At 42.3% G+C, this 144179-nt stretch overlaps 4 protein-coding genes across 5 annotated transcripts; 1 reads left to right on the top strand and 3 right to left on the bottom strand.

The window, feature by feature from the left end:
* Positions 1-11975: 11975 nt before the first annotated feature.
* FAM131B (family with sequence similarity 131 member B) lies at positions 11976-18397 on the top strand. Of its 2 annotated transcripts, XM_074154629.1 has the most exons (7): positions 11976-12080; positions 13567-13602; positions 16047-16140; positions 16747-16944; positions 17273-17416; positions 17853-18029; positions 18123-18397. In XM_074154629.1, the coding sequence occupies exons 1-7, from the start codon at positions 12027-12029 to the stop codon at positions 18395-18397; spliced, it is 978 nt and encodes a 325-aa protein (XP_074010730.1). In that variant the 5' UTR covers positions 11976-12026. The 2 variants fall into 2 exon arrangements, with proteins under 2 accessions (XP_074010730.1, XP_074010740.1); XM_074154639.1 differs by lacking the exon at positions 13567-13602.
* A 12139-nt stretch (positions 18398-30536) lies between these two features.
* On the bottom strand, positions 30537-74634 carry CLCN1 (chloride voltage-gated channel 1). The gene is made up of 24 exons (XM_074159076.1): positions 74527-74634; positions 73766-74011; positions 66866-67019; positions 66206-66337; positions 64496-64624; positions 64259-64392; positions 63831-63908; positions 59110-59188; positions 56150-56275; positions 51593-51677; positions 48954-49055; positions 47070-47154; positions 45756-45905; positions 43072-43141; positions 41359-41469; positions 41016-41229; positions 40161-40294; positions 39424-39650; positions 39212-39317; positions 37879-37961; positions 37089-37127; positions 36325-36429; positions 34373-34459; positions 30537-33887 (listed from the first exon to the last, which is right to left on the bottom strand). The coding sequence occupies exons 1-24, from the start codon at positions 74632-74634 to the stop codon at positions 33489-33491; spliced, it is 3183 nt and encodes a 1060-aa protein (XP_074015177.1). The 3' UTR covers positions 30537-33488.
* A 25591-nt stretch (positions 74635-100225) lies between these two features.
* CASP2 (caspase 2) lies at positions 100226-121223 on the bottom strand. The gene is made up of 10 exons (XM_074151971.1): positions 120805-121223; positions 114850-115017; positions 113036-113111; positions 111471-111565; positions 109786-109962; positions 108437-108565; positions 107877-107967; positions 104048-104197; positions 103848-103957; positions 100226-102232 (listed from the first exon to the last, which is right to left on the bottom strand). The coding sequence occupies exons 1-10, from the start codon at positions 120952-120954 to the stop codon at positions 102098-102100; spliced, it is 1281 nt and encodes a 426-aa protein (XP_074008072.1). The 5' UTR covers positions 120955-121223; the 3' UTR covers positions 100226-102097.
* A 3022-nt stretch (positions 121224-124245) lies between these two features.
* TMEM139 (transmembrane protein 139) lies at positions 124246-126270 on the bottom strand. The gene is made up of 2 exons (XM_074158716.1): positions 126023-126270; positions 124246-124654 (listed from the first exon to the last, which is right to left on the bottom strand). The coding sequence occupies exons 1-2, from the start codon at positions 126268-126270 to the stop codon at positions 124246-124248; spliced, it is 657 nt and encodes a 218-aa protein (XP_074014817.1).
* Positions 126271-144179: the final 17909 nt, after the last annotated feature.

Raw genomic sequence — 144179 nt, 5'->3', positions numbered from 1 at the left:
TAAGAGGGAAAAATATTTCATTATCTCTTTCAAAACAGAATTTAGACATCCAATGAAACTAGCAAGTGGCAAGTTTCAAACAAACAAACAAAAGCCAGCACTTCTTCATGTAACACAGAGTTAAATTATGGAACTCCTTGACATAGGATACTATAAGTACTTAAAGTTTCCTTCGGTTTAAAAAGTGAACAGATGAGTAGAAGAAAACTCCTTTTAAGGTGGCTAAATACAGAGCCAATATCTCTGTCCCAGGAACTACTTGAGGTGTAAGTTGTGGGACACTAGGACAAATATTCTGGGAAGATATCACTACTATTTCCCCTGTTCTTTCCTATATAGCCACTCCCACTCTAGGGACAAGCTGGTATCCATCCCATAAAAATACTAAATGCCTACTTTTCCACCACCCCCCAAAAAGAATCACAGAATCACAGAATCACAGAATCTTAGTGGTTGGAAGGGACCTTTGAGATCATCGAGTCCAACCACATTAAAAAAAAAAAAAAAACAAACAAAACACAAAAACACACAAACAAACAAAAAAACACAACACAAAACCAAACAAACAACAACACCCCCCCCAAAAAAAAAAAAAAAAAAAAAAAAAAAAAAAAAAAAGCAAGCAGCATCCATCAACTAAACCCCACACACAACACCCCACCACAAACCAACAATCCCGGGCACTAGAGCATGCCCTGAAGAGCCACGTCTACACGTTTCTTAAATACCTCCAGGGATGGTGACTCCACCACCTCCCTGGGCAGGCTGTTCCAGTGCCTGACCACTCTCTCAGTAAAGTAATTCTTCCTAATATCTAATCTAAACCTCCCCTGCCGCAACTTCAGACCATTTCCTCTGGTCCTGTCGTTATTCCCTTGGGAGAAGAGGCCAACCCCCGCCTCTCTACAGTTTCCTTTCAGGTAGTTGTAGAGGGCAATGAGGTCTCCCCTCAGCCTCCTCTTCTCCAAACTAAACATGCCCAGTTCAGTTTAGTCTTTAGTCTTTAAGAAGAAGAGAGTGAAGAAAAGAAACAAGGGAGAAAAAGAGACAATCATTGGGGTGGGGTGCGAGGTGATGGAGAAGAAAAAAAAATAAGAAAAGAGAACAAGGTAAAGACTAACAGACTAAAACCAGGAAAACAGGAAACCAGAGAGAAACAGTGAGCAAAGCACCCGTGTATTTCCGTGGTATCCAGGAACTGGTGGATGCTGCCTGTTGATGCCCTGCCCAGAACAAGGGAATAGAAACAGCAATGCTAGTTGCTGGGATCTTGGGTTTTCCTCCTCAGAGAGCTGGAGATAGCCAGCTTGCTGAGAAATGGGGAGGTTGATAAAGAGGACCCAGAATTTAGTAGGTCTTGGGATGGGAACTGTACAAGTTAAGATGTGAGAAGTGCAGCCAGACTCTCTATACTAGAGTTCTGGAGGAGTCAGAAGACTGGCATTTTTAATGTACAGAGGTGCCAGTCTCCCTCTCATTGCATAAGGGACATGAGTCATGGGGTCTTGTAAACATACTTGTGCTGCCTTCCTGATGGAGGATTTTTCCATCTGATGTTCCCAGTGGTCCATGGAATTAGCTCAGAGTGGAAACTGGCCACCACGGTTCCTCATCCTCTCATTGTAGGACAATGAGTGGTCCTACAACCATGTATTGTGATCGGGTGTAGGGAGAGGAAGCTGAGCAATTGACGCATGAAATGTGTAGAGGTGATCTCAAGGGACGTCATGAGGTTGTTCAAAGTTTACTGAAGTGGTGTGTGAGTTGGTCAGGGAGTCACAGGTCAAGGCCTCAGAGATATCTCCTGTTTGTTCTGCCACACTGCTCTGCTGCCTTGGTGCCATCATGTAGTGGTAGGAGAAGAACTTGGCCCACAATTTCCTTCTCTACCTTCTAGCACCTTTGGGACAAGGAAGAGGATGGCTCTTCTTTCATGTGTTGGTCCAGAGGTCCTGGGAGGCTGCTATAAAGCTCATATTCTCTAACGGTTAAATTATTGGTAGGCCAGCCTTATCCTGCAGGAGGTGGTGGTGAGCACCATGGATGGTGATGTGAGAAGAATAAGCTTACAACATGTTGTGTGAAACAGATGCCACTTAGCCAGGAGTGGCTCATGATCCTGCTGCTCAGATTTAGATGGAATGTCTCTGGAGACATTCAAAACCTGCCTGGACATGTTCCTGTGCAACCTGCTCTAGATGGACCTGCTTTGGCAGGAGGGTTGGACTAGATGATCTTCAGAGGTCCCTTTCAACCCCATATCATTCTGTGATTCTGTGAAAAGAATGGATTGGTAAGGGAGTTGTCCCTTGCCATGCAGGGACTGATGAGATGCAGGGTCCATCTCATCAAAGATAGTACCCTGTCCGCCCACTGGCCAAGGATCTTGAATCCAGTGCTGACTGGAACGACCAAAGGTGCAAAAATGAGTGAAGGTCTGAAGTGGCCTTCTCTGGGGATGTGGAGGAGATCTCTGGAGAAGGTCTTCTCAAGGGGTGGAAGATGTTTGGCCACAGGTGTGCTCTGCATATCTGTCCACAAGACGAGGGCTGTCAGAGGAGAGGGTCTGGGTCTCCAGACAACTATGCACAGAAGAAGGCATGAGAGGTAACAATTTTCCCCTGTAAGCAGCCCTCTTCCTCCCGGTCTGGGGTTCCCCCAGGTGGGGTGCATATCTGCTTATGTTGTGACCACTTCCATCTTTCACTGTTTGGAGTGCTAATGGCCCTTTCCTCATCCAGAAAGCAGTCAATTCAGAAGTGTCTCAGGCTCAGCCAGGGAAGCTCTGAATGTCCCTTGAGGACCAGTGGATATACAAGATTTCTGATGTTGAATGATAATGGACTATGCAGCTCCTACATGCCACGTCTTGCCCCCAGTGTCTGGACGGGGACCTGATGGCAGAGGGAGTTGTCCTTTGCAGCACTGCAGGAGTGGGCTGATGGGAAATACCAGCTTCTTCAGGGCAAACAAGGGAGGATAATGAGGAGAGCAGCACTGGGAAGAGAGGTGACATCTGGCACCTGGAGGGGCTTGAGGAGAATAAAGAGCCCCTCATCGAGAGCCCTTTACCCATTGCCTCCCATGGAGTGGCTTGTGCTACCAGGAAGAAAAACTACTATGGCTTGGAGGCCACTGTCGTGGCCTAGGGGATAACTGTCTCTGGGTTTCCAGCGTGGAAACACTTTGGGTTTTTGGGGAAGGTGGTGAGAGGGAGGCAGCAGTCTCAGTGCCTCCTGGCTGGCTCTGACCATTGTTGCTGTTCCAAAACCAGACTCTTGATGGGGACTGTGGCCGAGGGCACGATGGCTGTGATGGAGAAGGATGTAGCCACCTGGTTGTATACTCTGGGGCTGCCAGACTGTGCCAGACCCCCACACCTGAGGGGGTTACAGGTAAGGAGAGTGGAACCCGAAACTAACCACCTGCACTGCCCCCAGGTGCTGGTTTTTTGAGCGGGCTCTCATTCTGCTTTTTCCTCCAGCTTGTCCTGCTGGCTGGGGAATGGTAGTGGGCCTGGAGGTGCAGCAGTGGACCTGTGGGCATCACCTTGGCAGTGGTGCTGCCCACCCTGCCCTCCTGTCCCCAGAGAGGGACTGAGAGCATCCCTTGGGTCAGGGACCCCTGTTCCTCCATCTGTCCCAGCGTCTCCACAGGGGCAGGGCAATGGGGATGGGCATCTGGGGTGTTTTCTGTGTGTTTGTCTACGGTAATGCTTGGGAGAGGGTCCAGGAGGGTGCAGGGGGGCTGGAAGAGAGGAAGAAGCCCAGGCTTCACTGGGCAGGGCATTGAGCAGGGCTAGTCCAGGGGTAGGCAGGGGCAGGAAAACAGAAAATGAAAAATGCATGGAAGTGCTGAGGAGGAAGACAGAGCCTGGGAGGGCTATGGTATGAATGGGAGAGCCTGGGGAAAAGGAAGGGTGGGGAACCATCTGTATGTGGTTTTCGTATGTATGGCAACATCGGGGAGAGGGAGGAAAAGGGTAAAGAGGGGGAGTAAGCTTGCAGGAAGGCTCCATGCTGTTCCCTCCCAAAGTCCTTCTGTGTGTTGCAGAACTAGAGGACAGCAGGAGGTGATGGAACCATGGCCCCTATTTCACCAGGTGGACATGGGGGGCAGGTAGGGTCCTCAGAGCCCTTGGGCTCCTGCTTTGTTCAGGGTTATGTTCCAGCTGCAAGTGGGGATGGAGGTGTCGGTAGCAGCCACAGTGGCAGTAGTTCTGGAGGCAACAGTGGTAAGGACACCTTCATCTTCCTGCTCCAGGGTGCAGGGAAGGGAGTTCAGGGAGAAAGGTGCATTGTGATCTGCTGGTTGACTCCCAAGAAGTATTTGGGATGGTTCCTCTTCCCCACTGGTAGCCATGAAACTATGGGACATAGATGTCACAACTAACGGCATTCTTATGCTCTAGGACAGTGCCCATGTGATATGCTGGCCGTAGAGATTAAAATTTAAACACATACGGAGGGCAGCATATAAAATTGCCTGCTGTGTATTACTTCGGTAATGTTGGCTATAGGCCAGCAAAAAAGGGCTGCTACCTCGGTTCATATTGACGTTTTCATACTTACTGTGCTGAATGAGGCCCCTGGGGACACATTCTCTGCACTTCAGAGAAGCAGTGAAGAATGAGGATGAACCCATCGCCGCTGTTCATGCTGGCTGATACTTGTTCTGCAAATGAGACAGGGCTTTGAGATTTTTTTAAAAAATTGTGTTAATTGGATGTGTTTCGTTTTGCAGTACCTCCTTAGCTTAGATGACATGACTGCTTCCTAGAGCAGAACTGCCTGTGTCTAACATTAGGCTCTTTGTTCATCTCCTTCTAGTTGCGAGAACATGGTATGCAGTAGCCTTTGGTATTGGTTTGAAAGTGTTTCCAGTCAAGAAGAAAAAAGTTGGTGTTGGAGCTTTGTTCATTAATTCTATTTCCTAAACTGCTCTGAAAAGGGATCTATCTGCGGAAAGAGGCAGAATGGTCTGGAAAAGAATTTTGATTACCCAAATCCAAAGCAAAGATCCTGATAACTGCCCATCTGATTCCTGCTCTTACAGACATCTCAGAGCTGTAGGTGTTTCCATTCTTGATCAAAAATTTCAGGTGTCTGTTTTGTGGAGACCAAGACTTTTCTCTGCCTTGATGAGCACCAGACTGTTCGGTTCTCTCTCATCCATGAAAACAGACTTTTCTGTTCATCTTCCACAAATGACTCTGATGCCAGGTGCCAACAGCAGCTAATTCCTATGTCTCCTCATGAAGTACAAGCTAGAATATTTACACCATTATGGGAGTAGCTCAGGTTGATTGATTTCTCAACTTTCTACCAGCTTTACCTGGTAGAATTTGAACACTTCCATCTGAGGTTCATCTCAGAGGCAGTTCATCTGACAGAGGTTTATTCCTTTCCTCGATGTTGACCGTTTGGCTGGCTTTGAATGGCTCTCTGTAAAGCATGCAGGGAAGAAAAAGGTTTCTATGATTGTGCTATCCATCCTTCAGTCCTTCCCAGTAGCTTCAACTGCTTTTATTTCAACGACATTTGACAGGACACGATGATGTTGTGTTTGACAAAGATACTACACTCCCACGAGTATCATGAAAACTGATATCAGAGAAAGAGCAATTTAAAGACTGATCATAATTACTGCAATTACATTTGTTGTTTTCTTAGTTGTTCAGGGAAAAGAAGGGAATGGAAAAGAATAATTGAACCATTTACTCTAAATATTGGTCTTTACCAACATTAACATTGGCTACCAATATCGAATGATAATTTTTCTACTCTCTGCTGGAAAATAAAACTAGGGAAACAGAAGAAAGTTTGCTAACAGTGGATAATAGTGGTTCTGGAAATTCACTGTTTAATTAATATGTTACTTCTGATGTTAATTGGCATGACACATCAGAAAGCAATTGACACAAATACATATTTGGTATATAGTGTGCATCTTCATCAGCATCATGTCAGGAAGGAAAAAGCAGAACTTCAGACTCTAAAACTGTATTAGTCTACTTAACGGTGGAACAAAATAGAGAAGACAAATTGGAGAAGATATTTAGTATCCAGCACAGAAATTGCAACAAAATAGGCTTCTGCATAGATGCAGATTCCTGATTCAAGCATGTACCTTGTTAAATGAACAAAATACAGGCACAGGTACCAAATATAGTATCAACGAATGCGCAGTGGTAGTAGGAATTGAGAAAATGTCAAGAGGAAAGCCAAGGAGAATGGACTTGTTTAGATTAAGTAATAAGTAATTCAAAACAAGGTGAATTTACTATGATGACATAAACACAAAGAAACTGAAAATATGTCCAATTAAGAAATTCTGTGTCTCCATGAAAAATTAAAGTATATGGCAAAATGAGCTACTGAAATAGGAAAAAAGTAATAATATTAGATCAGCAAAGTGGGATACAGTCATCCAGATAGCTTCTTGGATTTTTCCAGTGCATTTATCAGAACGGTCATTATTTCCTATTGCTTGGGAATGCTTTAGTACACACATTTTCTAGTTTCTGAGAGTCCAAAGTAATGATGCTCAATAAATAAAAAGGTGAGGAAAAGGGTATTCTCTTTCCCCCATCTTTTTTCCTCTTTAAATGTTTTTCATCTTTATTATTTAGAAAGGCCTGACTTAAAAATAAATCTTGATTTTTACTTTAACAGTACTGTAACAGAAAGAGGGATGATACTTTTCCCCCAAAGGCTTAGAAGGACTTGAGTTGGAATATTACTTCAGTTGTGATGGAGACCATCTTTTTCTAATGAGTGTTTGTCAGAGTTTTTCTTTGTCAAATATGTGTTAAAAACACAAAGCAACCATGATCTGCAAACAGCGGGGCTTAATTATATGTATTTATGTATTTCGACTGCTTTAGTTTTATCTTACTGCTTCATGTTATTAACTTCCTACTTGTTCTTCAGTCATCTAGAGTCTTCCAGAGCAAGGATGGAATTTATGATGCTAAAAAACCCCAAAACAAATAATAATATTTTTTAAAAAATCAAGAAATCTTAAAAAAGTTCAATGAAAATGAAAGCCCTCTATATCCTTTCTATACACTCCATACAGAAACAATGACAAGGAATTCAGAAACCCAGTTATCTTTCAAATTTCATCATCTCATTTCAGAACATTTCAATGAGAAATTCAGTAGCATGTGTTTGTAAAAATCCCACTTTAAAATTAGTTTTGTGACCCACTCATGTTTAAAATGCTTATCAGCTCTATATGGAGAGGAATAAATACTGTTCTGTAAGAGGTGATTAATGATAGAATTACAAACGCAATAGTCATGATGATTAGCAGAAGCTGGAATGGAAGATGGATAAGAGAAAAGAAATTATATTGGAGAAGAAATGTACCATTAGAAAAGAAAAAAAATGTACTAATTGAAGGGAGAAAGGGGTTGGCAAGAGGTTGGATAAAAACAATACTAAAATATAATGTACTGCTTTCAGTTTCTCTTTTCTCACTTCACTGTCCATACTTCTTTCTGATTTTCCATATTTCTTTCCTTCCATCTGTCAAAGCAGAACTTGATCTTTCATGTCTGTGGATTAATGTTGCTCTTGCTATTTCTAGCGGAAGAGAAAAAGACCCACTAACCTTTATCCAACTTTCAATAAGAGAAAGTAACATTGCCCCAGGCCCAAGGCCAATTAGAACGCAGAGATTTCCTTTTCAGCCACAGTGTGTGATGTTGTAACTCTTCAGCAGATATTACTGCATTTAAAAGCATTTAACAGATGTTAAAGAGTTATTTTCTCCTAATATATTTATTTATTTCTTAGTACCTATGAAACAGTTCAGACCAAGAATTTTCAATAGTTATTCAGTGTTTATGACTAGAGTGCATGCAAGATCACATATTACTGATTCTCTTCCCTTGTCTAGGTAGATGAGCTATTTCAACTGGAGAAAAACAATAATAAATAAATTTTATAGGCCTTTAGTTCTGTGTGCCCCTGTGCTCCTCAGGACGTGTGAAGATGGGGCTTTCGTGGGCTGATGGCTCCTATTATGGAACAGGTGTGGACTTTGAGACAAATAATTGTTTGATGTTCGTGTTCTTCAACCCTTTGATGCCACCATCTGCCAGAATAATATTAATACTTTCCAAAGCCTAACACTTCATGGAAGCCGTCAGTGGGCTAGCAGAACTGAGAGTAAAGGTTGAGTGTCATTTGCCAAACTTTGGGGCTGCCGAGTCGCATGTGCCAAGCACCCGACTCCCTGAGGTTGGTCTCTTTCTTTGGCTAGGGTGGTCTTTGAAGGGCATTCGCAGAGCAGCGCTGCAGCCTGTTTTGCACTGTGTGCCAGGATGTCTATCTGGACTTCCAGAGGGCCACAGTACTACGCTCAGAAACAGCTGAGAGTACAGGAAAAAGACCTAGGGTAGATGGAGGTAAAACAGGCACGACACTGCTATCTGCACTGAAGGCTTCTGTACAGCTGCCTTCTGTTCTGGAGTGGTGGCATCTCTCCTGCCTCTCCAGCATCACCGTCTTGATCAGCTCTGCGGCAGGAACGCCTCAGCCTTCCCCTTCTAGTGTGAAGGGTTGCAGATAGAGGGAAGGAGCAGGGGCTGCCTCTACAGGAGGAGGCAACTGGATCCCGGCATGCAGGGGCAGGCTCCTGCTCTGCTCTTAACGCCAGTTTCATCCTCTCACTGACCTCTGTTGATCCTTGAGCTCACCCTGATCACGCAGTCAACCCCTCCACTCCTTCCCATACTTGCCCTCTCTAGATTTGCACTTCCCAGCAGAGTCTCTTTCTTTTCCCCTTTACCCCTTCCCTGTTCAAGGGAGACCAAATACAAATGTATTTAATTCTAAACCACAGCCAAACCTTATAGCTAATGCGCCTGGGACTGACAGTTGGGCTTTTCAGAGTTCTATCTGCCACTTCCCTTTGCTAGTGATGTTTCTAGCCCTAGAAGGTTTGCTTGGACCCCAAATCTAAGAGGTCTCCAGCCACGCTAGGAATGGGCAACCCGAGAGCTGGCTTGCTAAGGCCTTGCCCTTCTTGCTTGAACCCAAGCACCCCCTAAACCTCCCTCTCTCACTTTACTGAACTCCAGATGGCCAGTCTGATAGGTGGTAGTGCAGTCTGCCACAGCTCTATGAAGCAAAAGAGAAAGAAATTGTGGAAACCCTCACTTTGATTTCACTCACTCTGGTGTCTCCAGTTCCTGGCGCTTAGACCTCCATCATGAAACACATGCACCCAGAGTAGAGCATCCTTCTATGCCAGAAAATAGTTAGAAATTGAATTTAACAAGAAGACAGGACAGGCTGCAAAAAATAAGAGCAGGGCACGGCCAGACAACCATACTGATCAACAACTTCTTGACATGCTACCAGCCCTTTTTATCCCTTTATCTGTATTCTCATATTTGTTTCTCCTTAAGCCACCTAGATCCCTCCCTTTTCCTGCTGTTTCGTCTTCCCCTAAACATCACATAAATCTAGTGCAAACCCCAAATTCTCTTCTGCATCCCATAATGGTCCCATAGCCCTAGGCAGTAACCACCCCCCTCAGTTATGAAGCTGCTTTTGAAAAGCTCTCCCCCTGACTGATCTTGATGGGCTTTTCCCTGTACCCTGGGGCTGAGGCTCTCCTGGAATAGTCCTGGGAGGGGCTCAGAGAGGTTGTCCCCCTCTTGTGAGTCCATAATTTGGGTTCCCACCTGCCGTTGTGCCACTGTGCTCCTCAGGGCTTATGAAGATGGGTCCTTGGTAGGCTGATGGCTCCTGGGATGGGCCTGGGAGCAGCCTGGCAGGGTGCTGTTAGGGTTCCCTTTCCTGTCATCATCTTCCTGTGCTCCTTTGTGGGTGTGCAAATGAGCTTTCATCATACAACCTAACATTATGCCCTGCAAAGGAGGATGCCTGCAGAAGGGATCTGATCAGAATTTAACACAAATTCAGCTCTACACTCGTAGCTCATGAATTAATCGTGGTTAGTAGCAATCACAATTAGAAATAAATAATTGAGCGCAGTGAGGCCAAATGCATGCGTGTGCTTGTCAAGAAAATCAGTCAAGAGGATCACAACCTTGAAAAGTGGTCTTTGTCATTGCTCATCGTAGCCATGTCCTGCCACCTCCTGAAGTCCGGCTGCGTCTGACCTCTTTGCTCACTTTTGTAGCATGTAGTACAGGAACCTTCTTTTTTTCATTTAAGTTCCCTGAGTTGCAGGAATCTACAACTCGGGGAACAGCAACTTTACTCAGCCTCATCAGAGGCATATAGCGGATGCTATTAAAGCACTTCGTTCTAATTTTCCTGATGAACAGAAACATACTTGTGTGTGAAAGGGAAAATATGCCTTGATTCTCTCAGAAAGAGAGATCTTCTTGCACAGCAGAAAATTATGGTGCATGAAGGTGTGGTGGACACCAACTCAAATAGCATTTGCTTTCTGCTGGTTCTCATCCCGCCATGTTTAGCCCTTTTAAGGGATCAAATTACTTTTTTTCATTTTGATTCTAGCTGATGAATGCCTCAGGTTTCCCACCCGTAAGTGCCTACATGCCTCCTGCAGGCCTGTGTAGGGTGGAGCAGAGCATCCCATTTCTGCTGGAGAAGTGCAGTGATGAACCGGTGTAAACATGCCAGAGCTGCCAGAACGAGCAAGGGGGTTTGCATATGTCTGTGGAGGAGAAATTTGCTATAAGAGTAAATAAAAAGCTAAAAGCTAATGAAAATAGAACAATTCACATTCAATGGCATGAACTAGACTACCAAATAGACTAGAGATTGCTGAATTTATCCCAGGAATAGATTATCATTTTGGGAGTTATATTTCTTGCCACATTCCAAAAGGCCCGGGTTTAAACAGAATACAACCTTTCCTTCATGACATGGGAGCAAATAACTTCTAACGGAGTTTGAGGGTGGCACAAAGGCTGAAGGCATAGTAAATTGAAAACTGGACAGAGCAGCCACACAGTGCAGTCCCGGTTACTTCGGTGACTATTTAAAGTGTGCTACTTTGCATTTACTTTCACTTTTATTGCAATTTAATCTTATTTAATAATCTTATTTTTTAGTCTTCATCCAATTTTATAATTTCTATTTTATGTATTACTACATAGTTTTACTTGATCCTTTAAGTGGTATTAAAATGCATCTAAAATCAAAGGGCACAGATTCTACTTTTGAATGGGCGACAATCCCAGAGAGCTGTGCAAAGTGCATAGGGACCTGAGTGAACGAACAGCTGAATGTGAGAATCTACTGCAAGGTTACGGCACAAAGGGTTAATGTGATGAGGAGGAACAGCAAGTAGGTTTTAACTTTATTAGCAGAGTGGATGAGAGCAGTCCTGCATTACTGTGTATGCTTTTATGTCCACATTTTGAAGAACCGGAAAATTTGAGATGTCTGAGACATGGATTTATTAAGGGGACTGGAAGAATACTCTACAGTAAGAAACCTAAAGATCTCAGTCTGTTTAGTGTGTCAAGAAGAAAAGCAAGTGTGTCAATAACTTTCCTGAAACGTAATGGCAGGTGTTAAAAGGGTCTTAATCTTGCTGAGAACGGCAAAGCAAGGGCACCAGCAGCTCTAAGTTGATGTCAGACCAATTCAAATGAGAAAAGAGAAGTGCCTTTTTAAGTGATGATGGTTTAATACTGGAGCAGGATATCAAAAGAATTGGTTCTTTCTGTCATACATCATGACTAGATGCTTTTTTTTTCTGGGGAGGTGTGCTTTAGCCAAGCATACATTATGCTTCAGAAAAACATAAATGACTGGTCTTCATATGGAGATGACTGTGTGAAATATAATAGTTGATGATGTACAGCTGGCCTGAATAAAATAGGAAGGTCTCATTTAAGGCTATTGTGGCCTTACACTCAGTGATTCTCCTGTATGCTGAGCTGACTTGGCTTAAGACTGCTAGAACAAATGGTAGTGGCGTTCAGAAGCCTGACTAGATGTGTTCCCACAGGAAACGAGGTGATTGCGGTAGACTGGAAGGGGCTGAAAGATGTGGACCAAATCAATATGGACAGCACCAGTTCACTGCATGGCAGCAGCTTCCATCGACCTTCCACTGAGGTGAGTGCCTGTCCCAGGCCCTCTTACCCAGGGGGATCAGAAAGTTTTGATACTTTCTGAGTTCAGAAATGGGTGTTGTGCATCACTGGGGCATCATCTGGGAGAGGGCCAGAGTGCCAGTGTGCACCTGAGGGTCGGGCTTTCATATCTGTGCAGTTTGGCTTGCACTGAATAGAGTTGAGTCGCTCCCTTCAGAATATCCACAGTGAATAAGAATTTGCAAATGAAAGTGCCTTTAACCACTTGTGGCTGAAGTGGAACAGAACATGGATAACGCTGTGGCAGTTCTGACAGGCCTGTAGGTCTGTATTCCTTGAATAATGGATTCATTGAAATGTCCAACACTATGTCTGTCCCAGCTTCTGCAGCGCAGCCATAAAACCTTTTGAAGAATCGCATTTGTCTCCATTTTGATTTTTAGGGATGCGTTTACTAGTAACTTGCTGCCAATTGATTTCCCATGCAGTATCTCAAGGGGCTGGTTCGTTTGGAGTTCTGAATTATTGCAGCTTCTGCAATCTTAGGTACCTGAATTTTCAGCTCTGTAAGGTTCAGTGCATGCAGTCATGACTAATAAAAAGGTCAAAGCTATTTTAAACACATAATATTTGAGAAATCACAAATAATGTTCACAAATGACGTTAACAAATAACGTACAATTTGCAAAGCCTTCCAAAGTGCTAATGTGTAGGTGTTTTTATTTACTTCTTATACCTTGCTGGCTTGGAATGTAACTCCAAGAAACTTTGAGTGTCACAGAATCCTGGCAGAAATTGTGGGGCCCAACCTTGTGTGGAAAATTCAGTTAAATCAAATGTAGATCTAAAAGTCAATGAGCATAAACTATACCTCAGTGAACGTTTTGATTTATGTGAATAGATACCATAGGTGTAACTGGTTAATCTATGTTTTCCTGAGTGTCCACATCCCAAACCCAAGATGTTGTGTTGTGAGTTCTCTCAGCTGAAGGAAATGCATTGTAATTGGTTACTGTAATGGCTGATGTGGCCAATGGATCTGGTTTGCAAGGGGAAAGTGGGTCAGAATGGACAAACTGGAAAACTACAAGAGAAAATAATTTCAGCAGAAAATAATTCTGTAACTTGCTGTATTATACTCAAAATACGTAGGTACTGTAGCTCCTCCTTGTGTTAGCCTCAAAGCGATGCAGCTGCCATGCAGGGGTACCAGCATCCCAATATTTAGCAAAGAAGAGCTGTTTGAAGGAGAGCCTCATGAAAAGGTGTTTGCTTTTCTCTCTCTTACTCTCTATATCATCCTGTTTGCTACTGTACCTTCAAACACCATGGTACCTTCAGACACCATAATCAACAGCGGGGAACAAAGCCAACTTGAAAGACACAAGTTTTTTTTAATACACCAGATAAAGTACTGGCTGTTGATTATGGCAAACTACTAGAAAGATGCATGGTTGTTTGCAACTTGTGTGTTACACTAACGTGATGCCCTTCTTTGCTTTCTTTAGCAAACACGGACAGATTTCTCCTGGGATGGTATCAACGTGAGTATGCGTCAAACCACTGTTCAAATTTCTAGTCATAGGAAGACCAGGACTTGTCTGTCACTGGATACAATGGAGACCAGAATGGAAACGACTGAATATCTTTAGGGCCACTGAAATTCTGGGAATTGTCTAAGATTCAGAGGATGGTGATGAATTTTTGTCTACCTCTGGGTCTTTTGCTGTCTGGCAGGTATTTAGATCTGCAGTGGCTATTAAACTGCCTTTGTCCTCTTTGGGACAAATGCATGTCATTTCATACGTTCTGTTTTTGGGATTTCTGGGCACTGCTAGATGAAAAAGGTGTCTGTTCATGGTAGTCTTTGATTAGAGTATCATTTGATCTTCTCCAGGAGTTTGGGAGAAATGTATCCCTCATTTGCAGTTGCATACAGAAGTAAAAGAATTCTTAATGTCCCCTGGGGGAGATGGTCAGCACCAGTTAACTTCAATTAACAAGTGGAAGAAGAAACAAGCAAGCATTTTAATAACATGTGAAAAGATGCCATGAAAAAATATGATTATTTTTTTTTTTTTTTCACTAATGCAAAAACACATGCAGAAAAGGGAATAATGCATGTTAGTGCTACCAAATTATTTTTTCTGCTCTGGAGGCTTAAAAAAACATGTTCACATAAATTAGCTTTGATGTTTTTTTTTTTACTCTTGGAAAGGCAGCTTCTTATAGCTGCATTTTTGGTATTGTACGCATTTTCAAATTCCAGATACTTTCAAAACTTTTAAATGCTGGTAATTTTCTAGTTCTCTGTGGTTTGAAAGCACAACTAACCATCACCCTACTGACATCTCTTTCATTGTGGCACTTATGGCTTGGGATCTTTTGCCTGTTGTGCGGGAAAATTATGGTGCATGCAGCAACTGTCTAGAAGAAATTTGTCAGGTTTTCCCTCACTGCACTTCTATCTAGCTCAAATAAAGGTACACAAAGTCATGTTTCCTTAAAGACAGTACTAACTTGCAGTTTCCCCTTTTCCAACCCATTCTGAATCCATAGAGCTCTTTCATAATGCAGCTCTTTCTCAGTGTAATTCTTCTTTGGTATCAAAGCTGGCTCATGAATTCCCTTCCCATTCATTCCTGCCTTCATGTTGTACCTCTCCAGCCTCATAGTGGTAGAGACCTTCTGCAGTTCACTTTCTTTTCTGGAACATTTCCATGAAGTGGCTCACAGCACAGCCCCCAGGCTGTCTTGAAACAAATGGGTGGATACTGAACAGCAGCACCCATGCAAGAATGACCAGTGGGGGCACAGACGGATATTCTTCAACCAGCTTCATCACCAAGGAAAATGCATCACAGAACAAGGGCTGCGTTCTCAGCTACACCTTTCACTTTTTACTGTTCTTCCCCTGCTTTCTGGTTTCTGCACCTTGCATGTTACACACAGACATTCCTGGCTCCAAAGCTACAGGATACCTCAGCCGCTGCATTTCCAGAGAAACTCACCTCTCGTGTTTTCGCAATTGACTGGGATTATATGCAGTTCAACACCTTTACAATGCCTTGCTTTGCCTCCAACTATTTGTCTAGTTATTGCTCCTCTCACATTTCATGAGATTTGTGTCTGTGACCAAATGCTTGCTTCATGTCAGGATTTAAAATTTCCAGTGTCATGGTCACTACTTTTGAGTACCTTTGTGTTTGAAACATGCTGGGCTTGATTTTCAGAGAGGTTGAAATGAAGAGCAGAAGCAATGCTTGTTTAGCCCTTGTAAAAATTAAGCCTCATATGCAATGCATGGCATCTCTGAAGAAGCCTGATGAATTCATCTTCAGGGACTGTGTTTTATGATGATGTTTGTGACTGCTGCCTGTCCCAGTAGTTTCTTGTCCTTGTTATTCAGGGACTGAGGATGAACACAGAGAATAGAGTAAAGGCAATTAAGCAGAACTGTAGACCTCATTTCTTTACAGGTAGTTGTAGGTGCTTGAAACAGGACGCATCACTGATACAGTCGTGTTCATTTTGTTAAGACCATATGAGAAGAAATGAAAACCAAAAGTAGCGTCTAAAAATTAATATCTGTAGTATGATGCATTACCATGTCTTGCCTATCCCATTGTCAGCTCCCCACTGTCAGCTCCCTGAATTGTCCATCAGCCATGTCCTGCATCTCTAACAAAGAGTTGGGAGCGGTGCAGCATGTCTATGGAGGACTGGCAGCAGCCAAAGGGAGGCTTCTCACAGCCTGCTTCTGCCTCTCCCGCTGACCTTGCCACACTCAGTCCCAACACTATGCAATATCCAGTCCTGGTTAAATACCCCTCATTTTTCCTCCCCTTCTTTTGTTCTTTTTCTTGTTGCTTGCTTCTGCTCCTCATCTTCCCTCTACCTTCTGGAATCCTTAAACTGATTTCTCACTTGAATTCACTTCCTTTTCCCCTTTCTGTATATCGTTTCTTCATACTCTCTCTCTTTTCAGCTCTCCATGGAAGACACGACCTCCATCCTCCCCAAGCTGAAACGCAACTCCAATGCTTATGGGATTGGGGCTTTGGCTAAATCATCTTTCTCTGGTGAGGTCCTCAAAATTTGCATTTATCCTTGGCAGTTTCTCTCCACAGGCCTTTGTGCCTCTTCCCATATCCCTCTGTTGCTCTCCCCTTCTGTTGCTCCTTTCTGACTCTTGCCTTTTTGAGGCCTTAGAGGAGTCTCCATCACCATGGTTCTAGATACAGAAATCTCCTAGTTGTTGCCCTATCAAAGAACAGATTTATCTTACTCCTGTTGGCTTCTTACTGTGCACCCCAGCTCAGACATCTTCAATTGCTTCCCCTCAAACAGTCTTGGGTTTAACCCCATTTTCTGTTTCTTAGTTTGTTCACTTCCAGCTTCATCCTTCGTGCCCAACTCTGTCCTAAATGGATTCTAGGCAAGGAAAGAAATGGTCTTTCATATTTGGGGTTTCCTTTATCCCCCTTTCTGAGAGCCAGTCTAAGGAAAGATGGAGAAACTCTCCCGGAGAGTGATAAAGTGAAAGACGGGAGACACCCAACCTCAGGCCTGAACCCTGTCAGGAAAGGAGGGGAGAAGCTCCGCTTTCAAGAGTGGTGAACAGCATGGTAGACGACCCTGGAGCTGTGTAATAGCCCCTCCTTGTTTTCTAATGTCTGGCCCCTTAGGGATATCTCGCAGCATGAAGGACCATGTCACAAAGCCAACGGCTATGGGCCAAGGCCGTGTGGCTCACATGATTGAATGGCAAGGCTGGGGCAAAGGTAACAGCCAGCAGCAGCAGCACACACATGAGACAGCACGCAAAGACGCCGATGCCTACTCAGACCTGAGTGACGGTGAAAAGGAAGCCCGGTTCCTTGCAGGTAGTGCTAACTTCTTGGCATGTGGATTGGATTGGTTGGGATGTCCCAGAGCAGAATCCCTGAGAGACCAAAGTACAGGAACTTGAAAAACGCACTCAGGGGGGGTGTCTGTGGGTTGTTCTGATGGCAGAAGGAGATGAGAGACTATGGTTGGAGTATTGCTAATGGAATGCAAAGTAGAGAGGGTGAGGGCTGACTGTGGGTGATGGGTGTTGCTGAGATAGGACAAGAGTAGGGCAGAGTGACCAAAAGATGAGGTTGAAGAGGGTGGTGAGAAGTGGAGACTTTCACACATCACTGCTTCCCCTCCCTGTCTCCTTTGGCACAGGAGTGATGGAGCAATTTGCTATTTCTGAGGCAACTCTCATGGCCTGGTCCTCCATGGATGGTGAGGATGTGAGTGTAAACTCAAATCAGGAGAACCCGGCAGGCAACTACTCTGAGAACTATCAGGAGCTAATGGAGAGCCAAGGTGAGCCGCAGTGCCTGTTGCTAATCTTGAAACACCCCTTTCCTGCTCTTGTTGTCATGTTGCTCTCTTTCCCTCTACCCTATTTTATTCTGTGGCCTCAATTTTGGGGATTGGGATCTAGCAGAGGCATCACCTTTTTGTGGAGCCGTCCAAGGAATCTAATCTCGACCAGGAAGCTTCAAAGCCCAGTTCCTTTGCCTTTTTCGGGCACAAGTGGGGAAGGCTATCAGCTCTTGCAGTCAGTAGTGGCTATGATCATGTTAATCTACTCACTGCCTAGAGCTACCTTTTCTGTTCGCCCTCCTCCCCTCTAAAGGATTTATCTGCCCTGTACAGTACAGTCCCATGCACAGGCAACCAAGCAACCTATCTGAATGAGCCAGCTTGGCCTAGAGAGGGTGTCTAACTGTGTGTTGTTTCCCTCCTTTACTTGCAGAGCATATGGCCCAGACGCAGTATGACAGCTGGCCTCATTCCTACGTCTCGCAGGGCATGTATTGCTTAGGTTCGTCTGATGCCTGGGAGACCAGTGACCAGTCCCTCATCGCTTCCCCAGCAACTGGCTCCTACTTAGGCCAGAATTTTGATGAGTCCCAGACAAGCCTTCAGGAAAGCATCCTGATTCAGAGCAGCCTTCTCCAGCAGCAACAGCTGCAGCAACAGCGGCAGGAGCAGAACTTCATCCAGAGCACGGGGCTGGTCCACGTGTGGCCCCTGCAGACTGCTCAGGGTGGGGGTGGGGCTGAGTCCAGCACGTACATGGAGGACCACATTGAGGATGAAGGGAATCCACGGCTGGAGAAGGCTCCTCTCCTAAACAAGAAGCCCTCTCCAGAGGAGGATGATGCAGTGTGCCGGGACCTGGAATCACTGTCTCCTCGAGAGGAGATGGAACATGCTGCACTGAGCCGCAAAGTCTCAGATGTCACCTCCTCTGGGGTGCAGTCCTTTGATGAGGAAGAGGGAGAAACAAACAACTGATGCTTTCTGTGAAGTTCTCATCACTGCTGAACAAAGAGAGGGGTGGCAAGGAATGAAATGACAGGGATTCTTCTCTCCAGCTCCCCATACTTCCGAGCAGACACACCTTCCATTCCTGACATTTAATTATTTTTTTAAACAAGTGCAAAATCTCAAAGTGATTGACACATGAAGACCTCTTCTTCCCCTCCACCATGGACACATATTTTTGATTTTCATTGCTCTGGGCAACACATGTGAGGTGCTTGGAGAGATCTGGATTGGTAAATAATTTCTAAATATTTTTAATACAAAGTCTTGGCTATGGATACAAACTCTTCTGGTACTGGGGATGTGGCTGATGAGACAGGCTTGGTATGGAGAGCGGCTATGTGGCTAGAATCCATCTTGGCAGAATGGATGTTGCTGTGTGGACCCTTTGATAGAATATATGAATATAAACTGGGTTAAAATGAAGATATGGCTTTACAAATATAGATTGCACTAGTATTGTGATTGTGGCTGATAACAGAGGATAAGGCTATATTCAATACAGACTGTACTGAGTTGAAAGATTCGCGGTGTAACCAGATCCTCAATAGCACCTTGATATGAAATTGTAGGCTGGATGGATACAAACTGCGGTCCGTGGGCACGGGCTGTGCTGCAGTACAGATGGTGTGGCTCTGTGGGCATGGCTCTGCTGCGGCAAGGAAGAATGGATGCAGATACAAATCTGGCCCTGCTCTCAGATATTCATGCTTTGGTCTCTTTCTAATCTTTCACGTGTTTGTTTCTCTCTTTGACATTTCTGCCTTCCCAGGAGCTGGCAAGAGTGGTGTGTCTTTTTGGCATTGGGCACTGGATGCCAGTGGAAAGGACATTTTCAGCTACGGAGATAGTCATAAAAAGCTGACTCTTGCAGGGGGCTTGAGAACATGTCCGTCTTGGTGCTGCTGCTGTATCCTTCTGTCTTTTCCCTTGCCAGCAGTATGGGGAGACCCAGAGAGTAGGCAGCTGATCCAGGAACAGCGCGTACAGCTATGAGATCACAGATATCCAGTTTACATTGGAGTTTTCAGTTTTTGGGTTTTTTTTAACCTTTTTATATTGCTGGGTAAGTGTTCCTAACAAAGCAGTTAACAGTGGGAAAGGCCTGTACTCCAGTCATCACTTCACAGAAATACTGCACCTTTCCCATTTCTGCCACTCCTTCTGCAGTGCCAAATGTAGCTGAAGGAAAAGGGGTGAGAGGAAGTTTTTTCCTCCTATTTAATTTCTTCTTCCTGCCTATATTTTCTTCTTTTGTTTTCCTACCCCCAAGCAATGTAAATAGTGCTCAGTACTTGGTCTGTTTGTTTTTCCCTCACATCTCTTTGTTAGGAGTGGAGGAAGCTAATTTCAGGAGTTTTCCCTATTTGTACGGGTTCTATATTTTTTTGTTAAAAAATTATGGTTCGTTGACTAGGGGGAATTTGGTCTCTTGCAATTCCTCGCCATGTTTCTACAGACCTCCTTTTGGGGGGGAGGGGTTTTGAAAGGCAATTGAACAAACTGTCTTCTTTTAAGCTCTCACCAGAAAATAAACAGGGGCAAAAGCAAAAGAAAATATTGTACAAGGCTGTCGATTTTGCTGGAGGACTGAACAGAACCAGCAGAGATTATCCAAGTGCTGAGTTTTAATTGCAATACCTCTTGCAAGGAAGCATCAGCAAAGCATGGGTTTAGATCAGATGCTAGATCTGATGAGCTAGAGAAAGGAATTTGCCTGGACACTGCCATACTGTCCCAGGGGCAACTCTTTCTCACTTACTCTGACTCATATCTACGCTGTTTAATTCATGGTACATTTGTCTCTTCTTTTCCTCCTCTTCAGGCTTGGTGTATTTTTTGGATGACAGGAGAGTGATACATCCTCCTTTCCTGATTCAGGTTTAGTCCCAGCATATTTGCAGGGAGGAATGTGTGAGGAGAACAAAATATGACTGAAGTAATATCATCAAGTGTCAGAGGTCAGACAGCTCCTGGCAAGCAAAGCAGAGGATGTCCAGGAATTATGGAAAGTACGAATGGGACTCTCAGGTAGAACTTTACCCCACTCAGCTTTCTCCCACTTACACAGGCAGCTGCATGAAGAGGGTCTCCTCTATGAACACCCAGGTCTTTCCAGCCAAGTCCACTTCCAAGTGGATCTGTCTTCCCTCTCCATTGCACCTCTAAAGGAAAGACCTTTGGGATATTTAAATAAGACTGATGATTCGGCGTAGGTAGGAGATAAAAGTTTTTGTGACCACCTTTTTTTACCCATTTTCTTGGCCTTGCTTACCTCTCTCTAAGGAGGTAGCTCTTGTCCCGAATGATGACCTTTCAATATCTCTTTAAAAATGTTTACACATTCAGATGCTAACCTCCCCTGGGCAGGAGGGCCAGTGCTAGGTCATTGTCCTGAACTGGTTTGGGTCTAGCCATGGAGCAGGGCCTAGGAAATCACCCTAATCAGAGCAGGGAGGAGGGGCAAGTGACAAGAGCGCCCCAGCAGATGATAAATTAGGAAGTGTTAACCTTTTCTTATTTCTTTTTGAAAAAGCCTTCAGGGAAACAAAAATGGTCGGGTATGTTCTTTTGTGGGAGAAGATTTGGGTGGCTTGTTGCTTTTTTCTCCAAACCATTTTGTTCCCATGTGCCTCTCCAGGACCAATCTGGATGTTTACGGTAACTTTAAGAGTAGCTTCTAATGATCCCTCTGTGTTGTTTACAGGATTGGGACAAGCGGCTCAACTTGTCCAGGGCTTCTTTTTCTTTTAATGTGGACATGTGGTATGTTTACTAAGATGCCTGATTGATGTCTAGAAGATGTACATTATCTCCATGCAAGGCAGTGGCAGGGAATTATCTAGATGGGAAAAAGTGTGAAAAAAAGTTGACCTTATAGAAAATTCTATGGAGCTCAATAGGAAGAGAAAACCTATCTGTAGAGTTTCCTAAACTCTGTGGAATGGGATAGAGAATTATACCCTGCTGTATAATTCCATAACCTGATCTCTAGAAAGCTGTAGATGAAAAGCTGTAGAACTCTCATTCTCTGTGAATTCAGACTAAATTTTTTTCATAAAGGTCTTGACTTTCTGTGAATAATAAAATTTCAGCCTTTTTCTGAAAAAAAGAAAAAGACTATTTTCCATGATCTCTCCCCGGTCCAAAAGAGAAGTGTATCTACGTTTGCCAGGAGCTTGACTGGAGAGAGCAGGTCTGCCCATCCAGACTTGCTACCTGAGTGAGCACCTTAAGCTGAACTGGAAAGGCAGTTTGAGTCTCTTTGAAAATGGAAAATGGTTTGTATAACCCGGCCTTTTTTTTTTTATGTAACAGGCCTGCTGCTTCTGTGTATCCAGTATAAGAGAGAGGGACCTGGGACCTATTGTACATTTCCCAGAAAAGCCGTTATTATATAGCTACACCTATTCAAACATATGGAAGGCACAGGTGCTCTGTGAGCAAGAGTTGGCCTGCAGTTCTTTTATCCTGGTGAGCAGGGATGAGTTGGAGAGAGTCCAGCCAAATACTCAGAGCCCAAATTGAATTTGTGAAGCTGAAAACAAGAAGGAAAGGTAAGCTCAGTATCCCTGATCTACAGTTACTAAGAAACTGAGCCATGCTGTTCATTTACACAAAGTCTTTGTAAAGCAGAGCTGCACTACATAAAAATATTGGGTTTTCTTGAAGCAGCAGAGGTAGAGGATTCCCATCTTCCCCCTCAAGCCTTTATCTTCAACAGGAACTTGTTGAAATTGTGCTGAACAAGAAGGAGGGCTTAAACACAGGTCACCCTAATGAAAAAAGATCTCCAATTCCACTGCAAGAAAATTCTCTCTTGTTCTTTTTCCCATGATTGCTCATATCTGATCAGTAAAAATTTCTTAAGTTTTTCTTTCGTATGAATCTTAAGCTTTCTTTACATGCTTTATGAGCTCTCTTCAACTCCATTACCTCAGGCTCTGGGATGGAGAAGTCAATCTGCTTCTTTCAGTTTCTGTGCCTCTAAATCATCATCTTCTTCTGGGAAGCTGCTGTCAAGTCACCCACTTGCTTTTTTCCCCCTTTAAAAATTTTAACATCACCTTTCATGGTAGGCTTGCACCAGAGAACAGAGTTTAACCTTATCTCTAAGCTGATCAAATGGTGAGCTGCTGTGAAGGAGGCAGCCCTCTGCCCTGACTCTGCTCACCTCCCTCAGTCCTTGTGCAGACGCTGATGCGCAGCTGACCCCACAGCAAGCCAGTGCACTTTTACCCTACTGTAAAAGTGAAGAGGGAGCAGCTGTGAGCAGAGGGGCAGAGAGCACTATTCTCAGCAGCTGGCCTTTATATCAGGTTAGGGAAACTGGGAAAGTGCACTTTGAAAGTGTACTCATCTTCATGATGAGTCTAAGCTGCTAAAAGGAGCTGTCATGCCTTCTCCCTTGCATCACCACCAGCTATATACTTCTACTGCCTAAGAAGCAGCAGTACTAACACTCATTTGGCTGCTCAGGAACTAGTCCCATTGAAAACTAACCCAGTCCTCTGTCAAAATAAAGGATTCAGTGGGATCAGCTCCTTGTACTGTTTCTTGGTGGGGCAAGCATCACTGAGCATATTCATCATATGAACATATTCTTCACATCATGTTGAAGAATATTTCTTTGGTTGCAGATGCAACTTAAGTTGGCTTAAGCTGGTTGTGAAATACCTGTCTGAGAAGAAAGAATCCAGCTGGGGTACCAGGGAGGACATATTCCCCCCTTCCTTCCCTAGTGTTTTCCCTAGAAATTCTAGTATGCTCTCAAGTGATTTGTTCTTTGTTGTTCTTTAATGCTCTGTGATTTCCCTTACAGTTCCCTCCCCTCCTGCAGGCTCCTTTGAGCTAAACCACTGCAATCGGGCAGGAGGAGATGAGTAATTTGATATACTCATGGAATTAATAAATTAACATGCACACATTTCGTTTACACTCACTGATTACACTCCATGGCAGCTAAAGATTCTTATAAGTCTTCTCCTGTAATTGCAAGAGGCAGAACCTTGTGCAGGAGTGAAGCACAGCTGTTGGAGGTGAGGTTTATCCCTATCTTTAAGCCAATTCCAGTCTAGTGTGAGATACGGGATGGCACTTCACACTTAGAGCCTGTGCATGATGTACTGTGTACAATGATGACTAAAATATATTAGTTGTGGGCCCAGAGAAGAGAACAGGAGAGAAGGAAACCGATCTTTTGATTTGACAGAGGTATGAGGTATGGTGGTGAGGCAAGGTAGTGTGCAACAATATAGGCTGAGGACACCTATGTGTGTCCTGTGCAATGGCAAGGAGAAGTCTAGCCAGAGAGGGAAAGGCATTGAGAGATAGGCTTGGGAAAAAGATCAAGAAAATTGTCTTATGTTTACACAACACAGGTAGGAGGCTTCATGTAGCTTCACAGGTACGAAGACTCCTGGCAGAATGGGCCCACGTATAGAACTGCTATACGAGCTGTAGCTCCGGGACTGGTGCAGCTTATGGTACTCCTTAGTCCAAGCCACACTTCTTTCTGTAACACAGTGATAGGAAAGAGACGTCCCTGAATTTGAGCACCTACTGGCTTCATCGTCTTCTAAAAACAGTTCACAATATGCTTAATTCTTCAGGGGAATCATTGAAGAAATACACAAACTAAGAACTTAGTCATTGTCCAAATGAAGTTAATGTGTTCTGTTCTCATTGAACAGAATATACCTGAAAATACCTAAATTTAGCTCATTTTGCCTTAACTGTTGTATTGTTAATTGCCTAGAAGGTGAAACAAACTAAAATAAATCACCTCTAAATGTTGCAGAGAGCAGAGCAACGTTGTCATAGTCTAAGCTCTTCCTTCTAATTTCTCCCAGATGGAATTTCCTGTGTTCCTTGTTCAGACAACTCTAAACAAGCAGCCATTTCCCTTAAACTAACTGTTTTACTTTTTCCAAAAGTAAAAGCAAAAGAAAGGAAACAAACAAACAAACAAAAAAATCAGTTCCAATACAGAGATTATCAGCAGCTGGTGCCCCTACATCTAGAAAAATATAGGTAAGTAACAGTTTCATCTTGGATTCTCCTCCCCTGTAGCAATCTGACAGGGAAAGATTTCTATGCCATGGCTCAGGGAAAGGAAAAATAAACAGGGAAAATGTGAGTAAAGTAGTGCCTATTAGAACTGCATGTACGTGTAGGACAGCCTACAGTCGTTAAAGCACAGTCTCAAATACAAATGCAAGCTGTAAAGTCAACGTCAGGTGCCTCTTTTGTATCATAGGCTTTTCCCAGGACAAGTAGTAGTGAACCTGCACAGGAGCAGAAGAGAACAGCTGGACGTCTGTGCCAGATCACTGTCTCTCTTTGTCTCAGAACATGTCATGGAGCCTGGGCAAGGCTGCTGGGGACACTGTGCTCTCTCAGCAGCACAGCCAGCTTCATGAACTGACCGGGTTAGGGATGAAGACAAACGGTTATTATGTTAACAAATGGACATGTAAGACCTGTGCTTATAACATCAGGGTTTATTTCCATCCTTGCACTGACATTTTTCCCCAGCATAAACAGGATAAAGTATTACCTTTTCCTTGGAAATCAGGAGAAGCTGTATGATTGTCACTGTTGGTCTGCGCAAAAGAAAATATATATATGTGATATATTTCTCCAGTGCAGATACACATTCTTGGAAGAGGAAAGATTTAGTCAGGCTGTGACTCTGTGAGAAAGCCTATGTTTGCTAAAACTGTAAAGACTTGTTCAAGAGTGTTCTCAGTGCAGATATCATAGAATGGTTGGGTTGGAAGGGACCTTAAAGATTACCTGGTTCCAACCACCCTGCCACGGGCAGGACTTACAGCTGCTGTCTTCTAGGAAGAGAGAGCTTGCAGTATTCTGTGGAAAGAATGCTACTCTCTCATCCTTCTCATCTCCTTTGACTGGGGACATTTTAAATGCCCTCTGAAACCTAGTCTTGTTTTTGCTTTCCCATAAGGGATCAAATGTTCATGCTAACAAGACAAAAACATCTCAAAAGGCTTTCCTCCATTATGGAGACAAGATCGTGCACCAAGATTTACTTCTAATAAGATAAAGGCATCTAGTCCAGATTCATTGGCCTTCTGGATTCATTTTCATTGGGCGTGGAAATCCAGTCAAGAGTTGGAGGCCGAAAGGTTAAGAACCCTCTTCCAGAGCTCTGCCAAGGTCCCATGAGACTAAGTACAGGTGGACTTCCCTTCTTTTCAGATACTGCATGTGTGAGCAATGCAGCAAGCCAAAAGCTCTTTTGCAGGTATATATTCTTGTTTGGCTTCAATTTTCCTTCTCCAATTTGTGGATGTTGTGCATGTTTGGAAGTCTCTGGGAATCCCTACAGTATAAAATTGGGACTCAAAAGTAATTTTACAAGGAACAGGATTTCTCTTGTTTGAGCTCTTTTCAGATATGGGTGGGTACAGACTGATGATTTGGGAGGTACAAGGGTGGTGGATGGGAGTCTCAGGGGTGGCATACAGAATGATTCCTGAAGCATGTTTAAAAGTAACTAAAGGCTTGGGTCTTCAAATGTTGTATTCTCAGTATCTGAAACTGCTTTAGCATAAGTGTATGGGACAATGGAGGTTGCCGCAAAGCAATTTTAAAGAGCTTCCCCCAAGCCTGTAAATGTTTTCTGCAGGGGGGGAGGCTGCATGGTAATTATATATATTCTTTCAAGCTAGTGTTTACAGAGGTGAGTTGATGTTTGGGGGGAAAGTACTGAATGGAAGTACAACAAGAAGGGAAAGGGACCCACTAGTGAAAGCTTTCATCCCTACCTTGTCCCACACTAGCCCTTAATAATTAAAATGAGTCTGATTTGCCTTTGGTCTTCCAGCTCCAAAACATGTTTGCCTGAAAATTTTTGTTGGATATACTTCGCATGTTTTGATAATGTGACTTATGAGATAACACTTCTACAAAGATATATATAAATACATACATGTACAACCACATACATACATGTACACACACTACATATAGACTTAGGAAACTATATGGCACTATACACCTCCATGCCTGTATGTGGCAGCAACCACAGTAAAGGAGGGGAGGTAGCTCAAAATAGCATGTACAGTCCTTTATGGAGTTGTTATTAAACAGAATGTGGTCTTGCCGTCCTGGCTGGTGGAAGTGTTTTATTTCTGTGGGACTGGTTCCAGGGGAGTTGCGTCTGAGGAAGGAGCATCCTAGGAAAAGGGGTGGGTCTCAATGAGGTAGTCTGATGGAGGATGTTAAAAAGGATCCACAGTGGCTTGGAGAAGCATCCCAGAGTAGGAAATACATGATACGCTATTTCTCATTAAGAAGATAAGAACATCACCTGTTTGACTATACAGGGCTAAAATCTCATGAGCGCCTGTGGCTACCGTGACACAAATCCCACACCATTGTGGCAGATTTGATGATAGAGGGTATCACATAGACAGGATCCTCTGGTTTAGCGTAGAGTGAGCTCTTCTGTTACACTGAAACACCATTTTCCAGATGATCCATTTAAGTTGTTCCCGATCTTGGTGACATGCAGACACATCTGGTACAGAGCTGGACAGGAGTTTCACAACAGCAGGTTAGGACAGGACACAAAGAGGAATCTGATGATGGGGTTGTAAAAGGCACTGACACTGGGTAGCAAGACTCTGGGTTCACATTTCAGTTTTAAACCAGCGCTTCTCAGCCTGCCGTCCTCACAGCAGGTCGGGAAATTGGTTGACCCGCAGGGAAAGGAGCATCTCCGCACTTCCAGCATTGTTGTATCATCTGCTTCTGACCTAGGACGTTAGGCCATATCCAGTAGTGCTTTGTTTACCGTATGAGAATTTTAAGTTCTAGCTGTAAAAGATACCTTTTTCCTTGTGAAGATACTTGCACTTTTCCACAGGTTCCTACAGGAGCTATGCAGTGTCGCTTGCACTGCTTAAGGCATAGTATTTTTCACAATCAGGGTTATTTAGCTGATCTTGAGTTTACCTGCCTTTGCTACTGAATAGATCCCCACCCACCCCTTGGTATATATGTCTGCATAATTATGCTCATATAATTAATTGTGGCTTAATAAGACACACATAATTAACTCCTTTAGGGGTTTTTTGGTTTCTTTTTTTTTTTTTTTTTTTTTTCCTTTGTCAGTCCTGTAGGTCCCCTAGTACTTGCTTCTGGTTTTCAATTTGTTGGGTTTTTTTATTCCAAATGGCCTCTAAATTGTCAGTATTTTTTTTTTTTTTTAAACGTAATGTGCCAAATGAAATCAGTTTTTCCACATAGGTGTGACTTGAGTCCCTGGGAAAATAACATGTCTCTGGGCCTGGAAGTCGTGCCTCTGCCTAGGAAAAATGTCTTTTTTTCTTATTTTCACATTATGCTACAAAGTTGGTGTCCAGCTGCTGAGTGTTTCATCTAACAGAACTCTTTTACCTCTTTAAATTTAGTCTAGATTTATCCCTCAGTTAAGTATGTCTCCTCTGGATTTAGCTGCTTAGCCCCAACATGAGCCTCATTCTGTGGTATCTGCCTCAGCCTCTGATCTCCACTTTCTGCTTATTTCTCTGTTTAGACTAGATGGCAAATCTACCGTATATTTCTCTCATGTTACTGTCTTACAAGCTCTCATCTGTTACTTCCAAGTCATTAATGAAAACAATAAATAAAAAGGGTGTAAGACCATTCTTACTGCACACCTCACTGGCTCTGCACTTTGCCAGCTGCCAAGGTATTTTCTATACAGTCCCTCAGACACTTCATATCTTCTGTGCCACAGAAACTGCAAATTTGACTTAAGCATAAGATTCTGTGCCATATTTGGTCATAATCCAACCATCTCACAGCTACCATTTCTTTTCACAGCCCATTTACTTAAGTGCACTATAGATGTTTGGCGGGGAGGGGAGAGGGAGGGAGAAGCAGATTAATTTTTTGGGACAAATGTATTCCTCATAAATCTTCCATTGCTGTCTTTTGGACTTGTTTCTGTGTGGAAAAACTGAAAAGCTTCTAACTTGAGTTTGTGTGACTTTAATTCTGAACATATCGTAGTAGGTCTTGTATTTTTACCTACTGTTCTTCAAACTAAGTTAGTAGCTATTCAGCAAACAGCCAGATATTAGCAGCTATTAGATTATCGTTCCTGTTTCCTTTGTAAATTTTCTACTGGAATTTTCCTCAACGTACTTTGTCCCCCTGATCAGGAGGGCAATCCTTCAAGTTGGCTAGATCCATTTCAGTGACTGGTTTTACTCTTTGCACAAGCAGCACGGGAAAACTGCTGGGACGTGAGCAAATGCTCATTTGAATGGCCAACGCTTGAACTAGTAATAGGTTTGGCTGAGACTGGCTTCCTTAGGCAGCACGCTCATCCCGGCAGTGTCCACAGTAGTGTCTTTAGTACTGTGAGGCTGCATGAAGACTTACTGGCTTCCAGCAAGCTGAGGGAGGGAGAGATGTGGCTCAAAGCACAGGCAAACCAATTGCAAAGCTATCTACTATTGCACATCCGTGATTGGAAAAAGGTGATGTGGTTGTGAGTGTGTGTGTGAGTACACGTGCACAGGGTTGTCTGTCCAGTATTGGGGGCGGGGACACAAAATGAGAGCCAGTGGTTTACGGTCAGGACCAGTTTAAGCTTGCCTCCCACAAATAAAGCCTTAAAATTTTTGCATCACGTGGCTTAAGATAAAACGTGTTTTTCTCTGAGAATACTAATGCTCAGGCATGGCTTTTGTGTGGAAATATTAATTATTGGTCTCCAGCGTTGATTAAATTGTTATGAGAGCTGTGCCCAGAGCCTTGATTATGTGGCCATGAACAACTTAGTGCTTGCTGTGACAGTATTTTTAATAGTGTGTTTTTAATTATACCCTTCCTAGGGTTGGACTAATTTGGCAAAGAGAGATCTTTACTTGCTCAGCTGGTTATTGCCCTGTCTTGTACTCTTTGGCCACAAACCACACACTTCTATACAGTCTTTGCATAGCTGGGGAGAGAGGGGGAGTTACTTTTATGAATTCTTGAACTCTTACGTCTGTCACTCTCTCTATTTCTGCTTGTACTGACTGGTTTTGTCCATATGGTTAACAAAGTAGAATTTCTTTTAGTCTGAAATAATTTTCCAACCAAAAATGTTACATTGTTCAGGCAAATTTTTCTCGTTGCCCAGTAGTCCATCTCCATGTGGTTTCTCCTTCATCCATGTCATGACCAAGTCTCTTAGCCTTGTCATAACTACCCAAAGTCCTGTGTGTTGTCTTCTCAACGTTAAGTCTTCCTTATTTTGTTAAAAACAAGACTTCAGCTTTAACATTTAAATGCCATGTGAAAGGAAGAGTTCAACGTTTTGCTAGATTAAAATGTAATAGATAACTTCTTGCCTTCGTTAACTGAGTATCAGCAAACTGGCAATTAGTTGAGATTAAGACTAGTTTTATCTTGAAGATACAAGGTCAAAGGATTTTTTTAAGGTTTTTGTTCTTGTTGTTGTTGTTGGTGGTAGTAGTGGTGTTTTCCCAAAATTTCTGCTCCAGTGGAGATTTTTCACTATCATGTTCTTCTCAGACTGTTATATGTTGGGTACCAGATGTAGTTTAGCAGGTGCTTGGAGTTGGAAATGCTGAACAAGATCAGTTCTATTTTAGTGCTTTGAGTGGTAGTGGCAAGCTTGGTGTAACATGAATCTCTGACCAAAACAATGATTCAAAGCAACTGTGCATGCTATTTAGGAGAAAAGCAAGGTTCTGTAGTTCAAAACAGCCTCAGAGCTTCTTGTTTTTCAAGCCTCGTGCTTGGATTTTTGGGGGCAGATCTGAGATTTGACTTTCTAGCTGAATAGGAAGGCCTCAGTGCTGATACAAATTCTGTGGATACTTTGGTTTGGGGAAAAAATGATTTTTGTGTGTAGGTAGCCAAGTCTGTGCTACTTGGATAGGATGAGAGATGCAAGAGTGACAGATCAGTGTGACTTTGTTTGCTGGACAAAGGTTTCAAGTTTAAACTTTGAGGGGGTGTACTGGAATTGCCTGAGAGGGCTCAAGCTTTGCGTTCCCTTGACAAAGGTTCAGTGTCAGTTTACTGCACGTTTTACACCTATTAAAGTACTTGGCATCAGCTTAGTGAAGATTTTATTGGTAAAATGGAAGTGGAAACATCTTCAGCCATCACAAATCATTTTTGTAGTATGTTTTTTGTCCCCTCCTGGCTCCCTATACACATTCACGTATGCATACTTTTTCCCAGCTGAGAAAATGGCGCAGATGAATGCTGCTTCTGCAGGAAGGCTGGGGGCATACCTGGAATGGATCTTGAGTAATGCCTCCAAAGAGCAGCAATAACACCCATCTTTTGGCTTCCCCACAGAGAGAAGCCCAGCTCCTCATGGTAACTCTGGGACAGCTAAAGGCCATAGGAATGGAGAGATACATGTGGAGGCCCACATGTGTGTGCTTTTGTACTCTCAGGTGACAAACCTTAAGCTTTCCAGGTTAGCTTGTGTGTTACTCTGAGTTCTCCAAGCCTCTCCCTGTGCATCATTTTTGTTGCAGCTTCATCTCTCCCAGCTCACAATCTGTCTGTCATGACTCACACGCTCTCTGGCTTTGATTTAGACTCCATCTGCTTTCTCAGCCAGTCGGATCCCACTTCTTCTGTAACACACCGTAGGAGAAGTGTGGGACTGGAGCAGAACAAGTATCTGTATTCAGGAGAGAGGAGGGGGAGGTGTACTGATTCCAGCATCAAAGTTTCTCCTTGTCTCATCTGTCTCAGTGCAAGCGTTTGGCTAAGCTGCAAGATGTAATTTGTACTTGCTAGTAATAAGGCTGGGGCTGACTTGGAGAAACTTGTCCTTCCTGAGGGTGTGTGGACCCCCAGAGCAGATTTGGTCTGAGAGTGTTGCCACTCATCGCATATTTATGGGTTTTTTAGAAGGAATGTCCTTTCTCCTTTGCTTATTTAAAGGACTATCACAGTTCCCTGAGAAAAAAAATAGCAGTTGTTTTGCCTCTTCTCTGCAGGCAGGGGAAGGTGACATGAAGGTAGCAGGGAGGCTGCGTTCTAACGCCTGGCAGCCAGAAACGGGCCACAATCCTCTGGTGGAGGCAATCAGCTGGTGTGCACAAAAGACTTGCCCTCAGATCACCACTGTCTTCTCACAGGGACAGGGTGACCCTTGGAGGACTGAAGGTCGCTTTAGGCAGGGAAAGGCTGTCCCCAGTTAGCTTATAGAGAGGGATCACATGTCAAAGACAATACCGAGCTCGTGGGTTCTGAATTCCAGACAGCAAAAATAAATCTCTCCCTCTTCAAGAGACTAGCTGGAGAGATTTCCCTTTACTATAAGCTTATCACAGACTCTCCCACCTGTGAGCATCATCAGAGAGGAATTAGTACAAGGGGAATCCTTGGAATTAAAGCCAGGAGGGAATTCTCCTTGGGAGACTGGGTTAGAGGTAACGATATTTTTTACTTGCTCCTGAGGCAGCTTATGAAAACCCACCTGTTAAGGTGAAACTGGCCATTCAAAGTTAGGTAATGCTTTACTAATATCAGGAAAGGGGATGTGGCCCAGCATCAGGGAGAATGCCCGCAAGAACCTGGATTTCTTCTCTGTTGCTTTTAAGTGGAAACATATCCAATAGGCTGCTTGGGACTGCATGTAAGTGCCATGACTGACCAAAAATACGATAGGAGATGTAGAATGTTAGAGGAAAGCTGCAGAATACACAGGATTTGATTTTGCCTGTTTACTGAGAAAACCTCACAAGGACAGTGAGTTAAACAAAGCAGCATCTTATCTTTGGATGCTAAAGTTTTGCATGCATGACACGAACTGACAAGACATCTTTTTGCAAGATACAGATCAAGGTCTGCTCCAGATTTAGAACTGGAATAGAGAGGGATACTGCAGACAAGGGTTGAAGTCTCTGCTGTTAGTCACAACGGAGAAAAGCTGGCAGAGAGCTGGAATTCTCAGATCTGAGGTATGCAGAAATATGTGGAAAGTAGGCAGGGTAGAATTACCAGGAAAGAGAGCAGGATTTTTTTCAGAGAAACCTGCTTTCAAAGTGTAGAAAACGTGGCTTCCCTTTGCTGTATTTCTTGGCAGCCTGATAACACTCCGTATTTTTTTTTGTGTGAGCTCTTATATTTTAAGACTATAACTTTGTAAAAATTGTGAACAGTGATTCAGAGAGACAAAGACAGGTATTTGAAATATAGGTGCATACATGCTGTTTTACTCCTCTTCCTCCAACACTGAGGATGCCCCTACTTCATATTTTCCCTTTCTATTCAAAAATTCCAGAGATGATGGGAAAACACAGAGGCTTTCCTCTCTTCTAGTGCTTTTCTTAGAGCCCTGGCTGAATTCAAGATATAAAATATAGAAAAAATATTTTCATCCCATCTGTTTTCAGGGCATGGCTCAGCTGAAGGACAGAGGAGAAGCTCCTCACTGCACCCCCATCCAGGAAAATCCCAGAGTAAAAATTGAGAAAGAGGAAAAATGTTCTACATGGGAATGTTTGGGGGGGATGCAAGATAAGTGCTAGTGAAAAGAAACTGCAGCAACATGGAGATTATTGCAGTCAGAAGCTGCAATATGCTTCTAGGCTGGAGGTCTGGCTGTGTTTACATCAGTGCATGCAGGCCAGGTGTGACTGGAAGGATTACACCGACGGAGAACGAGAAAAGCTGCTCCTCCTCCACTTTCCACATGGCAGAGTGACCCAGAGCATCCTGACTGTGTCCAGCAGTATTCATGTCCTGTTACAATCCCTTCTGTCTGTTACGTAGACATGGCAGAAGCCTAAACATTATGAGCCTGCCCTTAGCCACCTTGCAGCCCATGTCTGACCCCTGCAGACACCCATATAGTCCCACAGCCTAACAGTCTTTGCACAGAAAGAAAGCAGCAGAAGAAAGGGTCAGTCCGATACCCCTTCTCCCAGCTGAATCAGTCCTCTGTGGAGATCGCAAAGAACATCCAAAAGCTTCTCTTTGAGGAGCAAACACAAAAAGACTGATTCAACTCCCAGCTGGACTACTCCCCTCACACCAGCTATAAGGGGACATCCTCATCCTCATCTTCATCCTCATCCAGGTCAGTGGAGCGTAGGCTTATGTCCTTGAGGATGTCTGAGATGTTTTCAGCAGCCGGCCCTGTGAGCTCCATCTCTTCCAACTCAGTATCAGTGGCAGAAGTGGAGCACGGGACTTCCCCCTCTTCGTGCAAGTGGGAGGGCTGGGGGGAGTGTGAGCAGGGAGGCAGTGGGCTCTCTGTGCCCAAGTCCGCTGCTTGCTGTGCTGCCACCATGCAGTTGTCCTGCTGGCTCCACACCTGAGCGGTCTGTGTGACCTTCTCACCGCTGATGGAAGTCCGGTTGGTATCGCGGAAGCTGGCAAGGGGTGGGCGAAGGCGAACCCCAGAGCGTGTGGAACCCTCTATTGCCTTCTGGAGCTATGAGAAGAGAAAAAAAATCAGAAAAAAATGGATTAAAGGAAGGCTGACCCAGCCCTGCCCAGCAGAAGTTCATCTACTTTCCAGGGTTAAAGGGATCACGAATAGAGACACAGCTCTACCTCTGGGGCCTGTGGAGATCATCTTTTACACTGGTGTTAGAAGTTTTCATTCCATGTTAAATAATAAATTCCACACCACTTTCAGAGACAGTAATAGCCACTCAGTTAAGAGCCCTATGTTCATGAAACGGATGAACCATCTAACACTCCTGTAAACAGAATCTGCTGCCTCCTCTGAACTGCAGTTATCCGTTCCTCTACATGGCTTCCAAAGGCTTGACTCAGAATTCAACACTGGATAGAAAATGGGGCAGTCACATTTATATATATTCCCAGCTGGATCTTCCAGCACCTGTAAGTTATTGCAATGATCCACAGGACATTTGCAGTTGGTTAGGAGGAGATGAAAGGATCTGTACTTACCTCTTCCAAAGCCAACACTCCCCTCAGCTTCCCCCCACTGGTTATATAGGCATGGCTGAGGCCCAGTAATGAGAACAATGTATGTGTCTATGAGCAAAAACACAAAAGCCCGTTTCAGAGATTTTGGAAACTGGTAACATGATACTTGGTGCTAGAGCTGGGACTTGGAATTTAGAAATGGGAATCACAAAGGTGCACAAGTCTACAGTTATCCCAGTGAGAAACTACCTCTTCCTTTCCCCTTCTGCAGCTAGCAAATACTACCCTTGGGTAGTATAGCCATAGTTGGGAGTGTGTTGATGATGGAGAGCACATTCTCAAGGTCACTCTCATCCTGCATCTGGCAAACAGAGATTCATATGCAACTCCTGTGTATTTGGGGACTTATGCAGATCCTATTTCATTTTGGTGCTGGAAATTGAACTGTCTTACAGCAATATGCAAAGCCAGAACCTTCTTAGGTTATTTATTCCAGTGCTTTCCTTAACACTAGAAGATTTCTTTTTTCCTGTTCCAGAATATTTCCTGTCAGAACTTAAGCTTGTTGCTGCTTATCCAGTGCAGTGCGGACACTGAGAACAATTTCTTCCCTTTCTCTTACAAAGCCTTCTTAGAAGGACAGATATCACACTGCTATCAGTCTTCTTTTCTTCATCCTAAATATACCACATTATTTCACTGCTCTTCATAGATCAGGCTTTCTAAAACTTTAAGCATTCTCAGTGCTCACCTGTGGTGTATCTCCAGCCTCCAAGTTCTTTAAGCTGAGGTCTAGCTTGACTTTACCTGTGGCCTTACATGAAGGTGGTGTTTGCCTTTTTGTTAAACATCACGTAAGATATTGAATGCCATGTTCAAGCATAAACTAGGGAAAATACCATTTCTGAGGAACAAGAAATTTTACCCTAATGTAAACAAAATCAAACTGGTTAAATACAATTTGATCGTGATAAGCTGTGATCTTCCACCATTGTCAGTAGTCTCACATTTAGCTCTAACTATGCATACTTCAGATAGTTTGACTATTTATTCCTGCATCTTTTGTACATCCAAGTTAAGTTGACTTGTCTGTTATTTCAAAGCTTCTCATTTGCTCTTTTTTATGAGAGGTATGAAACTTTTCCCCATTTTCAGTCTTCAGGTATAATTTTGTAACTCCTATATTCTCAAAGAAATGCTAGTGGTTTTCAGATTACTTCAGCTAGCCCTTTAGAAAACACCAAACTCATCTTAAGCATATGCTAACCTGTTCTTATTTTTCTCAAGGCTGAGATCTTACCCCTTTGATAACAGTAATTAATTTTGTGCAAGATATACGCTGACCATTCACATTAAATGAATATTGATTAAAACATGCACTGTGCACCTATGCTTCATTAGACTGCTCCATTGAGTCAACGCCAAGTCCTCTCTTACTCCTGATATACAACGATTGCTTTTATCCCCGGTCATCCTGTGCTAACTCTAGAAGTTGTATGATCCAGCTTCCTCTTTCCTCGTGCTTCAGTTCAATGAGGAGCCTACGGTATAGGGTGGTTTCAAGCAACTCTTCTCATGCACTGAGGCATGAGGTCTCTACACCCTGACAGGAGTACTCATTCCAGTGCTGCACGCTAACAAAGCGGAGTGTAAATCTCAGTGTAATGTCCCCAGCAGCAAGGCATACAATGCTTCTGTTAATGTAGTGGCTGGAAAATCCTACATTGGTGTCCAAAAGCTATTTTAATAAGTGCACTCATACTTCTTATCATGTAGCCTTTCATTTTGCAGGTGATTGCAGGTACATGCAGAAGGTTATAGGAACAAACTGACTTCCGTAGCTGATGTTGAAGTAGCTGGTGATAGTAGTTGTAGGTGAAGACAAGGTGAAGAAATATGTCATATACTAGACTTGCAATGATAGATAGGGTGGAGAAAATCAGTGTATGCCTCAGAGAGACATCTGCACCCACCTTGTGCAGGGAAGTTCTTTCCACCAGTTGGAAAGGGGAAGGGTCTATGCGGCAGCTGTCAAAGCACACATTCTTGTTCAGCTCCTCCTGTTCCCAAGCATCTATCTGACACAAGAAAGAAGAGGAATCACTCTTACAGTAATCAGCAGCATTGTTGCTGTCTTGTGTACCCAAGCTAGTCCCATTCTCCTGTTACTGCTTCTTCCTTCCTATGTAGATCATTCATCTTGCCCATTATATCACAGCCCTCAGGTTTCCCATCCCTTCCTTGCCACATGTCAAGTTCCTGTGGAAACAGAGCAATTCCACTACCTCACAGGTTTTCTGAGAAGGTGAGGTTTTGCTCTTTCCTGCTTAAAGAAGGAGTGAACATCTTAGCTTCCCTTTCTGACTGCATCTTCACCTTGTCATTGCAAGATAATAGTTCCTTTGTGTAAAAAATGAAGGAACAACATAGATGCACAGAAAGATTTAGGTGAGGGGGAATCTCTGGTGGTCTCTAGTCCAAACCCCTGCTCACAGCAGGGCTGACTTCAAAGCTAGAGCAGATTAGTCAGAACCTTACTCAGCATATGCAGCAGATCAATCTCTTCTGTTATGGGGTGAGACTTGCCCTCTGTGCAACTCTGAGAAGAAAATGGCTTTAGCTATGGCTTTATCTGCAATCACTGAGGTTGTCAGGGTTCAGGAAGTATTGCATGTGACAGGAAATGGGCAAAAGAAATACTAAATTAACCTCACTCCCTTTCTGCACCCAGTCTTACCTCTTCTGGCCTCATTGTGTCAACGACTTCCTCCGGCTCCTGTAGGAGAAAACACTGTTCAGGACACACAGAGAACCCACAGTTTCACAGAGTACAGAAAGGAAAAATTTGCACAATCTCCTTACCCCATGCGGTCCCCTTTTTGTTCCAAATAGTATATTACTGAGTGTTTAGATTTTCTTTATATTCATACATTATAGTGTACTCTGTACTTGCTGTGCTTCCCCTGCCAATTCCAAGATTGACTATGGTGGAGCAATTCAGGTGCCTAAACACAGTCATCTAGTACTGCTTTAGATGCTCTCAGATATCTCACATGGGGTCCAACCACTGCCCTAGAGTGGATGGGTCTCCTATAGGCTCTGTATGATATTCATAAGATCTGTGCAGATATGTCAGATACCCAAGGGCATCTAACATAGCATAAGGAAAAAGCATTTTTGTTGTTTTTATCTGGCCAAAACTGTTTGCCCAATGGAATAGAACTGCACTTTATTCCAGGTTAATCAAAATAGCATGGAGTTATTAACTGAGAAAAAGATGCCCACACTCAGTCATGATGGTAGCCCTGACACGTGAGCACAGATGGCTCTTCAGGAAGCTGCACGCTCCTTTACAGTAATCACACCCTTTCTCCTTGGAGGGAGTTCCCCACTGATGCTGTCAGAGTTCAGAGCCATAAGCATGTTCACGCTTTGGCCAAATGCTGAATGGCTCTGAGTAGTAGGTTCTATTTCCATTGCATTCCCCTCCCTCTTGAAGGTACTACTAGGCTCTCTGTATCCCTAACCTGGCCGGCACTCTCTGTTTCAAGTGGACGGTTGTAGTGGCACAAGAGCTGCTGGATCAGTTGCCTCAAACTCCTGAAATTGCCTGAAGGATGAAAACAAACACACGAATAAGAGGGAAGGACAAGTTAGAGACAAAAATACAAAGCCCCATGCCCATCTCCTTGCCCAAGGCAGGGTGGGAAATAATATGAGGGATGTAGTAGATGGTATATGACAGGGCTGAGCCAGTCACAATCTAGCATTCAATTTGTAAGATGGTGTCTGGGACATGCTAGTATAAATATTCCTGTGCAATATTTTTTCCTCAAGGAGAGGAAAAAAACCATTGCAAAAAAACCCCAAAGCCCAGAAGCAAGACTACTAACACAGCAAACAGTCTGATACAAGGGATAAAAATGCTGTGACGAGAGGTTTCTGCAGTCCACAAAGAGAATGTCGTTCGGAGGATGAGTATGGAAAGGGGAAGTGAGAATACAAGTACCACTGTACTGCCCTGGAAGCATAAAGAGGATTTTCCTATGCCTTAGAGGTTTATTCATACGAGTGGTGTTGCAGAACCAGAATGTGCTATGTGCGGTATTTTACGTGCTAACCATTGGGTGCCTAAAAGCATGAGCCCTATCCTCTGTATTCATTCTCAAGACTGGGCTACACCTCTGTGCTTACTCACTCTCTGCATATTTCAAGACACATAAAGGAAAAAAACCAAACAAAACACCATCCTGCATAAAATATACATGACATACGAATCAGAAATGAGCTATGAGTACAGTCTTGGAAGCAAAGCTAATACAGGCTGGGGTGGCACACAAAGAACACAATACATCGGTATTTTCCCATGATATTAATGTAGCTGAATCAAAAGAGATCTGTGTCCAAGGGAGGAGCCGTTCAGTTTTGGAGATGGCTGAGCAACAGCCTAAGCTACTCAAAAAACCAGTACACATGTTTAGCGCTCAGGCTGCTTTTCGCAGGGAAAATAATTCATGGGGTGAAGGAGACAAGACCCTTCCATGCAGATTCTCCAGAAAATGTCCGAGGAGATGTTATTGCAAAGGATGGAGTGGGGAGTACCGGCAGAGAGAGAGCAGCCTCAGCGGGTCTACTTTAGCCATGCTCTCTGAGGGATCACAAACAGAAGGCATTTCCAGGTACGTTACACTGATGTTGAGGGGCATTAACAAAGTACCTTTAATACAGGAACAGCAGAGAAAGCTCCTTCTCTCAGTCTCTGGGAACTCAGCACCTCGCACAGGCACGTACACACAGTTAGCATGGAAGCTTCCACAAGCTGGCTAGGATGTGGCTGAGGCATGCCAGAAGTTACCATACCTGGGAGTTGCTGTGGCTCCAAAGTTTCAGGTATTTGTTTAAGAGGACTTGTCGGGCCATTGGGCTCCTCTGGGTAACTGGAAGCGGGACTTGGGGGCCGAGGCAGCTGTTACAGAAAGGGGAGAAAACAAAGTCCACCCTGTGTCATTTCTTTCTCAGCCTCTCCAAATGCCTTACTGCTTCTTAAGCAGTCTCTGTGTTGTCTCCCTCACCTCTCCCTTCTCATCTGTATCCTCATCCTCATCAACATAAGCAAAAGATTCATGCTTCAGCTTTGGCAGGGTTGCCCACGGTCCCTTGCTGTGCCCATCGTAGGGTGACTCAGACAGCTTTTGCTGCATTTCTCTGTTGAGGAGCCGTCGCCGTTCTGGGCTTATATGTCTCTGGAGGAGAGTCTGCAGTTCAGATCGCTCTACAGACCCCAGAAGGATCATGGTTTCTGCATAAGAGAGCAGGGAAGCCATTAAGCCACTTCAAGGTTTTGAATGTCCCCTGCCACCCACTGCCCCTTTGTCCCTCCAACCTCTTAAAAATGCTTGGACTTGTACTATGTAGAGTCATCGACCAGCCCTGGTAGATGCAGCTCATACACTGTGGGGCTGTGGGAAGCTCACCACCCCTGCGTTGTGCCACTCCTCAGCACCACATCAGAAGCAGGCTCTTTACTTATGCAAGATCCCTCCCTGCTGTCACAGTTCAGTCCACAAACTTCCCACACACCTCCCTTACCTCCTGTGTCTGCTTCTCTGCCCACACTCCAGCTTACCTGTCTGACCAGCTGAAACAGCCTCCTGTCATACATCGTCCATAGTGGAAGATTTTTAGGATGATTTTTTTAATGTATTGGGTCACACTATCTCCTGCATAGCATGTAATTTGAAAGCTAGTTTCTTTGGCTCTTTAAGCTGAGACAGTCTTCAGGAAGGACCAGTTTCTCCACATCGCTTACCTGGTGAGTCCACCAAAGGCAAAGTCTTAACGGTGGTGCTTTGGAGTAGAGTTTGCAAGTCTCGGTATTTACAGTTGGAGGAGACAAATTTCACATCTTGGACCATAATATCCTCAACAAAGATATTGTATTTGCTGTGAATTTATGGACAATAAGGGGAAGCATATTAAAAATGTCATAAAAATAAGCATATTAAAAATGTCTACCAGGTGGATTCCGTTAAAGTGTTCTCAACACAGTTGCTAAATAATCTTCTGTGAGAATAACCAAAGAGGACTTTCCAACAGGATCAACACAGATTAAATGGATTTTTATTACAGTTGTATTCCAATCCATTACCCCTCACCACAAAAATACACACACATATATACACATGTATGTATGTATAGATATTTTATATATACATATCTATGTATATGATATATACTAGAGAGAGGAAGACATGCATATGAATTTTGTTTAAAGCAAACTATCCACATAAAATTATATTTTTTTTTATATTTCTCCACTTGCTGGAGAAAAAAAAATCCAAACCCCATTGAATTCAGAAAAAAATGGAAATGAGATACTTGAATTTTAAATTTTTAAACTGAAGCAATGTGGCAGTATTAATACATATTCAGTAATGTTGCAGATTATTTAAAGCTGCGCTTTCAGTGAAAAAACAGAAAAGGACTTTTCTCCATTTCTGTATATGAATCCTAATTCTACTTCTTGCTTTTTCTTGCCGCAGGCCTTTTTATTTCCTCTGTAGTACTATCCCCTTTTCATGACCTTTTATTCTCCCATGGTTTTATCCTCTTCTGCTTTATTTCTTTGCCACTCCCCACCTCCATCTCTGTTCTACCACTGTACCTTATGGGATTCCAGCCCAGGTCTGGCAGGTAGGGCAACTTCTTCACCTGGATGATGCTATCATAGAGGCTGGGCTGCAGACTCTGGGCCACCATGTTGGCAAGAATGACAGCCACCATCATGGGGAGGATGTGAGAGATCTGACCTGTCAGCTCGAAGCAGATCACAGCAGTGGAGACAGTGTGGCTCACTGCTCCTGTCAGAGCTGCTGCACCTTTCCCAGGTAGGGTGGAAAAGAAATAGGGAGAAAAGAAGACTGTACTAAAGAAACAGCATGTCATGTCAACCAGGAAAGTCACGGGGATGGGACTAGGAGAAGAAAAACAAAGACGTGGAGACTCACCAATGACAGCATACCCTCCAGGTAAGATTTGGTAAACAATACCATCAAAGAGGATCCCGTTGGGAAAAAGTGATGCCATGATTTCCCCAATAAGACGCCCAAATGCAGCACCTGGAAAATATCACTGACAATTATGGAATTAACATCTAAGGAACACCTAGTCTGTGCTGTGCAGCTGTGCTCAGCAATCACTAGAGTATTTCTAACAGAAACAAAATCAAAACTTACATTAAAATGGCACTGGGGACTAAACAGGAGTTCTCAGTTACAAAATATAGAAGTTAGACTCCAAGAAGAGTAAAAAGTACTAAGATATGTAAATACAATTGACTCCTTCCATTTAGGCGCATCAAAGCACAGCGGTATTTGTGATTCCCAGGTAGGAGGAAATATTTTTATAATATGTACAATGTCACTCCAGATCACAGTTGACGCCCTTCACATACTCATACTACGAATGTCCAAACACTAGAATCACAGCTCACAGAAGATTTTAGGTGGGAAGGAACTTTTTCAAGGTCTTGCTCTGACTCCTGCTCACAACAGGGCTAATTTCAAAGTGAGATCAGGTCACCCAGGGCCTTGTCCAGGCAAGCTTTAAAAGTCTGCAAGGATGGAGATTTTCCAGCCTTTCTGAGCACCTTAACCAAGGAAACAGTTTTTTTATGTCCCATCAGAATTTCCCCTGTTGCAACTTGTGCCTTTACCTCCTATTTACTGTGTGTGTCTAAGAGGAGTCTTTCTGTCCTCTCTGTCCCCTGCTGCATTAGGTGGTGAAGGCTGGGGTTAGATCCCCTCTTGGCTCTCTCTTCTGCAGGCTGAACAAGCCCAACTTCTTCAGGCTCTCCATGTTTGCTTTGTGCTCCAGCTCCCCAACAATCTCTGTGGCCTGCACCGGACTCATTGCATTTTGTCAAAATCTCTTGTATTGGTGGACACAAAATAGCATAATATTCCAGAATTGTGTCCAAAATACTGAATACAGGGAAATAACCAATTTCTTTCTCTTGCTGGCTAGGCTTTTCCTAATACAGCCTTGTTTGTGGTTAGCCTTCATCACTGCAAGGGCAGGCTACTGACTCATGTTCAGTTGCTACCTGCCAGAACTCAGAGGTCTTTAGTGCACACTATTTCATTTAAGAGCTGTGGGTATGTAATGCTGAACTTCATAAGCCTGTATACTTTAGCCTAACATAGGCTCTCATTCTTAACATTAGCATCATATTTTTTCTACTTTTTGGTGTTGGAATTAAAACCAGTTAAAAACCAATAAACTCCCGCATGTTACCATATTTCAGCCAGATGAAATGAGTAAGTGGTGGATTACATCGCAGGTGCTAGTTTTGAGGTTATCTCTTCTAGTTGGCCTTTAGGGGCAAAAGGAACAACTACTACTAATTGTAGGATGAAAGTTTCTCTGTAGGTGAGGAGACAGAGAAATTAGAAGGCCATGGCTCAGCATGCCTCCCACAGTGGGGCTTTCTTTATGTAAAAGGATAGGGCTTTCCTTCTCAGCATTTGGATTTGGGGAGTGGGAAAATGACAAAAGCACAGACTCAGAGGCTGGTATATGGACTGTTAATTGAGCTTGTCATAGACATCAAGCGATGACTCCTCATCCACTAGAAGAAACCTACTGGGTACGTACGCGATGTCTCTCTTATCCTCTCCACCTGTCAGACCTAAATGCTGCAACACAAAATTGAAACTCACCTAGAACAAAAACAGGCATGAAGCCTCCACAGGGGATTGGCATCGTGGTAGCAATGACAGACATCCAGAACTAGAACAGAGGCAGAGGGTGCAGTTGTTACCGAGCAGCAATAGCATTTCCTGCAGCCCTACTCTACTGCCCAGCGTGTGAATTCATGAGGAGACATGTTCTGAGGGCTCCAGTAGTTCAGCCAGAAAGTGAAGGGCTGTGGGGTGTAAAGGGGAGCTGGAGCAACTCCAACAAGACACCAACACTGGTGCAGAGGACCTCTGGGCGACCACTGTGGTGGTAGGGAAACTGAATCACCAAGGGGATAGGTGAACATGAGAAATCATTTGCCTTGGACCTCAGAACTGGAGATTTTCCACTGCTCCAAACAACTTAGCTTTTCATAGAACAAGGTTGTTAGAGAACAAGATTTCGGTATGAAGGGAACTCTGGAGGTCCCTCCTCCAACTCCCTGCTCCCAGAAGAGCTAATCCGTAAGTTAGATCGGGTTGCTCAGTGCCTTATCCAGGTGAGTTCTGAACATATTGAAGGGTGAGATTCCCCAGCTTTTCTGAGCATTTGTGCCACTGCTGACCCACACTCATTCTCAGGGGAGAATTTTTTCCTGAATTTCAACTGTCATAACTTTTCTTTATTCTAGCTTGTGTCTGTTGTCTTTTATCCTATCACTATGCTGGGCAAAATGATGAAATCTGTCCTGGTACTGCTAAGACCAATTCAAATGCTGACTTAGCCCAGCACATACAGACTTCTGTAGGCAACAGTCTAATCTTGCAAACACCTCAAAGGCCAAAACACTCAGACTTTCTCAGGCAACGTGACAAGAGATTTCCACAATTGAGGAAAACACAGAGAATGCTGCTGTTTCAAAAGTTTGTACAAAGAAGTGTACTGGCAAGATGTCCCTTGCTGCAGCAGTATCATCCATAGGACAGAGACAACCATGGTCCAGCATATCAATACTTTCAGGTATTTCGGGACAATATTCTCCTCAGAGTGGGCAAATCCTTCCGGTTCAAGGTCCACCTTTGAGAAGGTGATGCCTCTGCAGACATTGTTGTAGCTGTAGACAGATGAGATACTAATCTGTAGACAGTTTGGTGAGAGGAAATCAGCTTTTCTGCTGTAACTCTCATAGGACGGCTGGCATAAAAGGGAAAATGAAGCCAAGATATAGCCTGCTATTTAGGAAAGCCCTCTAAGAAGGTAACAAAGAGCCCACAGAACAGCATTTCTCATCCCATGGAAGAGGAACATGCTATGAGGATGGGTTGGACCATCAATTTGATACTGGCTGTTGCTCTTCCTTTCATAAGCCATTTGAATATTCAAAAGGAGAAGTTCCTGGCTGGCTACAGAGGCCAGCAAGCTGCTAAGCTCTGTGTTTGCAGTATCAAACCCAGACCAAATACATCTGAGATGTGGGACTGTAGTGCAGTGGAGAATCAGGCCAAGTCTTTGCCCAGAGCTGAAACAGCAGTTTCTTTTTTATGATGTGATGTATCCCAACTCTGAGTATATCCAGAAGAAAATAAACTTCTTGGAGCAGTTATCTAGTGAGTTGAGAAAGCCTTTAGTTAATGGGACAAGGTCAATAAATCTAATGTCTGAGGATACAGCTCTTCCAAAGGTGGAACGGGTGGACTCAGGATAGATACACTATGTAGTCCATTCCTCTTTTATTCAAGTAAATGTGACCTTATCTGCTTGGTACACTATAATCAGAATTATCACAGAAGCAGAACTCTTAACGGCCTGTCAGAAATTCGATACAGTGTTTTACTTTAGGTGGAATCAGCTGTGTCAATCAATCACTGATGTCCATTCCTGATCTACTGAAATGTTGAACTGATACTGCAAGGTGGCTTCAGCTCTTTCGCTCCTTTCAAGAAAAAAAAAAATTCAACATTTCTATGATATTTTTACCCTTTTATCTCCCCTCCTGCCTTCAGAAAACCTCTTTCTTGCTACTTGTATTTAGAACACTGGAATATAATGTTTTCTTCTTTCAAATCTCTTTTCTTGCTCTGTCATGTATCAGTTACCCAGCTGATCCCTTCAGAGGCTGAACAGTTGCAACTTCCACAGACCATGTCAGCTCAGAACATTTAATCTGCTCTTGCTTTCCAAGAAGTGAGCAAAAAACTGTTTTCAGCTGCATTTCTCCATCAAGTTACAGTACTTCTGACAAATCCTTGAGCCTCACAAAACTACAGATTGTGCTTCCATATTCTTATGTGTCTCCTATCTGTAGTCAGGAATATCAAGTAGACTGTATCAGACTTCATTTAGACCAAACATAAATTATCTGAGAGCTTTTTACTAAATTATTTATTTTTGTGGAACTTGAGAAATCTTTCCTGATGTAGTCCTCCCTACCAACTACTATGCAGTGGGTAGCAAGGGTCATTCAGTAGGATGCACGAGGAAGATGACCTGGGGATGCAGTGAAGAAGGTCAATAAATTAAGCCAGGGAAATATTCCCTAATAAATTTGGTAATCTTGCATTCAAGGTGGGCAAACATCACACCAAAAGATGTAAGAACCCACTGCAGTTGTAGTGCTTCATTCGATACCCAGCAACTCCTCATTGGCTGTTCACAAACTATTTCACAAAGGATCAAGAACATTCACTCTGAGTGGGGAAGGTTTATGGTGAGCTGGGTTTCTTACCTTCATAACAAAGAAGAGCAGGATGATGATGAAGACGCTGACTTTAGGATGGATCCAGGCAGCAGATTTCCCTAGGATCTGAGGGTCCCCTGTGAATTTTGCCCAGGTATAGTTATCAAAGAGAGAGCTGATGGCTTCCCGTGGCATCAACTAAATGGCAAAAAAACAGGCATGAGCCATGAGATTAGAACGAGTAAATATTCTATCTCTGTTCCAAGAAAGTGGAGGAGATTTTTACTTCAGTAATTCATGATTATGAGGCTTAATTCACATGTTTAATCTTCAGGAAGAGAGACAGGGGTTTACCTGAACTGGTGAAAGGATAACTACTTTTACACACAGGGTAACATCTTCCTTATTACATGCTTAGGAGAGTGGACCTTTTTCAAGTTTTATATGAAGGAGATAGCAGAGATCATGAGTCTCAGAATATAGTCCTTCCTCAGTCCAAACTCCTCCCATATCTTTCTTCCCATTTCTATGACAGAATCACAGAATGATATGGGGTTGGAAGGGACCTCTGGAGATATCTAGTCCAACCCCCACTGCCAGAGCAGGTCCACCTAGAGCAGGTTGCACAGGAACATGTCCAGGCGGGTTTTGAACGTCTCCAGAGATGAAGACTCCACCACCTCTCTGGGCAGCCTGTTCCAGTGCTCTGCCACCCTCAAAGTAAAGAAGTTCTTCCTCATGTTTAGGTGGAACTTCTTATGTTCAAGTTTGTGCCCATTTCCTCTTGTCCTGTCACTGGGCATCACTGAAAAAATACTGGCTCCTTCCTCTTGACACCCACCCTTTAAGTATTTATAGGTGTTGATCAGATCCCCCCTCAGCCTTCTCTCCTCCAGACTAAAAAGACCCAAGTCCCTCAGCCTTTCCTCATAAGAGAGATGCTCCAGGTCCCTAATCATCTTTGTGGTCCTCTGCTGTACCCTCTCCAGCATTTCCCTGTCTTTGTTGAGCTGGGAAGCTCAGAGCTGGACACAGTGCTCCAGATGGGGCCTCACCAGGGCAGAGTACTGGGGCAGGATGACCTCTCTTGACCTGCTAGTCACACTCTTCCTGATGCACCCCAGGAGAGCTTTGGCCTTCTTGGCCACAAGGGCACATTGCTGGCTCATGGTCATCCTGTTGTTCACCAGGACTCCCATGTCTTTTTCCTCAGAGCTGCTCTCCAGCAGGTCAGCCCCCAACCTGTACCGGTGCATGGGGTTATTCCTCCCCAGGTGATGACATAAGGTTACTGGGGCACAGGATAAGGGGAGACTGTTCCGCAGAATCACACAGAATTGCAAATACATATCCCACGCTCACCTCTCCTGCCATGAACTGCCCAAATCCGGGAGGAAAAGTCATAGTTGCTATAAGGAAGGTTATAACCCCAGGGTATATGAGGCGGCTGAAAAGAAAGAAAAGTTTATTGAAATATAAACCCACATTCTTTTATTGTAGCACTATCCCTTCAGGACTATAAATGCTATTTCTGTGAAAGCTCTCTGCCACATTTGTATCCATCACTTCGGAGTTCTGTTACTGTCAATTTAATGCTCTGCTCTACTGATCATCATCACTCATAGAGAGTTCAACTGTCAGCAATGACATTTTTCCCATCAGAATTAATGTCATGGGAGGGATGGAGGGAGAGAGGGATGTACGAAATGCATAAACTTGAATGCGTAGCAGGGTAGATGTGTATTTACAATGATGTATCGACCTATTGTCAAAAGCCAGCACCTCCTCCATTTGTCCTGATTATGCCAGTCTTGCTTCTTCATCACCCGTGCAATGTATCCTGTCCTAGTGTATTTAAATGTAGGGGGGTTTCCTACATTTCTGTGTGCATCCCCCACTGCATTAATTCTTATGAGAAAAGCTGCTTTTCTTTCCATTGCATTGCTGACCGTCCCAATTTTTGGGAAGGTGTCCTTGGTGGCCAGTGGATCTAACTATGCCAGGCCAGTCGGGCATAGCTGGAGAGCAGGGTGAAGTCATCTGTGTTTTCCTGCTGCTGTGTCCAGTCCCAGGATGGGTTTCTGGATGAACTGTAACACCTCATGGGCACTAAGACAACATGAGTCTAAGCTCCCTCCACATGCTGGACTAAGCCTGTCAGGTCTCCCCTGACAAACTGCTGTGTTCCCTACAGGAAGTTCTGGCAGAGATGCTGTGGTATGCAGGAAGACAAAATGTAACCTTTAATTTCTTTCTGTCTTAGGACCTACAAAATTCTGAGAACTTAGTCAAAAGTTTAAAGTAAATTCCCACTTTTCAGGCTTTGCTCCACTTCTCTATTAACTTTGATGGCTCTGCTGGTGCTTGTGAGTAATGCTACATAGTGAAGAAAGACAATTTTTCTTCCACATAATAAATTAAGTTAGTTTGAACCTCTTTTTACATAGTGGTTTTCTTCTGCTTAGATCTGCAAGTTGCTAAGAAATGTAGGTCCTCCACACCTCTCAACTTAAAAAATTCTCATAGTATCAGATTTCTTCTGTAAAGAGACTGAGTCATTTATACTTAGCAGATGTCACAGTTACCTTTTCTTCTTCAGGTTATAAATTTATTAGAAACGGGAAAAAATATCAAGTGCCCCGTAAAACCTTTATTGCTAAGATTTTTATTTTGTTTTGCATTTCTCTTCCATGCTGCAATTCTCACCATTTGGCTACTATCAGTTTTGGCTTTTGGTTTGTAAGTATGCAGTAATTGCAATACTGCAGCACATTCTTTACAATTTTTCCTACATTTTGGTTAAGAAAAAAATTAGATTTTAAAGACATAGTTAGATTTCAGTTGTATTTAATTTTCTGAAAATATAAATGAACTTGAATTTATTTTTTACAGTTTCTAAAACATTAAACAGAAGCAGCATGATCTTAAGAAGCCCGAGCATTGATTTTCTAATTAAAAATATTTTCTGTCCAATCAATAGTTTTCCTTGTCCTCTAAATGAATATTACAGAGTCTCCTTTCTAAATCCAGAAGCTATTTGAAACTATTGGGGAAGAAAATCCAATGCAGAACAAATTCTCTTGATGTTTGCAGGTATTTTACTCTCATATAATTTCAGTTTCTCATATTTTTACTATCTTACATGTGATCTAGTTCTACTAGGTTCCAGAAAGCATTTGTTACTCTCCAATACCAGTAGGGTATAAAAATCTGGTCCCTAAAGAGAGTATCTTCAAAGGCACTCACTATTTGGTGAGAAACTGGCTCAGAGCCGTATGACGCCGGATGCATAGGACCACTTGGCGATTGAGATAAACAAAAAATGCTCCAAGGAATCCAGAACATATCCTAAAGTGGAAGAAAATAAATAAAATCATACCAAACGAGGTAATACACAAACCACCAACCAAGAAAATGAATTTAAGTGTTTCTCATCCTCAGCTGTTTACGAAGCATTTTAAATGTCACCTAGAGGGTTACTCCTACAGCGACTCACTTGAAGACATTGACTCCCTGATGAAAGGGGAGAGATTATTTTTGACCTGTTTGTAACACACACTGCCGTTTTATCACTAAACTTTCTCTTGCTTAGAGAAGGAAATTGTATCTATAAAAATCTATAGAATAATCTATAATAATAATATATAAAAAGGGACTGACAGATCTTAGTGGGGGCTGGTGAAGAACAACTGGGCAAAGACCAGTATTGTCAGAACTTAGACATCAGGTTGGAACAGGAAAGAGTAAAAAATGAAGGGAGTTTAACTCCGATTCAGCAAAATTATACACCTACATCAAAAGCAATAGCAACTGTTGTGCCTTTAGCAAAGTATGCCATCTCTATGATCTTAATCACTTAGGCCTACGTTCCTGATCTTAATAAAGTCAAAAAAGTATAGTTATCTAAGACTGGTCTTGATCCTTATGGTCTGTAGCTTAAGAGGACCTGGAAAAATAGGGCCTAATACTCATAGGTGAAGTAAAAAAAAAAAAAAGTGAAAAAAAGACTGCATTTAGAATTGGTACAGGGAAGTATTATTTTATGTGGCAAATAAATTAACCCACACAATACTGAAGACAAACAGATAACATTTTCATTCTATTGATTTTTAAAATGAACAGAACTTTCCCTTTTATATATTATGGAGGCTTTCGCCAAATCTCATTAAAAGATTAATTTAGCTTGCTTTAAAAGCTGTATGTTAAAAAAATCCTGCTTGATCATTTAAAAAAATTACATAGAAACAAGTTTAAACTAAATATAAAGCTGTTCACAGACAAACACATCCAATGAATTTCTCTTAAATATTTTAAGCCAGCACTGTTTAGCACTAGTGTTAAAATAGACCAGTCCCTTAGGCAACATAAGCCTAAGGGCTGCACAGTGAACTGAATTTCTTTATACTAAAAAATAGATCCCTCCATTCCTGCCTATGAATTTGTCAATAAAACAGAAGTGCTTCTCCTGTATATATTTTGCAAATTAACAACATTTGCAGACACAGAAGAACAAGATCTACCTGTTAACAGTGCTTGGGCTGGCTCAGTTTTTTTGTCCTATCTGAAAGTGAAGAAATATGTTGGATAGAAAGAGAGTTCAGCTTTGAGACTTAAGAGAATTTGGAACATTCCAAGTTGGCATCAGGACTTTATCCAAGGACTTTATGCAAGTCTTTCGCCTGTGTTTTTAAAAATACCACATGGGACACCCAGGCATTTAAAAGCATTTCACAGTTGTCGTGTACTCCTTTCCTAGCTTATATGCAGTACTGAAAAAACCAGCTCTGCCAACTCTGTTCAAAACACACGAGGACAAGAAATTTTGCATTCTATCAGCTGTAAATCATAAGGGTTACATTCTTCCTTGCCAGTCTAAACAAATAGATTCCCCTGAGTTCAGCATGCAAGTCTATTTAAGGAAAAGAACAACGTGGATACATATTACTAGCAAAAGTTCCTGTATATTTATAGATTTTCAACATATCTGATGTTTTCAAAAAAATCTCACTTTAGCTCGTATTCAAGTAAATGAATATAAGGGCAGTTTACTAAAAGGAGCTGGAAACCCTCAAATATATTTCTAGTCTTAGATCCAGGCCTTGCAACAGAATATGTTCACAACATCAGCACAGGTATTTGTTCCAACAGTATATTCCCTTCACTACTGCTCTGCAGTCATTTCCCTTGCACTGCTCTCAACTTCTAACCCAAGACTTTTCCTCACAGCTATTCCAAACTCAGTTTTTCTCTAGTATTTCCCAATTCTCTTATCATTTTTCTTAAGTTCATTCTTTCATTTCCCAAAATTTCATCCATAAATGAAACTGACTCAGGTATCCCCACAAATAAAATAAAACACTCATCTTCATAAATTTACTGCTGTTCTCACTGAATCCAATTATGGTTCAGTTACCCTTGCCACCATGTTGAGTGTACCAACCTCTCTTGAAAAGGATAACCATTCTGACTTTGTAAAAGGGAAACTTCCTGGTTAATTCTTTTGTCCCATTTTTGTCAAGTGAAAAGGCTGTACTTGTTGGGTCAGTTCATTTGGGGATACCATCAAAACAGTTAAAGGGCCAGTCAATAGATCTATACCCAGAGCCTAAACCAAGTTAGACTTACTTTTTTCCCCAGAACTTAATTTCTGAAAAAGTTATGTGGAAATGAAATAACAAACAGCTTGATAATACTCCCATTTCCTTCCTTACCCATTGTGCTACATGGACATAATTTCTGAAGGAGGAATCTCAACAAGCAGTGGACTTATTTGTGACAATCAAAATGTCTAACAGAGATGTATGTAACTCTTTTTCAAAATAATTCCTAAGAGAGCTCACATGATAACCTTTGTAGAGCAAGGAGCCAGGTTCCATGGAACTTACCCTATTACAGCAAATGCTGGCAGCTCTTGCAGATCAAAGGGGAAATCCATGCGAAAGTTTGTTCTGAACAGGGCTGTGATGGTAACTGTGAGACAAGAAAAAGATAGAGGAAGAAAGGGAATAATGACATGAGAAGTTAAATGCCATAAAAGCTAAGGTTAGGGACAGGGGAACTAGTTTTTACACGCTCCTGTGTGACATTATATACAATATTACAGATTGGAATACTGCTCTGATTATAGTAGCGCCTATTTTTGAGCACTTGCAACACTAGCAGTCTAGATGGTATAGGTTTGTTTTTAGAGAATGTATATATTTTTTAGCTACAATCTCAGATTTTTAAAGGGTTTTCTTTTCTTTCTTTTCTTCTACCATCCATTCTCTAGAAAATAAAAACTTTTCCCACTATACTCACTGACTCTGAAAACTCCCTTTGCTAAGGCAGGCAGTGCTTACATATCTGGACAAGCTGTGTCACAAACAATTGTGGTTGCCTTCTAGAAACAAAACTGAGATCCTCTCTGAACTTATATCTGCAATATTTTTGACTGGCACCAAAAGAATGAAAGTCTTAGAAATCAGAAATGGAAAAGATCAGCTACACCTCATCTTCTCCAGCTCCTGGTAGTGTTGCACTGTGAAAATGACTCAGATATTGAAACCTGTCCTGCTTTTACATGGAGGTACCTAATTGTGTGGAAACAGTAAATATGTGTATGTCAACAGGCGACATACAAACTAACAATCTAGTGCAGAGTGGAAATGCAGCTGAATGAGGGTGGATGTAAATCCCAACTTGCTCTGGATGAAGGAATTATTTGCATAATGAGGAAAGAAAAGAAGTGGTGAAAATCTAGCATTATATGATTATTACAGGAGACAGTAATTACTTGTTAATTGTCCAGACGGGACTAGGTTTAGAGCAATGATTTAATCAGATCTCTGTGGGTTACATTACATGAGATACCTAAGCTTGTCTAACCACACGCTGCTATTCAAAACGGGAAGATCTTATTCCCTGCCTCTTCACCATGCTCCTTCCCTCCTGGATGCACTGTTCTCCCCTCCAGTCGGATCTACTCTGACATATGTCAAAGCCTTCACTGAGTTCTTTCACCTAATAAAAACCTACCCAAAAAAAAACCCCAAAAAACTACGGGCACTTTTTCTGGAAAAGTCCTCTGCCAGGGAAATGAGTTGAATGGAGGGGTCCAATGAACACAGAGGTGGTACAAGGGAGGGGCAGAAGAACAGTCAGGGACAGAAGACAGTGAAAAGCAGGATGTCAGGGTGTCCTCTTTTTTGCTAGATCAGCCCAAGAAAGAGATCATCTCAATTTAGTTTTAGGAAACAGATAATCCAAATCACTAAATGACAATGCATTAAAAAGTATAGTAGGGCTCACTTTCGAACAATTTTGCTGCAGGGCCGCAAAAACGACCAGAGCAAAGGGAAACAGTCACAGCACTTAGTCTGAGTCTTTCTAGGTTCCCTCTCTAGTCCCACAAGACAGAAAGAGAGTTCTACAGAAAGATTCATCCACCTATCTTCATCTTCTTTCCTGAGTGACTAAGCCATCCTGAAACTGAATGGCTAAGGCCTTTTCTCTCCATTGGCTACAAACTCTACTAGTTTAGAGTAGCTGTCCAACTCTTTACAAGGTGAAAGTCAAAAAGAAGTAAAAAGAAATGACAAAGTCTAGTTTATGGGAAAGTTACTTAAAAAAGCTTTGGACTGTAAAATAACACTGAGCCGTGTGTAGAAGTGATCAGAAGGAGCAAGAGGAAGGCAAGGTGTAAAACACTATGGCAAATAAGATGAAGGCTCAGAACATGGTGAAACAGAAATCCTGAAAATAGCCATAGTACCTATGTAGCAGAGTTGCTAATTGTTGTCTTGGGGGCCTGTGGTGTTGAATGGACTTCTTCAGAGGTCAATATTGGAACCGATTCTGTTTAGCATCTGTCCTAGATTATAGAACTCGCTCATCAGTGACCATACTGAACTGAGGAAGGAGAAAAGGGGGTGGTTTGTCACTTGGAAGGCTTCACTCAGAGTGGTCTCCACAAACTGGAAGAGCTGACTAGTAGGAACATCATAAACTCAACAAAGACAAATATTTAGTCCTACACCTGGAATGGTAGGTGTGTCAGTACAGCCTGGGGGCCTAGAGAACAGGAGAAACTCTGCTCTCATGCCAGTGGGTTCTGGTGGATACAATGCTAATATGTGCCCTTGTGGCAATGAAAGCTAACCACATAGTGGGCCACATCAGCAAAAGCACAACCAGCCAGTGGAGGGTGGTGATTATTGCCTTCTATATGGCATTGATGAAGCCACATCTAGAAAACCCAGTACAAATGAAATGTTGCAGAACTGGAGAGAGTCCAGTGGTGAGCCCCAAGATGGTCTAGGGCATGGGCACAGGGAGAGGCTGCAGGAGCTATGTCTACTCAGCCTCAAAATGAGAAGGCCCAAGGGGGTTCTAACAACAGTCTCCCATCATGGGGAAGTTGTAAAGCCACAGTGAAAGAAAAAGAGGCAATGGACACAACTTCCAACATAGGGATTTTGTCTACATATAATGAGCAAATGCTTCCTTTTGGGGAGGCGGTTCAGCACTGGAACAGGTGCCCAGAGAGGCAGTGGAAAGTTGACTCTGCTGTAAGCAGGATTTTGGAGTAAAGAGCTCCAGAAGTGTCCTCCAAACTAAATCTTTCTATGATTTTATGATTCAGAATTCTCTGTGGAAGACAGCAACATCTGCACGTGATACTGAATTAGTCTACCCTCGTTGGAAGCAGAGAGGATTGCATAAGAAAGGCGATGTTCTGTCTTGATGAATGCAAAGTAATGTAGTAGGGGAAGGTTGATTGATACATTAGAAAGGAATCTAATTTAACAATAGTATTTCAAGATGGACCATTGGATTAGTGTAGACAGCTCTACAAAAATGGTCTTTTTACCTTTTTCCTAACTGCAGCTCCTAAAAACGTGCAGAAGCTGCATAAAAATGATATCATAATTCACAGTATTGTATTGCAATATTGTAATGCCTTCCAACAGATCCATGCAATAGCCACACCTGCTTGGAACTCTGATCGTCTTATCTCAAAAACATTCTGGAAAAGAGGTGACTTAAGAAAAACCCTTGCATGAACCAAGACTGAAAAGACCAGGATTGTAACTTTCAGAAGGAAATGAGCAAGAAAAGACATGAAAGATAAGTTGGAGCAGGCATGATAAAAAATCATGAAATAATGAATTACTTTGCTAGACAAAAGATTCTAGTTCCTTAATACAAGGACAAGGACACTGCCAACACAGACAAAGAAAATTCAGAACTATGAAAATGAACTATTTTTCATAGACAATTGGATAATGGAACTTTTTAACCCAGTCAGTCAATGAAGCAGAACGTAAGGAGCCATTAGTGGGTATTAAAGCTGTCCAGATGATTTTTGAAGAAGGGATAGTAATTAAGATGTTTCAGAATTAAGCTAATTTCTAATGATTTGGGAGATCAGCAAGGGAGCTAGAGTAGATAAAGTGAAGGATAGGATATTATCTCCTGTCATCTGCCTTTGAATTTCTTATATTTTCCTCTGGAAAGAACAAAAAGATGTGTTTTCTGTTGCAAATCTGATGGTTGAATAGCCCTCAATAAGAGGCAGCGTTTCCCAAAGAAAGCTATATTCACTTTCTATATTCAAGTAGAAGTGTAGCCACTTTCTATATCCAAGAGAATATTCAAGCCAAATAATGTTTTAGCACCAAAAAATAAAAAAAAATCCAACCCTGTGAAGTCAAGAGAGATGTAAGTTCTAGCAGTTTTAAGTAAGGGAACTGCCCACATGGAGCTCAGATCAATAAAATAGATATAACTGTAAGAATAAAAGATAAAGACATTATAAGCAAGAAGTTTACAAAGAAATAACAGCCTTCTGCATCAGCTGGAACTCAATTCCCACAGTGTCCGAAATGCTCTCCTGAACAAGCTTGACCTGTGCTATTCCTCTCTGCACAAATCTTGCGCTCACACTTTGCAGTTACTTGAGACAGTTATGTTTTAAGGACCTTCAGTCAGACCCTACCAACCCTGCAGCCTCATAATCATTTTATCATCTCAGTTTTCTAGACTATTTGGTTTTTATGCTGCTAGTCAAGATTCGACCAAAGCAGACCATGGCATACCCAGCAGGTCACAGCAGCATACACTATGTATTGCATCCTCTGTGATGGGATACCTCTGTACTTGCAGCCTTGACATTATCCTGAATAGAGGTAAAAATCCCACCTCAGGGGGCCTCTTACTTGCTGAGGACTCTTATTTAGTCATTTTTCAGTCATAAGCCCAGCACACCTAGGAATAGGTTGGGTTATGCAATTGATGACATAAGGTACTTCCCTTTCTCTTTCCTTCTGTACTGGTGGAATTCACACGTCATGGCAGAAGTTTCAAACATCGTACAAGGTTGTGGTTTTGAGGAAGATGGAAAATCATAAACTAATAGAGCAACTTTTGTCCGAAGAGAGTAGGAATGGCTCTTAGCTTACCTGCATCCTTGTTCCAAACAGCAAGGACTCGGAAAATGAAGGCACTAAAGGTAGCTGCAAAGAAACCTCTCCAATAATTGCGCACAGCAAAGTAAGTGGAAGTGACCTCAATGCTGAAAAGGACCCCTAGAAAGAGATGGAAAGGGAGCAAAGTTAAAATCAGAAGTGAGGTGTTAGAGGCATGAGAGAGGCTTCTAAATAGTCTTCTAGAGCAGTGGTCTCCACACTTTGATCATGCACCACTACCAACAAAAGATTTTTGAGCAGGTACCCCCAAATATATGTGTATTTACTTAAAAATTATATAAATTTACTACTGTACTAATATATTAAGTACAATGCAAAACATACACATAAAAAAAGCAACTAAAAAGGACAAGGTAAAGATGAAATAAACAAAACTTAAAAAATAATTTGTTTTATATATTAATGGAACAAAATTTTTTTTGTTCTCACTAAAAATATTGATATTCTTTCTTTTTGAAAATCTTGATTTAACACTTTGTGATAAAGTGATTCAAAGGTCTGGTTCTATGCTCAGTTTATTTTGATATTTGGTCTAATGGCTGTCATAGCTGAAAAAGATATCTCACAAAGATACACAGATCTAAATGCAAGAAATGCATCATTGGCTGGGCTGACTAAATCATGATACTATTTTTTCAATCCCATTCACCACTTGTGCAAAGATTTTTGTTGAAATTTGGATAGTAAATTTCCATCTTCCCTGATGTCAATCAGTTGTTCTTGCAAACTAATCAGAAGGTGTTGAATTTGTATATCTTTAACAAATGGATTCAAAACCCGCAGAAACTCTTCACCTGGAAGATTTTTAAACAGGTTAGAATTTTCTGTTTCCAAGTCTTTTATGTCTACAAGTAGGAGGATTATTGACACACTTAACATTGTATTTGGCAACAAAATCACAAAATCTCCACAAGTTTCTATTGAAAAGCAGTTACTTTCTCAACTTAGAGAGAACTCTAACTTAGTTAGAACATCACTTTCACCTTCACATCAAGTATGTTTATTTTTTTGAAAATAACTGCTAGGTAGCGTGCTACTGACAGATGTTTGTCATGACAGAAAAGATCAGCAAATTCAGAACACTCATCTTTTTGTAAAAAAAAATCTGTATTTGGTCCTTAAAGTCAAAAATACTTTTAAAAGCTCATTGCTGTGAGAAAATTAGCAAATGTCTGTATGGTATAAAGTATTTCCATCTCATTATGAAGTACTGTAAAGATTCTACCATTTCAAGGTCTTGTTTTTTATTAAATTAACCACCTCAATGACATCCTGTTGCACTTTGTGCATGTCTAGCTCCCATTTCTTCACTGCAATAGCTTGCCTATGAACAAGGCAATTCATTCAGTGAATGAATTTCAGGCGTGGTGCTATCTATGTAACCTTACCACGCAATCTTTTCTTATGCCAGTCAAAGTAGTTGCTCCACTGGTTGCTACACTTGCATAGCTTTTCCGTAAAACATTTGTATTAATGAAGTAATTTACTGTTGAGAATATAGCTGCTCTAGTAGCTCTTTCCTTTAGTGGCTCACAGACTGTAGTTCTTCATGTATTTCACAATCGAAACAGAATTTAGCAAATAGCATAAGCTGACACGTTAGAAACATCTGGACTTTCATCCAGCTGCATAGCAAGCCTCTCACACTGTGTAATTTGTACTGCTACTTGTTTCTTCAAACCTCCAGCAACAAGATGATCTCTGAAGGTCCCTTCCAACCCCTGCCATTCTGTGACTGTTGTTTTGGTTGGGTTTTTTTTTTTCACATCTTCCAACATTGTTTGCTGATGAAGGAATGCATTTTAGTTTGCCACCATATTGCTTTCTTTGTATTATTGCAGCCATTTTTACTCTGGCAGGAAAAACAAATGTTTCCCCCGTGGCTTTTTGTCTTTTTCTATGAAGCAAGAAACCTCAAAGGAGGCTTCTAAACATTTAGCATTAAATTCAGTGAAGTTCTGTAAAGTACTGGATTGGATATCACATTGTTTGTGACACTGCTGAAAAAACTGTAGAGGTTTGTCTTCATGTTCTGGATGCTTAGCTTTTAAATGTCTTGCTAATTCTGATGGCTTCGTACCATCAATGGCTAACTTCTCAAAGCACAATCTGCACTTAGGGTGAGCTTCCTTGTTAATGATAGCAGATGTAAATCCATATTTAAAACAGCCTTTGATAATTTTGATTTTTTTTGGCCAACTTGTCAGACTTGATTAGCTGGTCATTGTTTGTACGCTCTAACATGGCTGATTAAGAGCCTGTACTAGGAGTAGGAGAAGTGTCAGCTCTGCCATTTTCTTGTCATTTGTCTGTGCTCGCATCATTAGTATTATCTTCAATCCACGGCCCCTTTGCAGGAATCTTTTTGAGCCACTTGTCCACACTGTGAGGATTTGTTTAGTTAACACTTGATAATACAATCCATAAATCCACTTAAGCCAGCACACACTGATTGCAATATATTGCAATATGCTGAAAGCAAGGAAATGAGTGAGGGCACCACTGTTAACCCTCCACGTTGTGAAGAGCTCTACACCCAGGACACCTCATGCACTGTATGGGGCAAGTGGCCATCTGACGTATGGACTGAGTGAGGGTACCACTGCCAATATATGTACTGAATATTAATGAAGCTTAATTAATTTTTTTTTTTTTTTTTTAGATTAAAAAAAATAGGAATTCAAGTATTTCCTTCCCACACCCCAATGGATCATCTTACGCACCCCCTGGGGTCTGCACACCCCCATTTGGAGACCACTGTTCTAGACAGCCTTCCCCTCTTGCCTCCTGAAGGCTGACAACGTGTGGAAAAAAGAACATGTCAGAGTAGATGACAGATCAAGACTACGGTGCAGGAACGGGGGAGAGGAGAAGAGGACTAGGCAGGAGAGGATTTAGGTACCTGAGAAAAAGGAAACAGAACAGCCACTTGCCTCCAAGTGGTGTCCCAAAGCAGCAGCCGACCCCCACAGCACAACCCACAGTCAGGACATCCGTGTAATAATATGGCTGCTACTGGTGAAAGAGACAAAGAGAGACAGACAAACAGAAGAAAGAAGGAAAGAAAGCAGAGAGTGAGTAACAGAATTGGCAGGTGCGGCCATGTGCTGTCACCTAGCTCTGTCAACCAGTCTCAGAGTTATAGCTATATTTATCCTACTTCTCCCTTCTGGGTGGCTTCAAGACATTCAAAAGACAAGACCTGGCACAAGAAAGGCATATACCTGCAATCGCATCCTTAAGACACGTGGAGGAGGCAGCATCTCATCTTTCATTGAAACATGCACGTTTCTCTCACTGTAGAAGAAATGCCTTGTGGAAAATCCTCCAGAGGGTGGAGGGTGCATAAGGGTGTTTTACTCCATCTCTTTCACTTTGGCAGGGAATCCCAGGATGAGCATGTGCCAGAGAGTGCCTCAAAACCCCCACCCTATGAGTCTGTGTGCACAAGGCACATGCATGTCTAGAACCGAGTGCGGACAGACGCCTGGTCCTGTCACCCGGGGTAGGTGAGTGGGTAACAGGTCACCCAGCGTTGTGCTGTCCTGGTGAAAGCAGGGAAATGGAAAGAATAAGGGGTAGAAACAGTTTTGAAAGACATGGAGCTGTTGAAAGGGAGAAAATGCTCTTCCGTTCTTTCTCCAAGATTTGGCCCCGAACTGCCTGAGGGTGGTGAAAGGTGAGCAGATAAGTTTTATTTTATTTTGTCTAAATCCTAGGTGATGTGTAATACACCAGTGTTAAAAGCCTGTGTATTTGGCACTTTCTACTATCATGTGTTCCCAAAGTAGCCTGTTAGATCTCCCGCAAGAGTTTTGAGAAAGGATGGTCTTGTGTTATGATAGGAATCTGAGCAGCCAGGCTGAATTCTAAGGCCAGAAGGTCATGAATTCCTGTTTACCTGAGCAGGTCTTTGATAGAGCCTTAACCAAAAGGTGTCTTAAGGCTACCTCTGCACAACCCAACAAAAATGGGCCACGGACCATTCCCTAACCCAGAGCAATGTGTCCTTATCCACAGATTTGTCCTAGGTAACTTCTGGGTCCTCTTAGTGCCCCTGTGCCTTAAGACATAATCAAGTTCAGACAGGGATGGGGTTCAGTTCAAAGTGGGGAATAGTGGGAGTGTTGTGTTATATAGCCTGCCAGCCTGGCGATTAACAGCTTGAAACTGAGGGTATGTGCAACATGGCCTGCAGTATGGCAAGAGGTAATTAGAGTTGTTTGAAGGTGCAAAGCCTGATGCGACAGTGTTGAAGAACAGTATGAGACAGAGAGACTCAGAGCAACCACTGAGAACTGCTTGTGGCATATGGCATCTTCCAGGACCCAGCACTGTGTCAAAGTGCTGGTGCTGTGTAGCAGCATAGGAGCAGCCAGATGGATCAAAACAAACAGACAGTCAAAGAGTACCAGAGTGCACTCAGAAAAAGTAGGCTGGGCACCTTTTTCTTGTCAAGGGCTAAAGTGGCTTTTCAAATCCATTTTGAGGGCTCCTCATTAATACACAGGGTGGTGGTGTTCACCAGCAACACCACCAAGAAGTTATGCACCATGGGCAATATGACATGAAGTTTCAAGCTATATCCTGGACAAAGGTTAGCTAAACATTACATGACTCCGGGGGAATGGAAATCACATTCAGAATTTTGGTGTGAATCCATAAGAGGAATGCAACGAGGGCTACAAAAGCTAAGATAACTTGCAGTTTGTTCCCATCCTACAATGTTATCACAGACTCACAGCAAGTTTTAGTCTGGAAGGTACCTCTGAATGCTGCCTCTCCAACTCTCTGCTCAGAGCTGGGCTAACTTCAAGGCTAGATCAGGGTGCTCAGGATCAAGGTGCTAGGTGAGCCCTGAGCACCTCCAAGGGTGGAGATTCCCCAGCCTCTCTTGACATTTGTGCCACCTGGAACAATCTTTGGGGCTAGGGGAGATTTTTTTTTTAATGCAAAGGTAGAATTTCCCTTGTTGCAAGTTGTGCCTGTTGTTTCTTGTCCTTTCACTGTTTTCTGAGAAGCATTTGGTTATTTTGTCTCTCTAACATCTCCTTTAGCTACAGAAGACATCAATTAGACCACCCCCCTTTTAGCCTTCTCTTTTCTTCTCTAGCCTCTCCTAGTGAACTATGTACGTGTCCTGCAGTGTCTGAGACTACATTAATTCCAGGTACAGAGAAAGAAACAAGAACTGTAGACTGTGTTATGGGAGGTTTTTTCGTTTTGGTCTTTTTCTTATTTTTTTACATTAAGAGAGATACCATTCTCCTGTATACTGCCAATGGTTCCACCTGACTGTGGTCTAACCCTTGTTTCTGAACCTGCTTTCTCTCAAGGTTTTTGGCAGACTTACAAGTTTTGCCTTGAAGCCTCAGACTTCAGCTCAGACTGTCTCCAACTTGCTATATTGCCACATATACACAGCTCTCAACCTCTCTTGCTGAACCTGATTTTCTTCCTGGTGCATCTTTTCTCAAGTTACCAACTGAAAAACCTCTAATTTGTAGCTGACAAACTATGTTACTTCCTTTTCTTTTTTTTTTTTTTAATAGCAAACCAGAGCAAAGATCATCATTATTGCTGATGAAAGACCATGTTGTATTTGTCAACTAACTCACCCATTTGAAGACTAACAGGAAAGTAGTGCATGGAAGAAACAAAGCCAACTTAGAAAAAACATCGCATTTCAAAAACGCTTTAAACTTCCAGGCACAATAACCATGGGAAAAGTGAAATGAAGACACAACAAAGAATGGAAAACATTTTAAGACAAATTATTTATGAATATATTTCCACTGGTTTATGAGAAGTTACCATGTACCTGTGGCAGATGTGCTGTTTAAGGAAATTCCATGAATCAGAACATTAGTACAAATGTGATAAATTTCCACTATTCTCCTCACAGCGCAATCATAGAAAAGTGGGAACCACTAGAGGTGTTTCCTCCAACACCCTGCTCTGAGTTGTATCATTTCCAAGGCTAGATCAGGTTCTTGTTCAGGTGAGTCCTGAAGATCCCCAAGGGTGGAGATTCCCTGGACCCTCTGGACATCTGTGCCAGTGCTGAACCATCCTAAAGGGAGGGGAACCCATTTTTCTTATATACAGCCAGAATTTCCCTTGTTACAGGTTGCGCCTGTTGCCTCTTGCACTGTGCTGCTCTGAAAAGAGCCTGGATCAATCTTTGCTAAAATACCCTTTTAGGTGGTTGATGACATCAGTTAGACCACCCCCCTTTAGCCTTTTCTCCTTTAGGCGGAGCAAACCCAGCTTCCTTAGCTTCTCCACATACACCATTACTCCAACCTCCCAATCATCTTACTGGCCCTTCTCATCTCTCTTACATGGGGAGCCCAAAACTTTACACGCTGATAATTCTGATCTCCGGTCCACTGATGAAGTATTCATACAGTAGGTTCCTGTTCACATTATCACTTCCTGTCATACTTGCCACCTTCTTCTGCCCTTAGATGTTGCTACTCCTTACGTGAAGGTTTTTTTCTGTTCTCTACTCAATCCTTATTGACTTTCTGGACAGCCCTTGGTGCTCTCCAGGTTGAACAACGTCCATGGCAGGCAGGGACTGAACAAGCTGCATCATTAGAAATCAGCATATTAGGAGGTGTCGCTTTTCCTATAGCCTTCCCTTTCTTTCACTGCTATCAGTTTCACATGAAAAGAAAGAACTTGTGTTGCTAGAGTGGAAGAGGTATCTGTGGAGAACCTTTCCTGAGAGCAGGAAATCTCACAGCAAGAGGCTAAATGAGTTGTACATTAAATGTCACATGTAGGAAGACACTTGCCTCCAAGAGGAGCCCCGAAGCAACATCCAGCTCCAACTGCGCAAGCCGCCACCAGGAGGTCGAACTGCCTATGCACATTCTGGAACAGAGAGTGCAGCCAGAGAAGGGCATGCTGGGGTTAGAGGGAGCAAAGCAAGGGGGTTAGGATCCAGAACAATGAAACAAAGCAACAGCCAGCAGCAGATTCGGCCACTGCTATTATAAATAGCAGGCTCTACACACTTTAGTGCAGTCTTTAGTACTGGCAGCTGGTCTTCAGCAGTGACATCTGGTCCTTCTGCACAGACAGGATCTACTCAAGTAGAACAGCACCTCCTATTGTTGTATTACACAGCCAGCTTCTGCTAAGAGCCTGTACGTAAAGCAGTTCCTACATTTAGCTATATAAGCAGTTAAAAGATATTTTTTTATACAACTAGTCAATATAGTGATCAGCCTGTAGAGGCTGTTCTGCGACAGCAAAAGCCTAGAGAGTGTCAGTGTCTATAATTAGCAATGCTGTATAAATTTGGCTTAAAGACAAATTGATCTTTGTCTGCAGCTACTTTTTTATACAGACAGTGATTACAGTGCAAAGGTATCAGCATCATGAGATTGAAAACTTATCAAATGCATATTTCTAACCAGCCTCTGTGTAATTGGTAGATAACACTGGTGGTCATGCACAGTTATTTGACTGTATATCTGGCCTCCCACTACTGTTTTCTTCGGCTTACATTTTACTGCTCTATAGCAGCACAGTGAACTTCAATCCATATGTTTTCTCTATGTTTTGTGGTCTACCAAAACTATCCTATGTGTCTTAGGGGTTCAACCTGTGGAAGAGCTGCATGCAGAGACATGTGCCTTACCTCATACACACCACAGAAGATTGACATGAACTTGCTGAGTACTGCAGCACAGATACTGGCAATATGCACAAAAGGACCCTACAAGAGAAGAGGAGGAGGAAATCAGAGAGGGTTACCCTCTGGTTACTGACAACCATTTAGCCATTGCAGATCTCATAATTTCTCTTTGGCCATCTCAGGCAGTCCTCCAATCTTTTTTTTTTTCCATCTCAAAGACTAGCTGACTTCAGTTCTTTGACGTTTTACGTATCAAGCCTTTCAAAGTGGAAGGAAAACGGCCAATGGAAGATAAGTGTTGCTGGAAAGAGCAGAACTTTAAGAGGAATGGTGGCAAAAGAAAGAAAACATTTATTGACTCTTCTTCCACAGACGATGACTCCTACCTCCCAGACCTAGCCACTACTGTACATGAAAACAGCAATATTTACCTCTTTCCCCACAGGCATGCCACTTCCAAGCCCAGCTGTGAGGCCCACAACTTTGGCCACAAAAGCTTTGAGAGTGAGATATTCCTTGAGGACCACTCCTCTCATTATGGTCTTGAGCTCTGGGATTCCAGACCCTGAAAACAACAGCAGAGCAGGGGATGAACAAAATCCGCAGGCAAACGGAATAAGAAAAACGAGACAGACACAAACAGATCTTGCCATGCCTTCTGCCCTCACCAACAGCCTGTGGAGAGACGAGATGGCAGAAAATGGCCGCAAACAGAATAAGAACAAGTGGGTATGTGACCCACGCCAGATACTGCAGAGGAACATTCGGGTGCAGCTCTCTGTACATCCACTTGTAGGCTGTAGACAAAGAAACAAAGAAGTCGTCAGTAACCACAGCTGCTCCAAACAGGTTGGTAGACATGAAAGAATCACACACTTGCTAAACCTGCCCATGCTAAAGCTCCCTGAGAAATGCTATCCTAAAGTCCTCATTTTCTAAGACAAGCCTTGTTACATTTTGAGTACAAGCTCCCAAATAAAACAGCCATTCTGCAGGAATGGGTAGAAATGGCTCTCTGTTCTTAAACACTACTAATACCTGTGCTCAGATGTGGCATAAGAGGTATGTTACATGCAGTTGTGAGGATGAATCACTGTACAGCGTCTTTTCATCTGGCAGCCTGAGGACCTTATGCAGATCCTGAAGGACAATAAAGTGGTCCACCAATAGCTAGTGCCCTCTCCTCCAACTCAATCACATGAAAAATCATTCCTTCATAAAAACTAGCTTAAGAGCTCTGATTATGATCTGTCTTTTAGACCAGCGGCATGAAGGGAGCTGTGCCAACTGTTAAAACAGCAGTGGTACCATTGCTCAGCCAGGTGCAACAGCACGACGAGCTGCTGAGAATCCAAACTGAACTGCAGCTGCTGTGCAGCAGGAGGAGGCTCTTTGCCTGAGCTGGCTCTCCAAACAGCAGGAGCCTGAGACTTGGTGGAGGGAAAGAAAAAAACAACAGAGGACTCAGCCACGGGCAGTATAAAGGACAGGGGCTCTCTGAGACTGGCAGGGTAAGCCAGATGCCTGGTAGATGGGGAAGCTCTAGAAGGAAGAACCCTGGGCTGAAAGAATGTTGGGAGCTCTGAGGAACTGCAGTGTCTGATGGACATCAGCAGCAAAGAGCACTGAGAGGAAAGGACTGGTGTGTGTGTGCAGGTCAGGATTGGGACAGTGAGGGTAAGGACAAAGAAACAGTGCGGTTAACAGAATGTGGGCAATGTTGTGTGTGCATGTGTGCACCCAGATGGAGCGTAGGGGGACTGAAAGATCTTGTAATTGTTACAGCTGGCAAAGGGGAGAGGGACCATAGGAAAAATGCAGGGAAGGGATATAAGACAGTGGTTAGGAGATCTGTGTGAAAAGAGCCAAAGGAGAGAGCAGTACGTGGCCAAGTAGCAGGAAACTGCAGGGCACTGTATAAATAAAAATTGGAAAGAACAATAACGGGTAAAAAACAGAAACAGTGTCAGTAGGGCATCCAAGAGCCCCTTCCCCTGCCCATCCCCCATGTGCTCGTTATTTCTGGCGAGGGTGGGAACCAGCACGACAGGAAGGACCACAGTACCACTTTCCTGTGCCCCTGCATGTTCAAGGGAGCAGGAGGGAAAGGGAGTCAAAATAACATGTTTTCTTTGACTCATGATACACATATCCTTTGTTTTTGCCCCCTTACTTCCAAATTTTTCTCTGCCGTCCCTTTAAAGCACTGCTCCATCGTTAACCTTTTCTCTACTACGTTGCAAGTACTTCAAACTTCCCAGGCAGCAAGGGGTGAGGCTGGGACACTGATGTTAAAGGAGGAAGAACATTGTCACTGGGCTTTGTAAAACATTCATATCATTTACAGTGTGTTTTTGCAACACCTGAATGGGACCCACCCTGTAGGCTCTTCGCACTGGCATAATCCATTCCCCAGCTCACCAACGCCATGACCAGACCCAAGAGAACCAAGAAAATCCAGTCCTCTCCAAGCTTCTTGGTAACATATTTCTGGATGCGTCTAGCACAGTCTGTGGAGGGAAGAGTGAACCAGAAAAACTGAGGGAACATAGATGAAGCCTGTGTCTGTCTCTCCTCTCCTATGCTGAGAACTAACTACAGTAAGGATTTATTTGGAAGCATCAGGGGCTACATGTTGAAGGACTGACACCCATCCCTCTCTCACACAGTCCTGCAAAACCATATGCAGTTTCAAAAAAAAAAAAAGAGGGGTGTGTGTGTGTGTGTGTGTAATTTACCATTTTGTGCACTAGCAGCAAAAATCTAACACAAGAAAGCCCATTTCTTCTTGTTACAGAGATCTGTTATGGAAAATATTATTAACTTGGGACTGGTCTTTTTTCCAAACAGATATTGGCTCTTCCTAGGATGAAAGCTCACATGAAAAAATATTTTCCATCCACTGTGATTCATTTTTCTTCCTTTCCTGCTTCTCCCCAGTCACAATTTTCTTGTCTTTTACCTTGCTAAAATTCCGTCTCTCTGGCTGGTCTACCCAATGTCTGGACATAGGGTAATGAAAGATGAATTGCCCCTACCTTGACATTTGGAATAGTGCTCTTCTTTGATCTCTACTTGACTCTCACGTTTCAGGGGTCTTTCATTGTTCTTTTGGGTCTGCTTCTTATACAGTAGTTTTGCTGCTTCCTTCTCTGCGAAGTCGGTTATCTGGTCTGTGTATTGGCCATAAAGCTACAGGAGCAGAAAGCAAGTGAGATCAAAAGGGAAAGGTAAGGGAAATGCTCCTTCACAAATAGAATTTAAGATGAAAAGGCAGATCTGCTAACCGTCCAAGGTGCAAACCCAAATGTACCCAAGCAGGGAGACAGAGACACAGAAACTCCCAGACAGATGCCATTCATCTTTTTTTTTCTTTTTCCTGTCTGGTTCCCTCTTCCCAATCTCTCCAAAATCTTTTTAAGCTTTTTGGGGGTACAAGATATGATCACAGAATATTAATTGCTTTCTAACATCCTGAGAAAGAGCTGGCTGTGGTCTGAAGAGACTGAACAGGCTTTCTGGAGGTACAAAAGAAGGTCAAAATAGTTCACACCAGACTGTCACCCTCAGGGCTGCCTCACAGATTTCAGCAGCACTGTAGAACATCTCTGAAGGTTTCGAGAGGTATTACACTATCAACAGGCTGCAGGAACATCCCGCATCTGTTCCTCCGGCTGCCAAGGAATGCTTAACAGGGCACACTGCTACTGGTGGTGCCTGCGGAGGAAAACAAGCAGCAGCAGCTCAGACATATCACAGGGTACTACGCACCTCCTCCCATTATTTACATGAATCATCATGCTAAGTCTTCTCATATCTCCAATTCCTCTGAATTTCCTAACTACCTAATTTAGTCTTCGTCTTCAGATACTAATCTTGAAATGCAATTGGTTATATGCAATTCACAACTAGCTACCTGCGCTTACCAATGCCATTTCATACATGGATCTGTAGTACAACTGGCAGTTGTGCCGCCTTGTCAACAATGAGATCTCAAGGGAGCTTGAAGGACCCTGACTGTGCCCCCTTGTTTGTTTATCAGATTCCCTGAAGAGCAGCTATCCTGCCTCACCCTTTCAGAATATAGGTGGGGAAGGTGTGCATTTGAGAAGCAGAGAGTAAGCCTCTCCTCCTCGCATGTTCTTCAATAAACCAGATTTGGCTTTACTTGAGGTCAGGTCACCACCTGAAGCACAGCCTGTGATCTTGGCACTTCCCAAGGTGACCCTTTGCTTCCTCCCCAGCTTTCTCCCCATCTGCTTCCTAAGATTTTCTGAGTGGCGGGAGGAGAGTGAGCAGTGCTTTGATCAGCAATCAGACACTTCAGCTGGAGAAAGACAAGACATATGAGAGATATAAAGCACTACCACGTGCTTAGGAGACATTTCTATTTGACAGCTTCATGTCTCCTCCTTTCAAAGTGACACAGGAGATGTTGCTCTTGTTGCCTTGAGATCTAATAGATTCAGAAACTCACAGAAAGATTTACACTGGAAGGCACCTCTGGAATTTTCTAGTCCAAGTCCCTGCTCACAGCATGGGAACTCCAAAGCCAGATTAGACTGCTCAAGACCTTGTCCAGGCAACTCCTAAATATCTCTAAGGGTGGAAATTCCCTGGTTTCTCTGACCACCTGTTTCAGTGCTCTACCAATTCATATTTCCACGTAACAAATATGACTGAAGGTCCTAAATCGTTTATTTATTTTCATATTCCTTGAGAGACACTTGAACCATGTGCAGTAGCTCCCTTTGAAAACCCTAGTGCTTTTTTCACAGAACACACATCTAGGCTTTTTTAAATCATCCTGTTCTTAAGGTGGCCTACCTACTGTCTCTTAAACAAATTGATGCTATCCGAACATCTGAAAGTATTCTTCTATATCGGAAGCTGACAAATTGAATGTAATTATTAACCACAGGATTATCAACACACTCTAAGAAAATTAAGCAATGCAGACTCTTTGCATTAAGGAATGGACATGCTCTGACCCCCATAATACAGACAGGACAGTGAAACATCAGGCTGATGAACTTCATATATAAGATAAGCTGTCACGTACAGAATCCAGTCGTAAATAGCAGACTGCTCCTTTTTTCTCTCACTGTGTCTATTTCAGCCAGAAATGCCAAGTATCAGCAGATTTTAGACAAATGCATCTTCACATCACCTCAGCTAATGTTTCATTGCCTTTACATGGTCACGAGGGATGGGTTTATATCAAATACAGCTTAATCCAAACTATGAACTCAAATCTGTGCCAAGTATGATGTTCAAATTAGATTCTTCCAACTGCCCAGATGGAATAGCATGACAATATAATAGTATGAATGGTAAAAGAGCTCATATGGTATTCTAGTTCACTGCTTCTATCTATCTGGAAAATGGTGCAGTCAGGATGTGGGGAAAAAGGAATTAGTTTCCAGACACAAAAATGAAGGTTCTGTCCTGAAGAACAAGTTAGTCTCAATTCACTTAAAGATTGTCTCATATGTGTGCTTTTCTTCTCCAGGACTCTGGCACTATTTAAAATGGTAGGAGATTGTGGGAGAGAGAAAGAATCCAGAAATCAGAGGATGACCTTAAAGCAAAACTAGGTTAGGCAAGAAATATCCACTCCATTAGAAGACATATAAAACTAAAAATATAACACAGTAGGACTTGGACTGTTCCTTCTTCTGATGCTCTCTCTCTAACACAAGGAACACAGGGTTTCCAAGCACCAGAAAAACTGGAATGTTAAAATATATCAATTACCACCTAAAGGGTTGAGCCAGAAAAAGTACTATCATGCCCAGCTTGGCTAAATGCTGAGTGAGAACATGATAATGGTACAAAAACAGCTGAAGGTATAAATACTGTTAAGGAGGAAGAAGGGGAGGGGAGAACCCCAAAAAACATCCAGGGAGAAAGTACAACCAGGGTAAAGTTCATTGTTTAACTGTAAACCAGCAGGGTTTGTCTTTCCAAAAAAAATGGGGAAGTTTCATTGCTTGAGTAATGGAGGAAAAGCTGCAGAGAATCTCAGGGGAAAAATATGTACAGCACCATAATCTCAGGAATTTTTCTGGGAGCTATTTTCTGAGAGCTCAGCACCTGCATAAAATTGCCTTCATCTCACAGTCCAAAGCTATTTCCCATGCCGTTCAGACTGAACAATATGTTCTTCACAACATACTCGAGTCCTGAAATCCCTTCCCCCAGCATTGCCAGTGCATACTGTTTTTAATCTGGTGCTCCTGGCCATTGAGGTGGCCTTGGGCTCTACTGCTCATCCCTCTCACTCCCACCTTGTAGCCATCCTGCTGTTCCTGGAATGATCTTCCTTAGGGTTGTTTTTTTCTGATGCATCACAAAAGAGTGTCCATATTTGGTCTCAAAGCTGAAACCTCCCAAATCTCACTTCATAAGTAAATAAATATCAGTAAAAGGTCTAGGCTCAACTGCTTAGACATAGAGCCAATGAGGCACGTGTGAGGGGTAGGGAGCAGTAACAAAATAATAGTTCTTCCTGAAGAATGGAAGGCAAAGGGGAGATTTAACAGCAGTCCCACCACCTGAACAGAGAGGGGGGTTGGAGAGAAACATCACAGCAATACTTCTTGGAGGGGCAGTGAAGGACAAAAGGAAAAAGGCATAACTTGCAAGAAAGGAAAGTCCATGCGAAAGGAAAATGTGTCCCCATCCACTCCCTCTTGAGGGTAGTTCAGCACAGGACCAGGTGCCCAGAGGAGCTGGGGAATCTTCAGTCCTGGAGATGTTCAGAACATGCCTGGACAACTTGACCTAGCTTTCGAGTCAGCCCTGCTGTGGGCAGGGGCTTGGGCTAGAGACTTCCCGAAGCCCCTCTCACCTACATCTTTCTGTGAGCCTGTTATTCTGTATTACTGCATTGCCTAATTACTCATTACACACCCCTCCCACTACACCCATCTGTGTATTGCCATGAACATCCTTTCTATAGTCATGAATAATACAGCTTCTAAATACTTCACCAGCTGTAGCTGTTTTCTCATGCAGAAAGAAAACAATACAAAATCCTACAGTGTGTGAGAATGTATATTTTTATCAATTACATCATCTATCATATACCTACTATCTGTTATCTTAATTGTCCAAAACTATGTATATATTACTATTATTATCCTACTACTATTATTATTTCATTATCTATTAACGATTATGTGGGTTTTGACCATCAGTTTGGTCCCGGGCCAAAGACCAAGATTTCACTGTTCTGAGGCTTGTGTAAACCCAATCAAATCACAAAGCTGGTCTAAAATAGCTTCCAACCTACATACAAAACAGAAGGCAAAAGAAAAGGGCACAACAGAATCAAAATCTCTCTCTGCCAATTGTTTTTTCACATGAAAGTGGGGAAAGAAATCTTAATGGTTACTCTGCATGGAAATGGAAGAAAACGTGCAGAAGGTTTGCACTGGTGAGGCCACAACTGGAGTATTGCATCCAGTTCTGGGCTCCCCAATTCAAGAGGGATAGGGAACTACTGGAAAGAGTCCAGCGAAGGGCAACAAAGATGATTAAGGGATTGGAGCATCTCCCTTATGAAGAAAGGCTAAGAGAGCTGGGACTCTTTAGTCTGGAGAAGAGAAGGCTGAGCGGAGACCTTATTAATGCCTATAAGTATCTCAAGGGTGGGTTGAAGGAGGAGGGAGCCAGACTCTTTTCAGTGGTTGCCAGTGAGAGGACGAGGGGCAACGGGCACAAGTTGGAACATAGGAGGTTCCACTCGAATATGAGGAAGAATTTCTTCACGGTGAGGGTGACAGAGCCCTGGAACAGGCTGCCCAGGGAGGTTGTGGAGTCCCCTTCTTTGGAGATTTTCAAGACCCGCCTGGATGCAGTCCTGAGTAGCATTCTCTAAGCAATCCTGCTTCAGCAGGGGAATTGGTCTAGATGATCTATACGGTCCCTTCCAACTCTAAAAAAAATTCAGTGAAATTCAGTGAAAGGTTGTTTTTCTTGCTAATAGCATAAGTGTGAGTGTTTGTACAAGGTATATATTATATATATATAAGGTATAAATAGTATATATAAGGTATAAATATGCATTAGCATATTAAGCATATATATTACCATATAATATATATTAGCATACCTTCTACATAATGCTTATTTATACCTTAATTTAATAAGGCATTTTAATTTAATTTAATAATAGTAAATAATTATTTTAATATATATTTATATATAGTAACTTATATATACTTGTATATAGTTATTTAATATTAATAAATACCTTAATTTATACCTAATGCATATTTATACCTTATATGCTTATACATGAATGGCTAGCAAAATATACATATGTGCAGCAAGCCTGGTTTTGCCAGAATATGTCTGCATGCAAAGTTTCATACATAAACGTACATGCACATGTGTATGCGATTCCTTATGTAAAAGTATTTCTAGGGCATGTTTTTCAGTAAATTTATAAATACACCTGTCTGGTTTTTTGATTGCAATTTGTGTTCACAAATGCCCGCTTGCTTGGGGACACTACTGCCCGAAGACACGCACAGGAATGCATTTTAAGGCCTGCTTGTTTGTGTGTGAGGTTGTCTATCTGCATATCTACTGACCAGCACAACTCCAGAGCTGAGCGCAGACACTCCTATCCCAGGTAGCAAGAGCAGGGAGGTGGGTTGTATTGCCTCACTGTGTCATCTGCATCTGCTTGTGATAGTGGTTTTAGATTGGGGTGGGGGACATATAGGGTGGATGCATGTGAACTGGGATGGTTTTGGCTGTGCTTTACTGGAGAAGCTGTTTGCATCCCACAGCTTCCCCCTCCTCGCCTGCCCGTAGCTCATGTAGCACAAGGTGCATTTCCTTTGCAGTTTCAGAAGAGAAATTCCCGAATATGGCCATGAAATTGATTCTCTAATCTTTTGCAATATGGCACATATAATCCTCATGGGGATGGTTATCTACTGGAAGAGGTTTTTCCTGGTGGCAAATGTGGTTTTGTTCCTATCACTAAATCACAAAGGTCTTCAGGAAATAATTAACGCATCCCCTCCCTCATCCCCCAATCATTCACCTAAGTGTTCATGCATCATGTACGGAGAAACATCCACTCTGTATGAATTCCACATTTACATGCTCTCTCTCTCATCATTTGACTGGATCCTTCACTGCTCTAAAGCCTTCTTAAGTCAGCTTAGCCTGAGCAGAGAGGTAGGAAATTAGACACCAGGACTCTGCTGTAGAACCTCCCCTTTGCAGGAGGTTGTCCCAAAAGGAGAGGTAGAGGAGATACAGAGGATAATGGAACAAGAAGCCATAACCAAAGTACATCTGTGTCCCAGGTATTTTTCTGAACTGCTGCTTGTGTGAACCAGAGCAAGAGTCAGGTCAAGTTTAAGGGTTAGAAAATCTCTCACTCACAGCTCCCATAAGAGTTACCAAAACTATCGATATACAGGTATGGGTCTGTGACCATGAAACGCTTTTTGGTCAGAGAAAAGTAAGAACTTCATGCATGACTTCATCCGTACAGCTGTGCAGATAGATACCCATCTACCTACATCACTGTTCTCTTTCTTTTTAGTCACTCTTCTGCTCTACTTAATATCACTATGCAGCTGAAGGCAGCTGCAGTTGCTCTTTGCTGTTACAAATACATTAATGGTCTGGTTGATTTTCCCCATCCCAGCTTGCCCATTCTGTCTCTCTTTGTGTCCATGGCAGGTGAAAATGACCCCTGACTCAAAATGCTGATAGCACTCCTGGATGCAAGTACAACCATGAAAGTCAACGCCTGACCTGGGAGTCATCAAACGAAGGGGAGAGTTGGTAGGGGTGGGAATGGACAGGGATGTGTGCTCTACCAGCACTGTTCTGGGAGCCCCAAGAGCTTTTGTGATCCCAGGGAGACCTGTGCTGCCACAAACATCCCAGTTGTCCAGCCCTACCTGCGGGTAGCTGAGGGAGGAGTTCTCCAGGTAGTGCTGGTCGTCCCCTGTCCCCTGGGCCTCGCATCCTGCCTCCAAAGGTATCCCGTAACGGGTGCATTTCTCAAAGCAGACATAGTCGTATTGCGGTGGGCCCTCCCACAAAGCTGACTTCGATCTGGGTTCCTGCGTCATGGTCTTTGAGCTCTCCATGCCTCTACTCTTCCTCACTCTCAGTTGTAACGGAGCTGCCGCTCTGGGCCTTACCTAGAACCACCTCATGTTCTGGCCAAGAGCATGGCCTCCGCACTTTCCTCTGCTCCTTCCTTCCTTTCTTTCTCTCCTCAGACCACTCTGATTTGTCCTGTTCCTTCACTCACTTTCTCTCTGCCCCTCATCCTCCTCCTCCTCCTTGTGCCTCTCTCTCCCCTTCCTGCCCAAAGGCAGTGCTTGCAGGGTTTAACTATATTTATAGCAACTTTCCTCTGCCACATGATTCCCCAGTGCCGTGTCTGATCTCAGCAAAAGGCACTAACTCTGACGGGATTGAATATCAGGTGTGGGCAAGAGGGGAACTCCTGAAGGAGAGGGAAGGGAGAAGGGGGAGGTGGAAAGAAGGCGGTAAGACAGACAGAGCTAGACGTACAGAGACAGAAAGCAGACAGGAGGAAGCAGAAATGATTATTCAGAAGATCTCTTCTTTCACACCTCCCCATCCTGAGCAAGCCATATTTGCAGTGAGAACAAAATTCAGTGGGCTTCCTTGTTCTCTTCCCAGATACCAGGTGTCCAAAAGACTGAGTGACAGTCATAAAGATGACAGCGACTATGGTGAGGTAGAACATGATGGATACACACTCAGTGTCCCACAACAATTGTTTTAAGTCCATGGCCCACCAGAGAAGAAGCAAGCCCTAATGGAGAAGTCAGGCATTGCTGTAAAATGCTGAGCATTACAGCTTAATTGCAGCTTTCCCGTGTGCCCTTATGGGGGAACACTTTACCCTTTTAAAGAAGGTCACCACACCTGTGGGTATTCAATTAGGGGTGTATGCAGAAATTTATTCTTCTTGATGTTCACTTTTGCGCAGGCTAGGGCACTCAACAGCTTCTCCTCTCCGCTCTGCCACTTGTTTCTCAGCCAGGCAAAAAAGCAATGAGCTCAGCCAACACCAGCGAGCTACCAGCCAGAGACAGGAATGAGAAGCATGTTCCAGCAACATGGTCTAGAGACACCTCCCAGTACTCTCACTGTGCTGAATGTAACCATATGTCTTTTGACGGCTATTAATCAACGAAGAGCAGCGAGTTCAAGATCCTAGAAATTATGTACAAGAAAAGAAGACCCCACATGCCTCAAACACAGTCACTGAAGAGCTGTTATTAACTCCTCCTTCATCTTGTACACTATCACCTCTCCGGAATAATGGTTTCCAATTTTCTCACACTGCAGGATAAGAGATTTGCAAGCAGGACAGGGGACAGAAAGAGGCAAAACATCCTTCTTTTGGGTCCAGAATGGTAGTCTCATTATTTCATTTTGCAGAACTCTGTAAAACATTTCTCTTGGAGGCTCATTTTGCTTTTTCTCAGTCTGAATGGTTCTCGAGAGTGGGATACAAAGAAACTCTCTAAGAGGAAGACACAACTGATTTCCTCCATAAACCACCTCCCCACCTCCTCTAATGTTTCTGCTAACCATATCCATATGGATACCCATTAGCAATAATACCCATATGGATATTGTTAGCCTGTACAACCCACACCTGGTGGCAGGCTGGGCAAGCTCTAAATATTTACAAAAACATATAGGATCATCTGTTTCATTCTCACCAGCACTCACTTTACTATCAATAAGCAATGTTCCCTGGAGGAAGACTGTGGCCCATCAGTAGGACAAAACTTGTAATGAACCACCTTAAAGAAGAGTTTCAAGTGACTGTGTCTAGAAAATTGAAGAAGAACATTTGGATACCCTAACAGTTTTCCATCATAAAGGCATTAACTGCTCCCAACTTATTGAGATGCTTTTGGAAAACTAATGTCACTATGGTTTACATAAAAAATGATGCACAGCATATACTATATAGTGTATAAAATACTAAAAACTGTATAGAATATAAGTGTACATCATATATAGAAAACCTAAAAACCAACCACAAAAAGCCCCAGCAAACATCAAAGCTGTAATACAGCACCAGATCTTCAGTTACTATTACATTTACTGGAGGAGAATACTCATCACAGCCACTGGAGAAAACTAATGGGAACCTTTACCCAAAGGTGCACTCTTTTAGCTCTTGTTTTTCAAGATGCACAAAAATACCACATCAGAAATTTCTTCAGTATAAAAAAGAAACCCCTACTGCCAGCTAATCAAACTCTACTTTCTGTCTTGCATCCACTGTGTGGATTTTCCATGGAAAATAATTATGTAATTATAGCCTAAAATAAGATGATTCTACCCTGAAAGGTTTTTTCCAAGAACTGTTCCTCTCAGCCTCCAAACTGGCCCCAGCCTCATTCACCTGATCCATAAAAGCATGAAGGACCCCAAGGCCAACATTCACCAAATGGCTCCAGACGGTCCTTGAAAAACAAGCCTTTACTATCCTCGTGAGGAAGACAACCCACCATAACCCTGCGCTGTCACTCGTACTTTCCACACACCTCATCCAGAGCACCAAATAGTAGACTGATAACTATACAGATGAAACTGAACCATCATTGTGCACACAGTGGTACATGTGTACACTCTAAGGACATCTGCAGCTAAGGACCCAGCAATTATCTAATTCCCAGTGGGACAGCACTTCTCATCAAACAATCTCTCTATCTCTGATCTCTGTACCCAGATACTGTCTACCAAGAAAAAAGACTGAGAGCTGAAATTCACCATTCCAGTGCATTACAAAATATATGCCATCTGTAGAGATACTGGATTTATGTTACATTATTTCCTGTGTCCTGAACACTAATCTTATCATGCTCCACAGCTTATAAATCACACATCTCCCTCTTTCCCCTAGGAGAAAAGCACTTTGTCAGCTCTCTGGGCACTATTAACATCCTCTCTGTTCCACAAGGTACCAATAATCTTTTGTCACAGCCTCACTGACACTAGTCTAGTTAAATTCAAAGAAGCTACTCTCAACTTGTATTTGGTTTGTGGTCTGCTGCTTCTATTTCAGACTCAAAGAACTTGTAGACCCAATAGCTTGTCCACAGCTGACCTAATGAAAGGTATTTTTCCAGCTCTACCCATTGTCTTGTCCGTGTTTTCAGACCACCAGAGTCCCAAAAGTACAGAATACTGAGCACAGCCTGAAAAAGGTCTGCCTTTCTGCACTGCTGTTGCCCAGCAGCTGCTGTGAAACCTCCCCTATCACTTTTCCTGAATTTTCCTGCCACAGTTCTTCTTTATGTATTTTCTTTGTTGCTCATCTGTCCTGTTTTCTACTGCCAAGGCCTGGCTCTGCCCTTCTACCAGGACACAGCAATGTAGCACTGCTGCTGCTTGAGAGGTTACCAACAGTCTCAGGAGACTAGCACAGACGTGGAGGAAGATGTAAAAAAAGGGGAAGATGTAATAACCATCTCGCACTAGTCACAAATACAGATGACCTGTATGTATGGCTTGACTCCTCAGGTCCACCTGAGCCTCTTGAAAGGGCTCACAAAAGTTTCTAGGCTGCCCTACAGCACACAAGAGGAAAGGTATACAACCTGCTCATATACCAGTTTTTTCTTTGCGTATTACAGGCCCTAGAGGGACTCCAAAGTGTGTTTCTGTGGTACTTCCTTCAGGCAGAACATCTTCACGACAGATGAAACTACAGCTACAGTCCAAATTACGGTCTTAGGTGAGGAAAAAGAAAGGAATAAAAGTTAGAAGAACTCTCACCCGAGATGAGTCTCTCCTCCAGTCAGTCATCTGTCTTTCTCCCTTCTCTTCCCAATATTCCCTTAGGTCTCCCTTTTCTCTGCCTTTAATTTTTTTCTCCTGGACACTTTTCAGGATTCAGAAATATAATTCCTAGCCTTCCCATCCTACTGCCTTCATAGGGAAAGTTCTGATAGTATGGGGGGAGGGATGATTGAAGGCTCGTGCTTCTCTCATGGTCCTGTCCCAGGACATTTATCACCTGAAATCCCAATACTTTTAATCAACAGTGACAAGCTTAATGTTGTTCCCTGTCCCCTGCCCACACAATTATCAGACATCATACTAACTTCTGAGCCTTCTGCCTATACGAGAGCTTTTTTTGGATGTTTCTCTAGCCTATTCATCCTAAAAGATCTAGACCAGTTCGTGACCTCCTTGTATTCAAACCTTATGGCCCACCGCCAGACTGCAGCCTCCTCTGGAATACAACACAACATCTATTTTTCAGCTGCCACCAGTACTGCATACACAGACATTATAGCAGATGGTGATGCAGAGCCCTCTACCACCCCAGACTGAAAGGAGTTGAATTTGTAGAGGTGGAGTTATTGTTACTCAGAACCGTGCATGCAAAATAGAAAAGCAGCCATTTAAGAATAAAGAAAAAATAATATTCTGTGCTTAAGAGAACTCAGTCCAATAAGGCTGTGAAGGAGATAATATGAAAGATAGGCTATGAGACCAAAGTAACTGTAAAGGTGAAAGAGAAAAATGGAGTTTTGAAGGAGAAGGAGGAGAAAGGTGACAAAAGGAGGACTACTTAACAGTAACAGAGGGTCTAAGAGATAAACACAGAGGCAATAAGAGACAAAGAAAGCACAGGAGGACATGAGGGGAAGAGATGCAGGACAGAAAGAAGTCACAGCAAGTGTACTTTGTCTCAAGCAATAGCTTCAGATGGAGCAAAAAAGAGTGAAAAGGAAGGAAAAAAGACGTCAGTAGACATAAGATAAGACACTGTCTTGTAGATGAGAACAAGGTGCTTGAATAGGACATTTTATTAGACAAGATACCCATGGAGGCTTCAAAGAGCTATAGGAGGCAATTGGAGCTTTTGGAGAGAAAGAATGCTGTCAAAAGGGTTAGGAATAGGAAGGGAGACTGGGAGAAAAGAAAGCTTTTATAGTGAAAGAAAGAAATAGACTGTGGACTAAGGATTAAATAGTAGCAAAAGACAGAAATTTAAGCTGTACCTGAGCATATTGCAAGCAAGGCTGAATATGGAGAGACGATGACAGAGAACTCTCAGAGAACACTTGAAAGAAGGGTTGAGTTCACAGTAAAAAGTAGAAAGAAAAAGTCCAGAAAGTTTAAGGGCTTTCATCATGGAGAAATAACAATATAACATGATGATATTCAAGGGGACACATACGGACTAGTACTAGACTGAATGGACAGAAACAGGGCAGATTTTGAGAATCATCAGCTTTTGATAACTCAAGTAGGGAGATGATGATGCTGCCAGAGGAAAGGAAGAATGGGAAAAAAAAGATGGATCTCACAACTGAAAGCAGATAAATACTTAGGAACACAGGGACATGAAGGAGCCATTGAAGTAGATGCTGGAAGAGATGGACTTGGAAGGAAACTTGAACAGATCATGATATGACATGATGACACTGTGGTATAACATAATATGACCTTATGAAATGCCATGACCTGGCAAAACCCAAATGAGCTTAAAAGGGGCAGGATTGTGTCCCAGTTCTGGAAACAACCCAACTGTCACAGTCTGCACTGAGCACTTTGTGAATTTACCCCAATGTCAAATGAAACAAAGCCATATCTGTGTTGATGCTAGTACCTAAGGTAAATTACTTGTTAATTTGAGGTTGTCTTATCTTACGTCACAGTGTGGTCACAGTTTGGAACTGAGAGCAAAAAGAACAAGCAGAGAGAACTTAACAAACCCAACAGAAAGAGCAAGACACAGAAAATCAGATGAAAGAGAAAATAACAAAATTAGGTTTTATAAATGGATCCCAACTCACTCAGAACTTTAAGGTGGATCTGACTAGATGTCCTGGTGAGCTCTCAGGTCACGACCAGCAGGCTTCAAAACTCAAAATAGAACTATCTTTACTAGAATAAAAATAAGATTATTTGATTTTTTTAAATAGAGAAAACTTCAGGCGTGTAAGTCAGGAAGCATGGAAATAAATATATAGTTTATACATAACTCTCTCCCACCCACTGCGGCCTTGGTTGCAATTAACTCAGTGACCTTCTGAGCTGCTAAAAATTTGTGCTTACACTCCATTGCCTAGGAGATTGTTTCTGTACCTCCACAGCTTGGATGGCTCCTCCCCTACAGCTGCCCCTCTTCTTAAATTGCAACCCTCAATTCCCTCAGTGACTCTCTGTCCTACAGCACTCTGTAGCCTCTGTTAAATCATTTCTTCCTTGCACAGGCTCGATGGCTTTCCAAAGGAAGATGTGTCTTGCTGGTGATGTAGAGATTTGATTCTCTCATCTTAGAATAAACTGAGAACAAATCAAATAGACACTTTGTGTATACAAATATCAAAAAGTTAAAGAAAAAAAAAAGATAAAAAGTAAAATTTGACTGCAGAACACTTTTAGTAACTGTATTATGCATCCAAAAGCAGCTAAAGAAAATAAGAACTAGCAAACAGTCAATGAACTGTTTGAATTGGTTCAGTGGATTTCTTATTTTCTAGGAGAATAATGTTGTATCACAAGCATTCTCTGAAGTAATCAGCTTGAAGACATTTTTAGCAGAGAGACTAAGGAACATCTAGGAAATATAAGTTGATCCCTAGTGATCAAAACATATTAGGGATGCTTTTAAGCTTGTGAATTTGTTATTATTCCAGGACAAAGAATCTACAAACTCTGGGAAATTGCTCCTCACCTGTGTATCTAGATGATGAGCTCTGATTCCAAATGGTGGATGTTCCCTAATAAGCCACCGGCACCATGACCTGTATGCTGTTGTCGTCAGCTAAAACCATCCTTGAGAGATGGTAGGCAGTTCATGGTACATAATTTCTTCCTCCCCTTTCTATAGATTGCTTGTTGCACAGGTAAAATTAATAACTGCAGATTCAATCTGTTGATCATGCTATTACACAGCAGCGTGACTGACATCATGAGTGGAAAGAAAATGCAGTGACGAGCTGTGTAGAAGTGGGCTGGCACAGGCTGTGCTAGGGCTCCTGGTTTTGTATCGGACTTGGCTAATTTCAAGAGAATAATTCTGCCTCTTACGTAAGCCATGGCCGACTAGGAAAAAATGTGATCTGAATAGCCGAAAAATTTTGGAAGAGGACTGATTTATGAAGCAAAATTATTTGGACTGAGATGAAAAGGGAAGGTTTCAAAGACATATTAGGAGTATGCTTGAGCTGGGATTGGGCAAGAAGTACATATGTATGTATATATATATATGTGTGCATATATATATATATACACACCTTGAGTACGGACAGATATCTCCAGGCCATGGCTAGGATTAGAGGTATGCAAGGAAAGAAATAATATATTTTATTTTCCTGATACGTGTTCAACTTTCAAATGCTTGAAAAGTTATTTCTTTGAGGCCTTAGAATCTCTTGATCTCTCTGAGAGGGTGATCACACTACTGGTTTAGGGGACTCAAGGAGCAAACTGATTGAAAAGGACAGTCCTAATTTGTTAGGTACTGGATTCATGATCAAGAAGCTAGATGCAACAAAAAATTAATTTTCAGCTTTCCATTCCAGCTGATGCATGGCCACATGAATGTTAGAAAAGCAGGGGTCAGGAACACTCCTAGAAAGGAGGAAAGGGACTGCCTTTTCTGATTGCACCAGAGATATAAGCAACCATAAACCTTTTCTCAGTAATACTTGGGTCTTGCTTACATTTCAGACTTTCATCATTATTAGATGCTATAAACTACTCACATGAACTTCATGGTACCGGCTGCTGACTATACTAGTGTGTCCTGTCCCGTCTCAGCTAACTGAGATAAATGACGTCAATATAAAAGTTGTAGCACAGACATGTTATCACTAACATTAAAGATTTTTAAATACCTTAGTTACTATCAAAGTTATACTAGTAAATCTTTTACAATTTTGACTAAGCTTCCTCTTTTCCTTCTCCTCCCCCCATCCAAATGCAGATACCCACACGAAAACACCTAGCCTTCCTGCACAGCAGGAGTCTTGCCAGTTTCCCATAAAACAATCACTGGTGGCCGTATGTGATAAAGAGGAAGGTAATCAGAGAGAAGTTCACTTGGCAGCCAGAATAGTAAATCCATCACAAACGAGGGCAAAGCAATTCCCCTGTGGCAATAACCTTTCCTGTTATCACTGGCTGCTGATACAGGGATGATAACAAGAGTCAGTATAACATTCACTGGACTCCCTCCCTCTTTTATCAGCCCCCTGCCTTGACTTGCAGGGAAGTGTTGGGAGAAGGGAAGAACTGCACAAAGGAAGTGCATCCAGGTTGAAGTACGACTGGGTCACACTTTGGCATGAAGGCTACAGAAAGTCTTTTCTCTGTGGAACTCATTAAACTAAAGTTGCTCTATACTTACCAGCAAGAGTAAATTTTGACTATCACAAGGGGAAAAAAGTACCCCAGGGCCATACGGGAGCAACAATCTCCAGTTCTCAGAGAGACAGGTAGACTAGTATTTCAAGCCCAGGACAAGATAAGTCAGTAGAAGAAAGTGCAGAAAGTGCCCCAAAAATGGCATTGTATCCCAGGGTTGACACTTAATGTCCATGCCATCTAAAAATGTTAAAACTGGAACAGAAATCCAGGGAGGGGCTTTAGATTAACATTAGAAGCTATTGACCAAAGTCAGGAGTGGCAGAGGGATATTGGACCAATGAAAAATAAAGTGCAGGCAATAAATGATGGGCACCATTCGAACTTTCATTTAACTTGAGAACTGAAATTAGTTCTAGAAGCTGCTAACTCAGATTGTTTATGAGAAATTACTGATTTTTGGATGCCATGTTCGTACGTTTAAAAACATTACTCACCGTCTTGCTTATGTGCATTATTTGATGTTCAGAGTCAGCAAAAATCACTGAGAGTATTTGTGGTATTTTCTTCAGACATTGCTCTTGGTCTGGAAGTAACTCAATTTTTGCCTATCTGTATCAGAGCCATATTCTATTCCACAAGTAGTATTATGTCTATAGCATATTTTGATAGCGATCAGTCAGAAAAAAAGCAGAGATGGTCCTTGTGAAATTTTTCAAATCCTACTCCCTCTGCTGCTTTTCCTTGTGTCTGGGGGAGAGTTGTTACTCTCTGCCAGGTGCACTGACTGGGCTGGGCAGGGGACCTTCACTTAGTCCACAGACTTTTGGGCACTACAAGGACTGTCAACTCACACAAGTCTGCAGGCTCCTCAGACCCATCATGCTGAGACACAAGCTGTGTCATCTGCTGAAGACTCATTCCTCTGGGAAGAAGATGCAGCTGACCCTTGCCAGGGCAGATTATAGCCTCATCTTCAGCAGTAAGGGCCCTGTTCAAGGAGGAAAGGTGACCCAGAGGGCAGAGTCCATCCCTGTACTATGGGGATCGCAGCTCTGGCTACAGAACTTGCCTGGTATACAGCACTGCTGGTACCACTGGCACCACCACTGCTGGCCAAGCAGGTTCCTCAGACCCCTTCTCTCTCCCTCCAAGTGAAACAGCTCAAAATCCCACCATGAAACCCCATGAGATGGAAGGATGTTGTCTGTAGGGGCAGAGTATTCTCCTTGCTTTGGGTGGGAGGGTTCTCCATTGTGTTCCTACAGGAGACCTTCACCTTGGCAATCCAGCTGTACATGGCAAGACTGCTTGGACAGACATGTCTGTCTATACATTCTTATACTGAGTTTTGCCACACTGATCATTACAACCCTGTCCTCTCTTGAGAGTCTTGAATGCTGGGGAACATGATTGTTGTACCTGCACATTCAGATCTGCTTAGAAATGCATTAACGTCTTTAATATCTGTGTTCTGATACCAGGTCTGCAATGTCATTTTTATCAGGATGCTTTCCTCAGCAGTATCAGTCCACAGGAGTGTCTGGCCCTGCCTGTAAATTTTGCTTCTGCCCTGATCACAGAAAATAAGAGGCAGATATCATTGGGAAGGCAGGAGGTCAGCACTCCTTAAAGGATACCTGGTACCACCTCCAAACAGATAATAATACTTTTTTCACCTACATCCAAGTGGAAGAGATCAGGCTGAGCCACTCCTGATTAGACAGAATCTGCATCTTGCACTGGAACACCTCACAGACAGCCTCTGACACTGGACTGTTGTCCTTCCCAGACAATCATGTGCTCTCTGTGAGGGTTGCTGTCATTTCTTGCTGGCCTACTGGCCGTCTTAAAATGGACATTGTAGGACCTATGGAAAAACAGGGCCAAAGGCTTTGGGAAATGGTGTGTACCTGGCTATCTTGACACAGATACACATAGAGATGGCTGCCAGCAGAACGATGTGGCAACAGGGCAGCTGTAGCAGGAGGTTTTGGAACTGGATGGGTGTTTGCCTTTCTTGTGATCCATCTTTCTACACTGAGTATTGGGAGCTGATGATTGCTCATTCTCTTTAGACAAGATTCCAAACACACTGGTCTGGGAAAGTGGGGAGAAGGAGAGAGAAGCCTACACTTGCAAATAGCAGTTGTATTGGAAGTGGAAAAAACTAGAGGTTCTGAAGTAATCAAAAATCCTTGTGGAAGGATTTGGAAAGGGTATGCCAGAGTATCTTAGGGCGTTTTGTCAATACGTTATACTAATATTATACTATGCGCTTGCTATAAGGATATCAGGTTCCATAAGGTATCAGGAGTTAGGTAGCTGTGTAGAATATAAAACAAATGAGGCTGGAAGAAACAGCGCATCAAGAAATAATTATCAAGCTATACTTACTGAATCTCTTGCTACCAACTGAGGATATATGAATTCCTTCTCTTTCTTTCCCACGATAGGCACTTTTGAAGAAAAAGGTCAATTCAGTAGTCGTCCAACCCCTGGGGTTCTTTTCCCTAAGATGCTGCTGAGATGAAGGAGTGAGGCAGAGCTCAGGAGAGGTGACCCAGTAGGGCACTTTGGGCAGTTGTTGGTACTGCCTCACAAGTTTAAACTGTTGTGATTCATGCTTCGAGGGTGGTGGTTTATAAATAGTTATGCCTACAGGTAGCCTATGTAGCATTTGAGCAGCTTCCCACAGGGATGGAACAGTAAAAGTAAAGAATAAGGGTGACATGGGCTAGAACTGAATGGAGAGTGAAAGGTACTATGGGGAAGGACTACTTCTTGCAGATATTCTGTCTTTCTGTGGGTTTGTGGTTAAGGGCTACTAGCCAGGCTGGAATAGCCAATGCTACCTAAGCCCTACACAGAACAGGCTGCCTGTCACACTGTGCACCTGCCTAATCAAAAGCCAGTAAAGCATCAGACCTTGAACTTCTTAGTTTCCCTTATTCCACATTTCAAAAGTCTCAAGTCTGGTCTTTTGTCTTTTGGTATAAAGGCAGTTAAAAAAAAAAAAAAAGAAGGAAAAAAAAGGAACTCTTCAAGGGTCATGGGGTAAGAGTAGCCCAGACTGCTTTTGAAAGGTAAAGAAGAGGCTGGATTAAAGAAGACAGAGCAGACAGTAATTCAAGATTTTTCCTCATTGGCCTGAACCTTCACAGCTGCCTCAAAATTGTGAGCAGCATAAAGGACAGTCACATTCCCTTCCTTGCACCAGCTCTGATATGCCTGCCCTTGGCATTGTGAAAGGTAAACTGATGGAAAAACATTCACGTCTTTATGTGGTTAATTTCTCAGTGTCGTGCTCCTAATGAGTTCACCATAGGTCGGGGAAGCAACATTTAAGTAAAGAAGCTGTTACATGTGGTGGTCAATAGATCATGTCAGCTCCAACATACACCCTCACATGAAGCATTAAAACACATGTTTAGGCAGCAGCAGAACTTTACGTAGCCCTGGCTTAATCTTCCCAATAGAAAAATTTTCAAGTACCTCTGGAATAAAGTTCCTACACCACACTGCCTATTTCCTCTGTCACTACTATGTTGCACAGCTGCCATGTGTTTAATCTTGCGTTTGCCCTTACCATTCCTGGAAAGCTTAAGTGAACCTGCAGTTCTTTTACATTACAGGCCTGGTGCATTATGGACTTCCAATTAATGGAAATAAGATTTCCAACATATCCTGTTTTTGTATGGAATTGGAACTAAAAGCAACATACTCATACACAGAGAGCCTTGTTATCTAGCTCTAATAAAAAAACTTGATGCCAAGCAGTGTAATATCAAATACCTCTCTGATCTTGAAAAGGGCTCACAGTTTGTTGGTAAGTTATTCAGAGGAGTAAATACAAAGGTTGACGGAAGAACTGTATAAGCACCTTAACAGGATGACTGAGCAATAAAATCACCAGTGAAACAGTCGCAATAAATGATGACTGGGAGGAGGAACAGGTGTTCTAGTTTTGCATACAGAAGAATCATCCAACTGTTGCTATTTAAGCTGGCTTTTACTATTTAAGAATAAGGTCTTGAGGATAAACAGAATGGTCATGATAATGACTACCTCAGTATTTTTTTAGAAACATAATTTAAGAAGTAGGAAAATAAAACTAGATAAAATGAATGTGCAACTACATCTTGAGTAATATTTACATTTCTGTTTCCCTCAGTCTCAAAAAGAATATAATAGAACCGGAAGAGTTTCAGAGGATGGTCAAAATTATGGAATAGCTTCTGTATGAGGAATAGCTAAGCAGGCTTGAACCTCCCAGGCTGGAAAGGGCAACAAGGGCTGGACATGAATAAAATAATGAGTGATATGGAGAAAGTGAAGTGAAAAGGCTTGTTTTGCTATATCTTGGGAGCTAGGCAGTGGGTTCAGAACCCAGTAATATCTTTTTAACAGTGAAAAGTTTTGTCAGCTTCTGCAAGTGATCTTCAGGCAAATTGTGTTCTCTTCCGTGTCCCAGTAGAGCTTTGGGTAGCTCCAAGTCTCAGGTTATAGACATCCATAGTCACTATAGAGGATCGGTGTATGCTAGATTAATGCACAGTTAAGACTAATTGGCCTAACTTCAATCTGAAACAAAGCTGAGGGTCCACAAGGTACTGAACTTAAACACTGTTTCCTCACATCATCAAATCAGAAAAGAACACACTGCATGCAATTTGTCAGAGTTTTTAGAACTGCAGGTAATGGCTTTCTTTGAAAAGGTGCCACTCAAATTTGCATTAGCACTGTGCAATAAATACAGTGAAGTTGCTTTGAATTTTCCCGTGCTTTCAGAAGCTACTCTCAATGCCAATAGCTGATAGACAAACATTCCTGATCCATGACCTTTTATAAGTATTTTGTGGAAATGGGTGACTGTCAATCCCAACAGTGACTTGGTTCCTTTAAGGACACGTAAGAATCAATACTTCACCAGGAGGCGGGAATTTGTTGTAGAGATATATGGCTCAGTTTTAACAATGTGAGCAAATCATAGATTCATAGATTGGTCAAGGCCGGAAGGGACCTCCAAAGGTCACCTAGTCCGACCTTCCCGCAGTCAGCAGGGACACCACAACTAGACCAGGTTGCCCAGGGCCTCGCTGAGCTTCACCTTGAATATCTCAAGGGAAGGGGCCTCAACCACCTCCCTGGGCAACCTGTTCCAGTGTTCCACCACCCTCACAGTAAAGAACTTTTTCCTAATATCCAATCTAAATCTCCCCTCTTCCAATTTAAAACCATTGCCCCTCGTCCTGTCACTGCAGGCCTTTGTAAACAGACTCTCCCCAGCCTTCCTGTAGGCCCCCTTCAGATACTGGAAGGCCCCTATTAGGTCTCCCCGGAGCCTCCTCTTCTCCAGGCTGAACAACCCCAGCTCCCTCAGCCTGTCCTCACAGCAGAGGTGCTCCAACCCCCTGATCATTTTAGTTGCTCTCCTCTGGACCCGCTCCATCAGGTCCATGTCCTTTCTATATTGAGGGCTCCAGACCTGCACACAGTACCCCAGGTGAGGTCTCACCAGAGCAAAGTGGCAGAATCACCTCTCTGGATCTGCTGGCAACACTTCTTTTGATGCAGCCCAGGATGTGATTGGCCTTCTGGGCTGCAAGTGCACATTGCCTGCTCATGTCCAGCTTCTCATCCACCAGCACCCCCAAGTCCCTTTCTTCAGGGCTGCTTTCTAATACCTCATCCCCCAGTCTGTATTTATACCGAGGATTGTTTCGGCCCAGGTGCAGAACCCTGCACTTGCTCTTGTTGAACCTCATGAGGTTCATCTGGGCCCACCTCTCCAGCCTGTCCAGGTCCCTCTGGATGATATCCTGTCCCTCTGGATGACATCCCATCCCTCTGGTGTATCGACAACACCACACAGCTTGGTGTCATCTGCAAACTTGCTGATGGTGCTCTCAATCCCTCTATGTCGTTGATAAAAATATTAAACAGTACCGGTGCCAGCACGGACCCTTGAGGGACACCACTTGTCACTGCTCTCCATCTGGACATCAAGCCATTGAGTACCACCCTCTGGGTGCAACCATCCAGCCAATTCCTTATCCATTGAACAGTCCACCCATCAAATACATATCCCTCCAATTTGGCAAGCAGGATGTTGTGAGAGACCGTGTCAAAGGCCTTACTGAAGTCCAGACAGATCACGTCCATAGGTCATCCCTTATCTATTGACCTAGTCACTCTATCATAGAAGGCCACTAGGTTAGTCAGGCAGGACCTGCCCCTAGTAAAGCCATGCTGGCTATCTTGAATCATCTCCGTGTCCTCCATGTGCCCAAGCATGGCATCTAGAAGGATCTGTTCCATGATCTTCCCAGGCACGGAGGTGAGGCTGACAGGTCGATAGTTCCCAGGGTCCTCCTTTCTACCCTTTTTAAAAATTGGTGTGATGTTTCCTCTCTTCCAGTCCGCAGGGACTTCACCTCACCGCCACGACTTTTCAAATATCATGGAAAGTGGCTTGGCAACTACATCAGCTAGTTCCTTCAGGACTCTGGGGTGTATTTCATCAGGTCCCATGGACTTGTATTTCTTCAGGTTAAATCCTTCAACCCTGCCTATATCCTTAACAATGTCCTAAGATTGAAGTGTCTGTTGCAGTAACAACTTGTGGAGAATCTCTCTGCTAGTCCTATGGTCAGAATGGAGACTTGTATAATTTTTAAATACAAAAGCACAGTATGCCTTCACATGCAGATAACCAACAATGAATTCTGGTTCCCCAAGCAGTTCTAAGTCACTTAACAGTAAAGGAAAACACTTTAAATAAGCAGGTTCAGATAAGCTAGTTTCCAACATTAACAGCCTATGTCTGTCCTCCCCCTGTGTTAACAAGATGGGTTAACAGAGTTACCATGGTATCATGCAGGTATGTGGAAGCTCTTCTATCGGTATTAACAGCAGCAACTTCCTGCTACTTCACTAAAGCAAGCATTGACAACTGATTTTTATGTAGTATAAATTGTCAGCGTCTCTCCAGAATGTCCAGGTTCTTCGCTGTGATTTTGCGGAGATGCACAACAGTAGCCAAGTTTACCTTGAGGATTTATATTTGCTGTACATTTCTGTATTGATGCATTATTTCTCATGTACTGTACTTTGTATGCCACCTGCTGTACAGCTTGGGCAGTAACCTCTGTATTCCAGTTTCCCCTCTACTGCTGTTATAGACAATTTTACTAGCAACAGGTCTAAATTTTTGAAATATCAGGAATGCTAGTACACGGTCTTTCAGCCCATCCCCTATTCCCCCCATCCCCAAACTTGCCTAAAATAATTTAATGTGCTATACTGCCAAATTAGCATGCAAGTATCAGCTGTTGAAACAATTTCTTTCTTTTTCCATGTGAAAAAACTTACGGCATGTAGCCTGCCCTATTAGGTTTCAAACAAATGTGGAATGCCCCCTTATGCCATTTACACACAAGCAGGCTATTTTACTTTTTACAGCACAAAATCAATGGCAAGAGTTAGATTATCAGCATGCTGCCAGCCCTTGGCATTTATTTGTTTGGACAGGAGCTCTGTACAATTTGTGGAAAAGCATAAATTTTATAGCATTATTAGTAAGGGACATGTAGTTGCACCAACTCACTGAAGTATAAAGATACTCTTACTCCTACTGTGTTATAGTTGCGACAGCTCTCTCAGGAACAGACAACTGCAGTGCTGAGAGACACCACCACTGCTATTCAGCTAGCTCCTGCTACGCAAGATCTCCACTTTGTAGCTGGACACCTCGGATTGTTTGGAAATAACATATTAAAACACATAATTTTGGACACCTTCACAACAGAACCCAGTATCTGAATGATGCTGGAAAGGGGTGAAAAAAAAAAGTTTTTCTGCAAGCAGCAGAAAAGCCCCCTTCCAGCATCCTGCCAGGACATAGGAAGTTCCATCTAAACACAAGGAGGAACTTCTCTACTGTGAGGGTGGCAGAGCACGGGAACAGGCTGTCCAGGGAGGTGGTGGAGTCTCCGTCTCTGGAGACATTCAAAAGCCACCTGGACATGTTCCTGTGCAACCTGCTCTAGGTGGACCTGCTTTGGCAGGTGGGTTGGACTAGATGATCTCCAGAGGTCCCTTCCAACCCCATATCATTCTGTGAACTGGCACCTGTGAGGCTGCAGCTTCTCCTGGCCAGGCAAGGTAGCACCAAGTGGGAGGCAAAGTCTTTTGTGCCATTTCTGCTGCACGTGTTACTGTTAAATCAAACTTTCTCCATGGGACAAGCATTTAGGTCAGCACTGGTATGCAGCTGTGGGTGTCACCTCAGGAAGTCTTGCCTGGGTTGTTGACTGGAGAGGCTGAAGGAAGTGGGTTTATTCACCCCAGAGAAGAAGAGGCTGAGGGAGGTCTACTTACTGTCTGCCACTACCTAGAGGGAGGGTATAGACAAGATGGAGCCAGGCTTTTCTCAGAGAGGCACAGGGAAAGTGCAAGAGGCAACAGCCATGACTTGCAACAAGGGAAATTCATGACTGAGCAAGCGGGTTGGACTGGATACTGACAGAGGTCCCTTCCCACCTAAATCTTTCTGTGACTCTTTTTTTTTTTACTACAATAGAGACAAAACCAAAAAACTGACAGACAAACTAAAATTATGAATAGAACTACGAAGACCAGGTCTGCTAGCACTACAAACTGGAAATGAGACAATTTCTTCAAGAAGCTCGTAGGTCTCACAGTAGAGCTTATGTCCACAGCAAAATATATGAAAATTTCCTATCCCCATGTTTTAAACAGCTAGGGCAGCCGTGAACATCTCTCCATGCAGTGATGGACAGAGCATCACTTTATTGTTTGGGGAAGGTGTTCTTACCTAAGTTATTTGTAAACAGGGTGGATAGGAGAGCTACGAACTCATAGCTTGTCTCTAGCGCCTGGCAATCTGGAAAAGTAAATCTATACTCAAACCACCCTTTAATCTGCGTCTAATCCATAATCAATGAATGCCATGTGTATTCCACCTTACTTAATTAATTTTACTTTAAGAAAAAGCTAGTTGTTAGTAGGTCTGTTCTTGTTTCTCTTTTCCTCAGCCTTCCTCCTGGCATGCTGGGTGGCACTGGAAACATGCTGTTACTCACCAAGACACTGAAACCAGCCCATCCCTCAGCTAGGAAAGGTCCAGGCACAATCCCATGGTGAAAAAGCAGGAGGCCTGTTTGCCCAGGGACTGACTGACAGTGAGAGAAGAGGAGCACTACTATGTGTATATTGCAGGGGAATGTCTTTCAGCTCCCCAGGCATTTGTACTGTGCAGCCAGAAGAAGACCCTATCACCAATTTCTGCGGCCAATTTTTGACAAGGTATTAGTTCTGTGATCCCACTAACAGGAAGAGGGGAGAGAAATGAATGCAGATCTTCAAATACGCCTATAGAGCTGAGTCAGTAGATGCCAAAGAAAGGTGAACTAGATGGCAAGGTAGATATGGTGGATAAGTGAATAGGAAGCCTTTAGTTTCAGTAGATATTAAATTCCAGTCTGACTTACGGGAAGATGGGCAATAGACCTCTTCTTTTTGCCTCTGTTAGTTTCAGCAGGGGCCAGCCTGTGAGCCAATAAATACTGCCAGTATACAAGAGGTGACTCCCTCCCTGCAAAGACTGAATATTAGAAGCTAAAATTGTTCCGTAATAGCAGTAGGTGATGCTTCTAAATGCCTGCACTTTTAATCAGACAGTAAGAAACTAAAGAATTCCTTTTTTTTTCTTTTCTACTGTCATTGTCAGCAGCCTACATCTTGCCCTGTAGAGCTTGGCCCTGTATTACTCGGCACCTCGTGTCCTCTCCAGCCTTGGAATTAGCAATAGAAATCTCCACAAGTGATCTTTCTCATGACCTCAGTTCTCCAGGTCTCTTCTACCTTCTAACATTACTTTCTGTATGATTGACATCATCTTCAAAAAGAAAAAGAGGAGAGGGGGGCTGTGGAGAATCTCCCCACTGCCTTGGGACAGCACAGGAAAAGGGTCACACGGGATATTTTTAGAACAGAATCCGATGGCACTGATGTGAGGAAGGCGCAGAGAAAAACACAGCTGTGAAACCTAACACTTGGCCTCATATATACTGAGAGCAGGAACAGTAAAGAAACAAACTGAGGAGACCCAGCAGATGACAAGAGGGAGAAAAAGGCACATGAGGATAACAAGAGAACATTAAAAGAATAAGTGATGAAGAGGTAACGAACATCTGTGAAAGAAATGGCTAAAAGAGAATATGGGAGAGAAATAGCAAAAGACTGAGCCAGGAGGAGAAACTTTTAATAAAGTGGCCATGTTATATAAATAAGCAGAGAGACTTTAATCACAGAAGGGATTGAAGGACAAGAAATGGCCAGCTGACTCATCAGCACTCTTATGTACATGATTTGTGACCTTGAAGGGTGACCAGCAACTACCCAGGCTACCATTTCTCCTCATCCTGAGGCATAAGGGCTTCATAAGTGACTTAGGTTTTGGATTGTGATACTGCAATTGATTTTCTAAATCAGAGGAAAATAGTAGGCATTCCTACAGTCTTTGAAGTCAGGTGATGAACTACCATCTCTCTTTTACTATAGACCAGCATACCCAGAGAGCAGTGAAATACTGCTTTATGTATGAAAACTAACAGGTGTATCATTAGTTTGTAAGTCCTCTTTGCTACTGTTCACTCACTAAACAAGAAAGACCTAACATAACTGAGTACATGGAGTGGATGGCGGCAATGATTATACTTGATAGGAGTATGCTCATAAAGATAGCATTTTAAGGTGTAACCTGCTAAGACACTAAAGTCCCAAAAGTGTCTGGGATCCACTTGAGACACCTACATCCAAAATTACAGTCCCTTGTTCATTTGCTACATAATCCTTAGAACTGTTCTTCATTTTTCATGTTTTGAGAAATAATTTATCCTTCATCAAGGTTAGTGATTCAGCATCTACTTAGCACTGATGCCTGGATTAGATACAGCAACTAGCTGCTCTCAGTAACTAGCTGCTACTCTGCCTGTGATCCCTAAGGACTCAAGTATATGATCATTCTCTAAGAATTCCTAAATTTACAGCCACCTTTTTAATGTAATAGTTTGAAGCACAGTTGCCCCCTTATCATAAAGCTTATCTGGGATGTGGGTGACTTGAATTTAATTAAAGAACAAAGTATTCTGTTTTTCTCCATGCAGACACTTGAGGGACACATGCAGCTACCATTTATTACACAATCCTGTCCTGTCCAGAAGCCAAAAAAGCTCTCAGTGGCAAATATTTGGGATAAATGTATGAATAAATGAAGATAATGCAGCATATTGTCTTGCTTTCTCTCCTGAGCAGCTATTCAGTAACGTACAAATGTTTTATCAAAGAAAATTTGCCTTAGCTCAAGGCATTGAGCTCTTTGAACTAAAGAAACCCAACACCAGTTGTCTTCCCACAAGCATTCAAGAAAACTGTCACTATTCTAACTACTCTGACTAGTCTAGTTCTAAACTAAAGAATCTAAAACTGAAAATTCTAGAGATTCATGAGTTTGATACAGTTACAGAAGAAATATAGCCATTTTCCGCAAGTAGCATACTCACTATTTCTGCATATTTTCTGTCTCTTGCTCTCTTCTTTACCACTGTTCTTGCTGAGTTTCGTAGTATTTCCTTACAGTTCAGTATCTCGTGCAATTTGATCAACTCAGAAACCAACTCAGTTTGAATTTTTGGTCTCGGAAACCGACTCTTGTTCTCCCTTCACAAACCTTACATGCTTGTATACTGTGAAAACAGGTCACTACAATCCCATTATGTCATATATTAGGCCCAGTCTCAATGCTCTAGTGTTGGTTCTACTCGATTCTGGCACTGAGGATGCTACAGAAAGCCAGGCCAACAGACATGAAATATTTCATAATCCAGCCTTTCCACTGTAACGATTGGCTCCTTCAGCAATGTTAATACTTGACAAGTGATAAACAGCATTCTCAGTAAAACACTGTGGAGCTGAAGCACATCACAAGCACACGCCTTATGTAGAGCACTAAGAAATTTACATTCATTACCTAAGTCTGGATTTGAAATCAAGCTTTCAGTCACATAGGGCTATACGGTCACACTAAAGATCATAGAATTCTTCATTCATCTGTAAGACACCATGTCATACACAAGAGCAGGGCTCAGAGGCAGAAAATGTTGGACTGAAAGCTACTCTTCATCTCAGCTTTCTGTTCCCAAAGGCAACCATGTATTTCCCTTGGTAAACTAGGTGTTCTGGCTTCTATAAAGAATCTCTCCATCTTTCTTTGCAGTAGCTCAAAGAAGATGAGATTTCAGGTTTTCCTCAGCCCCAACAGTGTTATCTGTCTCCAAACTCTGCTCCCAAAACTTTCCATGCCCAGGTACAATAAACAGGCCACCATTCATTTCTAGAGGCTATGATTCCACTCATGCTGTTCCTTAGGCAATCTGGAGTGTATGATGCCAATTCTCACTTCAACTCCCAAAGGAAGTGGCTTTTTAGATACAGTACAAACTGCTACCTCAGCTTGTCCAGAGAAGTGTGAGGACTCATGAGTTACAATAAATCTTGGTTCTCCTAGCTGGCAGTAATCTCTTAAAGTACTTAAACCAGAAAGTGGGGCAACAGCCTGCATCCAAATACCTATAAAGCAAAGCAGTGCAAGGCTCCACTGGGATGTGCCCAAAAGATGCCATAGATCAACATGCTGTGCGCTCTCACAGCACCCATTAACACCCAGCATGGCAGGATCCCAACCACATCTTCTTGGAGCTGTAGCAAAGGGTAGGGAAAGGTTTCAGTGCCCTATCTGTGGTTGCCTGGAAAAAGGAAACTCATTCACAATCAGCCGTTACATTTCCATACAGCTCTGCAGACTAGGCATCCCTACCAACTCAGCCCTGAGCGTCTCCAGCATTTTTTACCTTGTCTGGTAAATTCAGTGATGTAAATTTTTCACCCATAGGTATTAGGAACTATTCCCATTTTCATACTGAGAAAAGGAGAATATGGCCTCATTCTCTCTTGTAGAAGAACACTACTGGGGCATGTGCTCAGGCCAAGCTCTCACAGATTCTTCCTAATAGAAACAGGGAAGTTTATTTGTAGGCAAAGAAAGTGTTTAGCCCCTTAAGCAGAGAAGGGAACAGCTATTATATAGGAAACATTCTGTTCTCCTGTAGGTATTATACTCACCAGAGTTTGTTGGTATCGGAGCGCTTTTGTTGGAGAGGCATCCCCAGTCATATCCCCAGAGACAACGTCCTGTGGAGTAGGGGTTATTCAGGGCAATGTCTTCCTCCTCTGCTCTCCACGGCAAAATCATGGAGCAAAACAGACGCAAGGCTTCAGCTAAAATCCCACAGAGCACCCTGAGAGAGAAGGTTACTGGTGAGGGAAAGACAGAGAGGGAGAGTGTAACCAGAGACTCCCTGCCCCCTCCTGTTCAGTCTGTGCTTGGACTCAGCAGCCGCTTCCCTGCTTTAATATCTCTCTGCTGCCCTGGCACCAGGACAGCTCAGTAAATTAACAAGAGGTAAGGTTTCCCTCTCCTCTCTCAGGCAGTATCCTTCTTCACTGCATTTGGAAGGGGTCAACGGTGGCACCATAGGAAGAATGGGGGTTGATGACAAAGAGAGACGAGGGAAGAAGAGGATGGAAATAAAAAATTACCAAAATTAAAGACAAGAGAACCATCCTGCAACTTGAGCAGGATTAATTCTACAACCTGTTTCAGGGACAACTTTGTGAAGTGTCAGCATTTGAGAGGCCAAGTTCTCCTAGCAGGCCTTGGAAGACTATTCCTTATATAAATTACATAGTGTCCTCATTTAACATAATTTTTCTTAAAGCATACTCATTATAGCTGATTCCCTGGCCACAGTACCTCACCACAAATAACCAGGCTTTCTCACAGTCTTTCTGCCATCATGAACTTTCAACCACTGCATAACTAACACTCTATCTTTTCCATACAGAATCACAGAATGATTGAGGCTGGAGGTCATCTGGCCCAACTCCCCTGCTCATGTAGGGCCATCTAGAACAAGTTGCCTAAGGCCACGTCCAGATGGCTTTTGAGTATCTCCAAGAATGGAGACTGCAACCTGCTCCAGTGCTCAGTCGCCCTTACAGTAAAACTGTGTTTCCTACTGTTCAGAGGGAGCCTCCTGTGTTTCAGTCATGCACGTTGCCTCTTGTCCTGTCATTGGGCACCACTGAGAAAAGCCTGGCTCCATCCTCTTTGCACCCTCCCTTCAGGTGTTTATGTACAATGACAAGATCCCCCTGAGCCTTTTCTTCTCCAGGCTGAACAATCCCAGCTGTCTCAGCCTCTTCTCCTACAGAGATGTTCCAGTCCCTTCAATCATCTTTGTGGCTCATTGTTGGAACTCTCTCCAGAATGTCCAAGCTTCCCAGCTGGGTGGCCCCCAGCACATATTGGTGTTGCTTTTCCCCAGGTGCGGGACTCTGCATTTCTTGTTGAGCTTGATGAGGTTGACTCTACTCAGCACTTGTCAGGCCACACATTGAATACTGTGTTCAGTTTTGGTCTCCTTGCTATACAGGCTGGAGAGGGTCCAGAGCAGGGCCACCAAGACAATGCAAAGACTGGGAAGCCTGTGATATGAGTAAAGGCTGAGAGAACTGAGTTTGTTCAGCCTTGAGAAAAGACTGAGGGGAGACCTTATCACCATGTTCCAGTATTTAAAGGGTGGCTACAAAGAAGATGGAGACTCACTTTTTACAAGGAGTCATGTGGAAAAGAGGAGGGGTAATGGTTACAAGTCACTCCTGGGGAGATTCCAATTGGACACAAGAGGAAAATTTTTCACAGTGAGAACAATCAACCATTGGAATAATCTCCCCAGGGAAGTGGTGGATTCCCCGACACTGGACACTTTTTTTCCATTTTCTTTCTAATTTTTTCCTCATCATCCTCAGAAGTGAATTTCAAGTTTTGAAACATTTTGTGAGACAGATACACCAAAAGAATGTATATTCTAACATCTAAATATATGCCATTTCATTCCTGAGAACTACCTTAAAAAGATCTCATATTTTCCTCTTGTGTTAATGTTGGGGCTTTTTTCTTAATCTCTGACTATAAATGGCATGTGAATATAGAAGACAACAAAAATTTGTTATACCTAACAAATTTGTTATACCTAAAACCAGTCAGAGCTGCTCAACAGCACAGCCAGGAAGGGTTCATGGGATATTGAGGATCCTGGAACATCAGGAGTCTGTGGGATTATGCAAAACTTCAGGAAAGGAGCTGGGGAGGAACAAAGTGGGAGATCGATGTAAAGGGGCTGGTTTTGTGGAAACCAAAGCTGGACAGTGTGCTTGTCTGATTGAGCACTGTTCCTGATCTCCACAGTCTGTCCTACCTCCTCATTAAATCCTATCATTCTATGAAATGTCACTGTCTAGTGTACCTGAGTAAGGATGAGGTGCCAGCAACCGGTGAGACTGGTGTGGAAGGCGAGGTGGCTGTCTGTATCTATGCTTTGATTCCTGGTAGCACTGAAGCCAGGTGAGGCTGAAGGCAGTGCCTTATCTGTTGCAGCCTGTGTAGCCGGCCACGTCAGTGTCCTCCATACATCTGCCTGTTTCTGAGAAGCCTTGCTACAGTTTGAACCTGCAAATGGAAAATCTCTGTAACTATTTATTTCTCTTAACTGCTTACTTCTATGTAAAATCAATTTAGAAAAGTTAAGTCTATGCTCAGTGTGATCTTTTTCCCCTCACTCTTTAAGTCACTTTACTGAATACTAACAGCTAGCTAGATTGTTTTGGTTTTTGTTGTTTTTTTTTTTCAACCTAAACATAACAGATCCAAATCTAAATATTTTCTCACTGCAGCACGATGCTAACCTTTGTCAAGACATGATTTCTATGAGAGGTGTTACTGTTTCTCCTTACTTTGCAGCTGAAAATCACAACTTCTAGGAGTGACAAAGGAAAAAAAAAAGTTAAAAAATCAACAGCCTAAACCACAGCAATTCCAGTTATTTTTCTTAAGCTAGAGAAGTCTGAATACAACTCCAAGCTCTTTGAAAGACGTAGCTGATTACACAGGAGACATCTTAAGAATTTGTGCATGCAGGTGTAACAGTTTATGCAAAACTACAGTCTGGAGACTAAGTTATACATAACAGTAATCATAAGCAAGGTACCAAATGCACTTGAACGGAAACAGAAGCATACCAAACCTTCACAGGAGAGAATTCCACAAGTAGAATTGGCAACAGCAGCAACACAAGGCCAAATTGCATTGAGCAGGACCTAGAACTCATGCCTACTGAAACAAGTCTCACTTGGGTTGCTGACCTTGTGACAACAGTTGATTATAACTTCTCTGGAGATTCTTGTTTCATTCCTTTCCTTTAAAAGAAACTGTTTTCTGTATGCATATGCTAATCATATCATCACTGTGTAATGAAGATGATCTATTACATAACAATATCTTATTTTCTTCCTTTTCCTTCTCCTAACTTAATAATTTAGTGTTGTGATGTAGCAAAGAATTCTTACACCCTGAAGACAACGGTAAGAACACATCGCACAACACAGGTACAGTGTATGTTAGGGGTCCCAGCTTAGCATAAATTTTATTTTACAAGATGTTTTATAGATGTTTCGCTAAATCTTTTAATGTTTTGGAAAGCATGCCCTCTTTTAATACTATTCTGTACATCCTAATTTTTATGGAGATCGACGACTATTTTTACAAAGTCAAATCCTCTGAATATCTATTACTTTTCAGAATGGCAAATAGGAAAACAAAACCAGGTTAGGATTACTACAATTGTATTCATTTACTGAATTGTTCTACTAATACAGTGATTTTCATGCAACTCAAGATTTGTTAAATACCTTATCTACATCCTGTTCACTGTTTTCACTCCCTGTCCCACAAAACAAAATTTTGGCCTTATTATTCTTTTGGGTTTGAGCCAAAATGTGAACCGGTTAACATTTCCCTGGTATCCAAGCTGTTAAAGTTATTCCTTAAACTACGCCAAGTAGCTCAAAACTTATTTCTCTGAAAATACAAACATCTTGCCTACTTCATCTTCTGTACTACTGGAAACACTTTCTACACAGGTCGATGTTGGTAATTCCACTGATAATGTTACTACTAGATTTTCTGTACCAGAAGTATTACTGAAAAAACAACGCACTGTTTCCATAAAACAGGCAACTCGGACAACAGGAAACAGTCTTTTAGGTGTTACAAATGAGAAAGAGTAAATGGCAGCCTCTAGTGGATCTGTTTACTGGAGTTCATTTTAGAACTAATGAGAACAGAGCTTTTACCTGCTTATTTCACACTCACCCACTAGCTTCCTCCCAGGTTCATTACCTAGGTCTCAGCTTCTCTTGCCAGCAGTGAGATCATTGCTGGTCTGTGAAGGTGGAATAGAAAGTTGCGTTGGTTCTGTGCTGCACAGCTACTTGCAGTTACCAGTCTTGGGTATTACAAGTCAATGTAATAAAAAGTCAGAAGTCATAAAAAGTCAAGGCCTCTGGGCATCCCCAGGCAGTCATTTCCATGCAGCTCTGATCCCCTGCATCTTCTTCCGCTTTCAGGATCTTTCCTGCAGCTGGTACCTTTGCCTTCTTTCTGCACCCTTCCTCTTTCCAAGAGTCCTTCTTTATTTCAGGAACCCTTCTTTTTGGCACCAACTCTTCTTTCGAGAACACCAAGCCCACAATTTTCCCAGTCTAAAGATTTTATATGCCAAAACACAACATCGGTGTCCTAATTGGTGGTTCTGCCTCATATCTCTATTAAAAACGTATTAACTTTAGTTTAGTCCAGGTGTTACCAGAATTCACAAGCAGCCCACGCTGGTTGCAGCTAGCAAGTAGCAGGCTTCTACCTCAGAGCACAAAAGAGCCTCTGGGAGGTACTAACTCAAGAAATTATGCAAAATTCTCCTTATATAGAAGTTCCAGTTCTTCACAGAAGTATAAGTCTCCAAATGGAAGATACTGCACAGATTAATCAAACCAGAATTCTTTATTTTGGCACCTCAAGGCAGTAAAATACAAGTATACAAAAAGTATATACGAAAGTGGCAGTGATAATGCAACTTGATGCAATCCTACAGAAATCTAATCCATCAGACTGGACAGCTTCATCAACATACATATCTGTAAAATATTGCACCATTTCAAAGAGGGAGCACTCAGGAAGAAAGTGTTTATACTCCAGGGAGGTACAACTGCCCCTAAACTGATATCTTAAAACTTCAGAATAAGGCACCAATTGGCAAGTATGATCCTTGTTCTCTTTATCGCATTGTGTGTAACATAAGTGCAAGATGCATGTTAATGCTGCACCTTTGTCAGCTGTAGGAAGCACAGCCTTCATTTTCCCAGGCAGAACAATAAAAAAAAGCACATGCCTAGTTTTCCAGCCTCCCTCTGTATCCCTTTGTGCTTCCTATTCATAATTCTATCCTGAAAAAATATTTTAAAAGCCACACTTACATAAAAAGAGTAAGCCAGGAACTATGCCGATTTACAGCTACAAAATAGAGAAGATCAAGAGTCAAGTGAACAGACTGTAGTCCACATGTAACCCAGTACAGCAGGATTTAGGCTCTACCACAAAAAGAGAACAATGCCCATCTCCCACATCATATCAAATGGGAGTAACTGCAACTGGAAACAAGCAAGAGACAAACTGCAGCATGAAGAGACTATGTAAAAAATTTCCAAAATAAGTGATGGATTATGTCACAACATTTCTTATTGCCCAGTTGAAATGACACTTTCCAAACAGTATTAGCTGAACAAATGCCTTAAATGATCATGGCTGAAGAAAGAAAACTCACCTAATAAGGTAATAATATGAAACTCTTCCCTTTCATTTGAAAGGGAAAAAACCTGCAGTGATAAATAATCCAAGCAACATGCTTAGATTGTAAAGAGCTGCCTTGACTATTTTTGTTAATTAAACAAAAGACAAAAGATCCTTTTGTACAAGGCTGTAGGGTTTCACGGATCCAGTTGTACAGTGCAATTTATAGACTCCTGAGAAGCTGGTTAATTTAATGCTATGCCTGTTGTGACACACAGGCACTATGGCAAACAAATTCCTCAACAGTAATATTCCATGCAGTTCACTCCTGGGACTAAGGGGAGCCAGTCTAGAACTTCTAGATTCAAAACTATTTCTGGGGCAGTTTATGGAGGCTTATTTGTCTGTATAAAATTCCTGTATCCTCTTTTATTGATAACCTGGGATGTCTCTTAACCACTTGGCTACTGAAGGAATGTGCAAAAATAGACTTAAGTGATCAAGATGGATAGAAAAGCGTCAAGCACTGAAAACATCAACCTTCCTTTTTAGAGACAGGAAGGATTTTCCTTCACAGGGGAGCCCTTTTCTAATATGCACAGGAGCTGACTGTCCTACATGAAGAATCAGGTAGAAAGCATTTAAAAAAATCTTAAAATTCAAGATAAATAGCATTTTATGAATAATCACCTTTCAGAAAGGCTAGACTTTTAAAAAGATTGTACGAATAGTCTGTTTCTTACATTTACTTTGCTTACAAACGTCCTTATGTCACCTTCCAAAGGATGTTCCCACTTCTTCCCTGTTCCAGTGCTGATCCTCTTTCCATCAATTTCTATACATATGGAGTAAGTCAGGATATTAGAATGTTAAAGCCTGAACCGAATCAGGTTACAAAGAAAGTTGCCAGATCGTTTTAGAAAAAGACATCAAGAATTGGACTGGCCAGATACAAACAAGCGTTCCTTGTTTGCACATCTGATATCACAGCCCACAAGAATGAAAACACAGACATCCATACTCGAAGTTCAGCTTTGGCAGTATCTCTCTTCCAAAATAGCTGGCAGGGTTATTTTCCTGGCAGATAGCCAGGAAACAGGTAAAGGTCCCGACAGAGAGTGCTACAGTATTCTGACATTTCCTTGCAGCGGTGAAATTCGGTGCCTGGGGCATAGCCTTCTCGTTGCTTGATTTGCCTATTCACCTAGATGTGAGATTAAAAAAAAATAAAGTGACTGGAAGGATTAAGAAGACAGAAGAAAAACGTCATTGCTTTCTGTACTCATAGATTATTCTGTTTAACTTATCAAGTAGTACCCTATGTATTGTCTTTCTAAATTACAAGAATAAAGAACTAGGGTGCAGTTCCAAGCCTCTCAAGTTGTCATGGTCATCCTCCTGTCTTCACTCCCTCTTCCCTCATTTTCTTAATCTTTACCTTATGTGAGTGCAAGTGCTTGTGCAACTATGTGGTAAACCAGTTCAGGGAATGAATCCACCTGAAAAAAAACCCTATTTCTACACAAGAGAAGCAATTCCTGACAAGCCAGATTAATTCTTCTCATAAATTCACCACATGTCTACACAAGCAAAGTGGAAGAGTAAAAGAAACAGCATTTTTACTTTGGTTAAACTGCTGCGGAACTGTATATAAATATCTATACACACATAATCTTTATCAATGGTATTATTGATTTTTTTATCTTTATCAGTGATCTGGATGAGGGGATTGAGTGCACCCTCAATATGTTTGCAGATGACACCCAGTTGGGCGGGACTATCGACCTTCTCGAAGGTAGGAAGGCTCTACAGAGGGATCTGGACAGGCTGGGTCGATGGGCCAATGATATGAGGTTCAACAAGGCCAAGTGCTGGGTCCTGCACTTGGGTCACAACAACCCCATGCAGCACTACAGGCTTGGGGAAGAGTTGCTGGAAAGCTGGCCGGCAGAAAAGGACCTGGGGGTGTTGGCTGACAGCTGCCTGAACATGAGCCAGCAGCGTGCCCAGGTGGCCAAGAAGGCCAACAGCATCCTGGACTGTATCAGGAACAGTGTGGTAAGTAGGACTAAGGAAGTGATCAGCCCTCTGTATTCAGCACTGGTGAGGCCCCACCTCGAGTACTGTGCCCAGTTTTGGGCCCCTTTACCACAAAAAAAGGCATCGAGGTGCTGAAGCAGGTCCAGTGAAGAGCAACAAAACCGGTGAGGGGTCTGGAGAATAAGCCTTACGAGGAACGGCTGAGGGAACTGGGGTTGTTCAGCCTGGAGAAAAGGAGGCTGAAGGAAGACCTTATCGCTCTCTACAACTACCTGAAAGGAGACTGTAGAGAGGTGGGCATCATTTTTTCTCCCAAGTAACAAGCAATTGGACAAGAGGAAACTGCCTCAAGTTGTGCCAGGGGAGGTTTAGATTAGATATTAGGAAAATTTTTTACACTGAAAGGGTTTATCAAGCATTGGAACAGGCTGCCCAGGGAAGTGGTGGAGTCATCATCCCTGGAAGTATTTAAAAGGCGGGTAGGCATAGTGCTTCGCAACACGATTTAGTGATGGGTTTTGTCAGTGTTAGGTTGATGGTTGGCCTTGATGATCTGAAAGGTCCCTTCCAACCTAGACAATTCTACGATTCTATGATATATATATATATAAAATAGAATGTATGGTTATATGTATTTAAATGGGAAAAGAAGTCATAATTTTGTTACAAACAAGGCAAGAACAATTACTTTAATAGTAGATTAATACTAGCAATCTGAAGCACTGAAAGGCTCTTCAGAAACCAAGTGAGTGATGGAGAGGAAAGACACTCCAGCTCACCTTCACCAACATGTCAGCCACATGAGTGTCTCGGGCGTCCTCTGCAAACACAGAGGTGAGAGCCTCGATATACCAGGATCCACGTTTGGTGTTTCTCATGGCCGCAGTGCCTGAGAAGAAAGCAAGTATGATGATGATTCTGGGAACACAGACACATAAAAACTCCTTATGCCCTAGTAATTAGGGCTTCTCCCCAGTACCTTTCAGACAAGCGTATCCACAGATCATATCAGAGCACGTAGGCAGACGCAGCTTGAGATTTTCCTCCTTGTTTGCATCACTTTCCTCACAGCCTGGGGAATCTGACCATTCTTTCCCATCTCTTTGATCCACTCCCCGGTCCGTCTCATCTTGGGGGGAGGCAATAAACAAGGAGGGGGAGGGGCAGAAAAGGAAAAAAAAAAAAAAAAAAAAAGAAGAAATTATCCTGAACTACTGGATGTCGTTTTTCTGTACTTCCTTAGTTTTGGGGTCTTGTCAGCAATGCCAGAACTACCGTCAAGCTGAAAGCTTTTGCATGAAATTTAAAGCTTTTTCAGCTGTTTTTAAAACTCATCTGAATGTTCTTCTGCACAAACGAATGCAGATAACAAGTGCTGAACCTCTTCAGCCTAACAAGGCTGTAACTCTGCATGCTGATTTATATTTCCCCCCCACCCTCTTCTTTCCTATACAGATCATGGGATAACCAGAAAGCAAAGAAGTTTCTGATAGTTCTTCACCATGCATGGAAGGATTTGATGCCTAGCCCTAAAGTTATTATGTTCCACTTTTACCTACCTTAGAAGTGTCCAAAAATGTCTAGTCTTTTCTCCAATGCTAACTACCTACTTATTGCAGAACTCAAATGAGAGCTGTAATTTTAGTTGCTAAGGTCTACCTCCAAGATACCAAGAAAACATGGACCAAATATCTCACCTAGTTCTAAATCCTGGCTATAGTACTACTTGTTTCAATCAAAGGCATAAATTATGCAATAGTTAAATGCAAAATACTTTGACTCCAAACATGAGAGAGAGAACTCCAGTACATGGAGATTAGTTTAAAACCTGGAGAACATTTAATGTCCTTTCCAGGATTCATTAGTATGTATTATGACAAATGTAGATATTCTCAATGGCTTGTTTACATTATGCAGAATTTCCATTTTAACCTAGACTAACTGCTCAGTGGCAATAACTTTTATAGTCCAACTATGTTGTAAGAAACATAAAACTACAGTTTATAGGTTTTCTACATAATTTTGCCCTTTTGTTCCTTTGTTATGAGAATCTACTATTCTACTTACTTCCTAACATTGTGGGTCAGATTCTAGTCTTAAGAGGTGTATGTGTCCACTTCAGAGGCCTTCCTCTTATGATGGCTCTAAGTTTTTGTTGCCAGGTTGTGTCTAAGAAATTCATTTGGATTTCTAATCCTTCTACAGGGAGTGGCACTGGTGGCATCTCATAATTATGCACAGGAAATGGTCAGTTCATAAGTCAGCAATGTTATTCTTTGCCTCCAAAATAAAAGCAGGGGTGGGAAGGGTGTGATTGTCTGACTGGCTAGATGTAGCCTATAGTTAAGGCTCCATAGCTCAAAATTTAATGAATACTTCCATCAAGTTCCTTCATCATCTCTTTAAGGTAGCAATGCAAATTTTCCCATTTTTAACCACATTTTTTTCATGCCTTTTATCACACTTCTCCAAAACCTTTTAGTTCTGTATCTTAAAAATTTAGAGTACGGTTCACAGTGTATGCTATTTCAGATAAGACTCAGGTCATTTTACAGTCAAGTTATATTATTCACACTGTCGTCACCCCATAATGTACAAAGTCAAAACCTTTTTAACTGAAGCTTCAGAATTAGATATCTTCCCCATGCCTTTGTCTTCAAACACCATTCTATTCAACTTAACAAAATAACTAAAAAGTGTAAAGCACTAAGCCTATCAAGATACTCCTCTGTATACTTAACTTCTAATTTATATCACCAATAACTGCCACCCAATTTGATCTATTTTGTTTAATTTTTACTGAAGGTCCCAGATCTCCATTTTCCCAATTCATTTAAATAACTGCCAACTACCTATCAGTCATTATTTACCACAGCTCTTCACTTTTCTGGATCAACTACCATATTAAATACAGATGTTAAACAGCTTTGAAGTCTCATGTCACGGTGAAATCTGACTATTTGTCTTTTCCTGTTGGTTTCTGTTGCCACTGGGTTTTGATCCATGACTGTAGGCGGACTACTTCAAATCTTCAGTAGACTCCTGCCAAAGGCTCTTTGGAAATTAAGTAGACTGTACCAACTCTTCTTTATCTACATTTTTTTTATGCGTCATTAATAGCAGATAAATAAGCCTTATTACATAAACTTAGGGAAAAAGAGTAACCTATACATTTCTCATTTTGTTTCAACTGGTTCCAGATAAATTGCATGGCGTAGAGATTGACTACTAATCTAAAATTGTCTACACTATTTATAGCCTTTTAAATGCTGCTTTAAAAAAAAAAAATAATGTATTGGCTAGACCTTTGAATGCTAACATGAAAAGGCACATGTTTTTGTTGACAGCTCAACTGCGTTGCAACTAGCTTTCCCCTCCAACTATTAATAAAGGTTTAAAATAGAGGTTAAAAAAGGCAGGTTTGTGCTTTTTTTTTCCTAATTAAAGAAAGATTTTTCCCTTTCAGTTGCTCAAGTCTCAATCCTTTGCCTATTGCAGTATCCCAGTTCTGCAGCATTTTGCATAGCTTTCTTAACTGAAACCTTTTTGGGAATCGGAAGGCCAAGCCTGATTTGTTGATGTGAACAGGCCCATTGTGGCACCATTGCAGTCAAATAAATCTAATTACCTAATTATGTCAACTGCCAATTCTGGCTTATTAAATTTATTTCTACACTATTGTAAGTCTGCATATTCACATTTGTTCAAGAGTATCTAAAGGTTCAGTAACATAAAGGAAAGCAACCACATTTAATTCATATTGTAAACACGCACACTACAGTATTTCCAAATCCTTAGAAGGATCAAATATTTTTGATACCCAAAATACTTCATGTAGACTTTAGGTTTTTCTCTGCATTGGGATTAAACATGAGTAGGTAACAGGTGAAACACTCTCTTGGCTAGAGAGCAAACTATAACGCTCAGTTTAAAATGAAAAAGAAAGGAGACAATTGCAAGGAACAAGGGGAAAGAAGGGGGAGAAGCATACGTGCTAGAAAAATTTCTCTTTCACATGGGAAAAAGCAAAGCTTTCTAAGACAGAACTTCTCTTTGGAATATCTGCAGTTTCACAGTGATCTCAAAGTCCAAACACTTTAGGGAAAGATTTGGTCATTAGCAGATCTGAAAGGTAGTTAGTTACAGACGTGTTTATTTACATAAGGAGGGAAAACGAATAGAAGAATTGGAAAAAAAAAAAAAAGGAATGGAGAGAGTGGAAAAAGAACCAATCCACAAGAATCCAGAAAAGAATTCAGTTATTATAATGTTATGTGGAAAAGGGTGCAAGGAAAGGTCATTTGGAGTTTGAAAGCAGGATAGGGTAAAGGGAAAAAAAAAAAAAATAAAAGACTTGGAGCCAACTTTGATGGCTCGAGAGACAGCAACATAAGAGACACAACACATCCAGGATCAAGAAAAAGACGAGACCTCAGACAAGATTCCAGTGCTAGTGAACCACTCCATGCTGTGCTGCAATTTGATGCACCAAAAGCCCCACTCCCCCTACTGCAGGCATGGCAAGAGAAAGGCTCAATATATGAGTGGGATATGATAGAGCTTTATATCACTAAGGTGCTCTGGGGTCTGCAAGTCAATGCACACACCTCATGCAGAGCAAAATACACTTACAGAGCAACAGATGCAGTGGCAGCAGCAGGGCAGAGGGAGGTGACTATGGGTCCCACTTACACCTGAGAGAAGCAAAGAGGAGAGTTGACAGCAAGTTGAATGTGAGGGTGTGTATGTGTGTAAAATGAGCCTTAATGGCATGCCAAATACATGTCTCTTAGTATTTGGGCACTCACCTCCCCGGCAGGCCTGAATAAAGAACATTTTGGGCTTATTCTGGAGATTTGGACAGTTTGCATTATCAAAGAGCCGGAAAGCCTCCTGCAACTGAGAGAAGAAAGAAGATAAATATATTTTGCAGCAGCCTCCTGTGAGCCAAACCGAGTCTCACCTTGCTTCCCTGTATTTCGGTTATTACCTCACCAGTCTTAGTATTTTCTCCTTTATCTCCAAACTCACTGTGTGACAAACACATCCCTTCCCCCGCTTCTCCCCCAGCTCCTGCTAGTTCGAGTTTATGCACTCTACCTAGTACTTATACAGAAAGAGAAGATGAAATAACTTCTCCTACCTGCCCTATTTCTATGCCATTTTTTTATCTTACAGACCTCTCAGACAGACCCCTTCCCTTTTCTTCCCACAAGCCCTTATTTTTTTCTTTGCAAAACATGTAAATCCTCAGTCTCCCATCACTTCACCTTCTCTCTCATTTTTTTTCCCCCCCACTTTTTTCTTCTTTCCATTGTTACTTTCCAAAATATAACCTACAACACCACATCAGGTCACAGGAATATACCTGTAGTAGTTTGCCATCACTGCCATAAACCCCACCCTCCACACCATGGGAAAGTAAAGCTACAATAGAGGAATCCACATCCCGATGATCTGGCAGCTTAGAGAATCTCTCCAATGCATTCTGCATCTCCTGGAAGAGAGAAAAAGAAGGCTTTCCAGACTCGTACAGGGAAAGTGAGTCAATGTACAGCAAAACCCACTAATGTACAGCAAAACCAAAAATGGTCCTCCTGTTACGAAATTAATCCTATTTACATCAAATGTAGAGGACAATAGACATGTTCCATTTAAAGAACCAGCAAAACATTCTTCTTTTATGCGATATTCAGTCTTAAGTATAAGATTGTGAAGTAGGAATCACTCAGGACATCTACATTTCTATACTGACCAATGGGGTAATGCAGCAAGTATCTGAGTTGATACATATGGATTCAACACAGGAGAAAAACTGTTATCTTATAGAGGTTTTACATTGACATTTGAGTCTGGCTGGGACATTGGAGCAACTTAACAGATACTTGCTCTGGTACTTCAGGTATTCAAACGCTAGTGATCAAAACACAACAATTTACAGTGGAAAACTTTAGGAACTCTGACAACATGGCAGGTGCAAAGGTCTTATTATAATATCGAATAAAACACTCTTTAACACGTTCTGTAACACTTGGTTTCATAGGGATTTTTTAAATCTTACTTTAAATCTTACTCCTTTTAGGAGTAAGAACAAGTGAGGCTGGAGAGGGCAGCAATTGCATTTCTAGGAAACGAGTGGCTTGATTCAGTCAGCTATGGAACACTACCAATTTTTGTAAGTGAAGCATAGCTACTTCTCCAGCAAAGCAAAGACTGAAAGAGTGGAACTTAATGGCACAGATACTGGAAGACTGAGAAATAGGATGGGAGTTGACTTTGAACATATCATGAACACATCACTTACACTTGCAAAGACTAGGTCAAATATTTGCAAAGTTAGACTTTTCCAGTATTCTGCTATACTAAAAGTTAATCTAGAGTAAACCAGAGACTTTATTCATTTGTGGTTTTAGCACATATGCCAGGTGTGGTCTAGAAATTCTTGCTCCTTGCACTACAAGGGGTGAGACTACAGGAATACCTCTTCTGGTCCTTTGTAATCCTACTTTCCATTAAGTCCACTACCTTTCAAGCTTCTGCATATTTGTCAGTATGCTAGCAGACATCATCTCATTTAGCCTTATTTTCTACTCATAAGTGACAATGCACAATTTCCTTTCCAAGCTTAGTTATACCAAAGGGAATCCCTTAAGATGTTCATGTAACAGTTACAAACTATCATCCATATTGGTTGTGAAGTACTGGGATCCCCCTTACCTGTGCAGTTTGATCATGAAAGACAGTCACTCGATACCCAAGATGCTTGAAAAGCATCTCCAGGGAAGTACAGTCCACATCTCCCCCTGCGCGATACTCTAAGTCCTTCTCACTGCTGAAATGGACGTTGCTGAGAATAAGTGCTAAACCTCGGGGCTCTGATACCAGTTTATATGCCTGAGAAGAAGATTTAAAATTGGTAAATTTAGACTACAGAAGGAAATAATGGAGTGTTAGAGTAAAACAGGAATCCCCATATACCAGAATTTCTTGATTGAGAAGGTGCAATAACAGTAGAGGTCAAATTTTTCAAGTTTTTTGTTGCTTTGGTTTGTTGATTTTTTCAAATAAATAAAACAAATGTTTGCATTGCAAAGGGTCTCAAAGACAATTGCATTTGCAAGTCTTCACAATTGATGATCCTACAACACTATTATTAATGTGTTATACTAGCTTGCCTTATATCGTGTTTTAGAAGAAACACAGCTTATACATTTCGAGCTGTGAACTACATCTTGCTAACTTTTTTCCCTTTCCTCACCCTCACCCCAGCCCCGTATATTTCCATCATCACCATCAAAGCCCTTAGGACAAGATTATGTAAAATTTAGCTAATATTTTGTAATTGCTGTGGGTGGTAGAGACAGATGTAAAATACCATGAGCGCAATTGTAACAGCAAGGGACTGTCAGTGACTGATCCTGAAAGTTATGTGGCTGCCAAAAGAGGTTAACAGGGAAAGAACTAATTTAAGAGGGGTGTCTTCAAATTAAGTTCCCTCTCTGACCCTCCCTCTCTAACAACAAATCAATAGTAAGTCAGTTCCTAACACTCCTGTAAATTGGAAATTAAATTTAATACCAAAGGAACATATCAAATAGGGTGTATCCAGGCACAGATGTAAAAGGAGCCAAGTACAGATCGCACTGATGCTGTCTAATTAGGTCTCCCCAATACACAGTTAAAAAAAAAATAATCTGTTCTGCCGTACACAGAGCTAGTGACAGAAACGTTAATTGTTAGCACATCCTATAATCCTAATAGAGCATCTGCCCCATAAGAAAAAAAATAATTTTTTTCCTTAAGCCCACCCTACCTCAACCTATGCTTTGCAAAGAGAATAAACAAAAAGTAATTAGACTACCTACATAAGCTCAAATGCTGCAGAAAATTAAAAACTCAGGTTGGGTATAACCCAGCACAGAATCCTGATCTGGTTCTTGAGACTAAGGAGAGACTCTTGGGGCAACAGTTGGCAATTGCAACAGCCAAGACTGTGACTACCAGCTGAAACAGTTCTCATATTTTACAGTCATTTGCAGGGTGTGTCATCACACAGAAGGAGATGAGGATGAGGGCAAATAAATATGAGGCAATAATATTGACAGCTTACACCGATCAACAGAACGGAAGGCATTTCATGAAGCTCTTCATGAGCGAATACCAGAGGCAGAGATTTGTATGGAGTTACAGAACTTCTCAGAATTTCTTGATGCTCATAAATGAGAACTACATCAAATTGAATATGACTGGTAACATTTCAGTTACACAAATAGCACAACACTGATCTGCATCTCAATGAAGCATGTGTTTCAACTCAGTTTTTGTAGCACATGTTCAGCTGACATATCCAAATACCACACGTCTTTCACATCTTAAGGACATTTTCTCTATCAACTACTTACCAAGTGCTGATGGTCATGATAAAATTCAGGAGTGCAGTACTTCACTGGAGGAACTGGGGGACCATCTCCATTATCCAAGGAATGTTCAATTGGTTCTGTGCAAAACAAACATATCAATAACAATAAAAAATTCCAACTACAGAGCCTCTGCATTAAGGTAGTAGCTTGCAAATTCCGAAGTATGTGGTCTTCAGGATACTACCGTATTATGCGATTCTTACCTCTAAAAATTTTGCTTGGTCAGGGACTACAGATACACAATGAAACAGGAGAAAAACCAAAAAGTACTGGAATGGCATTCTTATTTTTGTTTATAGTTTTAATTGGCAACTTTTTTTTTTTATCTTGTATGTGGGTTAGTCTTATCTAAGGCCTAGTAAATTTGGTTGTATCTACAGAGTATGAAAAATTCTCATCTAAAATTAGATCCATGTACTTTCTGTCATTTTATACAGTATGCTATTCCTTTCACAGTTAGGTTTACAAACCATTGCTAGAAATATTCAAATAGAATAGTGCTTTTCCTTTCATGAGAGGCCTCCCATGCTCACTGGATACAATTATTTATTTTTGGCTGAACACACGCATAAGTGATCAACCTAGACGTTTCTAGCTTTCATAAAGTGCAATGTCCTTTTTTGTTTATCTGTCTCTGAACAACCCTTTCCTCTGTGTAATAGCAGATGAGGGGAATGATAATCTAAACTATTTGCCACAAACACTCACTCCCCTGTCCTGAAGAAAGGGAGGTAATAACATTCATGATCTCCTTTGAAATCCTTTTTCAGTCTTTTGAGACATGGCTCTCCTGAATGGAGGAACATATGCTCTAAAAAACCAAAAAAACTCAACCCTAAATCCTCTGCACCTAAATAGTAAAAAGCCTTCAAAATCTAGACACCTGTTCTCTAACACCAGAGAGAGCTTCTGGTAGCCAGCACACAATTAAAGCTGTGGTTAGGGAACATGAGGCATTCCCAGAGGCAACATAAAAACTAGCAAGAAGATTCATTCCAACAACTAGTTCCCTGATCTCAGTCACAAACGCTTGCTAGATAAAAGCTGATTCACTGCACTTGAGAGAAGCTACAGAAATTTATGTTGGGCCCATGTAACGTATATAAGCCTTTGCACTTAAACTTATTTGCCAATACAGAAGTCTAAGTTAATGAATACTGCCCCAAATCAGTATCTTTTCACAGCTCTAGTTCAATTAAACTCCATTACAAATCTTAAACAAAGAAGAAACTATTTGAAAAATCTAAAATTTTACTGATGTACTGTTTAGTAACAAAATTTCTAAGGATAAATGAAGCTGGCTAGAAACTGATTTGGTTCTTTCTTCCTATATGCTATTTCACTTTTGTTTTCTAGCCCAATTCTGTGGCCTGCACATGATCATAATATAGTAATTCACTGACATATAGTCATTCACTGTCAAGTTTGTATTATTGGGATAAGCAAAGTGGTAGCAAGATTATTTCTAGAATTAAGAGAGTATTAAGAAGTTAGAAGCAACTAACCAGATCGCCAATCAAGTACTTATGGTGTCATGTACGACTCACCAATCCAGCGCGGTCTCTTTGAATTACATGACTCACTGGCAGCGAATGGAAGATTTGATCCACAACAGTGTTCAAGCTACAAGAGATCCAATAAATCCATGAAAGAGTAGCATAAACCAGCTCTTTTTTCTCTCTAAAATACAAGCCCGTAGGTATCATGGAACAAAAATACATGTATTTACATACACACATACATGACTTAAAAAATAATATTATTTTCACATTCAAATGAAACATCATGACAAGATAGCACCAGCATTTTCTGTCAATGCAAAATTCCCTTCCTTCTTTGCTCATCTCTACACTTCTACTCAAACCCCCAGGTTGGAAACCTTACACTGACATCATCATATCCTCCTTGGTTTTGCCAAAAATTGATCTGTCTAGTGATTCCTACCTTTTTGTTTGCTTTCAGGACTTCATTGTTTGTATAGTAAAGCACAATTGAAAACAAAGAACAGAAAGGGTAGTCTAATAAATCTCACATTTTAATAAGTGAACATCTCTGTTCAAAAATACTCAGTCTTTCTTCTTTCCTTTGTATAAAATATGTTTATTGCGAGTTTCCATCGTTGTCAATGCACTGACAATACTGAATCTTTACTAAATTATTCCTTTAGTCCAATGCTAACAACTGCAGTTAGTGAAAAGGGGGGGAAATAAAAATGACAAAATAAAGAAACTCCCTCTCTCCTAAACAGACAAGACTAGCTTTTAGTAGCTTTCTACTTCAGAAAATCGTATTTAAAACGAAATCGTAAGATTTCAGAGAAAATATTTTCTTTGCAGCTTTAGGGTTCTTGATGACACATCAATTAAGAATATGCTGGATGTAAGAACATCCAGGAACCTTGTGCAACTCAGCAAAGAGAAGCACAGAGTCCTGTGCCTGGGGAGGAACAACCCCATGCACCAGTATACGCTGGGGGCCGCCAGCTGAGAAGCAGCTTAGCAGAAAAGGACCTGGAGGTCCTGGTGGACACTAAGTTGAACAGGAGCCAGCAGTGTGCCCTTGCCACAAAGAAGGGTAATGGTATCCTGGGCTGCATTAGGAGCAATGTTGCCAGCAAATCAGATCAAGGGAGGTGAACCTTCCCCTCTACTCAGCTCTGGGAAGTTGCACCCAGAGTCCTGTGTCCAGTCCTACCCTCCTCTGTACAAGGGAGATACAGGCATAGTGGAGAGAGCCCAGCAGAAGGCCACAAAGATGATGAAGGGACTGGAGCACGTCTCCTTTGAACAAAGGTTGAGGGAGATGGAACTGTTCAGCCTGTAGAAGGCTTAAAGCAATCTTATCAATGTATATAAAAACCTGAAGGGATGGTGTAAAGAGGATGGAGCCAGGCTCTTTTCAGTGGTGCCCAGTGACAGGACAAGAGGCAGTGGGCACAAACTGGAACACAGAACGTTTCCCCTGAACATCAGGAAACACTTTTTTTACTGTGAGGTTGACTGAGCACTGGAGGAGGTTGCCCAGAGAGGTTGTGGAGTCTCAATCCTTGGAGACATTCAAAAGACATGGCCCTGGGCAACCTGCTCAAGGTGACCATGCTTGAGCAGAGGGGGCTTTACCAGATGACCTTCAGAGGTCCCTTCCAACATCTACCATCCTGTGATTCTGTGTGAAAATCCTCTTCTTCCCAAATTCCTTCTCCTCTGCTTTTACTAAGGCTACTACAAGTTTCAATTTGCAAGGAAAACCCATCCTGTCCTTCAGAAACGATTTTTTTTCCCATTTGAAAAACATCACTTTGTGCCCAAACCCAATCTGAAATGCAATCCGTCCATTTTATCTTTTTTAAAAACTGTTGTACCCTTGCAATCCCATGGCTCAGGTTGGACATTGTCTTCAAGATCACTGCCTCCAGATGTTGCTGTTTGGTTTCTCGTAGAGCTTCACAGAAGGCTGAGAAGGCATTAGGGCCCCTCTTAGGCAGCAAATTGAGGAATTCCACATTTTGGCTGAAGCTCCCAGACTTGGCCTAGATCCAGAGAAAAAACAAAATCCACACTCAAAGTAACACCCCAACACAATTCACTTTACTCCATGTAAATGTTTCATCACTCTGCTTAGCTGTGCTAGACCCATTTTTATCGCTTTTCCTAGTTGATTTCCCACCCACTCCTCTGTCCCAAAGGGGATAGTACACAACAATCCAGCAAGCCAACAATTCATACGTTACCACACACAGAGATATTCTTCCCTTCTAACTTCTACCACACACAGTAATATTCTTCTCTCTAAACTTCTGCTTCCAGTCACTGTTGGAATAGTATCTATTTCCCTTCATTGAATACACAAAGCCCAGAACACGTTTCCACTACTACCCAATGGCTTATGGCCTCATGCACCAATATGCAAATCCCTCAGAAAGCATTATAAATTATTTATTTTATGCAATCAATTCCCAAAGATAATACATATGTACATACTGCAACTTATAGAACAAAGCAATACATTGTTGCTTTTTCTCATATACTACTACCAAAAATGTATCTGTAAGACACTCTCAGAAGTTCTAACTGAACATTTGCCAACAAACTGTAATTTATACAATAGTCTTCTCTGTGAGATCTAAAACACACCAAAACACCACATACTAAAAATACTGGGTATCCAAAACAAATTTTACTAATTCTATGGAATCCATCCTATATGTTTTCAATTACCATGTAGATCCAGGATATCTTCTTTTGGTGGATAAGAAATGGTTGGCGAGTTACACATAATCAAGGCTTAACACTACATTTGCAATCACAGGAAAATCAGAAAAAAAGCCTCAAGTCACACGTGTAAATCCTCTCCTTTCTTTCATAAAATTTATCAAGCTTGGTGTTGAAAATAGTTTGGCTTTTTTCCCCCCATCACATTGTCTGAAAGAATACTGCAAAAGCTTGTTGATCAATGCTTATGAACCTATCCTGAAATTTCAGAGCTATGTTCACTCATGACTGATTAACAGCATTTATTTTTGTATCAACAATGTCCCTTGACTTCAGTGTTCTCCTCTTCTTTCCCTTGTTTTTCAAACTTCTTTCTATAAATTGGTCCCCATTTGCTGCAGTAAACAAGCCACTGTCTTTCAGCCTCCTCACAAGTGACCTCTTCCTCTTGACAATGCAAGTACCTTTTCCTATTCCCACAGAAACCACAACTTTCAGAGCATTGTTGACTAAAAGTGAACACAGTCATCCCACCTGTGCCTTTCCAGAAGTATGAAAATACTTGCCCCTTTCTCCTGGTAACACTTCTCCATTAGTCCATAGAAGATAACCAGCTCCATATACTTGTATCCTGCTGTAAGCCCACTGAATTTTATTTTACCTAATAAAGTAAATTGACAGCTGATACTTTTAAGTACTTATTAATTGTTTCTTCCTGCAGCTGTTTATGACAAGCTTAGGATCATTAGCGTTCTTCACTTTATATTTCTCCAGTCTATGACTCTACACCATAGATCATAATTAAGAACACAAGCTGATCTCAACAATTGGATCTTAAGTTTTATTGAAAAGTAAAGAAATTTCCATAATGTTCATATTCTGCACTTTGTATGTACAGTGGTCAGCTTTTGACGCTTCTTCCTTAATGCTTCCTTAAACACCCAAAGTGCTGTACCTCGTCATGTAACTTCCACATCAACACTACATTTAGGTTATACTAATGTTCAGCAAACATTCAGAAGTAAAAACTTTCATAAGACAGACTTCTTTCATTTTATTTTCTAATATACCTTAATTTATTTTTGTACCCTCACAGATGAGTTTGATAATCTGCATACCAGGAACTGGTTGCTCTGAATCCCTGTCAAAATCCATAGTATTAGTCTTCTTACTGAGTCTGAATACACCCACAGAATCTGTGGAGAGAGCATATATACTTGACAAACATCCTAATCAAATTTATGTCACTTTGTCAAAGTCAGTGTTCCCTTCATTACTGTCTATGGGTAGACACAGAGCATTTAAATCTCTGTATCTACATGATCTCATAGCCTTCAATTACAGTATTCAACTTGTTTAAAGAGCAAGAGAAGGCTCTTGCTACCATATCTGCAATTTTGAAGGTCCATCCCAGAGCTCTGAAAGAACATTAGATGCTCTGACAAGAAGGCATTACTGAAATGGATTTTGGACTTCATCTTAAAAATGGCTGTTTCCACTGTCCCTCTTTATTTCCATTATCATTTTTGCTCTGTGTTTGAAAATCCTCTCTTCTGAGCCTTCACCTAGATAATTATATTTACATCATCTTCACTACACAGTAACCACAGTATTTTTTTTATTCTTTCTTAAAACTGTCAATAATAAAAAACCCTCAAATTGTTAAGTATCTTTCTGAATGACCCAATTTAAATTCATTCCTGTCAGTTGCTATTCTCACTCCTCATTTCAAACACCAAAGGAAGCTGCTCCTATTTATTAATTCTTCTCCAGTGTACACCTATAAACTCTTTATTTCCTCCTCATATTTACTATCAGGTCCTCATCCAGCTCAACCACCTTTGTCTTCAGTGGCTCTTCCTGCAACCTCCTCCCCTCCACACTTTTTTCTTACTTGTGGTAAAGTTTCAGCACTGGTTTAGCACCTCACACTTGAGGAAATTTCAGCCTTCCTTCATCTCCATAAGCTCCTTCGTTTATTTCACCTTCCTTAGATTACAGAAATTTATTTCAGTAAAGTACCCTATTTCCAGGACGAATTTGTTTATTCTTCTGTTTAGTATAAATCAAGCCAACAGGACCAGTACAATTGTTGTGGTTTTAAGACAAGATGATTTAAAACATCCAGAGGGGCCTTGACAGGCTTGAGAGGTGGGCCTGTGCGAACCTCATGAAGTTCAACAGGGCCAAGTGCAAGGTCCTGCACCTGGGACAAAGCAATCCCAAGTAAAAATACAGGCTGGGCGGAGAATGGATTGAGAGCAGCCCTGAGGAGAAGGACTTGGGGGTGTTGGTTGATGAGAAGCTCGATGTGAGCTGGCAATGTGTGCTGGCATCCTGGGCTGCATCAAAAGCAGCATGGCCAGCAGGTCGAGGGAGGTGATTCTGCCCCCTACTCTGCTCTCGTGACACCCCACCTGGAGTACCGTGTCCATCTCTGAAGTCCTTCCAACAGGTCCATGTCCTTCCTGCATTAACGGGTCCAGCAGAGGGCCATGAAAATAATCAGAGGGATGGAGCACCTCTCCTATGAGGACAGGCTGAGGGAGTTGGGATTGTTCAGCCTGGAGAAGAGAAGGCTCTGGGGAGACCTTATAGCAGCCTTCCAGTACCTGAAGGGGGCTACAGTAAAGATGGGGAGGGACTCTTTTATCAAGGAATGTAGCAATAGGATGAGGGATAACGGTTTTAAACTGGAAGATGGTAGATTTAGATTAGATATTAGGAAGAAGTTCTTTACTGTGAGGGTCATGAGACACTGAAACAGGTTCCTCAGAGGAACTGTGGATGCCCCATCCCTGGAAGTGTTCAAGGCCAGGCTGGATGGGGCTTTGAGCAACCTGCTCTAGCGGAAGACCTTTGTTCGCATTTGAGCCGGAGTTGATGACTATTACAAATTCACAGAGCTACTTCAGAAAAATGAAAGGTAAGACAAACTAGTTTTGACTCAAGTAATCTTTTTCTAATGCATGGTACTTTTTGTTTATCTACAGCACATACCCTGCAACAGTAGTTCAAGTCACATTGTTGCCTTGCTCAGGCTGCTATTGCTATTTATATACATTTAAGCTCTTGGTTATGTGCATATGTTGTTAGGCATAATTTTTCCACTAAGCTATTACTATTTACCTGACTTATCCATCATAACACCTTTCTCCTTACTGTTAATCCATTACTAAGGGTTTTTGCATCTTCTTTTACCCAGTTACATCTGGACAGTAAGATTCTCTTAGTCTTCTTCCCCTCTGTCTCAGTTTAACACTTCTTACTGCAGCAATATTTTCCCCAAAAGACTATTATGTCTGGCATTATCCTACCTTTGAGAGGGCTTTCTTTTTCCTCCTCTCCTTTTCTTCCCCTTCTCTCCCTCCTCCTTCAGTGACTACCTGCAGGCTGGCAACTGAACACCCCTACTAACCACCCATGCTTTAGTAGTGTTGTTTTTTTGTTTAACCTCCATGGGCTGCTGAGCACCACACAGCTGCTCAGTCACTCCTTTGCCAGTGACAGAATTGAAAGGGTAGAAGTGAAAGAACTCATGGGTTGAGACAAAGACAGTTTAATAAGTAACACAAGAGCCGTGCAGGCAAGCAATGCAAAACTAGGAATTCATTTACCACTTCCCATCAGCAGGCAGGTGTTCAGCCACCTCCAGGAAAGCAGGGCTCCATGACGTGTAACGGTTACTCGGCAAGACAAACGGCATAACTCAGAACGTCCCTCCTTCCTTCTTCTTCCCCCAGCTTTTATTTCTAAGCACAACACCATATGGTATGGACTATCTCTTCGGTCAGTTGGGGTCAGCTGTCCTGGCTCTGTATGTGTGTGTGTGTGTGTGTGTGTCCGTCCCCAACTTCTTGTGCACCTCCAGCCGACACACTGGCAGGGTAGTGTGAGATGCAGAAAAGGCCTCGACTCTGTGTAAGCACTGCTTGTCAATAACTAGAACATCTCTGTGTTATCAATATTGTTTTAATCACAAATCTAAAACACAGCACCATACAAGCTACTATGAAGAAATTAACTCTATCCCTGCCAAAATGAGCACAATCAGTTCTTGATGCATTCTCTGACTTCCACTGTCTTCCTGTATCTTTGTGCTCTTTCACCAGGGATTGGACCTATTTCAGGTAAGACTACCTGCAATTCCCACAACTTAGCATAAGTACCCTTGACAGGCCCACATGGTATTTCACATTACCTTTGACACGCAATGAGTCAAAATTCATCAGGAAGTTACTTCTTCATTGCTTTCAAAAACCTTTATCAGTCTCGGGTTCATATCTTCTGCACTGGTGCCCAGGAAATAGCTCATAATTCTATTTTTCAGCATCTGTTCTTATGACAGGACCATCAACCTTACTAAGGGAGTAAAAAGTCCCTCAGCTGCTTACTTGACTCCTGAGATGCGCACACGCACCTTCAGTCATTTCCTTTCCAGTTTGCTTTCTCTTTGAAGACCTGTATCTCCATCCTGCATAGTCTTTAGAGCACAACCATACTTCTGGGACCAATCCCAAGCTATTTCCAATGACTTCTCTTCATAGTACTCATCACTCAGGATAACCAACAAAAGCCCATGAACAGCATTTGTCATCTGAGAGTGCGAGTCTTGGATCATGTAAGGTTCTTCATGTAATTAACAAAAACACGTAAGAAATACAAATTCTTCAAGTGAAAGGTGCACAAGCGCCACAACAAGCCAGTTTATAACATATTCCTTTACTTATTTTCACAGTTTTCTTTTGGGAATAGGTATTATTCCTACTTTTCTGAATGGAAAAAAGAAGAGAGGCACAAAACGACAACAAAGGATTGGAAGATACCACCTGACTCGTGAAACACAGCCTGCTGCAAATACATACCAGCATGCAAGCCAACGGTTTAGTAAGCCTCAGACAAAATCCATACGGCCAAAAGCAGCTTACGGGTTCTCCTGTGTACTGCAGGCAAACCCTGTATCGCTTTGCACGTTCTACAAGCATAATCACATTAAAACGTGCAGGTAACACGTAGATGAGTTTTACCATGCTGCCACTGCCAAGAACGACACTGAGCTTAACTAGAAGTAAAGCTAACCGCGCAGTCCAGCATAACCCCCGTACCTGTATCATTTCCATCATCTCCGGGGTGATGATGTCTTTCTCTATCATATGCTCCATCAATTCCTTTAGAACCAGCTGCTTCGCCAGCATCACCCGGTTCTTCTTCAGCGCTTCCTGATGACACCGCTGCATGCCGCAGGCAACCAGCATCCTGGCAGGAGAGGGGAGACCAACGGCCAAACTCAGCGGCAAGAGACACCCTCACACACCCCTGACGACTTTCAGCTCGGGGGGAAGCAGGCCGTCTCCGCCAGCAGCAGCCGCCGCCGCCTGACGAACGAGCGGGAGAGGCCTCCACCGGCGATCGGCGGGAAAGGGTGCGCGGCCGGGGTCGCGAGGGCCCAGGCGGCGGGGCCCAGGCCGCCGCGCGGCCTCCCGTGACCAGCTCCCGCCTAAACGGCCCGCGCCGCGCGCGCGCCCCTCCCCACCGCTCACCCACTCGCTTCGCCCCGCCCCGACGGCCCCAGCGATTCCAACCGCGAGAGACTCCCTTCCCTCCGGTCACGTGGCCAAGCCGAGAGAAGGAGGGGGGGGGAAAGGGGGACCGCGCCACAGCCCCGCCCTTCCTTTGCGGCGGCGAAAGTCAACAAGCCGTCGGCCGTCACCCTTTGTGCGCATGCGCGGGCGCGCCTTCCCCGGCGCGCCTTCTCCCCGGGGGTTCGCGTCGCTTCCTGCCCTGGGCTCGGCTGCGGGGGGGCGGGGCTTCTCCCGCGGCCTGTCAGCGCGTGCTGGCCCCGCCCCGCCCCGCGGCGCAGGGTGGGAGAGAGAGGATAGTCATGGCGGAGAGTGTGAGGGGCAGGCCTATCAAAAGAAGCCCAGAAAGCGAGCCGCATCCTGGGCTGCATCAAAAGCAGCGTGGCCAGCAGGTCGAGGGAGGTGATTCTGCCTCTCTGCTCTGGTGAGACCCCACCTGGAGTGCCGTGTCCAGCTCTGGAGTCCTCAGCAGAAGGACGTGGGCCTGTTGGAGCAGGCCTAGTGGTGGGCCACGAAGATGATTAGAGAGCTGGAGCACCTCTCCTGTGGGGACAGGCTGAGAGAGTTGGGATTGTTCAGCCTGGAGAAGAGAAGGCTCCAAGGGGGCTTTATAGCGGTCTTCCAGTACCTAAAGTACCTTCCAACCCACACCATTCCATGATCAAAGTAGCAGCAGGGGTTCTTCCCACAGGTAGAATTAGCAGGTATGCAGCTTTCCTTGCAAATATACCGGTTCTGGCATTATTTTTTTTTTTCTTTTTAGGTTTTTTTTTGTTATGATATGTTTTGTTGGCTTACGTTTCAGCTGAAATCGGCTGAAGTCGTAAAAGGGGTCAAGAAACATTCAGTAATTAAAAGGGAAGAAAGGGAGCACATGCACCGTGAAGGGAAAAGCAAGTGAGCATCCTTTTAGCAGAAGCTAACATGCAGCTCTTGTCATGCAAAAATGCAGATAGTCGCTCCTTGGTGCACAGGAGTTTCACGTGCTAAAACTTAACGCAAGTCCCGAGGCTTGAGTTACCCTTCCAGATGTGAAAACAAAGTTCTGGTGATCGTAACTGGTGACGGTTTTGGTCCTTGCTTTGGCTAGTTTTTATCTGTGCTGCTCACCTGAATTTCTTCCTGACTCCTGGCAATTCGGAGCACTCGTAAAGGTGCCAGGTTGCCCATCTTAGCCCCTAAGTTTCTGTTCCTGTGCTGCTTTTTATTGTGGTTTGTTCTTTTGTGTTTGCAGATACAGGTAGGGAAATGCAAGAAGTGATTTGCTTTAAAAAAATCACATTGCTTCTGTCAGCAAGTTTATCTCTCATAATACTTTTATGATATAGGTATCACGGCTGCTTCATTGTTAATGATATTAAAGCGATTTAGCTGTAGATTAAGAAATGGAACTCTTCTCCCTTTTCTAAGTCAAAATTAACAAATAAGCAGAATGCAAGCAAAAGCATGGCTTTGTGGAGTGTTTCTTTTGGGAGGAAAAACTAATGATGCTGCCACGTATTTTTAACACTCTCCTTTTTATTTATAAACAACATAAAAGATATTTTTTTCTTTGAACTATAAAGAATCAAACAATAAGAAATAATTTATTTGCTTATAGCCTATGGTTTGGTGGTTCCTCGTATGAATTAAAAATGATGCGGTTGTATGACACCAGGCTGTGATGATTGTGGCTCTCCTTCATAGGATATTCAGACTGGCGTTTTTCTTTTTTTTTTTTTTTTTATTTGGACATTTGCCAGACATGAGTGTCTCTCTGCATACTGCAGACCACTCTAACACTGCAGAGCCCATCAGTTTAACTCATCCATTTTAAAAGACCACGTGGCATGACTGATCAGTGAGGGCTAGTACCTGGCTCCAACCGAAAGGCATCATGATGAAAACCGGGTGTGCCTTGGGACTGTTCTTCTCAGATGTTCTCTGCTGCAGCCGTGGCCTTGGCAGATCGGCCAGTCCTTTCCAGAGTCCATATAGAACGCCCCCCGTGCTCAGCATCATTATGGGGAACTGGAGGAGCATTGACCTTTCTGTGCAAATGCTTGCCATGATGACAATAAAGTATCTCCGGTGATCTCTTTGGGGCTGTAGTACAGCAGAGAAATACACCCTCCTGTAGAGCTGCCAGAGGATACATATGTGAGTATCCCACCGATGGCCTTTCTTGCAGGAGAAAAACTGCTATTATCTGCTTCTTGTCCACCAGTGCAGGCTGTGTGGGATGAGAACCCTCTGAACAACAGGAGTCATTTCACAGTGCCATGCTTGATGTCAGCCTTTCAACCCCCAAGCGACAGGTATCGATCGGGTGGTGCCGGCTTCCAGATAAAGACAGCCACCCTCCCCATAGTCACGCTTTGGTGCAGCACAGCTGAGGACGTGGAGCAAGTACAGCAGAGGGGTAGTAAGAAACAGCGCAGACCATAAATTTGTGTTGCTGCAAAACATGGCTCGGGGAACTGCAACTTCAATTGCTTATTAGGGATTTTAGGGCGGCTGATGATCGCACAGCTCTCGGCAGTACTGCTGTTAGTAGTGCACAGGCAGAACTTACTTAGTGGTGTTTCTGCTCCCCTCCTTCCTGAGGCAGCTTCTCCTGGCTGCATCCTACAGTCCTTTTACAGAGTTCCTTTGGAAACCTTGTCTCTTCTCATGATTCACTTTCCTCCCTCATAAAGGTGTATCTCCAGCTTGAGAATTGTTGCTGTATATAACACAGCTTTCCTCACACTGGTTTTATGTATCTGCCAAGGCAAAGCATTGTGGTATTGCATTGATTTATATTTCATGCAAAAAGATTCCAGTGAGATCAGAAGCTGTGTCTGTAGTTCAGCTCTGGTTCAAAGGATGGTGAGGCAAACTTTTACAGCTTCAGGTGTGAAAAATCTCAGCTCTTTCACCTTCCCTCCAGGAACACCCTGAGTTGGGATGAGAGTTTGGTTCTGCATTCACAGAAGGTGAAATTAATCATAATACGGAGGGCTGAAAAGCATCTTCAAAGACCTCATCGTTGATGGCATTCTCATAAGCTGGTGGTGGAGTGAGTGGCTCCAGTGGCTCAAACCGGTCTTCAATACCTTTCACTTCATGGATGTCCGAAACAAACCGCTGCAGTCTTGGAGGCAGCACCAGCTGCAACTGCATCCTGGAGCCTGTGTCTGTCTCACAGATGTGCCTTGTGTCTGACACCACTGACACCCTGAGAGCATCCACCATAATCTCTTCTTGGGCAGATGATTCAATAACTACATTGTAAGGAGGCGGCTCATTCAGCGGTGAGGGCACTAAGCCTGGATTGGATGCAATCGTCCATATTGCTGGAACTGATGTGGTCATGACCTCCTCATAGGTAGGCGCTTCATAGGCAGCGTTCACCCTATACACAAAGAGAGGAATGGCAGTTACACTTGCTAATTTACAGCTTAGTTTATGCAGAGGCAGATAGTCTGGATAACATACTATAGGCTACAATCAATAGATGTGATTGAGAGAGGTTATCTCACGTGGTATTATTGTATGTGATATTCTGCCACTGGATCTGCTCACTTGCCCGGCTGACTTAATTTTTTGCTTGCTGGTCTGGAGAATGGCTCATTTGACCATTTTCCCACACTCCCCAGAATATGCAAAAAAAACCCCAAAAAACCCACACTGGGTTTCAGTGTTGTTAGGCTTAGCTTTGATCATAGAATCATAGAATATCTCAAGTTGCAAGGGACCTGTAAGGATGATGTCCCTCATTTAAAATCTCCTACCAGTTAAGATGTATTACTAAGAATTACAATCTACTAATTATTTCTCAGAATAAAACAGGACCTTGCTTTTTTAATACATTAGGTCAGTTTTCATCTATTTTTAAGAAGTGGAGAAGATTAAATGTTTTCATTTAGTTTAAACGAGGACTAAGTATTCTGTGTTAAAAACAATATCTGCAGGGAAAAATGCTACTTTAGAAACATTTTCCTTTTTTCCATCACATTTTTAAATAAACAGATACTATTTTTCTTCTAGTATGCCCCCAAGCTAGCAAAGCCCAATATAGACTTCTTTTTATGTATTCTTTCTAAAAATAAACACAAACCAACATTTTTGCACTCCTGCAACTCACTGTGGATGATTATCTGAATTATACAGACAAGCAAAGATACAAATAAAGTTAAACTCTTCAACTACAGCAGACAAATTGGAGTTAAATAGCTGATGCTGAGAACCTGCAAACATGCATGAAGCCAAAAAGATGTGGGAGTATTCAGAGTCTCACAAAATCAGGGCTTATTAGTGTCAAGTTGGGTTTTTAAGACTGGAAACACACCCAGTTGCAGGTTTCTTTGTAAAAGTTTGCCAAGGAACAGTTGCTGTGGAGATAACGTTTATAGAGCTAAACCCAGCTAAGATTCAGTACTGCTTCAGCATTTTTTCTTTTTTTCCGTGTCTGACTCACTGTTTGGCAAGACTTGATTACTCAAAGAAAAATAAAACTGGGCCTGGATCTGTTTAACCTTGGAAACTGTTAGCGGATCAGTTCCCGGGGGAAAGAAAATATATATTGAACAAGATGCAGGACATGCGTGGCATAGACATTTGCAACCTCCACCTGAAGAAAAACAACCTAAAAAGAACTTCTGTCTTTTGAAATGGAGTCTGTGTTTGGTGCCCTAGGGGAAGGGCAGCAAAACAATATGTAAAGTGGCCATATCTGAGGAGAGAGAGTTGAAGTAAGAGGAATAACCAGGTTGCTGCTTACCCTGCTTGGCTTTGGCTGTTTGGAGGTATCTCATTTGCATCGTGTTGGTGCTGATTCTTCAGGTAACACTCAACAAACACACTCAGCAAATAGCCGACCAGGCACACTCCCCCTACCCCTAGGAAGAAATAGCCTACTGGATTGATGTTAGATGAAATGGCCAGCATGGTGACCCCAATGAGAAGAGCGGCAGTGAAAAGAAGCAGCAGGGCTTGGCGGATGTTTTTCCAGTGTGTCTCTAACCACATGGTGGTACAGATGGTGATAGCAGACCGTTGAGAACAGATGAGCAGTTAAGGGGACAGACATCTGTGGAAGACAGAGCAGGTTTTTTAGCATGAAACATGAGTGTACAAACACTTTGTCAGTATCATGACCAAAATAAGAACATAGATACTCAAGTACATGCCAACATGAGAACAGGCAGCTATGTGCATATGTAATGAGCCTGGGAAATCTATGCATAAATACATGCCAATGTAAATGTACTAGAATTTCCTATGTGAATGCATTTTGAATAATAGAGACACTTAGACACACAGTTGCAAGACATAAAATGCATAAATAGACCATCAGCACTTATTGCCAGGCTTATCTAAAAGGGTCTAGCTGCTTAATAGAAATTAGAGCAGTCAAGGAGGCAGATTTGAGGTTACTATGAAAGTGAAACGCAGAAAAACTTTAAAGGTTAATTCTAGGACATTTGTACATTGCATAATGAAGGTTCAGATAATGGGTCAGATCCCGGAAGAAACGTAGCCTTATTAATGGGGCTGTCTGGCCCACTAAATGGAGCGTCTAACTTCAGTGTAGCATTATAGCAATAACATTACTTCAGGTTCTAGATACAGCTGGGATATGCCTGTTTTTGCAAAATGTAGTATGCGTTTGAATGTTTGCCTATATCCTCAGTTCTTTTTCTGTTGATGTGCTTCTCTGCACCATTTTCAAACATGAGAGCCCCTCCTGTTCCCTGTTCCAAACCCCATCTCCGTGAAAGACACAGCAGTTGTCACTGTGTGCAGTCGATATGGAATGAATACCAGGGATCCGTGGTATTCAAGAAATACCATAAATAAGGAGTCATCTTGCACATATTATACTAACCTACATATGTCCCAGTTTTGATGAAGACCCCGTTGAAGGAAAAGAGCATGACACAATGGGCATATTTTTTATGAATATGCATCTCCAAACAAATATACAGTTTTATACAGTTCCATGTTACATTGTGTACTTTTGCACACTAAATATGTTCCCTTGTTACAGCAAAAATAGATAAATTTATATATACAAATGCCAGAATAAGAAACACACTCTTTCTGAATAGGTTACCTTCTTGCTACCTTTTTTACTGCCAGCTTTCAGTGTGTACTTACCAGAAAGAAGTTTTGGTAGGTAGGAACGGTCATGTTTTAACTTCTCTCTTCATCACAAGGAAAAACGTGCAAGCTCTTTTGTCCCTGCTCCTTCCCCTTCTGACCTGAGGCTGGGACACCAGTAAAAACTCTCCCTTCCTCCTTTTGAGTTTTCTTGTAGGAAGATAATGAAGATTTCTTTTGAAACTAAAATCCAGTAGCTAGTGAGTATGCGAAGGTACCAAATGATGGGAAGATCCCGTTGTCCAAGTTTTGCGTGGGAAGCTAGAACTTCATTTTTCCAGGCTGTGAATCCAAAGCGATTTCTAGACGATCACATACTTCTACTCTTTCGCAGCTCTTCTGGGTCTGTCCCACAAAAGCAGGAAACTCATTAGGAAAGAGGGCGGAGTGAGCAGGGGGGGAGTGCTTACCTGTGTGAGATCTGTTTGGTCTGCTTTACTTTAATGAGGGAAACTCTGCCCTGAAAATTATGTTCTGCCCCCCAACACGTAGCAGGGGAATCTTGATCTCTGCCTCACAAAGCAGGAAGGGCCGCCGGCCCAGCCCACATCACATGGCCCACACATAAATCTATTTATGAGTTCTGTAAAATGTAAATCTACATGTTTTTCTATCTTGATTGGGTGCTGTTTGTCTGATGTTGGTTTATGCCCTCTTTGATTTTACAAACAAAAGGAAAAAGGGGGGCAATGTGGTTTTTTTTTTTCAGAGGGCTGAGTTAAAATCTCTTTTACTCCCTGATGTATCTGGGAATAAGGAGTACTGATAAGCAACACAACAGGTACTGAATTAATTTGTGAAATAGAAGTTCATCTGAATTTTTATTTTGTGTCTGAAAACAGAATAGAATAGAATAGAATAGAATAGAATAGAATAGAATAGAATAGAATAGAATAGAATAGAATAGAAGTAGGGTAGAGTAGAGTAGAATAGGCTATTTCATTTGGAAGGGACCTACAATGATCATCTGGTCCAACTGCCTGACCAATTCAGGGCTGACCAAGTTAAATCATGTAATTAAGGACATTGTCCAAATGCCTCTTAAATGCTGACAGACATGGGGCATCGACCACCTCTCTAGGAAGCCTGTTGCAGTGTTTGACCACCCTTTCAGTAAAGAAATGCTTCCTAATGTCCAGGCACAGCTTTAAACCATTCCCACACATCCTGTCACTGGATCCCAGGGAGAAGAGATCAGCACCTATCTATGATAAGGCGGGTGACCTTATCATAGAAGGATGTAAAATTAGCTAGATGGGAATTTCCCCTTGTGAACCTATATAGACTGTGCCTGATGATTGCATTATTCTTTCAGTAGTACCCAGTATAATCTTCTCCATAATTTTTCCAGGTACTGAGGTTAGACTAACAGGTCTGTAGTTTCCTGGGTCTTCCCTTATGCCCTTTTTGTAGATTGGAATAACATCAGCTAGCTTCCAGTCAGTAGGGACATCCCTAAACTGCCAAGACCTTTGGTAGATGATCGAGGGGGGTCCTGCCATAACATCTGCTATGTCCTTCAGTACTCTGGGATTAATTCCATCACACCCCATAGATTTGTGAATATTCAGCTGATATAGCCACTTTCTTACAATTTCAGTGTTCGCAAATGGAACCACACTCGTGGTCCTTCAACTCAGGGGACCAGGCAGCCCAAGGTCTATCAGTATTATTACAGACTGAGGCAAAAAACACATTGAGTGCCACTGCTTTTTCTTCATCCCTATTAGTCAGATGAACATCGTGAACAGATATCAGTCCAGTATTTTCTATAGACGTCTTGCTATTAACATACTTCAAAAAGCCCTTCTTGTTATCTGAAACAGCACTGACCAGTTTCAACTCTAACTGAGATTTGGCCTTTCATGTTTTTTCCCTGCATATACGAACCATAGCTTTGTGACCTTCCTGCAAGGCCTGACCTCGCTTCCAGAGATCATACAATTTCTTTTTCCTCTTGAGCTCTCCGAGGAGTTCCCAGTTCAGCCAAAGATGGTCTTCTGCCCTGCTTGCTTGACTTACAACACAGTGAAATTGCCTGCTCCTGTACTTCTAAAAGGTGGTTCTTAAAGACTAACCAGCATTCGTGGACTCATAAGCCCTCAAAAGCAAGTTCCCAGGGCACTCTGGTAAATAGCTCCATGAATAGCTTAAAGTTTGCTCTCCTGAAGTCCAGGGTAGCAACTCTGCTCTCCTTCTTTCTTATTACACTGAAAATTTTATACTCAGCCATTTCAAACTCACTGTGGCCAAGACAGCCACCTCCCATCACATCCCTGACAAGTCCTTCTCTATTCACAAACAGCAAGTCTAGAAGGGTATCTTTCCTACTTGGCTCACTGATTACCTGTGACAAGAAGTTATCTTCTACAAACTTCAAGAATTTGCAAGACCTGCTTGTCTCAGCAGTATGATATTCTCAGTTGGTGTCTGGGAAGTTGAAATCTCCCATAAGGACAAGGGCTATCGATCCTGAAATTTCTCTTAATTGCCTATAGAATAACTCTTCAATGCTTACATCACTGAAAGTTCTCAAACACTATAGGGTGAATTACCTCCAGGAGCTGGCTGCAACTTAAGTTATTCTGTAATAGAAAGGTGTCCTACTGCTAAATATTTATACATAGTATTCAGGTTGGAAGACTGGGCCAAGAAGAACGGCATGAGGTTTAACAAAGATAAATGCGGAGTCACGCATGGACAGAATAATCCCAAGCAGCAGTACGGGCTGGGGTCTGACTGACTGTGATGCAGCTGTGCTGAAATAGACCTGGTGGTCATGATGAACAGAAAGCTCAACAGGAGTCAGCAGCATGCCCTTGAGGCAATGAAGGCAAACTGTGTCCTGGGCTGCATCAGTAAGAGTGTAGTCAACAGATCAAGGGTAGTGATTATTCTACTCTACTCAGCACTTGTTAGGACACACCTGGAGTATTGTGTGCAGTTTTGGTCCCCCCCATTTTAAGAGAGAAATTGAAAAATTGGATATGGTCTGGTGAATTGTCACCAAGATGATTTGAGGGTTGGAGAACTTTGACAGCTTAAGGAACTAGGTTTGTACAGCCTAGAGAAGAGAAGGCCTGGGCAGGTGGTGCCTACTCACGGTTTTCCAATGTCTAATAGGCAGTTACAGAGAGGAGGGAGGTGCTCTTCATGAGGGTACATGGTGACAGGACAAGAGGCAATAGGGAAGAGGGTAAGTGCCTCTGGATATAAGAAAAAAAGTCATCAGTGTGAAAACAGCAAAATGTTGCAATTAGTTGCCCAGAGAAGTGGAGGAATCATCTTGGCTAGAGATATTCAAGACGCAGCTGAGTCTAAGGCTCTGCTTTCAGTAGGAGGTTGGACCAGATGATCTCCCCTTCCTGCGTAGTCTTGTCAATGTTTCTATGCTTCAAGTATTTTTCCCATATAATTGCCTTTTTGGCTGTTGATGGATAAAGGACCTTTAGCTCTGATTGTTATCCATTCTTGGCTTTCAAGAGAATTCCTTTGAAGATGGCAGACTTAACATCCATGTAAAGGGCAGGAAGTCAGGTGTGTAGCATGTCATTTTGCAAGACTATCATTAAATGGGAAAACTGATTTGTTTCTTACTTCTCTTTCCATTTGGGGGTTGCCTAGTGTTAAGAACACCTTAACTGCTAAGAAAGATTTGAAAAAACTGTTTTCACAGCCTCTCTGCACAGAGGGCATCACTGACTTATGGTGGAATCTGGATGCTTTGGTACTAACAGCAACTTCCTTCTAACCAGTGTAGCTGGTGGTTGTTAGAATTGTTCCTTGGAGATAAAAGATTTATATCCTACTGAGTTGAGGAGGAAATTAAAATACACTACAGACCGTGGCTAAGTGTTCTCTTTACTGAGCTTTTGTAATAAAAGAGCATCACTACTATAAGAATTACAGCAGTGAATTTTCAAAGAAAAGGGTTCTACTTTTTGAAGTAGTGAGTGAAAAGTGTGATTTGACAAGGCAGCTGGACAAACCTAATAGAGAATTGCTGCGGCATATGTAGGTCGTTTCTCTTTACTGCCTCCTCCATCTCTCCCTGTCCTCCTCGCAGTGATTCTAGTACTTGGCTCAGCTGTCTCAGCTAGTGTATTTAAATTTTTCCAGAGTGAATTTAGTGGGCTGAATCTGGTCACCAAAGTATTTTCCCACCACTAGATCCTCACTCAAGTGAAGCAATGGGAATTCATAGATAGAGAGTTGGGGAGGAGGGACGGGAGAGTGAGAATAACTTCAAGGGCTGCTGTGGGTGCCAATTGATCAACAGTCCAAACCATTGGAGCAGAAGGAAGTTCTTCCTTCTTCGACTGAGCAAGCCCTGCAGAAAGGTGTAGAATATAAGACCCATCATGTCCTCAGCAAATCCTATTAGTTATATTGGGGATTTCTAGCTCAGCCTGATGACTTGAGGCAACTCCCAGCGCTGGTACATACACTGAGTATTGTCAAATCCCGCAAACAATCTGACTATTGTTGAATCCCCTTTGCAAGCACCCATAGAAGATACTTATCCTTCTCTGAGCTATGTAGAGGGAGCTGAGGCACTTCACTTGTCTGCACATTCTCCTGTGGGAAGTAGGCTCATAAAAACTGCTTTGGGGCTAGACCTTTTTGCTAAGTTAGGAGAATGTCAGAAAGGTGAAAAAAAGTCTTCATTATTTGATGGAAAACTACCTCTGTGATTGGAAAGACTGTATTTGATTTGTGGATAGATAGAAAGGTTTTGTTGAAAATTTGTATAGTACTTTTGATTGGTCAACTGTTTTTAAAAATATTTATAGACATAGGAAATATCAGGATGAAAAAGGCTAAAAATGGCAGATATATCTGCTGCATTAGTTGTTGCTTGTATTACTTCAGTTTATTTCAGTTGAAGTTCAGAGTTCAGTAACTCCTGTATATTTTGCCCATGGAGTTGAGGGCTGAATCTTTAGGAATGATCTTTATGCATTTACAAGAATGATACTTTGCCATACGGCTGTGAATGCATTAGTTCAACGTGTTTATGAATGTGATACTGCCTGCTTTGTGGATCTAAGGATACAAAGTAGGATGAACCTCTGTGAACTAACCTTTGCAATATGATTTCTAGCAACACAGTACTTCTCCGTGAGACCTTTTGGCATTTCTGAAGGACTTCTGAAATTTTTGTCAGTCTGCCATTTTGATTCTCTCCATAGTCTGGTTCAGACTGTTATTGGTTACAGTGTGTGTGGGTCCGTAACAAAATTGATCCTGTAGCTGCATCAGGAAGTTTTTGGTGATGACAAGGTTCAGAAAAGGCAGAGGGGCTTGGGAAAGGCCTGAGAGGTATCACTGTGCAGTGTTTGTGAAACAAGGGGTAGAAGTCAGGGAGAGTAAACAAGGACATTTATACTGCCGTCCTAAACTGTCTCCCTTCCATGTGCAGTAGAGATGTTTTTTACGAAAAGCCTTCTGTTCTCTGTTGTTCAGTCATGCTGTGGGGACCAGACTTCATTGAACAGGAGATTTCTTTAGTTAAGATCTCAGATTTCCTTTTTGGTTCTTTCTGTCTTCTAGTATCTCATTGTTGATCTTCATTCTTCATTCAGTCTCTAGGAAGCATTTCACCTTTCCCCTGTTTCATCTCACTATCTACTCTACCTCCTACCCAGACTGCTACTAATTAACTTAGTACCTACAGTAAGCTCGCTTATCAGCTCGGTATGCAGAGGAGCTTGCTTTATTCCCAAGGGCTTGTGACGTACATACCATGGCACCATTAATCTCTCTGTAATCACTAAGTCTATTCTACCCTATAACCTTGTCCTGAAGCAATTTCTGAGAGCCTGAGCAAGTACTGGGGACAAAGTGCTACTGAATCACCTTTTCCTGTCTTGTCTGCCTCTCCTTTTGTCTCTCCAGGTTCTGCTTAGTCACTTTTGTGAAGTATAACTTTGATTTTTCTGTTCAGAAGCATGATTACAAATGTCATGGGGCAGCCCTGACCTATGGTTGATGTGTTTCTGGTCAGTATAATGTCTTGAGCAGGAGAAAGCAAAACCCCAAGGAAGTTATGCCTATGGAACTGGCAATCTCCTTTTGTCTTCCAGCTTATTCCAGTTCTTACAGGACAATGGTTGAAAGTTATCGTGTGTGTTGTCACTGTATGGTGGGGGTTTTTTTTGCATGGCTCTCTTCTACCTGCAGTGGCTTTTCTCTGTAGATCAGGGTTGAGATGTGGTCACAAAAGGACTGATATTGCAAGGAGAGCTTCTACTGCTGCTACTGGTTCCTCAACTGTCTTGGGGATACCTGAAAAGCATAAATCTATAGAAATTGAGTCAGAGACACTTGTTATCTTGTGCAAAACTAATGGAGATCTCATTTCTGAAAGTGGGGAGTCACATTTAATTAAGAAGTGTTTCCAGGGCTGCGTGCACACCTAAAGTTCCTAAATATTTACAGTTAGCAAAGCAACACCTCCTTTTCTGCCATGAGAAGGATAGAAAAGTAATAAGCATTTACCAAGACTGTGAAATATGAGGTTTTTTATCTCCTCTTACAGCCTTTTAAATTCACTTACATCACGTTTAGCGTTTTCTTGCAAAAAAAAAAAAAAAAAGAAAGCGAAGGCTAGAAACTTACTCAGCTTTTTATTCTCAGTTCTCCTCAGGGCAGGGGCTTTAAAACTGTAAGGCTTCATTAGCATTGGTAAAACTTTCTGCAGCTGGTTTAGTTTAATGACAGAGCCTGATCTCGTCTATATTATCTACTTTTTATTGGAGGACTTTCTCTACTTGTGTAGAGTCTCTGCACAATGCAGTACTTCTACTGATGAAAAATCAGACATTACTGTATATAGGATGTAAATTGGTAGTATGTACTCTTTTGAAGGAATTCACCCTCATGATTGCAATGCTACTAAGTGGAATACTACAGTGACTTCTCCTTTTGTGCTAATTTAGAACTCCTAACGTGGATCAGACAGAGGATGAGAGGACTTGACTGTGACTAAAAGTGAAGAAGAAGAAGGGCAGTTAAGATCCTACTGCTAGAATATGGTGAAAGAATCAAGTGGAATACTTAGCATGGAAAGAGCAAGTGAGCAGAAAGAAATAGGTTCAAGATGAAATTAAGAATCAATTGAGAATAGTTAAAAGAACACAGGAAGATCATTTGCTGTCATTCTAGACTATACGAGGTATCTGGAAATAAGAGAAAATAAGACCTATATATGCTGAGCTGCTTTACTTTACATTCCTTTTTTCCAGACGTAATGTTACCATTTGAAAACAGGAGAGTTTTCAGCCAAAGGACGTGAAACGCAGTGAGAAAAGTTAACGTGTAATTGCTGCAGAGTTCCTGTTCCCTATCTTCCTCCCTGGTCCTAGTCACATATTCTTGCTGCATATGTTGTCAAACCTGTTATGCACTGGAACCTTCCCTGACATGTTCTGAATTGCTAACAAGGCATAAAACTAACCAAGTAAACAGGAAAAAAAAAAAAAAGTGCTATTTTCTGTTGGGTTAGTAAACTAACAGTCACAAAAACATGCAGGAAGCTCTAGTATGGCCACAGGAGGTAAGTAAGGACCTCATGGCCTATTTCTGTGTTGAAGAATAGGGGATACCCTTTTCCTTTCAACAGAATTAGATGATGCTGCTAGGAAACCACACCTGAAATATTTGGGAATTACCACCCAACATTAAAATAAAACCTCCCTGGGTTGGAATTCAGTGACTGTGCAACTCACTGTGATACTAAGTAACTGTGGACTGAGGAGTAATAGACATGAGAGGAGGAGAAAGAAGTTGAAATTACTGTTGCAGAATGTAGCTTCCTGAACAGGAATTTGGCATTAATGGCTAGAGAGCAGCCCTGAGGAGAAGGACTTGGGGATGTTGGTGGATGAGAAGCTCAACATGAGCCGGCAATGTGCACTGGCAGCCCAGAAAGCCAACCACATCCTGGGCTGCATCAAGAGAAGTGTGGCCAGCAGGTCATGGGAGGTGATTCTGCCCCTCTACTCTGCGCTCGTGAAACCCCACCTGGAATACTGTGTCCAGCTTTGGAGTCCTCAACACAGGAAGGACATGGACCTGTTGGAACAGGTCCAGCAGAGGGCCACGAAGATGATCAGAGGGATGGAGCACCTCCTCTATGAAGACAGGCTGAGAGAGGTGGGGTTCAGCCTGGAGAAGAGAAGGCTCCGGGGAGACCTTATAGCAGCCTTCCAATACCTGAAGGGAGCCTACAGGCGAGCTGGAGAGGGACTCTTTGTCAGGAGATGTAGTGACAGGACAAGAGGTAATGGTTTTAAATTGGAAGAGGGTAGATTTAGATTAGATATTAGGAAGAAATTCTTTACTGTGAGGGTGGTGAAGCAGTGGAACAGGTTGCCCAGGGAAGTTGTGGATGCCCCATCCCTGGAAGTGTTTAAGGCCAGGCTGGATGGGGCTTTGAGCAGCCTGGTCTAGTGGGAGGTGTCCGTGCCCATGGCAGGGGGGTTGGAACTCGATGATCTTTAAGGTCCCTTCCAACTCTAACCATTCTATGATTCTATGATTCTATTCGATGATTGTTCGCTGTTGCTGGCGGGACCCACAGTGTCTCTCCTTGAGGTGTTCTTATGTTCCTATTGTACAATGTTGCCCTTTCTTCAAATTATTTGAGTAACTGGTAGGATAGGAGAACGGGGGAGGTGTTGCCAGACAAAGAGCTCACTTCACTATTTTTTTTTTTTGTTGTTGTTGAGCTGTGCTTTGGAGAAAAAGAGTGCACTGCTGTTATTGGTACTGGTCACTCTCTGAGTGTTGTGCTTTATAGTGAACGCAGCACAGAATCCTGTGTGCTCCTTGATGCCTGTTTCCAGCCTAAGGTGCTCATAGCCTAAAGCAAGTGTGACAAAGCCACAGAACAACAATCCAAGTACATAAGGCCAGAGAGAGATAACTCGGTAAGAAAAGAAATAAGAAAGAAAAAAAAAATATCAGTAAAATCTATTTTAATAAAGGCAGGTTTTGCTTGAAAACAAGATCCGTAACAGTGATCCTTTCTTTGCTTCATTAGATATTCTCCATTCAAAGGCAACACTGTTTGTAACAGCACTAGTTTTACCACTCGTTTTCACTGCATTTTGCTCCAGCCATGTGCCATAAAGGCGGCACAACCTCAGGGAGAGGAAGCTCGGTGTGGTTCCTTTTTCTGCCTTGGGAAAAATGGGTGTTACATTTCAGTTACATCTGTACAAAAAGGCGTTTACAGGGGTCAGTGAAAGAGCATTTTCTTTGTTTTCTTTATGAAAGCAAATAGACACATGAGCTGACATCATGACTACAAGAATGTAGCTTTTACCTTGGCATGGTTCCTCAATGTGCGAGCCAGCAGTTTGATACCTATGGGTTTTATCCACTTCTGGCATGGATTTACATTTCCAATGGACACTGCCAAATTAGCAAGAGCGCATCAAAATGCGTTTCTGATATGTGCCGTGATCATGCCTTGTAGTATTGCAGTTTGTATGGCATCTGAATTGTTATCCTGGTACATTCTATCATGGCATTGTGAAGATGTTTTGGATGTTTTTTCCTGTGGGGTGAACTGCTGTTTCCGAGGTCAGCCACCGGAAAGCTGCAGGGACAGCCTTATAAAGAGCACGGTGCCACATCACTGCCAGACCACACTGCTATTTGTCAGTCAACGCTGTGAAAGCAATACACTGCTTTTGCTTTCTCCTGAGGCAGCAGCGGTAGTGATACTGCAACTCCTATTGTTTGTAAAGGTGAGCTCTCTTTTATCAAGCCTTCTGTTGCTGAGAGATAGCTTTCTTGTTCACTGTAGGCAACAAAAACCAAGGGCACTCAGCACATGGAATTAAGTGTGTATCTGGTTGAACTGACAGCTTTGACAGAATTTATTAATGGTGGTGTGGGCAAGTCTGCTTGTTCCACATTGTGTTTGTATTCATGAAAAAAGTGATGACTGGTTGCAAAGGGTCTTTCTGTGAACATGAGAAGGTTGCCCATGAAGGGAGAATGTCAGGAAAAAGCGGTCATAGTTCATGGACGTCTGTGTTGGACTGAAGTCATATTTGATGCCAAAGATGTGATGGTGCCTCTGTTTCTTGAGAAGAGTTGTCAAATTTGCTGGCTACTGGCATCCTCTGATTCATAAGACTGTTCTGTGAAATCCCTTGCAGATGAAAGATGCCAGAGTGATTCAGGAGACAGTGTGAAAAGGTCTCACTGATGCTTGGTGCATGGGAGATTTTAGTTTGGCTGAAGAGACTTCTCTGAATATGTTGGAACTACTGATGAGGTATATATTCTTGTCTACTGCTTCCTCGGTTCCTCCCTGCTTCCTCCAAATTCTGTCTCGATTAAAAAAAGGAATTATAGTATGTTGTCAGAATAACCATTATATGACCCTTTACACTGCGAACTGGGTCAGTGTCTGACACCCGGATCTCTCACAAATTTCCAGTCTACACCTGGTTGTAGATCCGTTGATGCCGACAAAATCTCAAAGTCTCCATTGATATTGATTAAGTTTCCAAGTCTTTGATATATGGTGGTTCTACTTTTACCCTGATTCTCCTGCTCAGCTACTCAGCAACAACTTTGACTATCATCAAGACTTCCTAAATTTCTACTTCAGCCACTGCTATGGGATGTACATTTGGCCACCTGAAGAGAAAATAAAGGGCCTCCATGATGAGAGCTGACTCCACTGCTTTCTTGGCAATATCATCTTCACCTGCTACTCTTGAAATTATATTTGCAAAGTAGGGGTTAGGACAGAATGAGGAATGTGTGGAGGTGAAGAATTGCAGCCTTTAGGTGATTTGTTCAATTTCCCGTGAGCACTGTGAAGGCCAAATGATGCACTGATCTTTTTTTATGCAAAATCAATATAAGTGTTTGCTTATATTGAGTACTACAGCTTTCTGCGTCTCTTGTTTCTGCTTGCTGCTTTCCCCTTGCAACCCTACCATGAAGTGTCCTTGCATGGCAGCCCAGCTACGGTGAACTTCGTTAAGCCTGTCTCACAGTTTCTAAAAATCCAAACCTCAAGTACATGAAACTGGCAACATGAGTTTCTACCAGATCAACGCAATTCACCATGGGGCTGGAGAAGGCAGAAATTTGCATGCTAATTTTCATGCACACTATGTATGGCTTATTTAATGTAATTAAGACCAAAATACAAGTCATTAAAACACTTCTAGAGGTCTTTTCAGAGCTGATTTTTTTATGCTATTTTATATTTTGTTAATTTGCAGGCTGAATGTTTTTCTTACAGGTTGTGTTGAAACTGGTAGGTCAAACAAGAATTCTAGAGTCTGACTGTAAACATATTTCCAAACAAGAGCAAGGCTTCTTGTGAATTGTGGCTCTCTAAATGGAGAAGTTTTGGCTAGAAATTACCATAGTAAGAGGGTTTTGTGGTAGGTCAATAAGAGACAACTGAAGTGGAACAGCTTGAAGAACATGCAGAAAAAGGTGAAAAATAAAACCTGATATTCTCCAAATCAACACTGGATGTATGCCTTTGGATGAGTCAAGGGGAAAAAAAAAAAAGTACTGTTTTGCAGTGATAGATGAAATACTGGTATTATAAACAAAGAGGCTGGGGTTAGCTGATTCCCCATGTTTTGACATGACTATACAAAACTCTTTAGGATGAGAGAGTAATTTGTTGTTGCTGCTGTTCCTAAAGTCTCTGGTTGGGCTGTTGACCCTTCTGAATTCTCTTGGTAGCATTCACACCAAGACAGCTGGGCTTTGAGCACTAACAGTATAAATATTTACTGACTAACAAGTCTGACTTTCCTCATTTTGGTAGAGTCCCGCTATAGATTGGAGTTCTGCCTTTCATTCCACAAATATATTTACATCAGTTATATCAGTATATTTATCAATTCCTAATATTCTTTGAGCAGTAAGTAAACATCTTGCCCTCCTTTCATTATGTTTCAGATTGTGTAACTCTACTTGCTGTTAGAAGATTGCTGGATTTTCCCTGTTTTCAGTTTTATGTGTCACCGAAGCATTGCTGGCATTCTTTACCTCAGGTTCTACAATTTATAGTTTAGAAATTGCTGGATGTGTCCTATTCCAGCCAAGTGCTCCCTTGCTCTCTAAGAATGGCTAGATGCTTCTTATCCCATGCCAGTTTCACTGCAATTTACTAGGATTTTTTTTTTGTTGTAGCGGTTCAGTTCCCTGCAGTCTAGGAATTCCACTTGATTCCTACTATCTTTTATATAGATATATCCTATATCTTTTATGTAAGCTGATTTTCCAGTACTGCTCAGTTTTTTTGTCCTCTCAGTACTATCCAGGCCAGTGAGGTGCTTAATAAACTGGTACTTAAAAATGATGGCCTTAAGCATCATTTTTCCTTAGTTGTTCTGTCATTTAAGTTTGATACGGAAACAGTATTTTGTGAGACGTTGTCTGACAGTACTCCAAGAAGTTTAGGGACCATTTCTCTGTAACGAGTAAACTTGAAGCCATAGATTCAGATTTCACTGCAGGGCTGATAGACAGAATATATTAGGTATTTTATAAATATATGTGCACATAATACTGTACAGCCAATACATGCCAATCATGTCCTATTGTGATATGTTCTGTACGAACACAGTAGGATATTTTTTTAGCCATTCACACAAGCAAATGCCCCCCCCCCCCCCCCCCTTTTTCATTAATAGATTTTCTGGGTATTTAGAATTAGTGTATGGTACCTAAGTGCTAGATATTTTCTTACTGAAGATCATTAAGTGATTCTTTTTAAGAAATTGTATATGCTAAGTAGTTGTCAAATGAAGTATCAGCTGTTGTCTGCTGTCATATATGCTTACACTACTAGACCCTCCTTATTCTTTATGTGTCCTAACTGGTTAAATGATCCATTATTTTTTTCTCCTAATGCTCTACATAAACCATCTTTACCACTTTCCTGGTGGCCTAACATTGTGGAATAATTGGTAGGTTCCTTTTGATCCAATTCTCCTGAGGCAGTAATGGTAAACAGTCTGCATATTATTTGTTTATTGTCCTGATTCAAGTAAGTAACAATGTCCTCCCCTTCCCATAATTAAAGGTAGACACTGTATTTCATGCTTTTCATTTATTGAGGAGTAATAGCGAGGAAAGGGGAAGCAAAAAGAATGTTCTTGTAATTGAGGAACTAAACTCTGATTCAGGTAATCTCAGTTAAATTTCCAGTTGCTACAAACCTTTCGGCTGTGACTTTAAGCAAATCCCTTGGCTCATCACTGGTCTCTTGGAGAACGAATTTTTTTAGAATGGGGACTGATTCTTATTTTGTGCTTTGCAAAAAGGGCCGAGATCTTGCTGAGCGCTATCTTGCAGCCTCTCCTTCGATGGAAAAAAAAAAAAAAAAAGGTATAGGAAATTAGCAGTAAGAACTCCCCCATGTAAGTGAACTTTCGGACCTCGGGGTACAAGTCCCATTTGGTTCCCCTGACATTTTGAGGGCACGGTGGTTTGCGGATGCTGGATGCTCCCCGCCCGCGCCGCAGTGGATCGTGCCGTCCACACTAATAAGCGGCTGCTCCCGCTCTTAAAGGCATCTTTCCCATTTCCCGAGAAGTCGCCAAAAGGAGGGGGGGGACTACTCCTGCCAGAGGAGGGGGCTCTGGGATGATGGTGTCCTGCCGCCAGGGATTGCCCGGTTTGAGGTAGCCTGGCAGGGGCCGCTCCCTGCCACCCCTTTTACTGCAGGTTTCTTTAACCCCTTCTGCTCCCTCCAGAGTTTCAGGCCGACAGGAGAGGTTTGTGAGGAGTAATCCCAGCTGGTTCAGAGAATTTGAGAGCAGCTTTATCCCTAATTCTGCAACAGAAACTTACTTGTCCGATTGCCTTTCCATGCAGGCATTCCCCTGTTGTCCTCACCCACATTGCATCCCTCCAGGTCTGGCCTCCCTTCCTCCCCACCCCGTGTATCTTTCTAGCAGTCCCAGTGCCAGTTTGGAAACCTGTGGGTACATGCATAGCACTACAACTTTGCATATGCACCCTGTCCTTATGTTTAGGGGTTTAGGGTTAGTCTGCTGTTATTCCCCTTGTTTGAATACCATTTCATTTCCACAAATTGTTAAACTTGTTGACCCAACCCAGGCAAGGCCCATGTCTTCACCTGTGCTCTTCAGCCTTTCCTTACTCTAATGACTTGCCTCTCTGCTGTCAAAAAAGTCCGTCCATCCATCTTTTTCAACATGACCCTGGATATCCTTTCACTTCTCTGCCATGATTTCACATGTAATTCATGGACTTGAACTGTATATCCATACACTACTTCTTTTGAGGGAGTGGTCTGACTGAAGGTATAAAGAAGGTTTTTCCTTGTTAAAATTATTATTTAAAGCTAATTATGAAGTTAATTGTGCAGTAAAGCCTAAGTCCTTTCTCTTAGGCATGATTATTATATAGATAATGCACTATCATTTGCAAAATATGGATTTATTAGAGTGCCTTCCTCTATTAGCGCTCTCCTCGCATCTCAGGATTTCCATCTGCCTGAGTTATTCTCTTGTTGAGCACCTGCGATATACTTCCAGGGCAAGACTTGCTGGATGCTACAAACTCTTTCTGATTTTCAGAGTGCTGTCACATATGCCAAGAAAATTTTTACCTGCTGAATGATTAGAAAACTTGGTGGCATCTGGGTGGAAAACCAGTGGTGAAGAATTTCAACTTGGTTATGATCTGATACACTACAGAACTTGAAGCTCTTATATTTTGTACTGAAACAATGAACTCTGAGCTTTTGAACATTTCATGCCACAGGTGTTCTGACATGCAGTGAGTAAAATCATAGGATAAATTAGGATGGAAAGGTCTCATTTAGGTCAACTTCCCTGCACGAAATGGACAACTTCAAAGCTAGAATAGGTTGTTAAGGGCCTTGTCCATATATCTTCTGAAGATCTCCAAGAATGGAGATTACTTAGCCTCTCTTGGCAGTTCTTCCCATTACTGAATCATCCTTATAGAAGGAACCAAATTTTCCTTACATATAGGTGAAATTTTCCTTGGTGCAACCTGAATGTTACCTCTTGTCCTTCTGCTGTGCACATATGCGAGAACCTAGAAGTCACTTCTGTGGAGGAGCTGCTTCCTCTTTTCTGAATTGTGGCTGTTTCAGTCATCTCTGAAATTAGCAAGTAATTCCTTGACTTCCATCCATATGAATTTTCCCTGTTGACAAATATCCAGAGGATACTGCCAAAATCTTCCTTGATTCATACAGTACTGACATTCAGATAAATTAATAAATATTTCTTATATCATTAAGTTCTACTAACAGGCAACTTTGCTCAAAGCTTGAAAATAAATGGAGTTGTTATCTAGGGGCTCTGCCAGGAGATTGATGGGCTGATTTCATGGGCCAGTTTAAAATACTGTTGCTTGCAAAAAAAGGGAATCCTGCCATATTGCATTTCCATCCCTGGCCACTTATTCCAGCACTAGCATTCAGGATGTCACCTGGATCAGCTGTCTGATCCAAGTGGGACTGTCCTGGTGTCAGTGTGGTACGCAGGCATCTCAAGCTGTTTCTGCAACTGTACCGATGGACTTGGAGCTCTGTTTGCTTTTCCTAGCTCTGGGTGACAGTGAGGGTGAGTCTCTCTGTGCCATTTCATCCATATGTGGAATAGTGGTAATAATGGGAACCGATATCAATAACGTATTGTGAGATATTCAGGTACTGGTGGCAAGGAAATGTAAAGTGTTAGTACTTATATGAAAGCAATTTCTTCTAGATTCTTTATAGATAAATGTGAAGACCCAGTCAGTTTATAATCTAACGGTGATTCAAAGGCTTGTAGAAATGGCAGGATGTTATAATTTTATTAATCAGGTTGTGAATAGTACTCATTTGAAATTGTAAGGTACCAGAATAGTCGCACTATAAGTCCTGTGTAAGTCTAATATTCAGAATAAAATGCATAAATTTATGCTCCTATATCTGTAGGTAGATAGACAGCTATTGCTATCTGCTGCTTACTGGCTTCTTTTCTAGTGTTTACAATGCCAGTTTTCTTACTTTTATTGAATTTTACCATACTTTATTCTTGGCCTTTTCTGTAAAAACCCCATATTTTAAACAGTGTGGGTGTGTCTGTACACCATTATCCCTTAGTAACCTTTGGAATAGTTATCTTCTACTAAAATTAGGGGATCAAGGTCTCAAAGACAATTTGTTCATTTGATAATTTTCTCAAAATTATATTTTGATAATTATATCTTTGATAATTATCACAAAGATAATTTGTTCTCTTATCTCAGAGAAAAAGATTCCTATAAACTTAATTAAAATGGTCAACCAGGGAAAAAAATTTCCTGTAAATGTCCCAAACGAAGAAATGGTCTCAAAGTAGACCTCATCAAGTATTCAGCACATGAGGAAGGTCTTGTAAGTGCTCCAGCAGATTTAGTCCGAGTTCTTAGACCTGGAAGAACTACACAAAACAAGTTCATGGGAAATTCTTTATTGTTCCATCTATAGAACTTTTTGGTTCCCGTGCTCATGTGAAAACAAAAAGGTGCTAACTTCCTCTTTATTTAAAATAAAGCATTTCCAGCCTGCATAAGCGTAGAGAAAAGCTTGACGTGAAGTTTTGAAAACAATAACATAATTAAAAACAATTGTGGATACAAACATTCACAGTGCCCTCTTAAAATGAGTTGCCAGTTTTCAGTCATCTTACTCACAATTGAGGTTGCAATACCAACAATTTTTAGTAGGCACTTCATTTTTAATGTAA

The sequence above is a fragment of the Numenius arquata genome, chromosome 1 (genome assembly GCF_964106895.1).
Source record: "Numenius arquata chromosome 1, bNumArq3.hap1.1, whole genome shotgun sequence".
NCBI lineage: Eukaryota > Metazoa > Chordata > Aves > Charadriiformes > Scolopacidae > Numenius > Numenius arquata.
The sequence above is the reverse complement of the archived record's forward strand: the minus strand, read 5'-3'. Positions and strand labels throughout refer to the sequence as shown.

Bases quoted from the DNA above. Each gene is read 5' to 3' on its own strand.
- FAM131B (XM_074154629.1), top strand. From the start codon at position 12,027: ATGGACAGCACCAGTTCACTGCATGGCAGCAGCTTCCATCGACCTTCC. The intron at 13,603-16,046 runs GTGAGTATGCGT...CTCTCTTTTCAG, and splicing joins TCTCCTGGGATGGTATCAAC to CTCTCCATGGAAGACACGAC. The intron at 16,141-16,746 runs GTGAGGTCCTCA...CTGGCCCCTTAG, and splicing joins GGCTAAATCATCTTTCTCTG to GGATATCTCGCAGCATGAAG.
- CLCN1 (XM_074159076.1), bottom strand. From the start codon at position 74,634: ATGGACTTAAAACAATTGTTGTGGGACACTGAGTGTGTATCCATCATG. The intron at 66,338-66,865 runs GTAGGGGCAATT...TTCCCTCCACAG, and splicing joins GCACTATTCCAAATGTCAAG to ACTGTGCTAGACGCATCCAG. The intron at 37,962-39,211 runs GTATGGTAACTT...TTCATCCTTCAG, and splicing joins GGAGCCACAGCAACTCCCAG to GCAATTTCAGGAGTTTGAGG.
- CASP2 (XM_074151971.1), bottom strand. From the start codon at position 120,954: ATGCTGGTTGCCTGCGGCATGCAGCGGTGTCATCAGGAAGCGCTGAAG. The intron at 115,018-120,804 runs GTACGGGGGTTA...CTCTGGATCTAG, and splicing joins AGATGATGGAAATGATACAG to GCCAAGTCTGGGAGCTTCAG. The intron at 109,963-111,470 runs GTAAGTAGTTGA...TCTTCTTCTCAG, and splicing joins ATCATGACCATCAGCACTTG to GCATATAAACTGGTATCAGA.
- TMEM139 (XM_074158716.1), bottom strand. From the start codon at position 126,270: ATGTGGTTAGAGACACACTGGAAAAACATCCGCCAAGCCCTGCTGCTT. The intron at 124,655-126,022 runs GTAAGCAGCAAC...CTTTGTGTATAG, and splicing joins AACAGCCAAAGCCAAGCAGG to GGTGAACGCTGCCTATGAAG.